Here is a 125,785-nt window from a genome sequence, read left to right as displayed (position 1 = left end):
CACGACCTGGCTAAGTTGCTCAACAAAGAGGAGGCTGGGTTAAACTCAACTAGTTTGAAAAACATACACTTTCCAGTATTGCAGCATTGAAACATCCATGTTCCCGCATTTAAATCACGCAACTGAAAATTGTTTTGCTATGAAGTCTCTTTCCTCCAAACTTTTCTTTCCCTGTAGCATCCCCCATAACTATTTGTTTCTGATAACTAGACACCATGGAGAAAGATTGGGTTTGGAAATTTTAAAGGGCCTTTTGATTTTTAATTTTTCTAACAAAACCCCAATACTGTCCATATCCAGTCTATCACTTTTTACATCAGTGACAAAGTTAAATAAATCTCGGTAAATGGGCGGGGGGAGAGAAATCCAAGAATGTGAAACATCTGAGAGCCTAGGAGACTCTAGTCTGCACTGAAGATTTTTCATACGGTCGAGAAAGGAAACTAAGGGCTGTTGCATGGAGTTTCTCTTTGTTTTACTCTTGCATACAGTTAAGAAAGCATGTAGATTTTCCATACTTCTAATGAACCATATTTAAAATGTTCATTTAAATCACTTGCCAGATTCGCAGACACTTTCCATTCAGTCCACTACATTTAGTAATACTTTGGATTTGCAAGAAACCAGTCACTATCTTACTGATCTTAAGAGAGCATGTACAAGGACTGTATGGGAAGTCTTTCACCGGTACCTGAAACTTTGTGTGTATTACATTCAATTGAATTTAAATGTAAAACTTCTTTAAAAAGTGGCATTAACGCTCAGATTTGGTTTCAGCACTAAAACATGAAAGCTAAAATAATAATGATAAAAAAAGCATTTTTCACAAAGAAATTCGGGCACACTGATTATGAAGGACCAAATCACGTAGAATCTGGAAATATATCTTTGTTGAATATGAAGTTAGTTGAGCTGCATTGAGCTTTAAGTAAGTACAGTATCTCTCTGTGTGATAGTATCAACATCTAGGTTTTAGGTTTGTCTTTACGTATTTTTAGATTTGGGGTTTTCCTTCCTCCCCCACAAGTTGCAATAATCGTGTTTACAACAATATTCATAGAAATTGATTTTGCACCCTAAAGTATGCTGTGGTCTTCATTTGTTTGTATATGTCTTTAGCACAATTCGTTTCCCCTGTTGGAGCGACAGAGACCAAATTTGTTGACCTCCAGGGCATGTTGCAAGGCCTATGTGTTCACTCAAGACTTTTGCCTCAGAGGGTGGTCTGGAGAAAGGGTGGGGGGTGAGTTTTGGTCGTGGACTGATGAGGGGTTTTTTGTTTGTTTGTTTGATTTGTTTTGTTTAAGTCCTTTGGAGGGGATATTGTGTCAGTGTGTTGTATTCCACATTGTTGTTTTAAAATTGGTGAATACGTCACTCGATGGAACGAATGGCACATTATAAATTAGAAAATAAACACATCGACAAAAATTACATTTCCGTTCATTCCTCTGAATTTCCCTGCTTTTAGAAGGGTGAGGGAAATACAAGGCAAGAGTAGATATACCATCTGATCAACTATGAAGTGTATGTGAAACATCTCTCTAAAGCTGCAGAAAATCCTCTTGTTTTCAGTTGTATTTGTTTATTTCTTTCAGCATGCTGAAACTCTGGCCAAAAAAAAGAGAGGCAGATTTAAGATTTTTCAGATATGTATTTGAACATCTTACTACAGTACGTTGTAATAAAAACTATGCATCTCCAATGTACTTTTTTGTTCCCCAAATCATTTTTCTCCCTTTCTTTCTCATTTCTTTAGGGAAGGATTTCTCTTTGTTAGTCTTCAAACACAAAATCCAGCATAAATGTACATGAGGCAAATTCCTTCTTAATCTGTCCTCTCTCTTCCCCATCATAAACTGGCATTAATTAAATGTTGTGTGTTTAAGACAATTTTTAAAAGGCTTCCCTTTTCTCATATTCATTCTAAAGTTGTTCCGAGTTTTCAAACAATGCTAATCATAACTCGCCTTTTGTTTTATTTTTGTTATCTGTTTTAGAGCCTTAAACTACACGAATGGACACAGAGCAGAGAAAATACGTTAGCACAGAAATTTTAAAAAGAGGCTGCAAAAAAAAAAAAAAGGATGAATCTCGCGGAAGCCTGTTGTCGTGGATTTATTATTTCCCGTGTGTGTCATGGGTTGCCAAGAAAGATTTCATTTGCTCAGATCCCTCCAGAACACGAGGTACAGCTCTTATCCGCACATGGGCCTTCCAACAATTTCAACAGACACATTAGCTGCCCTTTTCTCCTCTTTTGTATGGCAAAAACTCTTTAGTCTCCTTGCCTTAAAAAAAAAGTTAAATGGCCGCTATTCTGGCAATGGCTTCTATATGTTCTTTTCAAAGTTCCCCCTCTCCTAGCCTGGGTAAATCACTTTCAATGCTATTTATCATCTGAGCTATAGTGTGTCAATTATTTCATTTCAGGACATTTACAGATGCGAATCCTCCCCTACAAATCCCCCAGTCCTCCTGGCAATTCTGTTGTTGAGGGATCGCTATCTAATGATTCCGTGTACCCCTAACCCCCTGAATCCGTAGCCACAGTCTCTTTAATCCTCCTTCCTCCAACAAGCACACAGGCATCCTGTCACCGGTGTCTTTTGGCGACAGGATTCGAATGCCCTCCGAGGCACAGGGAAAGAGAAGGGAGGGATTTGTTTAGACAAGCAAGCCAGAAGGGCACTATTGGAAGAAGGTTTCGGAGTGGAAGCCGTGTTAGTCTGTATCAGCAAAAACAACGAGGAGCAGTAGTGGCACCTTAGAGCTCTGTTAGTTTCTAAGGTGCCACTAGTACTCCTCGTTGTTTTTGTTTTTATTGCAAGAAGGCAAGCGAGGAGCACTTGGCTAGCTGAGGGGACTCTGGACAGCTCCTTTCCTCAGGGCAGGTCTACACTTCATGCGAAACACACTGAGCAAGCTGAAATGGGCAAGTATACATGATGAGGAGCGGGAATGCAACTCATTCACTGAAGAGCTGGTAGTTATGCCTTGGAGACAAGAGTTCTCCCACCACACACAACATGTACCAGATGTGGGCTTCCAACGCCACCCCCCCCCCACTCAGACACAGCCTGCTCCACACCTGCTACCCTTACACACACCCCTCCCCAGAAAGGCGTAGATAATCCTGCTCCAGGCTTGCAACCCCCTGTATACACAACCTTTATCCAGCAACACAGACTCCTTTGCCCACGGAGTCAGACACGCGCACACAACCCTACTTCATGCCCTCCACCATGCACGGCTAAAAACCTCCTCCTCCACACCCCCATCCACTACCACACACTAGAGGTCGTTTACTCCGCATCTCCCACCGGCCCCCCCCCCCACACCACCTCTCCAGAACCACCCCCACCCCCCTTGCTCAAGATAAGTAGTACACCACGCCCACGATATTATTTGGATAGACCTATACGGACACACGTGCTTCCCAACATTGTATCTTTCAGTTGTCCATGTAGGGTGTAAACTGTGCGTCACAGAATTTCATTGAGTATCAACCACTGAGCTGCCCTTGTTCTCAGTGGAATCTGATACATCAGCTCATGCTTCAGCTTTTCTATAGGTGCGTCTGTGTGTCCCGGCCTGTACGTCTGTCTCTCTGTGCATCTGAGTCTGCGAGGAGAGGGGGGTTGAGTTTTGGATACTACAGTCCCCCTCCCCTTCGCTGCCCTCCAGCCTAATGAGCTGCTGAAAAGGAGCAGGCTCCAGCGCGCGTGGCTAGCGGGGCTCCCTGATTGGCCAGCTGCGCCTCGCGACCCCCATTCATTAATAAATTAGCGGCACGCTCCAACCGAGCGCGAGGCACCAATCACACCGCAGAGCAGCCGGGGCTGCACCACACACTTTATGGGGATCAGATAAAAGAAGACAGGGAAGGAGGGTGGGGGAGGGAGGCAAGGGGTGCAGGGGGCTTTAAAAGAGAGAGAAAGAATGAGATGAGTGATGATAAATGAAAAGAAAGAATAAACCCTGGGAGGGGGAGGGGAAAGCTCAAGGGGCCCTGGGGGTAGATTTGATTGTTTTCTGCGGGGTATATAAGGGGTTTTAAGGAGAGTCGTGTGCCAGACACACAGCCACTGAACCTCAAGCCGCTTCACTTTAACTGGAGTGCCGGGGCGCGTGCCAGCAGCTGGCCCCACCAGGACTCGCTCTCACACACCCCACCAACAAAACACAGAGAGAGGCAGCAGGCAACCGGCCCTTCTTCAACTCCTCTTTGGCAAAGGCAGCTGGACCCCCACCCCCTATCCAGCAACAGTGGGACCCTCTCCAGGAGAAGGGAGGGGCGGGGGACACCCGCAAGTCTGTCCCTGACGATTGCAGAGAGGGCCAGTGCAGGGAGAGAGCACTCCGCAAAGAGACAAAAACATTGTAAAGGGGAGCCAAGTAAGTCACCGAGTCTCTGCTTCAAACGTTGCTGGAGTTTTTATTTCCTTCTTTCCCCCGCCTCCCCTCCCTCGCGGTGGCGCAAAAAAAAAAAAAAAAAAAAAAAAAAAAAAAAAAAAAAAAAAAACCAGTTGCTGAGAGCAAAATATCTTGCGGCTAAGCCCGGCCGCGGCCGCTTCCCTCTCCCTGCACGCCGGCATGGCCCGCTCCAGCTGTTTTAAAGGCAGAGATGTCAGGTTCTCAGCAGAGAGCAGCCGGGGGTGGGAGTGCATCCCTGCGTTTCTATGGCAGCGCTGCAGCGGGGCTGGCTGCTCGGCGTCTATTTGCCGGGCTAGCTCTAGAGCGGGCGAGGAGAAGCGCTGTAGGGACTGCGGGCACAACGTGGGCAGATCGCGGCGTGTGCCACTAGGCGCATGGCAGCTACACGGCCAAGGGTGGGCAGGGAGCAACGGGGCGCGGTGCTGCCAGGCCAGGTGAGCGCCCGCAGGAGGAGTGCCCCGGCCCTGGGGCGGGCGGGCTGCAGCCCCTGAGGCCGGGGAGATGCGGGGACATGGCGTGATGGGGCTTCTCCCGCTCTCGTTGCAGGATGTTCGTGAAGCCGGAGAGCCTGGAGCTGAAGGCGGAGGGGGACCTGCTGCTGCTGGGCCCGGCCTCGCCCTGCTCCTCCTCGCTCACCCCGCTCTCCTCCAGCTCCGAGGAAGAGGAGGACGATGAACTCCAGGCGCCCTCGCCGGCCCGCCCGGCGGAGGAGCAGCCGGCGCGGCTGCAGCTGAGCCTGAGGCGGCACGAGTGCAAGCGGCGCCCCGGCCGGGCCCGGCCCGGCTCCCGGGGGACCAAGACAGCCGAGACGGTGCAGAGGATCAAGAAGAGCCGGCGGCTGAAGGCCAACAACCGGGAGCGGAACCGCATGCACAACCTGAACGCGGCGCTGGACGCGCTGCGCGAGGTGCTGCCCACCTTCCCCGAGGACGCCAAGCTCACCAAGATCGAGACGCTGCGCTTCGCGCACAACTACATCTGGGCGCTGACCGAGACCCTGCGCCTGGCCGACCACTGCGGCGCCGCCGCCGGCCTGCCGGGAGCCCTCTTCCCCGAGGCCGTGCTGCTGAGCCCCGGGGGCGCGCCCGCCAGCACGGACAGCAGCCCCTCGCCCGCCTCCTCCTGGAGCTGCACCGGCAGCCCCCTGTCCTCCGCCGCCTCCTCCTACAGCTGCGCTTTATCGCCGGGCAGCTCCGCCTCGGACATGGACTACTGGCCGCCGGACAAGCACCGCTACGCGCCGCCTCGCCCGCAGGCCAGGGACTTTATCTAACACCGCCCGGCCAGCAGCCCGCCTCGCCCCGGCCGTGCAGCCAGCTCGGGCCCTGCTGGCTGGGGGGGGGGGGGGGGGGGCGCTCGCCTAGTGCTGGTGCAATAAGGTGCGCGGGGGCTGGAGAGCTGGCGTAGCACCCGGGCAGGCCTGGAGAGAGACGGGGGAAGATCGCAGGGGCTCTGACCCACGCTGCGGTTAGGAACAGCCCCCGCCCCGCAGGAGAGCCTCCAGCGAGCCTCGGGCAGAGACACGCGAGGCGGCCGAGTGGAGGGAAGGGGTGCGAACACGTCGGACACGCTGAGAGCCTGCGGGCCCTGGGAATCTGCTAAGGAAGCGCCACTGCGTGATGGGCTCTCGTCACCTCTGTTAATGTATGACGGACAAGTACTTTCGCAGCTGAACTGTAGGGCCGGTAACAATATTAGCCACAGATTTGCGATGTCTGGCATCTGCTTTCTTCCCAGTGCTGCCTCAAGGCTGTGGGAATTTCACCTGTCAAACCAAACTTTTCCTCTCTGATGTGCACTTTGTTCAGCTTCCCAGCTTTGTCACAATGCGTTTTTGTCCCGTCCTTCTCTTTCCTGCTCCCTCCCCCTATTTTGCCATCTGTCTCTTATGATTTATAAGAGGGGAAAAAGTTGTTTTGTTCGAGGCCCAGGTTAGAAGTCATTGTATAATTTGTAGGCTTTGTAATGATTGAATGCAAGCGTGGAAATTTAGGCTGAACTCTCTATCAAAAGGGGGGGGGGGAGAATGTAGAGAAAAGAGGGGGGGGGATCAGGAGGGAGGATTACCTCATGCATTATTTATCTTGACCTTTTAGGGGACGAGGCACTCCCCCATTCTTTCAAGAGATTAAAAATAAATCAACAGACTGAAAACCTAAACAGACACGGAGCATTACAGCGATCAGCCACACACGTGTTCACATCTATTTATTATAAAAGAAAGATTTCATGGAAGATATGTATATTTTTTGTATATTTTACAGAGTTTATTCTAGTATGTATTTACAGCTGAAGAGCAAAGGATTGTTCTTGTGATACGATAAATAAAGTATATAATTTTCATAACTTTTGTGTACCGTTTCTGATTGGAATGTTTACGTATCATCTGGCAGCAAAAGGGGCGAATCATTTATTGTAACCACGAAAGTTTAGGGGGCATCCTACGACATGCTAAGTGACTTAACCCCCCCGAAAGCCAATCGATCGAAGGCGCTCAGAGTAGGTAGAATAGGATCCGCTGTCATTAATACAAACCCTAGGTATAGTTGCGTGTTCAGATGTAGATAAACATATGACAAAGCGATTGCGGTGCTTTGACACACAAAAACACCCAGAAGAAGCGTGTATAGTTCCCTAAAAAGAGGGGCAAGGTGTAGATGCGAACGAGGAGACCATAAATAACTGAACGATACTTTTAAATAAATGGCTTACGTTTTCGAAATAAAAAGCGTGAAATGAAATTTTGTCTTGCTCTAAAAATAAATTTTACTGGTTTAAGACTTCAGTCGAAATTACATGATTTTACAAAGTTAATGTTAACCCACGATTGCAAAGAACTTGAAAGGTACAGCTAGAAACACTGCCTTTACCTTCCATAACGTTAAATCTTCACAGTTTTAGTGGGCTCTGGGTCATAAAAATAAATCCACTACCTTTTACTGCGTATAAATCCAGAGATGCTGTGAAGTTGGGGCTGCTCGGTGAGTGGACTCGGTCATGATACAACGCTGAGGAAGGCGAGAACAGAGCTCTTTTATTAAACCTTGCAGTTGATTCAAATTCAGCGAAAGTGTACTGAAGATTTTTGCCCTGCTATTTGCTGTGTCTTTCTACGTGAGAATGGACGCAGAAGAGAGTAATGTGACAAATTCTCGTCTGTACAAATCCAGTGAGATAAACTGGTTGAAATAGCCGTTTAATCCGATCACTCCCTCAGGTTAAATGAAGACGATTCTTTCTCTGTGCCTCTCAGAGGTTTATGATTTTATATTATCACTATGGTTTCCAACGGAAACCGAATTTACCAAACAGAGCCCCGCAGGTAAGGCTCAGGAGGCCATATAGCCCGTTACACACAGCGATTATTTACCCAAAGCATCTGCGCTAGCAACCCGGTCACAACACTCAAAACTTCGCTCCGGCCTGCATCGTAGGCCAACATCATCTCAGCCCAGGAAATGACACTCGGAACATTTAGAACAAAATCGTGTTGGTTTTTTAAGTGACCAGGTGTGCATAATCGACTGACTTCAGGCCTGTTCTTGCACTACATCGATAGAAGTTAGCTAATTTTTTGTTCACTTCATATGTTTTAGTTTAAGGACAAAATGGGGAAAGAATTAATTTATTCCAGCTTTTTAAAAATGGCTGCTGGCCACGCATAGGAAATTTTCTTCATCTGGAACAGTGTTTGAAAGTTTTATCAGCTCCATCCAGTGCACTGTGAAGGCTCTGATGGAGGTTTCTAGCGGATCGATGATCCTCAAAGAAAAAACACCCCTAAGACACAGTAACAGCTGCTTGCGTTGCCGAGGCCCTGCATTTCTAAGGCCGCCATCATTCTGTATGTTCCCGACAATCACTTATCCCTCATTTAATCACGTCCACTCATTTAATTCACACACACGCACCAAGGCCTACCAAGGAAATAGATTTAATATTTAACGATTTTAAATGGGTGATTCCCTCCTCACTACAATGAAATACTCAAACACACACCAACACGGACCTATATAGCCTTCTGTGGTACTAAGCAGGATTTCAGCCAGAAGGAGAGATCACCGTAGGGATAGTGTGAAATAGTAGGGCCACTTGCGATGCGACTGAAGGTTCTGCCACCCTGATGCTACCCTCATGTCAGATACGTGTGTGTGTGAGAGAGAGAGAATGTAGATCCAGAATGTAGACCTGAGAGATGTGCATTGGAACATATAGCTATGTGATAAATATTAGGGTATAGACATCCTGGTCTTTTTGCGTGCACGAACTTCGTTTCTATTCACTGCTGAAGTTGCTTAAAAAAAAAAAAAAAGAAAAGAAAAGTACAGTCTGGGGAGTGGTTACAAGGATGTTTTCCTTTGTGGCGGAACAACTCTGGAATCTATGTCTAGGTCCTCAGCCGGATCAGTTCATGACGCCAGAGTTTTAGGCTGATCACCACCCTTGCAGGGCTTTTTATTCACTTGTGAGCCCTTGAAGGAATTGGTTGTGCGCAGATGACTAGAAAGGCGACTGGGTTGTTTTCAAGAACTGCCATGTTAGGGGTCTGTTTCTCTAAAAGCAAGTAACCTGGGCAGAAATCGGTGTGTGTGGGGGGGGGGAGGGGGGGATCTAAACCAAGTGCGAGGCTTCGGGCCAGATTCTGCCCCCTGGTCGTGCCTGTCTCGGGCAGTAGCAGAGCCCGGTCCTTCGTTATTGTTCTCGAGAAGCTAAAGGAAACAAAGTGGAGAGGGCAGATCACGCGACCCTTTTTATAAGGAAGAGGGGTTACGATACACAAGCCTTGGGGCCCCAAGAAACAGGCAGTAATCCAGCCCCAGCTCTCCCCCGAAAGCCGGAGGCGAAGGATGGAGAAGTGGACCGAGGCAGGTACCCGAGCTCGCTAGCTCCTCGTTCATCGACTTTGAACGGCCCTGGAAGGGGGGTGGGAGCAGCAGCTTGAGCCCTTGTCGGAGCACACGAGTCCCGCAGTGCGAGGCCACCCCCCTGACAAGCGTCTGCTCAGAGAGCCGCGGAGCAGGGAGGAGACAGGAGGGGGGCGAACCCCCACGGAACAGACATGGACGGGATCTACACGAGGGCCGTATGCCCAGGGCGAATCGTTCCCAATCTCAGCTCAGATCGCCAGGGACAGCCAACAGATAGCGACTGGGATAGGCGGAGGAGCCGCTGGGCAACAGGCCAGAGCCCGGAGGTAGTCACAGGGCGATAGCCCTGGTTCACTTTCAGACTTAAGCAGCCAAGCTCTCATCAGCCAGTGTACGACCAGGAGAGAGGGGGATCGGATACAGGCTGGGTAATCACCCACCTTTCCAGCCAAGCGTCCTCCTCCTATTTAAATGTCCCAGGAGGGGATCCGCTCGCACTCAGTAAAGCCTGCTAACTCCCCTGACCTCGGTGGCGTTACCTCTAGATTTATAGCACTGTCTCTAATTGCAATCAATCGGTCCCATAGTCATCATCCGCCCTAGAGCACTGGGTGACTTCTGGGGACAAACACCTGGAACTCGTTACAAAAGCGCCAATCCCCCACCAAGGACTCGGCGCGGTTGAATGTATTAATTAAATAAAATGCGCAGCCCATGAATTTGCCCGGTGCCAGGAGATCCTGGGAGCGTGAAACCCGGCCCTTAAAGCACAGTCCCGAAAGAAAAACGTGTGAAAAGAGAATTAGTGAAATTAGGTTAGCCCAATAAAACTTGCGGGGTTCTCTTCCCCCCCCCCCCCCGGCAGCCTTGGGCTAGAAGCCTATCTGGCCAGATCTATTGTTCCCCACCCTGGCAGGGGGTTATTGTGGGATAAATAATTCCTTAAAAAAAGAAAAGTGGGTATTTGCATAATCACTGCTTTGATGTGGCCAGCAATCTCAGGCTGAGTCCCCCCGAAATCTGCCAGTGGCCTGAAGGAACAAAACAAGACCCACTCGTTCACGCCAGTGAGAGTGTGGGGCTAGCGCGTGAGACCAGCTTCACTTTCTTCTTCTTAACCACCCCTTTTAATAACCAACCTCTAGGAATGCAAAAAAAAAAAAAAAAAAAGGGGGGGGGGGGAAATAGTGCTTTTCCTCTCTCTCCAAGCCAGGCCCCACCGATTCCATTGTCTCACCAAATCTCTCTCCCACCTGCACTTTTAAAAGGCTCGGTAATACGCCCTATCCCCCCAAAGGCGAAGTTTTCTCCCTATTAAAGGCTGTACCTGGACATCTAATGTGGCTACCAGGCAGGTATGATGAGCAACGCGCCAAGGTGATTAGCATTTCATTATTCTTTTCCGGGCTCCTTCCAGCTCGCAGCAAGGCAGCACAGGACTTGGAGCAGGACATTTCTTCTCCCTGGTTATTTCCAGTCTCCAGTGCTTTGTTCATGGGCTAGACTAGAGAGAGCCTTGTCCTAACAGGAGTAGTGGGAATAGACACCACGCACTGGTTAGTGGTGGAGCTACGGAAGAGAGAAAACATTACCTTACAAAGCCTGGTTTGGGGGTTCCTTATAAACCAGAAACTTGAGCCGGGTCTTTCAGGGGCCTTCAAAATGCTCCACAGTCATCCACGTTCACTCTGACAATAAGTCAGATCAAAGCCAAAAATAGATAAGGATTTCAGTAGCAACCACCATCAAATGCGTCCAGTTCTGGGTGCCACATTTCAGGAAGGAGGTGGCCAAATTGGAGAAAGTCCAGAGAAGAGAAACAAAAGTGATTAAAGATCTAGAAAACATGACTCTCGAGGGAAGAGTGAAAAAAATTCGGTTTGTTTAGTCTGGAAAAGAGAAGACTGAGAGGGGACATGATAACAGCTTTCAAATACATGAAAGATTGTTACAAGGGAGAGGAAGAACTACTGTTCATAACCTTTGAGGATAGGCCAAGAAGCAATGGACTTAATTTGCAGCCCAATTAGGTTGGACATTAGGAAAAACTTCAACTGTCAGGGTGGTTAAGCACTGGAATAAATTGCCTAGGAAGGCTGTGGAATCTGATTAAGAGCAGGGATGTCTAATATTTAGTCCTGCCAGGAGTGCAGGGGAATGAACTAGATGACCTCTTGAGGTCCCTTCCGGTCCTATGATTTTATGATCAGCTCAGTGGTTTCCACCCAAATCCAGACAAGAACGTGGTGGGTTCAGCTGAGTTTTGGATTCAGACAATAAAAAGAATCCTAGCTGAGATGAGTCCCATTGAACCTCACATCGGGGGGCATAATGTAGCCCACACAGTCTTCGAAGTTGTGGGTTTTTTTTTGTTTTTTAATAAACACGGCTCCAGGGGAAAGCTCAATTTATGGTTTCTGGGGATGAATAGGAATCTCCTGAATTAGGAGAGAGACACACAGATCCATTAAACTGAGCAATAACATGTCCCTGGAAAGTGAGCTGAGCATGTGCTAGAAAAGCTAATCATTCCTCCACAGCTAAGGTTGCATGGAAGACCTGGGGAGAAGGGGATGTGAACGGATCCTACTTGGTACATTACAGTTGGTGTACAGTTCCTGTCCATTATTGAGATTTGCTCGTTTCACTTGCATTCCCCACTCATCCAGCCATTCAGAGCATGAAAGGAAAGGTCTGTTTTTATCATTTACTGTCTGTAAACATACAATGTGAGCCGCTCTGCCCAAATACAGAGGGGGCGGGGGGGGGAAGGGGGAAAATCACCACTCCGCCCTGTCAGCCTCTGTCACGTGCAAATAAAAGACCCTCTCCCACCCAGCAGGGCATGTGCCTGACAGCAGCTCATGTCTCTGTAGCTACAGCTGAAAGAGCCTCTGCCTTTGCTGGGAACACAGGCCTTCATGCTACCACGGCTCTAATTTCTGAAATGCACCATTTTAAAATAACCCTGAGTAGCCCCCTTTTATAGTTAGTGGCGGGTAAGCAGGGCAAACACAATGCCCCACCAGTGAAACACCACGCGTCTGAAGGCAGATCCTGTACTGGATTTGGGATACCTACAGTTCAAAATCAGGTTTCCATAGCAGCACCTCGCCATAAAAAGGTAATTCCTTGTGACAGAGAGGTCATCTTCCCTTTACAACAAGTTTATGATCCCTGTGTGTATTGCATTATGGCACCGTCAGAGCTCAGCGGGTAGTTCTAGGACTCTCTAGGAGGTTTGTTGCCCTCCTTGGCATCAGAATAGCGACGAGAAGCCAGAGCAGTGCCAGTGTGACAAAAGCGTAATCCCCAGGGTCTGCGTTTGCTTTCTTTCACGTAAGGCATAAATCTTGCAACATCTCATCATAAACTTAAAAGTGTTCCTGACACAGCCATAATTTGATGTGTAATTTAACAAAGATCCCCTCCTCCCCCCGGTCCTCTTAGACAAATGTCTGGAAGCAAAGACAGAGAAAGTGGGGCTTTAGTGCTTGAATGGCTAGGGCTGTTGATCAGCTGTTCCGCACCCTCGCCCCATCAAGGAACTGATCACTCCGCAAAAGTAAGTGTAGGAGGCTGGACAGTAAAATCTAAGAGAACTGTAAATTCAACCAATTTATGCTTCCCAGGTAAATCTGAACTGACATAGTTCCTGGTTCTTAACTGCGACAACACTCCCTCCCTCCCAATAATAGGTTATTTTCCATTGAATCTGTGGAATTGTCACCACTCCTTTATTTTATATGTAATTATTGATAAGGAATTTGTTTTGCATTCTTGATTATTTCATTTTTTTGTGGGCCTGAGCCTGCACTCCATGCAAGTTTTTGATACACAAGGAATGCAAAAATCAGGTCTTGCATTTGTCATTTTTAAATTAGCTTATCATAATGTTCTACATCATACCAGGGAAACAAATAATCCAACTGTACTTTCAAGTAATTCAGTTAGGAAGTATATTGTTATTATGGCACTGTAATTTTTGCAGCATTAACAGGTATGCAATCACTGCATGATTTTTAATATTTCAGCAGCTTCAAAGTTGTTTTACATTGAAAAGATCAACCATTGTGTTTTCAAAGTTAAAACTCTTTGCCTCAGAAAAGATATGTAAAACTTAACTAAAAGTAGCATCTCTATAATAATAAAAAACAACACACTTGTCCACAAAAATGTTTGTGAAGTTCTGTAACCATGAGATTTAACAGCTTTGAATGTAACTTGTACAATGATCCCTCAAACCCATGAAAGACAGAACTGATACTGAAAATCCACATAGGCCCTTGGATAGGGTGGCCCTACCTGGAGTGCCCTCTCTGGCAGGCCATAGCATGACATGCACACCTGCCTCAGTTTCCCCTTGGAATCCACCAGTGCAAAGTAACATTTTCTCTCTGAGCAAGAAATTCAACTGCCACAGTCCACATAGTAAAACACTTCTCAAAACCCCAAAGTAAAACTAAGTTGTAATGCAGCAACTCTTCAATCCCATTCAAAAGTCACCAATTCCCCCTACGCCACCATCATCCACCAGAGAGTTCTCCCTGAGAATTTTAAAATTCAGTTCTCTCCCACAAGTCTTCTCTGGTAGTCCCAGGTCAGGTCTCCTGTGACAGAACTGCCTACAATATTCCAGTCAGCCAGGCCTCCCCGCCTGCAGTCCTTTCCTGGCTCAGGGAACCACCCTCTAGGACCAACCCCTTATTCAGGTCTCTGCATCTCCTGCTACTTCTTTCTGGGTATCTCCTCTTTTCCTAAGGCAGCTTTCACCTGCACTTCTCTATCTCTCTCAGTCAATGCTTTTAGGCAGCTCTGACTCACCAGTTTTCTCTTGACTTCTTTCAGGGACCTTCCAGGCAGCTTTCATCTGACTTCCTTCAGGGACCTTTTTCATTTAGGCCTTGGCCCAGGTGCCCTTTTTAAGCCTAATTGGGGTGAAGAGGGGAAGGGAGTGAGCAACTTACCAGCCACAGGTGCACAGACCATTTCTGTCTTAAAGTGCCAATGTCACCTTGAGACAACCCTAAACTAGGTCCAGGTCCTTCAATGACAAAAGCTCATGTGGAAATTTGCACACATGAGGAGTCCCATTGACATAACTCCATTGGGACTAGGCAGCGGTGTAAAGTTCTGCATGTGCTTAAGCTGGGAACCCCTTATGGTGTAGTTGATGCCACACATCAACATAGGCATTGTACATGGGACGGTGATTAAATATGCATGCACTACAATTCTGCATACCATCTTTCCTACAAACTCTATCGCAAAATATTTACAGGGTTCTTATACACACAAGTCCAGTTAAGTAGTAAGTAAGATCATGATCCCACAAAAATGTATACATGTTGTTAAGTCAATAGGACTTTTCACAGTGTGTAATGTTACGCATGTAAGTAAATCATTGCTAGATTGGGCCTTAAAATAACAGGGGGAAAGCAAAAACAAGTCACTGGGCTGGGAGTCTAGAGACTTGAGTTCTATTCCTAGTTTTGCCGCTGACCTGCTGGGTGACCTTGGGCAAATCACTTCATCTTCTTTGTTTCCCTTCTCACCTTTTTGTCTTTCTTGTTTATTTAGATTGTAAGGTCTTTGGGGCAGGGACTTTCCTCATCATGTGTTTATACAGTGCCTTGCACAATAGGCTCTAGGCACTATTGTAATGCAAACAATACATACAACTAATAGTCAAAGGAGAAAATTTTCTTTTTCTTATGATATTTGGAATGAGATGGAGAGTTGATGTGACAGAGAAGTTATAAATAGCTTGTTGTAGACTTCTGCTCATCCCATCTGACAGGGAATAATAATAAATAAAATAAAATAAAATAAAATAATTACTACTAATAATAAACACATGCAAGAGGGAGGCAGCGAGCTGTGTGGATGTAGCTGGCAGGGAGAAGAGTAGAGAGTTCAGGAACCTGGAACACAGAGAGATAACAGGAGGGAGGATTGCCTACCAGAAGTCTGGAAACTGTGGTGTGCCTGGCTAAGACTGAGGTATTCTCCTCTGCAGGGCTTTTCCCTCCCTTTCTGTCTTTCCTTTTTGTCTTTTTTCCCTCCTTCCTCTTTTGACTTTCTGTGGAAGGAGAGGAGGTGGCAGGGAAGTATTTCTTCACACTTCTGAAATGAGCTGACAATGTGTCACCTCTCCTCTTTAATGGCTGGTCCACTGGAGGAATAATTCCTGTAGCAGGAATTCAAACTGCTGAAAACCCATGTACAATTCAAAATGAAAGAAGTATAGAGGCTGATGGGAAAGGGTAATGCTAACCTTGTACAAGGTATAGGCGGATCAGGCTTTTTACCTCTTGCTTCTTGATTGGTGGAGATGACAGTAGCCTGGTGCCATGAATTTTCCTTTGGGCTAGGCTATCTAACAAATACAGAAGGGTCATTCTGCCAGAGGCCATTGCACTGAAAGTGGGGAGGATGGGAGGGACTGAGAGGATGTCACTGCAAAACAAACAGGGGCATTAGGGAGGGGATTAGAGAGGGCCAATCATCTGGGAGACAGGCTGCATGGAGGTCATGGAAGGCTTTAGGAGGACAGGTTTGAACTTGACCCAGAAATGAATGAGGAGCCCATGAGGATGAAGTTGATGTGGTGATGTTTGTGTGGAAGAAAGCAAGCGGCCGCTTCCTGTTCATACAGGTGTCTGGAAGTCTTAATTTTAGGAGACCATATAGAAGAGAAATGCATTGTTAAGGGAAGAGGAGATAAAGACATGGGTGAGCAGAGCTGGAGCTGAGGCAGTAGGTTACACGATGTTGCTGAGGTAGGGGGAAGGAGATTTCCCAGCATAGGAGATGAGGGAGTCTATTTGGAGAAGGTTAGTCAGGGAGGAGTCACTAGAGGTGTCAAAAGATAGGTATAGTTCTGTATCATCAACATTATAGCAGTAGTTAAAGTTAAAAGTAGAGAAAACACAACCAAGAAGATGACAGAAAAAAGCAGAGCCCTGACAACTGTGCCTTGTTGGTGACTCTAGTGGGGTGTGTCTTGTCTCAGAGATGGAGAAAGAGCAATAGATATGGAATCACGTAAGCAGGGCCCTGTATCCACATCGCTAAAACTACTATTACAATCAGCAACCTTCTTAGCAGTCTCTGCAGAGAACCCAAAGACTAAATGGTCAGGAAGACTGCACTCTTTCTTATTCCTGCAAGCTGTCTTGCCTGGTCAAGTGTTGAGGCACGTTTGTGGGAAATGGGGCTTTTGTAACATCTGGTGTGGTGAGATAAAGAACTTCATTCTCCAGTACACTAATAAATACGAATTCACAAGCAGCCATCCAACTGTGGCAAAATACTAATAAAGTTATAGGAAAAGCAGCTCATCACAATCAGGTTTAGAATTGGGCTGGAACCAAAACTTCAGATCCAAAAACTTCCCAAAAAGTTGTGAGAGTTCAGAGATGGATCCATACTTTGGATCTCAGGCCCGTCTTGCATGCTGTGCTTTTCAAAATTGACAAATGAGAGGTTTGCAGCATGGAAAGACTAGGTAGCTCTTAAATGATCAAAACATTGGGCTTTATTTGTAATATGCTATTTGTGTGTTTTTGAAAGGCCACTTGCTGCATACAGATAGGTGTGCTGCTTTCTTTCGTTTGTGCCAAATGAGTGTAGAATCTGTTTAATACGTGCTTTACATCCAAGCTTTCCCAGTGCTTCTCCAAAGTTGATTTCTGCGTCTTTATGAAATGTTAGATGGTTGCTTCAGAGCCATATACAAGGCCAGAGTATTCACTGGTGATGTCAACAGGCCTTCTGTTTCACCCAGCTGAAGTAATCAGATAAACTCAGCGTGAAGGAATAAAACTGAGCCAGAAGCAAGGCTAACGGTTAAATGAAGGCTAAGCCTGTGTTTTTCAAGTAAGCATAGAAGGCTTATTGGGAAGAGTTTGACTCTGTGGCAAAGCGCTCAAGGCAGCTGCATTCACCAGTACATTCAAGTTGTTGAACAGTAGACAGTAACTGCTTTCCCTAATCTTATTTTTGTAGGTAAGGACAACAATCATACTCAGAAATACAGGCACTCTCTTTCAGACTGGCAGTATATGCAGATCCCAGTGTAAGGGTCACACTTGCAAATGTACGCATGTGCCCAAGCAAACAGAAAATGTTTTATTTATAACCTCCTCAATCAGTGATTTTCATACACAATACATAGATTATAAACCCTTTGAATTACTCTGAAAAAGGAAACATTTTGAGAACTAGGGTCTTGGCTGTTGGGAAAAGGGATGGGTCAATGAGGGTATCGATAAATGCAAAAGTTGGAGACACACTATCCATAGAAACAACTCCTATACTGACTGGGTCCTGGAAAAATTTAGCTTTCACTGTAAGCTGATTTGGCCGAGGCAGTATTGTTAGTGTATATTATTTAAAAGGGTCTAGAGAAATATCCCCTGCATAATCTCAACTGTGTGCACTTCTTGTATAATGAGCCCATTTCTGCAGCCCCACTGAGGCAAAAATCCCATTGTCTCCAATGAGAGTTTTATCCAAATATGAGTCACAAGATCTGGCCCAGTATTTAGACACCAACGCCCAGATCTTCAAAGATATTTAGGCATCTAACTCCATAATCATAAAGGTTCTTGCTGGTCTTAAAGTCTATTCAGCTGTGAACATAAAAGGTTATATAACTTCAGTGGGGTTGCATAGGGCTAAGTGGGGGCAAATTAGCCCCTAGTCGTTGATCCTGAATGGTCAAAACCAAACTCAGCTGAACTGCCAATGGGTCTCTGAGATCTGTCTGCAAGCATCTAGCTTTAGTCTGTCTGCCATTTTTATATCTACAGTTGTTAGCATGGTGTATTAAATTCAGAGTATGTGATGAAAGAAAAGCAACAACATTAGATGGCAAAAGAGATGCTCTTCCTTTTAAAATAATTTTTGCTCTCAAATCTATTTCTCTTCAGAGGGTTTTTTTATTTAGTCTATTTATTTATTTTAATCAGACACAGTCTCTGCTTTGGGTCTCTGAGGATTGCTCTATGTTTCTATGCCAGGGAGTTTGAGAAATAGTGCAGCAAGTTACTGAAAGTTGTTCTTACGGGAAAGGAATATTGATTTCCTTAGCTACCCATGAACAATCTTGTTCTCTCTCATCTTTTAATAAAGGAGAAAGAGAGACTGGACCAAAGCTGATGGCATATTTACCTTCATGAGTTTTTTTTTTAAAAAGTTAATTACCGCTTGGAGCAAGTTGGGATGGCTGTCCTGAGCTGTCTTTTATTAGTAGTCCCCTTCATTAATTTCCCTTGCTAGATTTGCTGCTAATAGCTGCTTGGTCCCAGACAGCACAAAGCAGCATCTGTGCCATTGAGCAGAAAAGCGGGACTCAGGCAAAGGGGGGTGGGGGTAGACGCCGTTTACAAATCAACCCTTATTAACATGATGGCCTACTCTAGGGGGACTGCAGCCCTCAGCCTCTAGCATCAAGCGCAGCAGTTTGGACTTCAACTTTGCTAATATCAACTGGTGCTCCCGAACTAAGGAGCGAGACAAAAAACACCTCTTGCATGACCGTGCAAGTTATATAGCTCAACTGACTGTTAACGTCGCTGGACTCATTAGTTTGGTTGATTATATTCTTTTTAAAGACGGGGATGGGAAGAAGGAGATGGTTAAATACAATAAAACAGAAGTAATAATACATTCATGTTTGAACAATATAATAATCAGTGATGCCTCACCGACAAAAAAAAAATTAAAAAAAAAAATCAGATCCTCAATTGTCCTGTTTTTATATGGGAATGAGGGACAGACAATACAGCTTTGAAAACAGCTATATTAGTTACTGTTCTGGAGCCAACGCCTGAAGACCTAAAGGTGTGTCTACACTGGCAGAGTTACATCGCTGGCAGTTACAGCGCCGCTCAGAGAGCACTGAAGGGAAACCGCTGTTGTGTGTTCACACTGTCAGCTGCCTGCGCAATAGCGTGTTCACACTTGCGGCACTTGCATCGGCATTCAGAGAGGTGCACTCTGGGCAGCTATCCCACAAAGCATTTCTTCCTCTTCTGCAGCTAAGGTGGAGGGGGGCGTGGGGCATCTTGGGTCCTATCCCACTGTCCCGTGATGTATCCCTGTGCTTCTGTCCACATTTGGCACCATCTTTCAACAGTTTGTGTACTGCACGCTCTGTCTCATTGGTCTGCAGGAATGGGTCCCGCACTGTTGACCAGTATGCGGCTTGCTCTGACTAACACGTGGTAGTGGAGTTATTCCTTAAACTACAAAAGCAAGAGGAGTTTGACAATGGTCTCACCACGTGTAGTAACTACGACATGAGATTGCTTGTGGCATTCCTGGAGGTGCTGACCACCGTGGAACGCCGCTTTTGGGCTCAGGAAGCAAGCACTGAGTAGTGGGATCACATCGTGATGCACGTCTGGGATGATGAGCAGTAGTTGCAGAACGTTCGGATGAGGAAAGCCACGTTCATGGAATTGTGTGAGGAGCCCACCTCAGCCCTGCGGCGCAAGGACACGAGAATGAGCGCTGCCCTGTCATTGGAGAAGCCCATGGAGTTTGCACTGTGGAAGCTGGCTACTCCAGACTGCTACCGATCGGTCGTTAACCAGTTTGGAGTGGGCCAGTCAAACATTGGACTTGTGTTGACGGAAGTGTGCAGGACCGTTAATCGCATCCTGCTCCAAAAGACCATGACACTGGGCAATGTGTGTGACATTGTGGATGGCTTTGTACAAATGGTCTTCCCTAACTGAGGAGGGGGCGATAGACGGCATGCATATTCCAATTCTGGCACCAGACCACCGAGCACATTAAGCGGAAGGCGTATTTCTCTATGGTTCTCCAGGCACTTGTGGATCACCGTGGGCGTTTCCTGGACATTAATGCAGGCTGGTCTGGAAAGGTGCATGACACACACATCTTTCGGAACACTGGCCTGTTCAGGAAGCTGCAAGCAGGGACTTTCTTCCCAGACCAGAAGATCACAGTAGGGGAAATCGAAATGCCCAAAGTGATCCTGGGAGACCCTGCCTACCCCTTAATGCCATGGCTTATGAAGCCATACACGGGGCACCTTGACAGCAGCAAGGAGCAGTTCAACAACAGGCTGAGAAAGTGTAGAATGACTGTTGAGTATGCTTTTGGCCATTTAAAGGCCTGCTGGCACTGCCTATATGGGAGGCTGGACCTGGCCGATGACACTATTCCTATGCTTATAGCCGCGTGCTGTACGCTCCATAATATTTGTGGAGGGAAGGGTGAAAGCTTCACTCAGGGCTGGACTGCTGAGGCTCAGCGCCTGGTGGCTGAGTTTGAACAGCCAGAGACCAGGGCTATTAGAGGGGCACAGCGCGGGGCCATAAGGATCAGGGATGCCTTGAAGCAGCAATTTGAAGCTGAAAGCCACTAATATTTGTTGCTATGCTTGGGAGTGCAGTGCTTGTAATGCTAGGAGGTGATTGTGGCTGGTGCAGATGATGCACTGTGAAGGTTTAAGAAAATTGCCTGTTGCTTTGCAGGGCTCTGTTTGCTTTCAATGAATGGAATACAGATTGCTTTCAAACCAACACCATTCTTTTATTAAAAAACAACTGGAGGAGAGAGACAAACAAAAAACCACATCAGCACTGTTGGGGATGGGGGAAGAGAGGGGCCCAGGAGGAGGTGGGGTCCCAGGACGGTTAAAGATTTGTATATGTCCAAGTATCATATGCAACCTTGTCCTTTGGAGTACAGTGCAGTGGGTACTGTACTTCAGCAGGGCTAAACTGCAGAGGGATGGGTGTCGAATGCAGTGGATACTGGGAGTCTCCGGTACTGGACGGTGATGGGGAAGGAGTGGAATGCAGTGGGGACCGACTGGAGCCAGGCAGTTGATAAGAGTGTGTTGGCAGTGTCTGGGGGGTGGGAGGCACACGGGAAAGAGTTTTGGAACAGCAGCTGCAGGGGAGTGCAGGGGCAGAGTTGCTCGGTTTGCAGTGCTATTAGCACCTGGAGTGTGTCCGCCTGGCGCTACATAGCATTTAAGAGCTGTTCCAGGGCTTCATTCTGATGTGCTGCATTCTCCCTTCAGTCCCTCTTCTCGCTGTCCCACCGCTCCTTGGATTCTTGTTTTTCGGCCACGGAGTGCATCATGACTTCACGCAGAAAGTCCTTCCCTAGTTTTTCATGGCCACTTTCTAATTCTGCGCAGCCGTTCAGCCAGTGATAACAAAGACGGCGGTTGGGCTCCCAAGGTCATATCTATGAAACCAAAATGCAACATTTTACAGAAGCAGTATTGTTTGCAACACACAGACCACTGATTCAGTGATTTAAAACAGCCAGTATTCACATACCTGTCACTAACTGGCTGACCCCAGGCAAGCACATATGAGCCACAAGTCTCCCAAAATGGTGATGACCTGCAGGAGCAGGGGAAATCAGTGTTCCAGGACTGTACTGTACACTGGACACATGGCTCTTGGGGAGAGCCAGCACTGTAGGGGGGGGCTTTATAATCATTCCTATCCCCTCATTTTCCACAGGCTATGTTCATTAGGGAAGATATCTCACTGCTGAGGGTGAGCAGGGAATCAAGGGTTCTTCTCCAAGATTGCAGCTTCTGCCCTGGCCCCTATGTGGCTTGCCTCTGTGCAGCAATGGCCCTCCCTCCCCAGTGATGGCAGAGTGGCATGGGAACTTTACCCTTAATGGAGCAAGAAACAAAGCAGCTCTGCCAAAGAACCTGCGGCAGTGGATTGCCCCATATCTCCATGAGAGTTTCGTAGAGATCTCTGAGGCAGATTCCCATGAAGTGAGGGAGTCAATCAACACCCTGTTCCACTGCTCAGATTAGGCATGTGGTGGTACGCGCATCATACAGACACAAGCCTGCTTTCTGCAACTCTCCTGCCCCCAACAACTCGCTTCAGCGATTCCCAAAATCAAAGCCACTTACCAGGGGCATCCTCTCATGTTTGTTCTTTGCCAAGTTCTGACAGCTGTGACTGGCTAGCCTCCTCCGGGGTAGAGAAGAGCTCTTGGCTGCATGCATCGCTGACCTTCAAGTTGTCCTCTGGCTCTGGCTCTGGCTCTGGGTCCCCCTTCCCCTTCCCCTCCCCCTCCTCGTCCAAGATTTCCTCCTTCCACTCTCGACTGGCAGGCGAGTCACTGAAATATCCACAGTGGCCTTCGCAGTGGAGGTGGGGTTGCCACAGCGTATCAACGTCCAGCTCTTTGTAGGACCAGCAGCACGGGAGCTGCGGTTTGCCTCCTGCGCTTTGTGGTAGGCGCAGAGGTGAAAGTAAGCTGGTACGCCGTGGAATGGCAAGAGCCGGTGCGCCGTACTGGGGTGGATCGGCTTCTCCAGGCGCAATTTAGAGGGCCTATGGCTCCCAGCAGCGGCTGGAGCCCCTGGCCCTTTAAATTGCTGCCAGAGCCCCGCTGGTGGAGCCCTGGGGTAGTGGCGGTGGGGCTGGGGCTGGGTCTCGGGTGGCAATTTAAAGGGCCCAGGGCAGTAGCGGCGGCTGAGCCCTGGGCCCTTTAAATCGTCCCCGGAGCCCCACCGCCACTTCCCCAGGGCTCCGGCAGGCTCTGGGGATGATTTAAAGGGCCCGGCGAGGTAGTGGCGGACGGAGCCCTGTCCCTGCAGCTGGAGCCCTGGGGAAGTGGTGGCGGAGCTCCAGGGACGATTTAAAGGGCCCAGGGCTCCGGCCACCGCTACTGCCCCGAGCCCTTTAAACTACTGCCAGAGCCCCTGGCTGCCGCTGTTACCCCGGGGAGGGGGAAGGAGGCACTTGCTGGTACAGGGCGGGCCGGGTCTGGCTCTGACCTCCCCCAGCCCCGCCCCTTCCGCCCTAGGCCCCGCCCCTTCCAGGGGCCAGAGCCAGCCTCAGCCCAGCCCCGTACCGGTAAGTCCCTAGACTTACTTTCACCCCGGGTAGGCGTTCTGCAGCTCCTTCCCTTTGACCCTGCACTACAACGTGTCCCGCTCATGGCCCCTTTCTGTCATGTATCGTGAACTCTGTCCGTAGGTATCGTAATTCCTATGGCTGGAGCGCAGCTGGGACTGGACGGCCTCCTCTCCCCAGACGCTGATGAGGCCCAGCAGCTCGGCACTGCTCCAAGCGGGGGATCGCTTGGTGCGTGGAGCAGGCATGGCCACCTGGAAAGATGCACTGAGACCACTGCACGCGTCACCGAGCACACAGGAAGGGGATTTCAAAATTCCTAAGGAATCTAAGGGGTGGGGCTCTCAGTTGGCCACCTGAGGGCAGGGCAGCAGAGTTCAAGTCCATGACCAGAGAGGCGAGAACAGGCATCGTGGGACACCGCCCGGAGGCCAATCGCAGCGCTGTAATTGTCATGCTGTCTACACTGGCACTGCAGCACTGTAGCCCTGGCGCAGAAAGCGCTGCGCCTCTCGTCGGGGTGGGTTTTTTACAGCGCTGCAACTGTGCAGTTTCTGCGCACTGAGTGGCTTGGCAGCGTGTACCCCTCGGGAGTTACACCGCAGAAAGCTGCTTTACTGCACAGAAACTTGCCAGTGTAGACAAGGCCTTAGTCAGGACCAGATTCCGCTCTGACTGATGCCGGTTGTGGCACCTTACTGAAATAGTGGTCCCAGTGAAGTAAAAGGGACTAATCACAGAGGAATGGTCGACTCAACCAGGGTGTGGCCCTCAGGTTTTAATCAGGCCTCCCTCAAGCAAAATTACCATTTCTTCCCCAGTGCCAGAGATTGACATCTTTCAGTATGGTATTTTGTATGATCAGACATGCATTTCTAGACTGTTTATTCACCCATTTGGTGAGCCTGGCACATGTGAGATTGAAGTCTCAGGGAGGGATGAATTAAGGCATTCTGAGCAGTGTGGGCACAGTGCATTCTAGAGCTCCCATGGGCCCACCCCCATGCTGTGGCAATGGTGCTTAGGCAATGGCCCCTCCAGCCCTCCTTGGGGTGGCAGCAGCTGTTGGAATCAAGATGAATAGGGCAGTTCACATCTCTAGGAACTATTGTTCTATTGTTTGAGGCTGCCTGCAGACTCAGGCAGATATCACTTCTATTTGGCTCACATTCAACTCTTCTTTGCATTCATGAGAACTGGAGACTTTTTTTTTTCTTTTTTTTAAATGTTTCTGAGCTCATTATAGGATTCCAGGAACTGGAACACTAGGCACAGGCCTATAATTCCTACACCTTAATCCAGAGTAGGTGGCATGAATTTAATCAGCAGGGAACTGCTTTAGTGGCCCACTGATGCATTTCAAACATGTACATTGAGTGTAATCTACAAATAATACTTTTGTGGGATTTATTGAATCCAATTTAAAAATAGATTGGGACAGAAAGAGGGGAGGAAAGTGGATTTAAAAGATAGGAGAGATTATTAACATTCTTTTTGGTTGTGAAAAGTCAGTCTTTTGCATGTAATATTAATCCCACCCTTGTTTGAAATATTCCTGGAACTTTCCATGTGCTCTACACCCTCTTCCCCTGCAGAATTTACAGTAGCCTTTCATTTATTGCTGCAGTGGATGTCTTGTTTTTTTCCCCTTAATAGCAAAGTTAGGGGGAAGACTCTCCTTTAACTTTCTGAGGGCTAGATTTTGCTTTCATTTCTTACCCTGTCCACAGGTCAATGCATTGGTGCACCCCCACCTCCCCAGAAATAGCACAGGGATGGGCAGAGGCATGATTCCTTCCTAACTTCCCCGTGTTTCAGGTGGGGTGTAGAAACTTGATCCTGATCTATTCAAATAGTAAACTATTACCCACCTTGAGCTGGCTCTGCTGTGCTGGCTGGTGCATTAAGAAGGTGGAGCCGAGGCTCTGGCCACTCCACTCCCCTCTCATTCTCTGACCACCTGCTTTGGATGGGTAGGTAGGTGGCATGGTGGGTGTGTGCAGCACTAAATATACCTAAAAAAGCATGTATTTTTCTTGGAGACTATTTGATTTGTCTCTGGGTGAAATAAAGCTGCTAGATTCTGGCCTGACTCACCTGCTGTGCAACACTATTGATTCCAGTGGGGGGTTATCGGATATACAGTAAGTCAGGACAGAATTGCCCTCGCAGTTGCCATGTTAAAATATTCTACCAGAGCAAAATTCTACTCCCTGATCCGTATGCAGATATTGACACTTATTTCTGCTCTCCCTGCCCTCTGCACACCAATCTCCCATAAATGTCAAAAGGAACTCAATCACTGACTGTATCCACCACCATATAGAGCTAAGAGCCAGACTTAGCCCTTACGGAGGTGATGGAGAAGCAGCTGATGTCCTGCTCATCCATTCAGTAAGGATTAATCCCAGGCTATGATATCCCTTACTTTGAATAATCAGTGACCAGAGACACAATCTAACTAAGGAATTAGAAGGCAAACCAGATTAAAATAAAAATCCGTTCCACTCCAGTGCAGCTGTGGTCATTCTGGAGGGATGGCGTTCTTTGTAGAAACAAAAGAGTGGTTGGAAATGATGGGAAACCTCAGCAGAAACATTATTTTTCTGCTCTTGGTAGCATCTCCTGTGAATATTCAATGTCTGCTCCTGCTGCCATTGAATTCAAAGGGAGCACTGCTATTGTCTTTAAGGAGAGCAAGTTTCCCTTTGAGCCCTCTCTCCCGCCTCCCTCTACTCCTGTGAATGAGAATCTGATCATAAAGACACCCATATGAGACTTATCCAGATAAAGTCAATTGAATGGGTAGCTAAGACCAGACAGTCAGTGAGCAATAACTGCATTGTGCTGAGGCCAGAGCATGCTCCACGAGGCTCTGCAATTCTGGAGGGGATAAGGATTTGTATCCTCTGTACGGCCCTGTGGCCAGTTCAACAAATCCATTATAACCATCCAGCGTGATCCCGGTTTTCTGTTAAGGAGCAGGCCTTCACACTGTTGGAGTGAGTCACGTGGCAGGGGGATTGGATGGAGAGGCTGCACAGTGGGCATTGTTCTAGGCAGGCTTGTCTGGAGATGCTCTTCTTCAGACAGGCAGCAGTTGCTGCTGAGTGCCTCTACAGTGCACTGCTGCTGAGATCTAACTCATTTATCCCCCCCTCCCATCCCCGCAGATGGACTCCGTGATGAATGCATCATAACTGATTTAACTGAGGCAGTGTTTAATCCAAAGGGGAACACAGGTCCTCCAGCTACATCCTGCCTCCTATTCTGTTAAATAATTAACACAGCTTTCCTTGTAACTGTCACCCCAGATTCCTGCTTGCTGAGAAACTGCAGCAATACATGCACTGATGTGTTTGTCATCCATGTGGAGAATGAAGGGCTGTGTTATTCAGAGGAGGAATGACAGTTACAGGCTGGTGGCATGCAGGCTCTGGAGTTAATATTGCCAGCTGGACCCTTTTAACCTCATCTGCAAACAACTTTCAGTATTTCAGCAACATTACTCCAGTGATTTCAAACCAATCTATCAGAGACACGAGGAGCCAATGAAAAAAAGCTTCTCTCCAGTAGAGTTTTTGGATATTATTTTTATGGATGGGTAATATTACCACTCTAGCACCCCCCGGGGGATGTCTCAGAGTCTTCGGCACAGCCCTCCTGCTGCATTGTTCAAGGTGTCGGCCTTCTTGCAGGGGGGAGTTAAAGTACTCCAAACAAAGTCAGTATGCCTCCACTGCCCACAAAAAGGGTGAGGAGACCCAGTGGACCATCCTATACTCTACCCTGGCCCCAAGGCCCGCTGCGGATATCAGTTGGCGGCTCCTTCATGGGGCCTTGAGGATGGGCGTGTATTTGGCGCGGTTTACCCCTGTCCCAGACACCTGCCCCTTCTGTGGCATGAGGGAGACGCTGGCGCACGTTTACTTGGAGTGCACCAGGTTGCAGCCCCTATTCTGGCTCCTCACAAATATTTTGTTATGTTTCTAGCTGCGCTTTTCCCCTCACCTTCTTATCTATGCACTCACTATCCGTGGCCCCACAAAGCCACAGGACCTCCTGGTCAACCTCCTCCTGACCCTGGCTAAAATGGCCATCTATAAAACCAGGGAGAGGAGGTTGGCTGATGGAGTCTCCTGTGACTGTGGGGCCTATTTCCAATCCTCAATCCATTTATGCATCCAGGCAGAGTTCCTCTGGGCGGCACCCACTGACTCCCTTGACGCCTTCGAGGAGCAGTGGGCACTGTCTCTGCTCGGTGTCCCCCGCAGGTTCCCTTTGACCGCACTCCTGTTCCTGTTATTTTATTAGTTGTCCCCCGAAATCACTTGGCTTCCAGGTCCTGTGGATCCCCTCCCCCTTAGGCTGGGGTGGGGTGGGGGTGGGGGGGAATCCTTTAGCAGTGGGTGGGCTTCCGCCTGCCCACTTTCTGGATCCCAATAGGATCCCTCTCCTGTAGCCATCTGGCCCGACCTTGTCACAATGGTTAACCTGACCTGTTTCTAAAAGGCATGAAATACAAAAAGAAGCAAAAAAAAAAAAAAAAAGCAAAAACCAAAACAAAACCCACAATCCTACACCACCGGGAAGCCAAAGGGGAGTGGGTGAGGAACAGGGAAAAATACCGGCCCTTCACCTGTCTGAGAGGGCCTGGTGGGCCAAGGCTCTCAAGCCGTTTCGCCAGCCAGCAGCCCCGGCTTCCAAGGGCCAGGGAGGTGCTGAGTTGCAATCCTGCTCCTCCAGAGCAGCTACACTCAGCAGCACGAAGCAGGGATCCTCCCTTTTAAGGACATGCCCGGCTCCAGGCGTGACGAGCTTCACAGGTGCTTGACGGGTTGAGGCTAACTGTGCCAGGGGAGCTTTTTAACCCCTTCCTGACAGAAGTGGGGATTTGCCCCACTACAAGAAGTAAGATCTGAGGAGTCTCAGGGATCAGGGTCTAAACTTAGATCTCTGGATCGAAAAGAGTGTCCATTATCTTCAGGAGTGCACCATCTTGAATTCAAGAATGCATATGGCTGCCACAGACCTGGAGAGGTCTCTCTGAATGCATTGTTGACACCATTTAATGTGAAATACTCTGAGTGATGTCTCAGGCCAGGAGAGTAGAGGGCAAACATTTATATAAAGCTACTAAGGCAATTTTATTCAGTAATGAATCATTAGAAGAGAAAGATTCTGGGCTCTGCAGAGCTCTTTATACACAGGAAATATCCTACAGTACTCTGCAATTATGTTAAATGCTGGTAGTGCACTGGAAGTGTCCATTGCCACCACTACTCTCTTGCTGATAGTTCCCTTAAGCCCTGGAATCTGCTGCATTTGGGACATCCTAGTTGGCCAGGCTATTAGATTTGCCCCATACACTTTATAAAAAGCAACAGGGGATCCCCAGAGAGACTCAGAGAGAGAAGTAGAAGGGACCACGTCTCCTTGGAAGGACAGAAGGATCTCTTCAAATGGTCCAGCACACCCACCGCATACTCCTGGCAGCACCAGAGTGCAAGCACTGAGTATAAACCCAGGCCCTTGTCTGTCACTTGAGCCAACAACATGCTGGCGGAGAAGAGAGACCGTTTTCTTCTCCCCCTACTCAGACCTAATTTCCTTATGAATAAAATGACAAAATTCTATAGAGACCAAAACACAGGGCACCGAACAGCTTTTGTAGAATGATCTTGCTAGCACTTATATGGTGCTTATATCTTCAAAGTGCAATATAAACATTAACTAACTAATCCCATGGCACCCTTTGACAGAAGTAATTTATCATCCCATTAATAGATAAGAAAATAATTGAGACTCAATTAGGTTAAGTGATTTTCCCAAGGCCACATAAGTCAATAGCAGAACTGGGATTTTTAGTCACTACGTCCAAACTGAAATCTAGATACAGATTTGAAATGCTCTGTGTCCAGCACCCACCCCTGAGTCATCCAATCCCCTGTTTAGGACCTGTTAATGCTATAAATAAATATAATGGGTCGTTGCAGTTCCCTGTGATTCAAGTTGCTGCCTGCTGCCATTCTGAGCCTCATTCTGATGACACCCGGATTTTACACTGTTATATATCTATTGATTTAGAGTTACTTCTGGAGTTACTTCTGATTTACATTGGTGTGAAATCAGAATCAAGTCCTAGGCCATGGTGGCTTTGGCCAGTGAAGCCTTGCAAGGAGATCTCCCAATAAAGGAAAATCCACCTGGAGGAGGTTTCAGTAGCACAAGGTACCCATAACCCCCACACTGGTGGGGCCGGGGGAGGGGCCCTGGGGCTGGCCAGTGCAGCCTCAGAAATGGACAGCATTATGCTGTTGAGTAGGCATGGTCAGGGCACCCAGGATTCAGCACATAATCAGGCAGCCTCCACCAGGAGGGCCCCTTTGGAGGCCTGGTCACAAGTTATAATGGCCCTGCTCAGGGGTGAATCCTCCTGGGTTTAGTGGTGCGATTTGTACCCCCTTGTGCTAACAGCAGTGACTTAATTTCTGGTCGGGTATTTGTAATTCGTAACTAGTCCCTGGACTACATTACAAGGGAAGCAGCAAAACTGACCAGGCACAAAGTGCTGTGCAATGCCCAAAGGAACCCAACTAACACAACTGAGCAGCACTTTGGCAATCCAGGTGATTCGCTGTTGTTTAGGCTGCCAATCGCCGTTGTAGCTTGTCTGGCAGGCGCCCTGCTACATGGTCATTGCCACTAACTACAGAGTGACATACTACCTGCTTCTCATTAAAGGGCTGTAGTAACTGAGATGCTTATCCATTGACTCCTATAATCCTGAGCTCCCTGACTCAGAAGTCTTGCACCAAAGTAAACAACAGAGGCCGACCATTACAATGTGTCCTTATTTCAAACAACTACTGCCAGGAAGATGTGCTGAAAGAGCACGCTGCTGAGGCTACCCTTCTTAAAGCTAGCTCACTGCTAGCTGAGTCAGTCTGGTTTGTTACTAACTCAAAGGCAACCATAAGCTAGAAACCCACTCAGAGCTAACCAGGACACAGAGAAAGCCCATTTTTGAACAACCAGGGAAGCACAGGAAGAAAATGACCAAACTTTGGTTTTGGCCTCACTCACCAGGTAACTGTTAAAAATGGATATTAAAATGTTAGATCATCTCCTTTTGGGCCAGGTTCTCATTCCTTCCTCACAGCACGTAGCATCTCAGTATTCTACTCCTCAAAGCAATAACACTGAAGTCATTGGGGTTACGCATGGAGCGATGAGCTATTCAGTGTTGTTAATAGGACCAGATTCTGGCCTTGCGTGGTTTACGTTACACAGCATCTCAGAAGAGACTGGGGACCCAGTTAAAGGGCCTGATCCAAAGCCTGTTGGAATCAACAGAGAGACACACGTGAAAATACAACCTTCTGTAATGATCTGGAGTGCATTCCATCTTTTATAGCGCACTGGGAAAACTCAGCAAAATGGTGTCATACACATTTATTTTCCTAAGGATTTATGACAAACATTTGCATATTTGGGCCTTTTTACGGTGAAAAAATACAGGTATAATAAGGGTCTGTAATTTGCTAGAATAAAGAGATACTCCCAACTTGCTTAAGACTTAAAATTTAGATTTTTGTTAAGAAAAAAGTTTTTTTAATAAAGCTCATAAATAAAAAAAATCATTTTGTAAAAATGTAAATGAAAAGGTTTTTTAATTTTTTTAAAATTTTTTAATTGTAACAGCCCCTCAGAACGGAAAGGTGGGTAAACGGTTACGGTGCAATTCCTTGCTCCATCACAGGCTTCCTCCGGAAGTCCTTGGGAGAATCACTGCAGACAGTTACCCACAGGGATGTTTATACTTGCTGACATCACGGGGTATTTTGAGGATAAATACATTATAGACTGTCAGGCACTCCGATACTAATCTAATGGGGGCCATATAATTATGTAAGATGGATAGATTGTGAAAGAAAACAATACCCTTGTTCTAATGCATGACAACCAAAAGTGAAACTGACTAAAAATAGTGAAAATGATCAGTTTAATTTCACTGTCTACCAGAGTGAAATCAAAAAGTAAAACAAACAATATAAACAGTAAATTAGCCATTTAAAATGCTGTCAGCTTTAATTATTAAAAGTGTTATTAGTGTTGATAGTTACTCGGCATGGCAGTATTAGTTGCTTATAATTTATTAGGACCCTTCAACTAATCTGAGAAAATTTGAAAAACACCCTATAGAGTTCTGCAAAAAAGCTTTAATGTAACATTTTTGCAGCCTATTCATTCCTGAAACCTTACTACCTTTTTTTCCTTGAAATTCTGTAGCTGTATTTTCCAGAAGCACTAACCCATGTGCACACAATTTTTGTCACTAGGTTAACCAGCATTTTACTGATGCAGACAATCCTCTTCTTTATTGGCTGTGGTACAAGATAACTGACTTAATCTTCCCCGTAACACGTGAGTTTTCATGTATCATTTTAATCTGCGAAACATTGGAGCTGAGTGTACTGTCACATGCCGATTTTACTTTTCTATGAGAAAGTGACTCCCAGGCTCAATGATGGATTGTTTGCTCTTTTTTAACAACAGGCAAGACGGTGAATGCCCTGGGGTGATAGACAGTGTGCAGTGGGAATGAGAGCAAATCTGATGGCCCAGTTCAAGTTCACCTGACAAAGCTGGAGCAGTCTGCAAACAGCATTCTAGAAAGGATTATTCACACTAGCATTATATTTCTGAATGCATTTTTTCCCTGCGCAGCTGCACAGCTCCCCAACACTGAAGGTTTATGTACCATAATAAAGAGATTTAATTTTTTTCTCTTGCTTCCCACTCCTTACAACTAGTTTCCCCTGCTCTGTGCAATTATAGGGCATCTGTATATCCAAACAACTCAGTACAAACATCACCTTGAAAACAATAGCAGAACTAAACAACAGTAACAAAAAGCCTGAACTCTCTGCTGGCTGGAGAAACAAAAGCTGATGGTTTTGTTAAGCCTAACTTTGTACTGGGGGTTCAATATTTTTATGGAACTTTAGTACCCAGTTTCCTTCCCTCTCACGATGAGGGAAAAAAAATACCCTAAACAATAACAACCAGATGCTTTTCTGGGACAGGATATTGGAACTTTAAGACCTATTTTGGCTTGTAAAAAATTGTATTTTAACTAAAGGAAGTCTTGAACTAAATATTTAGCAGGAAAATCAAACGTTGTTACAAAACACAAAGGGGGCACACTCTTTGCAAAGTCAGAGGTGTTCTATTTTAGCTGGTGGAGCAGCTCCCTGAGAAGTGACAAATATTGCCCCCCATCCAAGAGGTTGTTCCCCCTGGGTGGACCCCCCCCCAAACCTACACAGAACCCCACTGAAACTGATGAGGTGCCACATGGAGACAGGGTTGAACTGCATGGAACCATATGCAGGATCAAGGCCTTTAGCTGCTTCCCGGGGAACAGTTTAGATAATACTTAGCACTTACTAGACATTGCAGTGGCATCTTCAAAGTGCTATACGAACAGTAACAAATTAATCCTCACCAAACCTGCGTGGTAGGTATTCTCCTCATTATGCAGATGGAGAAACAGAGCAACAGAGAGGTTAATTAACTTGAGTAAGGCCATACAGCAAGTCAGTGGAAGAACCAGGAATAAAACTCGAGAGTGTCTGAATCCTGCATTGCCACCACTAGACCATACAGCTCAAAAAAAAGTTTGGACAATGATCTGAATGCATCTGAACCTCGTTTGCCTGGCTATTTCACAGACAGAGGCTTTCAGCGCTTTCTACGAGGTCAATCACATCACCAGCAAAGTAGCACTAAGCGTGAGGCTTCACTGCACAGTTAGCTCAAGCTATAATCTGAGTGTTAATACGAAATCAATTCCTGCCCCCAGACAAAAATCTCTAGCTAAAGCGTGCTTTAAACTCAAGCCAGCTGCCCTGTCAGGTAATGTCTACACCACAGCTTGGGGGATGCAATACCTAGCAAGGGCAGACAGACTCATGTTAGCTCAGCTTGAGCTATGATACGAAAAATGAGGCACAGGCATTGGCTTGGACTAACCACCCAAGCTCAGACCCAGGGGGTTGGGCAGGCTTGGACTCTGACAGCTAGGCCGTGCTGGAACATCCACACTGCTATTTTTAGCACACTGGCTCAAGCAGAGCTAGTCTGAGTCTGGCTGCCTGGCCTGGAAATCACCCTCCCGACCCAGGTGCAGTGGAGACATACCCTTAAGGAGGGTGTGTTGAAGCTCCAGTGATGCTGCCGCTAGACACACAGTGGGGATGTAACAGCTCGAGTTACAACTCATCAGTCTGTGCTGCTAATCCAATCACTCCGTGTAACTCCTGTGCTGTTCTGAAGGCTAGCTCGAGTGCAGGAACTTGAGTGTACTAACTCGAGCTATCTGTTGCAGTGAAGACAAGCCCTACAAGAAATCTAATGCAGATAAAGCCTGACATTCTCTGCCCCTTGAATACATCCCCAGTGAGTTTCTGAGACGGGAATGACATAACTGCATTTGCTACTTTCCAATTCTCCAGGTGGTAACTCACAAAAGTCCAAGAAGGTCACGTCCATGAATTACAAGCTTTGGTCTAAAAAAAACAAAAGATTGTTTCATAAAAAGTAAAAAGCAGCAGCTGCCTCTACCCAGGGTAAGCACTATTGAAGCCTGCGGACAGCACACATACCACAGGACATTCAAAGACTGCGGAGTGTTAAAAATCAGGGATTCTTGGAGTATATTAAAGAACCATGAACAATAACAAAAGTGCAGATAAAAATGAATGAAATAGAGGAAATGTTCAAAGCAGCAGCTGCATGTACATGCAATACTAAAACATGTCCCCAGCACACCCAGCAAACATGTAAAAGCTCCAAGAAATGTCTTTGGATTGTGGCTTGAATTAAATTAAGTATTTTCAGGGGGCAGAACAGCAGGGTAAGTGACACTGGCTGTTGAGGGAGTTAGTGTGAAATTACATCTCCTGAACCCCAGAATATCACCAGACATTTCTGCTTCAGTCGCATAATTTATGTTGACTGAAGAAACCCCAAAATGAAAGGCATCAAACCCATTCTGTGGAGAATTACAGTTTTATATAATGGTCTGTGAGTCAGGGTCACAAAATCAGGGACAGGAATTGATCCTGAGTCAACAACAGAGCTCCCGCTGATGATAATGATTCTACAAAGGATGAACAAGAATATGACCATGTCGTAATTAAACTTTCAGAGGCTATGACAAGTCTTTGGAGTCCACACAAATTTTTCCATTGGCATTAATTGGAGATGGATCAAACACGTAGCTAGTAAAATTGCTAGTGCATTCAGCATCAGTCAGTGGGAAAATTCTGCAGGATACTTTTAGGACTGTCCCTGTGTCTGCCATTTGTTTATTTAATCATTTGTACATGCAATTATCTAATTTGCATGCATGACTGCAGAAAATATATGTGCAAATTATGTGTGCAATTGCAAACCTAAGTTATCCACAAATGTGTTTCTTCCAGCATCATTACAGTTCAGAGTTAACATCATACTGCTCAGAATTAGGACTGTTCACAACTTTCTTTGAGTTGGTGTTTCAGGTTTATCTAGGCTAGTGCACAGGGTCACTGTACATTGGAAAGTTTATTTTCACAACCATGAGGAGCAGAAACTTAATTTTTATATGATATTCTTATATTCTGCAGAAATCCTAATACATCATGGGCTGCATAGCTACATTGAGCAAGTAGGGAGTTTGGCATCCTTATTCTTTATAGAGTTAAATCAAGAGACATGTTAGAAATGAAAACAGAGAAAAAAGGGAAGTTACAGATGTAGACCAAGGGAGAAAAGAGATCCTTTCAGGGTGGATTTGAAAACAGCTAGGAGTTAAGTAGAAAGAACAGGCGTACTTGTGGCACCTTAGAGACTAACAAATTTATTTGAGCATACGCTTTTGTGGGCTTGTGATGTTCAGGAAGGCACTTCCAGATGACATGAGCTACAGATGACAGGCTCTTACACCATCAGTGACAAAAGAGTGCAAAGTGTCAGAGAATAGGTTCATGCTAGATGAGCACATGGGTATAGAATGTGACTTTAGGCACTGCCCTGAAAATTGTGTAAGCTGCAGTCCCCAGGAGACATTGTTACTCTGTGGCTATGTCGACGCTATGAGCTAGGGGGCGTGATTCCCAGCTCACATATCCATATGAGTGCTAGCTCTCATCTGAGTTAGGACACTAGGAACAGTAGTGTAGCCACAACGCTTTCAACAAAGATAAATTCAACATTTCAACAAAATTCAACAAAGACAAAAGGTAAGGTGCTACACTTAGGGAAGAAAAAACAAATGCACAAATACAGAATGGGGGATAACTAGCTTGACAGCGGCACTGCTGAGAAGGATCTGGGAGTTGAGGTGGATCACAACCTCAACATGAGTCAACAATGAAATGCTGTTTCCAAAAAAGAAAATGCAATTTTGGGCTGCATTAACAGAGGCATAGCATGAGGTGATAGTACTGCTCTACTCAGTGCTGGTTAGGCCTCAGCTAGAGTCCTGTGTCCAATTTTGGTCACCACTGTATAGAAAGGATGTAGAGAAACTGGGAAGGATCCACAGGTGAGCAACAAAGATGATCAAAGATGATGGAATGCCAGCCATATGAGCAAAGGCTGAAGGAACTGGGTAAGTTTAGTTTGGAAAAGTGGAGATTAAGGGGGGGGGGGGGGAGACATGATAGCAGTCTTCAAATACTTGAAAGGCTGCCATAAAAAGATGGAAAAAAATTGTCCTCTCTTGCCAGAAAGGGCAGGGCAAGAGACAATGGGTTCAAACTACACCATAGCAGATTTAGATAAAATCTCAGGAAAAACTTCCTAACTGCAACAACAATAGCACAATGGAACAAACTGCTTCGGGAAGTTGTGGAAGCTCCTTCCCTGGAGGTTTTCAAGAAGAGGCTGGATAGCCATGAGTCTTGGATGATTTAGACCCAAGTCCTGCATCCTGGCAGGGGGTTAGACTAGATGGCCCTTGCGGTCCTGTCTATCCCTATGGCTCTGTGATTCTATGAAGAGCATAGGGAGCAGCGCGGTGCTAGCTGCCCTGAGTACAAACCCACCTGAACCCTGTGGGTACGTATCTCGGGCTGCTCGCGTGTGCTGCTGCTGTCTGTGCTTTTGCGGCCAACTCCCTATGATTAACACGGCAGCTCAGACGAGAGCTAGCATGAGTACATCCGCGTGGACATGCAATCACATCCCTAGCTCATAGTGTAGACCTAGCCAGAGACACCCCTCAGAGAAACAATTTCTCCTGGGTCCTCCTTGGTACCAGCAGCAAATCACATCCCCCTGTGCCAGCTCAGCCAAGGTTCCACCTTCCTCCACCACCGCCGCCTCTCGGGAGCAGTTACACCATGTAAAGCTAGTGTAAGTCAGATCAGAATGAGCCTCCACATGTGTAGGACAGCAGGGAATGCCCTAAACCCACCCACATCCAGTCGGCAGCCAAAAAAAGCAAAAACAATGTTCTTACAGACCAACTTGCCATTACTTATGGCTTGTCTCTATGGAGAGTTAGTATGCAGCAACCTGAGGAGTAAATCTACAGTTCAACTAGGCTGCCATTCACTAACTGACTGCGTGGATCCTACTACCACATGCTACAAGTTCAGTACAAGTTTCACAGCAGCGACTGCAGGATCTACGCAGTCAGTTAGTGCACAGTCGGCTGGTGCATCGCAGATGTACATTCCAGCTTGCTACACACTAATTCTCTGAATAGACAGTCCCTTAGTTTATAACTATACTTGAGTATACTTGATAAAGGCAAATAGCTCCCTTCACTTCAGTGGGACTACTTGTGTGAATAAGGGTTGCAAGACTGGCCTTTAGATTTGTGGCAGCCACAGTTCCATTAGAGGCATCAGTGGGAGTTTTGTTTTGTTTTTAAGAGAGAACTGCCAGGCTGATAGGAAAGTGTCCTGTGGGCACATTAAACACAGATGTGAGCAAGTCCATCCATGGCAAGGCTTCCTTTGGCTTCAACAGCGGTTTTGCCTGTATAAGGGCTGCAAGGTTTGCTCTGTGGCTAGCACAGTTAAAACTGCCATTTTACAATGTAAGCAAGAAATTACACACTCAGGTCTGAAAAAAAGAAGCTAAGTTTTTATCACTTTTTGTTTTAGTAACACAGCATGTCAACACTGAAAAAAGTCTCTGAAAATCATAAATACAAGTAAACCCAAATACCTGAAATAACTATACCAGATCCTGACTATACCCTCTTCCTTAGGATAGTATCTCCTAATAGCAGAAGGGGTTACAAATCCCACTGTCCTTTCTCAGCCAAAACCCACATTGAAGTCAAGCCCTGAGTAAAGGTTGTACCATCTTATCTCCTTCTGGTGCTGTGATTTCTAGATGAGACTGATCATTATAAGGACAAAGTTCTAGTGTTAGCTCACAATATTCCTGGCTCTTGTGGGTTTGTTATACCCTTGATGTTCCTTGAATATACTTTTATGTGGTTTTGTTAATTTCCACAACAAGCTGTATTCAGTAACATGGTGTTACCAACCTGGAACGATGACCCTGATCCTTCCAACACTTAGGAATAGAAGTAATTTTACTTCTATGGCTCTGCTCTAACAAGCAGAGTTATTTATGTGTATAAATGTGTGAGGGATCAGGTCCCACGTCAGCACCTGTCAGGCTGTCTTTGCACAAGGCTAGTTAGGTTCTGCTACCGAAGGCCTCGTTAAAGAAAGATGATGGCAGATTTCATTGCATTCCACGTGTTGATTATTGAAGAAATAATAAATTCCTTTCTCTCCAAAGTTGGTGGAGTGTGAAACATCTTTCCCATTAAGAGAATGAATTTGGGGGTCTGTGAGGTAGATGAGGCCTTTTCCATTACCAGTCACCCAACCTGTAGAATAAAGAACACATCTGAATATAAAATGACATACAATAGTCCCTTCACTTCATTGTGTTCTGTAATTAAGCCCCACCCACCCCAAGTCTGATCAATTTTTCATAGGTGGAATTCTGCTGATGTCAGTGGAGTTACTCCTGATTTACCCCAGGGTAAGTGAGAGCAGAATAAGGCCCTTAACGTCTGTACTGATATGCAGGTAAGAACACATTCACAAGATGACATTAGGTCCCAAGAGCATCTTGTTTTTGGCTTTACCCTGCTAAGGGAGGAGGGTACTTGAGTCAACAGCTTGGAAGGTCATGTCATCAGCTCTAACCCAGGAGAGCCTGTGAAGCTAAAGAGGGGGTGAATGCTTTCAGCCATTTTGGGGCTTGCCAGTCACAGGGAAGGAGAAGGGTGGCATGGGAACTGCTACACTGTCTCGGTGTTACCTGAGGAGCCCCCTTTGCAGGGAAGCCCCTCAGGGCCCCATTTCTGTTAGCTTTAGTTTAGCTTTCACATGGGTGGAGTGACACAAGGTTGCATCACACTAGGATCTGGCCCAGGAACATGATCACAGCTTCTCTCACATCAAGAAGAAAGGGAGGTTCTCTTTGAACCGCCAGGTGTTATTTATTTCACATGCCAAAAATTATGGCCTATTTTCTTACACAATGTGAGTCTGAGTCCTCTCTATGCCTCCCTTTGTCTTAGTGACACTGTAAACGGTTTTGTTCTTTGTACAGCACACACTGCTGGAAAATGGGAAGGACATACAACAAACAGAATCAGCCATCATACAAACCTTGCAAATCAACAACCACATCTGTGCCATGGGAAAACTCATGGGAGAAATGGCCAAAGGCCAAGCCATACTCTGTGGCTTTGTACTCTGTTTTTACTACTTTTGTGTTATTAGATAGTTTCACAAATTCTCCAAGAATATAGGGCTCCACACTCACACATCCTTTTATAGATTTGCCTTCTAATATCTGAAAGAAAACAGAATGTTAAAGGGTTAAAATAATCCCAGTAGAGATGAAAACAGTGAGAAGTCCTATAGCTCAGCTATCTGAATTCTTATTTGCACTATTACTTTTTTCCACTGCACTAAAAGGATGTAAAGAGCCCCCACACTGTGCCATCCATTTGTTTGGTCCCATCACAACACATCTGGAAGCAGAGCTCACATCTAGCGAGAGAGAAGAAAGTATCAGCTCTGGAAACGTTAATTCAGCCTGGTGAGACTAGACATGGGGATCAACAAGTTCTATAGTTATCTTCCTTGTAAAGCAAATGAAAAATATATTGCAAGAAAGTCAGTATAAAAAGTGGGAGAAGGAGATGAGAAGATGGCAGACCAGCAACCAGCAGCTGTTCATCTTTTACATGGTCTGTGGTTGGTGGATGTAGTTATGTCTACATATTCAAGCGCTTGAATGTATTCATGCTAAAACTGCATTAGGCCTTGCTAACCAGTGCTCCAGTGTAAAGCAGCACCAATGACAGCATACTTAGCAAAAGCAGTAAAGCAAAGCTCTTTGATCCAAGGTCATTTGCATATTGCATTATAGCATATACGTGAACAACAGAGCAGTAATTTATATTCCACACATGCAGGGACAAAGACATAGAGGACATAGATACTGTGTATAATAGTCTACTTGGCTATTTGTATTTGAAATGCAGGAGTCTAATAGAACGTAGTTAAATATGTAAACTAGATTTATAAAAGATAGAGGGATAGATGTTGGCTAATGCTCTGGCCCCGGTGCACCATTCAGGTGATGCAAGAGGGCCAGAAAGCTACTGTCTCAGGGTAGCTGCAGATTTCCCTGGAACGGAGGACTCCCCACATGGCTTGTAGCCAGCTATGTTGGCTCTAGGCCATCCCCTCCCATCCCCCTGGGTAAGGACAGTGTCTTGGGGGCAAGTCTGGATGTGATGCAACCTGGTGATCCCCATCTGCTCCTTGGGTGCCATTACAAATCAATGCAAATTAGGGTAACCCTCAGGCTGCACTGAATGGGGACTGACTGGACCTGAGGATCTGGCCCATGTTATTGTAACCGTTATTTCCAGCAACATTGTTACGATTAGTAATGATTATTTATGATTATTTTAATGATCAAATGAAAAAACAAGTTCCTGTCTCAAGGAATCGACAATCTCAGGGCCACACCCTTCTTGCCTGGCGCATCTGAGTAGCAAGGGCACTGGAACCTTCATAGAAGTGGGTGGGCCAAGGACAAAGTGGCAGAGGAATTAAAATACTACTTAAATAACCTGCAGAATACAACTGTAACATAAATAACCAGAATACAAAATGTAGCTACATTATAATATTTAATTATAGTACAAACAAAAAGGCAACTTTAGTTCTAAACATGGGGACTGCATTTTTTCCCCTCAGCACATGTTTCTTTTGTTAAAAAGTGGGGGGCATGGTCCTTTTATAAGTGGGGAGAGCCACGGCTCCCTGCCCCCCATTCTGGCACCAGTGCTGAGTAGTCCCACTTAAATCAAAGAGCCAATTTAAGTGAATAAACGGAGCAGAATTTTACCCTAATTCTGGTAGTTCCGAGAGCACCATTAGAAGTATAGGCTAAATTTTAAAGAAGCATACTAAAGGTGCAGCTACTAAAATAGTAGGTGCACCTGCAGGCAAACATGAGCCCTCATATTTCTGTGCACAAACTGGTTAGGTGCTAACACAAGTTGGGCAACTACACCTACCAGCTGGTTAACTGAGCCCTTCCCTGCCCAAGTTACACACGTAAAGGTATGGGTTTGGTGGCCCGGCAGGACATACATACTTTTACAATTGCATCCATTGCACCCTTTAGTGAGAATCTGTGCTTGTATGTTAGATGTTTTTTCATCTTTAAATAATCAAACTTGTTTACCAGGTAATGGCATTTGCCTCTTAGGGGACCTCTACCCAGCATTTCGGAGTGTGAACGAGCGAGCCTCTCTGGGTCGACAGACTTGGCCTAGCGAGGATCATACAACTGTTCTAAAAACAGCTGTTTAGACAGTGCTTTGAAGTTACGGCTTGAGCTCAGACTCTGAAGCCTATGAAGCGGCGGTCTACCCTTAGCCAGGAGGCTCACTTCCGTTTGCTCCAAAATGCTGTGTTTACATATCCACTGTGTATGGGACACAAGTGGCTTATAATAATTATTGTTCTGCAGAGATCTTGTAACTTTCCTAATTTTATACCTTTCTCTCTACCCACTGTTCTACAGGAGAAACATTCTCTGATCATTTCCTGCTGGCTTCTGTAAGTTCCCTGCTTCAGTTGATTTCATTTCAGGATTTCTTACCAGGAGTACTGCAGAGGGGATGTAAAAGATTTGTGTTGGGATCTTTTGCTCATACAGCCTTTTGTTGAATTCTGTCACGTAGTACTGGGCAGTCATTTGTCGCTCTACATCAATGAAATGATTAAGAAGCCCCTTTTCTTCTTTATACTCTTTCCCAACATACCTACATGGGAAAAACAGACAGACAGCATAGCCAATTCCTCAGGCAGATAGCAATAAGCGAAATCCTCATTGGGATGCAAATCATCACCACAAATCCACTTTGTTGTTCAAGAGCAAAGCTATTTATTGGTAACTTATTTAAAATGACAACAACTGAAATCTGGTCTTGTACCTCTTGATGGAACAACAGAAGTTAGCTCTGAAAGATCTTAGTCTTAGGGTGAGAATTTCAAAAGCATGTAAATGAATTTGGCATCTAACTCTAGCTGACTTCCACTGGAGCACAGGCACCTTTGAAAATCCCACCACATTCCCTAATAACCCATATATCACATTTACTCATGATCCAAAATCCACATTTCCCTCTGCCAAGCAGCACGCACTGCCTCTAGGTGCTGTGGTCTTGGTGAAGTGAGCTGGTGGACTTATTCCAGTTCTTAGGGTAGAGGTGTCCATTTCACAAAGCCACGGCACAGAATAAAATGTTAGCCATCTCTCAGACATGCCATGCTCCGCCCTGCCCAGCTCTCTCCTTATCCTCTTGAGAACAAGACAGCTAGGCTCAGATTTTTAAAGCCATTTAGGTGTTGCTGCGCTCAGCACTGCAATGCCTAACTGATTTAGGAGCCTAAATCTTACTTTCAAAGTGATTTAGACACTTGGGAGCCAAAATCTCTGACTGTAAATGGGATTTAGGCTCCCAAGTATCTAAATCATTTTTGAAAAAAAAAATCAGACTTGGGCGTTACAGCACTGAGCACAGCAAGACCTAAAGACCTCAAGTCGAGGCAGAGGACAAGACTTGGCAGTTAATCTTGTGCCCATGAGCAACCTCTACTCATATTTGTATTAAAACACAACAAGACTGCACTCTACTGTGTGCCTTGTTTACATACAAGCTTGCACTGAAATCACTAAATTGGTTTTAATTTGGCTATTTTCCTATTTTATGCAAGTCTGTGTGTGAATACTTTCAGATTACGAGTGTTGTATCTGGATTATATTTAAATCGGAAATAGGAATGCAAAATGAGAGAGTCTGAAACAACAAAAGGTGTGAAATAAAATCCATTCACTTACTTCTGTGCAAGTTTGTATGTAGACAAGCCCAAGGGCATAATAGGAAAATGGACAGTAAATGTAACACAGTGTCAGATAACACAGAAAACAATAATGAAGCAATTGGTTCTTTTTAAATACCTGTCCCAATGGAAAGACTGTAACTTCAGAATCAAACTGGGTAACAAGAATATCCAGAGCTATAATAGTGAGGATCAATCAAATAGCCAGGAGCTTTGGAAGGGCTATAAAACCCTTTTGCTTCAGGATATTAACAGCTCTTAACAAATGGAGATTAGGAAGAAATACTTTCCCTGGGAACAGGATATTCCATAATTCCCCTATAACATTGGGGTTTCTTGCACCTTTTTCTGAAGTACTGACCGCTGTCAGAGACAGGACCTTGGGTCTGATCCAGTATGGCAATTGCCATGTTCCTATGTGTGCAGAATTAGCCCTGATTAAAATTTCACTTCAGCAATTTGTGCTTGATCAATACCTTCCCAAAGTTTCTTCTTGATGCAGAAAGTGTATCCAAAATGCAGTCCTTTGTTTGCCTTCCTTCGCCACGCTCAGGTAGTCTCCAATATACACAGCTGTTTCCTGGCCTGTCCACAGCCCAGATTTCTTCGAGTATTTCAGAAGAAGAGCAGCTACCAAAACAAAACCCCCACACATGAAACTGACAGCTTCTTTAGCAATGTTGTTCTATACCAGTAACCAAGGATGAAACCTAAGAGCTGTCAATTTTTTCCGTTGGGATTGATGTCCATGCCCAGACAAAGTTTCAAAGCTCTGCTACCCTGTCACACTCAACTATTACAGCGCAGTATTGAAACAGCATCTTTTGTAGAAGCTCATCCATAAGTGGAAATATATAAGATAGTTAGGCAAAATGCATTGATTTGGCAGGACACACTGTAGGGCTGCTTTGTGGTTTCCTGCCCCCGTCTTGTACACTAATAAAAGTTTAAATGATTAGGGAGTCCAGAAGAAAAACTATTAGCAAGTAGAGAACACAAAATGTCTACAGGAAGAATCAAATGCATTTCACTCCCGCTCTGTAATGCCCCTGCTATGAGCCAGTCATAAGCCTCTCGCTCATATATAAGCCTGAATACCACCAAATTGTGTGGCACTGTACAGTTATACTGATAAGAATATCTAGACTTATACTAGTTAATGCTAACACAAATTTGGAAGGGATATAAAACCTTCACGGCTAAAACCAATGTACTGCTAGGATTAGGACAGAGGTAGGAAAACTACAACCCGGGGGCCACATCCGGCGCTCGAGCTCCCACTGGGAAGCAGGGTCTAGGGCTTGACCTGCTCCAATGCTCCAGCCGGGGAGCGGGGTCGGGGTCTTGCCCCACTCTGCATGGTTCCTGGAACCAGCGGCACATCTCCCCTCCGGCTCCTACATGTAGGGGCAGCCAGGGGGCTCTGCTTGCTGCCCCCACCCCAAGCGCACCCCTGCAGCTCCCATTGGCCAGGACCCACCAGGAACTGAAAGCCAATGGGAGCTACAGGGGCAGCGCCTGCACACAGGGCTGCGTGCAGAGCCGCCTGGCTGCGTTTCTGCGTAGGAGCCGGAGGAGGGGATGTGCCACTGTTTCTGGGAGCTGCTTGAGGTAAGTGCCACCCAGAGCCTGCCCCCCGATCCCCTCCCATGCCCCAACCCCCTACCCCAGCCCTGATTGCCCTCCCGCCCACCAAACCCCTTGGTTCCAGCCTGGAGCACCCTCCTGCACCCCCAACTCCTCATCCCCAGCCCCACCCCAGAGCCCGCACCCCCAGCCAGAGCCCTCACCCACTCCAGCACCGCAACCCCCAATTTTGTAAGCATTCATGGCTCGCCATACAATTTCCATACCCAGATGTGGCCCTTGGGCCAAAAAGTTTGCCCACCCCTGGATTAGGAGGAGACCCTCATGTGGAAGTAGATTTTCTCACATTTGCCCACTGCAGGGCTCGTATACCTTCCCCTGAAGCATCTGGTGCTGGCACTGTCAGAGAGTAGATACTGTACTAGACAGACCATGGCACTTAGAGCTGGGCAGAAAATGATTCTACAAGAATTTTCAAGATTTCAAATAATTTTCCTGTCACAAATTGAAATCTCAATATTCACAAACTGAACTTCTGATTTTTTTTTTCAGATCAGATCAATCAAAATGTTTAATCAAAACTTACCCTCTTCGGATTAGAGCCACACTTTAAGCTAGTGCTTCGCTTCAGTTGTTTATTAACTTTGTGAGCTAGCAGACAGAGCTGCTAGACTCACAGATTGAGAAAAGAATTTTATTGAAATGAACAAAATATAAAACTCACAAGGACCTTAAGACAAATTAAAAATAACTGAGAGATTCTGGCAGCAGGTACAGTCTTACTTGGTTTGGTTAACGGATCAAAGGAAAAAACTGGATATGATATTAAGCAAAACAGTAAACTAAGCCAAAATGTTGTTCTGCCCTGGCTTGGCTCTTTTTTCATTTAAATGTAAATATTTTGAAAAATGAAGAGGGCCTAAAAATATCCAGACCCTTGAGATCTATATAATCCTAGTAAGAAGTACAGACCTGATTCTGCAGCCTTTACTCATACATAGTTTCATAGATGTTCAAGACCAGAAAGGACCAGTCCCTACTCTACTCTCATCTAAATTATTGGCATAAGTCAAAATGAGAATCAAACATGTGACCCTCAGTTTACAGGGGCAGTGCTCTAACCTCTGAATTATATGGCCAATGCACAAACACATATGAATAAGAATTGCAAGATCAGACTCTAGATTTCTATCTGCTGCTTCTATCTATCTTTGAGGGATTTATACCTTGTTCATCATCATAGTAAGAGTGCCAGCCTGCAGGTAGTACAAAATCCCTTCAAAGGTTAGCTCTTACCCTCTTATAACTATGTTTGGGATCACGATGGCATATAACATATACACACAGGGGAGATGTTACTTACAGTATGCTTTACGGAGTTGTCTAGCCTTAAATATTCCAGTAGACTCCAGTCTCTGCACTAGCCAGTTATGCTCAACACCTGACAAGAGCTTCTCATAGTCATCATCCTCTAGAAAGCGAGCTTTTAGGATTTGTTCTTTGGTTCTCCCAGGCACAAAGGCAAAAGAGCTCCCACTGGAGTTCAGAAAAGATGGACTCTCTAGTTCAGAGAAACTGCTGGAAAACTGCGCTGGTTTGTACCATGATTTCAGAGAGGAGCTTGAGCTGTGGCTGCTGTTCAGAACGTTCCTGTACTTTTCCGCTTCATCTTCCTCTGTGGTAGCACAGTCATTAAAATGGTCAGCTTCTGGCTTCTTCCTCCCTGATGGTGAAATTCTGATCCCAACCCTGTGGTTAAGTTGAGGCCTTGGAGCATTCATGGCAGGAGTGTTGTTTACTGAGCTCCCTCTATTGCTGAAAGCAAACTCCCATTCATCTTCTGTATCTGCCTGGGTGTCAACTTCAGGCATTTCAAAAGATCCATTTCCAGCAGAAGACTTATTAATCCAGTTACGTACAAAGGAATCACTTGCTATTTTTGACTTGTTGCTTATAGATGTAGTAGTAGCTACCTTACCTATAGGTATAGGAGGCTCAACGGACAGATCATCTGTACTGTCTACAGTATCTCCTTCCGGGTCAATCCACACATAATTATTTCTAGATAATGGCTCTGTGATTCTTTTATACCCTTCGGCATCTATTACATTTCCTTCCACTCTGCTGCGCTGAGTAGGGCTGTGAATAACACTGAAGTCTCTATTGCTATCCTTGGTTCTGGACTCAATCATTTCAAAGGATTCTAATTCTACCAAGGAAGAGGAAATCATCTCCCTCTCAGGTCTGTTGGGACCAGAAAAATGGGAACCCTTTAAGTCCACGAAAGAAACAGCATTGTTCCTGAAGTCTATACTATTGGCATCCCCTGCGTTCTGTTTTGAGGCATCCCTTTCAGGTTCTGTCCCCTGCAAGAGCCCTTCTCTGGAAGCTGAGGACACATCTGCTAGTCTATTAGCAAAGAGCATATTGTTCTTTAATGAATACTGAGAAGGACCTGAACAGCCACCCTGTGACTCTTGAAGAGAGAGATGATGAGTTTGGAAGGACAACGAGTGCAGGCTCCCGCCTTGAACATTTCCCTCAGTAGATTCGGTTGAGACTGTGCAACACTGCTCATCCACTGAGCCCCTTCCCCTTTGTTGCCAGTCTCTGGGAAGCGTGTTGCTGGCGTTGCAATCTAACTCCTCCCAGCTAGCAGAGGAGCTTGATTTTGACAACTTGCTCCAAGACTTCAAAGAACTAGTGGTTTGACTCCTGCTTTGCAAACTGCTGAAAATGCCATTTTCATCATTGGTAACTTTGTCTAATGGCTTGCTCTCCATTTCTTCTACAAGGGAGATGTTCATTGCATTAGAACTAATCCATCTCTTTCTTGTTTGCCCAGGGAGTCTCTCATGGCTTCTTCTTGTGTTTTGTGAAGCAGAGATTTTGGCAATGTCCTTGCCACCGCATAATTTTTCTTCAGTGTTACATATAGTGTCTACATTTTTAGTTTCAGTTTTTAAGGCAGTGATGCAAGCTCCCATTTTGGCTTCTCTGTGCCTGGTTTCCTGGCTCCTGCAAGTACTTTCAAACACTTCACTTACTGACCTATGATGCTGGGAATGCATTTCAAGGATTTTCTCAAAATTCACTTCACCACGCAAGATAGGCTTTTCTACTACACCTTTGTAGCTATCAGGAACATAAGATCTGGCATCTGAATTAGGGAAGCTTTGTACTTGTAAATGCTCCTTGACAGACATGATCAAAGACATGATCTCTTTGGCAAGTGTTTCTTTGTCTTGATCTTCTGTAAAAGGTGAAGTGCTGTAAGTGTACAGTTTCTCCATGGCTTCGCTACATAGCTGTCTCACCACACAGAGTCTCTCGCTCTGCCCGTAGAGTTGCCGATTAACTGTTGTAAGGCAAAAAGCTGCTTTAATGAAACTATGAAGCTCCTGCCTGCTAGTGACAGGGTCATTTTCTTTCTTGGTGAGGAGACCAATTTCAAAGGATTTCTTAGCTTCAGACAAATAAAACTTTCTCTTCTCTGGAGGACATTCTGTGGAGTAACTATAGGACAATAAGCATGTGCCACGGATGTTCTGAAAAGGAAAAAGGATGAGAAGTCAATGAATTAGAAATCTGGAATTCTGTTCCAAATAAAAAGAAAAAAGTGCTGTTTCTTCATGCATTTCAAGGCACAGATACCAGCTCTTACAGCTCATTTCTGCATTTCTAGGAAATGAGGTAAGGATTGTCTCATATATCTGATTATGCTGCTTTATTCTAAATTTGCTTAGAGTTGCATGGGGGTGAGGTATTAACTTGCAAAGCACTATCACTCTGGGGGATCTCTCTCTCCGCCTGTCTTTCTTCTTCTGTGGTTTTAGATAGGAGTTCTGGGAAGGGTGCAGCATCCTACCCAAGTCCCAGATGTGAACTGAAATCATACTCACCACTGCTGTGAGCACAAAAAGCGGGGTGTACTGGCTGAAGGCAGCTGCCAGCTTGCAGGCTTCAGCAGCTGACAGTAAGCGATGGTCAAACTCTTGGAGAAGGCGCTGTTAAAACAGCAGGATAAAAATTCCTTTACACACTATGTCATCTTTGTAATGTCACGTTCGTGGTGGTGGACAAAGGCAAGTAACACTTATAGGGTATGTCTACACTGCAATGTAAGTCCAGGGTTAGTAGATCTTGAGTTAGCAGAGCCTGGATTTGTTAACATAGGGCTTGAGTCTCTACACTCATTTATAACTCTAGGTTAGGAATTGTTGAACCCTGGGTCCCAACCTGGGCCTGGAGCATCTACATTGCATTATGCGGGCCTGAGTCCAACCACCCATATCTCAGATTTCCTAGCACCCTCCCAAAATGTGGCCGCTCTAGCCCTTTATTCGTGGTACAGTGTGGAAAAACTTGACGGTCCAGAGGACAAAGGAAGTCAGCTCATGGAATACTTTTGGTGGACTCCCAGAGCATGGATCTAGTGGGGCTGTGTCTACATTGCAAAGCAATAGAGCTTGAACTGTGGGTCGTGGCTTGACTCAGGCTCAGATCCTCCACCCTCCTGGGGTCCTGGGATCCTGGGTCTGAGCCCTAGGTTAGAGTGATTTTTGTGTGGATGGAAGTGGGGTTAGGCTTGAGCCTGAGTTTGAATCTTGGGCTTCCATTGGTAGCATTGCATACCCATAAAGACTTGACTGTATAATGAAGGTAATAGTAATGTGGTGGGAAATAGTTGGAAATAAAAGGGGAGAGTCTGATCTCAGTTACACTGATGTAATCCAGTTTAGTTCCACTGAAATCAGTGGGACTGATCTGACTGCAGAGCCCAGCTGCATCTGCTGAGAACATGAGCCATAATTTGGCCTTATGTCATGAAATGCTACAACCTGATCATTAAAATAAATCAGGTAAAGCAGTAAATTGAGGATTCCTATAACTACATTCAATTGGCCATGGATTTTGTAGTAGTCATTTTATGTCCAACAGAAATTAAGCTATATATCTAACCAGAAAACAGGAAGATACTAAATATAGCCAATGCACACGAATTAAATTGCCCTGTGAACCTTAACTTCTACATATCCTGATTTCTTCTGACTAACTGTGCAGCCTTACTGTTTACATTAACATAGTTCAACAGGAATTTTGTCTGAGCAAGATCTGATTTAGGACCAGAGGACTTGACACACTGTAGAAGAAAATGAAAGTCACAGTTTGTTCCAATGCAATGCTATGTTCAGATTGCACTTCTAGTTCGGAGGGAAACTGATTTCTCCTCTCAAGTTATGTGAAATAAATGACTTCATTATAGGACAAATCCTGAGATGCACTGAACATGACCCACTCTCTATGGGATGAATCCTGAGATCTTTAAGAGGATAAAACATAATAATTACTCAGGCAAATTGCCATTGATTTCAGTGAAGATCAGGACTCAGTCAGGATAGAGCACGGTCCTTAGAATTTGATTAGTTGAGTCCACTGGGTTTTGCAGATGCTCAGCACCTCTCAGGTTTTGTGTCCATAAGAGGCTTTTTCTTTAATGAGTCTTGGGCTATTGCCAGAGCAAGATACTAGATTATCTACACTAATGGTCTGATCAATACCAGTTCCTGTGTCCCGGAGACCCTTCCCATCACATTGGAAGTTTTAAGATTTGTCTAATTTTGGTCTTAACAATGTTCACACAGTGTTCCTTCAATTTGTCCTGTAGGGAAATGACACCCACTTTGTGTTTAGGTGAGATAACGAACTCTTTGGCTGGTGTTGAAGAGCTTCCCCAAGCACTCAGTGCAAGGACAAGAGTAGGAAGTTTGGCTGCGCTTGGTGCAACTAGATAAGGATCAGCAAAAGACTTCTAATATATGAATATTTACCAGGTCAACTTGAGAGTTGTTTTTAAAACTATTATAATCTTTCTCACTCATGGAAACAAAGATGTCAGCCAAAATACCCAGTGATGTAGCAATTCCCTGAAAAATAAAAAACAAACAAACAAGTGTTTTTTCCATTTTATTTTCTATTTTTGACGGTGCTGTACAAGACACAAAGATAAAGACATCTACAAGACACACAGAGAAGAGAGGACACATGGGGAAATCTAGAGCAGGAAACGAGATAGCCAAATTATGTTTTTTGGATTATTATAAATGTGCGGGCATTGGGGAAAAAATGAAGGCTGGTGTAAGTCTGTATGGCTCTACTAAACTGAATTAAACTGCATTTATTTACACCAACTAGGGAACTAGCTCTGTATTATAGGAGGAATTTGAATGAGGATTGGAATTTTGTTACATTCTTCCTTCCTATTTTCTCCAGCCTGTCAGCTTTTAAGGTGTGACAAATACGGCACAGCATCATGTGACATAAGAATATCTTCAGACTAAATGCTACATTAAATCCTGACTAAACAGATTTTGGAAAACAGGTTCTTAATCTGTTTAGGCTCAGTTTTAACACTCTACTAACTTTAGCTGCACAACAATAATTTAGAACTGATCAGTTTTTCTCAAACTATTTGCGAGGCACAAGGAAAAATTGTCTAGACAAGCACCATATCAAATGCAATCAACATGCAGTTCTGCTGATAGAGCACCAAGCTACTGATGAGTTAATGTTGAACTGAACTATTTTATGAAGCACTCAAAAAAATCCCAGATTTTGACAAAAAGGCAGGAGCTCCAGTTAATGACGATTTAACTCTGGGGATTGGAATGAGCAATTTTGAATAGGGGTCAGTGAACCACAAGAATTTGTAATGTCATGAAGATAGGTGAATTTGCCATTTGTGTCCTTCCAAAACAGGACAATTGTTCACTATTCCCAAACAGATGCCAGCCAACAGATTACCTTAAGATTGCAGTTAGTACAGCTAAATCATTCCATTACATGATGCCTCTTTGCCTTCTTAAATATCTGTAAAATTCCCTGCACACCTCTGCTTTCATATAAGTATTTCTGAGAAAGGTTCAAGATGCAAAACTTTGGTCCAGAGTTTTAACAAACTAAGTTTAGGGAGTTTGGGATCTGGAGTTTTGGTTTGGTCCATTATAAAGACAGGACTGGTTTACACAATTCAGATCCAGATTCCAAACATTCTAAAGCATGGAAGTGTTATAAAGATCTGGGCTATTTGCAAAGTTAATAACAAAATATATGAAGGATGGCTGTAGGACCTATGATGGTTAGGGCACTAACATAAGACTGAGTAGACCAAGCTTCAATTCCCTGCTCTGCCACAGACTTCCTTTGTGACTCTGTGCAAGTCACTTACCCCTTCTCCGCCTCAGTTCCCCACCTGTAAAATGGAAATAGCAGCATTTCTCTACCTCACGGGGGGGTTATGAGGATGAATATATACTGTAAGCTGTTCAGATACGTCAATGATGGGGACTGTATAACTACCCAGATAGATAGATAAATATTCAGACCCTGGTTCAGAATTTGAACACTCCTGAAGCTCAGGAATGTTTGGTTCCAATTAAATGGTTAAGGCCCCTCCCTAAAAGTATAACAATGGCTGCATCTTGGTACGAGTCTGTCACTCCATCAGAGAACTACATTGCATCGTCTCATTTGATCATTTACTTCTGGTGATGCTAATGAATGAAAATGATCATTGTATTCCTTTGCAGAAAGCAAAACAAAGCTCAAGATATGCTGGTTTCAAATTAGCGCGTGCACATGCATGTAAAAATAAATCAAGTATAGTGTAACGTTCAGCTAGAACATTTGCCCCACGTGACTGAAACTGACTACATCCAGGAAGAATAAACCCAGGACATATGACTGAGGGAAACACAATGGATTCTGGAATCAACGTGGAATTAGTCAGAGTATTCAGGGTGAAAAAAACACTAACCTTTTTATCTGGCTGAGGCAGTTTGAAATAGCCTACAATTGAAGCCCAAATCAGCTCCGCTGCCTCATACCACATTCCTGAAATAAAGCAGAGAAATGATCAATAAGCAGACTGCTTCTTTAAGTTACAACATAGCTCTATATTGCTTTAAAGCAGATGAGTTTATTTCACCTAACCTGAGCTGGGAGATTTCAAGACTGTATAAAACCATTCTACCACGCTTTTCCAGCTTAGTTACAACATTACATTTATTAATTTCATATTGCTTTGGTTTGTTCATAAATGTAAGTTTTATGCTTGTGAAAGATCCTAGATTAGCAGTCATGAAAATGCAAATTCACTTGGAAGGCACAGCATAGCATTAGGCCGGCTGTGCTATCATCCTACCAAGGGCAGAGCTTCCATACAGCAGCTCTTTGCACCACCATCCTGGGGCCTTCTTGCGTCTGCCCAGGGAATTTTCATGACAGCTCTATGGAGGTAAGTTACTGGCTGGCAATTCAGGAAAGAATGTTGAAAAGGGGGGAACTGCTTGAATATTAAAAATAACATAAGAAACAGCATTTACAAGTGCATATCTTCTGGTGGTCTCAGCAAACAGACTGACGATCTGTAAAATTACATTTGTTTGATAAATGGGCTCTTGCTAGCTGCAAGTGTTTTCTGTCTCAGCCAGTTGTGAGTAGAGCTAATTTTCTGTGGCTTTCTCTGTCAGGGAAACCAGGGGGAAATTTTAGATAAGCCAAGTCTTTACTTAACACAGGAATCCCTTTTTAGTAAGTTGTGAACATGGATAATTAGTTTAACGCTTAAATGGTGAAATCACTGCATGGAAAAGTGTCTGGCTGCAGAGTGTGATCTTACCAAGCTTTTGCAGAATCTGTCCTCTGATCTGTATACAGACTGACTGAACAAGAATCCTATCACTTTCCTTGTCATACAGCCACACGCCTGAAACGAGAGTTTAAAAACTCACTGGAGTGTGACAGCTGTTGGTGGTTCCTGAGCCCTTAAAATCTGATCCAAATCCCAATGAAATCAACTGGCGTCTTTCCAATGACTTCAATGGGCTTCGAATTAGGGCTTTAGGTACCTTGTAGGTACTGAGATACAAAGGTGATGGAACAGTAAAAGAACTCAGAGAGATATACACCAGTATAAAGCTTTCATACCAATTATTTTTAGATAAACCGTAGAACAACAGCAATAAAATAATATTAATAATAAAATAAAATAAATAATAATAATAATAATAATATTTGGCACTTTTATGGAATATCCTACTAAAGATTTCAGAGCGGTTTGCAAGGGTGGCTAAATATTAATAAATAATATTTAAATATCACAAATATTAACTGAAGTGATTACTTAAATTAATTAATATAGTTGTGGTAATGTATAAATGGTAGCGTAACACATTTTTTTAGCCTGTGCCAAAAAATGTTTTCTCATCACACATCAATATGTCAGGTTTCAGAGTAACAGCCGTGTTAGTCTGTATCCGCAAAAAGAAAAGGAGGACTTGTGGCACCTTAGAGACTAACCAATTTATTTGAGCATAAGCTTTCGTGAGCTACAGCTCACTTCATCGGATGCATTCAGTGCATCCGATGAAGTGAGCTGTAGCTCACGAAAGCTTATGCTCAAATAAATTGGTTAGTCTCTAAGGTGCCACAAGTCCTCCTTTTCTTTTATTAATATGTTATGCATCTTAAAACAAGAGTGCTCATAATTTCATCAAATAATGTTTAGGCATCTACATTCTTATTTTTGTCTGATAGTTATATGGCATCTTTCATACATATTGTACGTTCACACCCAAAACTTTATTAAATTATAAGTAAGTTTGCCAAGCATAATTAAAAACAAGACATACATTTACACACATCACTAAAAATAATTAAGGAATGAATATCACAAATTATGGTTACATAAAACAATTATTCTCGCTGAACAGCATGCAAATAACCTTATCTCAGAGGTTTGACTTTTTTTAAAACTGGCAATGTTGTTCATAGTCAAAACTGTCAACCCACACTGACTTAATCACAAGTCTTCTGATATTTGGTATGTCTCTTCAACCCCAGCTCCTGGACTTGCGTGGATGTTTGAGAGACTTATCTTTCATTTTAAAAAAGGAAGTTTCTAGCCCTCGTTGTTGGGGAGAAAAGCTTGAAAACACGACCCAAGTGAATCATAAAGGCTCAGAAACCAAAAGGCAAAGAAAAAGCACCAAAAATTTATAATTTAAAAAAAAACTCATGATTTTTGGGGCCTGACTCGTGATTACTGAGCACCTGGGGTTGGCAATACTGCACATCCTTCCACCCGTAAAGCAAGCTCTGACTCCAACTGTATAGACCTCTGAGGGAGAGAGAGTAATGATAACAAATAAGTATTTATAAAAATTCTAACAGTGTTCTAAAATAGCACAAAAATATTATGACTTTTAAGTCCAATATTTCAGACCTTTCCAAGGCTAGAACCAGTGCTGTGAAAGCTGGAATCCTTTCTTTTCCATTGGTACAAATCCCAATTTTTTAGCTCTGGTGGTCACTATATAATGAAACAATTATTATTGGCACAGGACACAATATTCCTCATTTTGTGCATAAAGCCAGAGTGATTTTGGGAGGAAAGAGAGAAACATTTCTCTGACAATCTGAGTTAAAAAAAAAATAAATAAAAATCAGTCAACTGTTTGAAACTGGCCAAAGGTTTAGAATCGGACAGAAATCAGCAGGCAGAGTGCCAGTGATACAGTCAAAGGTGCAGGGTACTTCTCGAACTAAGTAAAGGTTCGCAGAGTTTGGGCCCTGAATGAATTAGGGAAGTTTGAAAAGAGTAAGCTTCATTGTCCACATCTCTCTCTCTCATGGTAAAGAGCAGAGAGAAGGGAAATATGTAATTTGCCTACCACGTTTTTGGGCATTAAAAATAAAATAATTAAAAAGGAAATAAATACTAACAACAAAAGGGCTTTTGTGGGAGTTTTTGGTGCACAAGGAATGCATGATCAAGCTGCAAGAGAACATTGCAATTTAAGACCTGATCCTGCAGGCACATATTAGTTATCAGTATTATTTCTTATCAGGCTACTACTGTTAGCAGCACCACTGAATTCTGACTAATATTGGTAGGAAGCATTATGCCTGGTGCAAGTCATTGCAAAATCAGGAGTTTAATAACGGTCGCGCAGTGAATGATAATATTTAAAGTTTGTGTGAGTGTGGCGAGTGATGAGATTAGCTAAAAGAATTATAAAACTGCCAAAAACGATGACTTAGACATACCTGTTGCTCCATTGTCATTTATAAGGCTGCTTAGAATATACTCAGCTTTTAAAAGTTTTCCTGAAAAAAGAACCCAAAAAGATAGATGAACATTAAAACGCATTATGTAATTTAGATGGGATTGAACTATTCATGAATAAAAGTCTGTCTATTCTAGTTAGTCTCCATCTTCCTAATGCATTCACTGTTCATGTTTAAGTGTTTTTAATTATACAATGTATAAAAGTACATTTCTGAAATTAGGACTGCTGTTAAACACTCACAGCTAGACATACACTGGTGGTCAGGAAATAAAGGACACCTGTATCTATACTGAATGCCACATGCAATTTTGCATGTACAGAAACACAGAAGAAATGATAAAGTAGGATACTTTATAGCTAGAACACTTGCACTATTTTGTACTTAGAAAATCCTGTATGCCGAGTTAATATGTATTACTTTACAGCAGTGGTTCTCAAACTTCATTGCACCACGACCCCCTTCTGATAACAAAAATTACTATACAACCCCAGAAGGTAGGACTAAAGCCTGAGCCCACTCGAGCCCCACTGCCCTAATCAGTGGGGCCAAAGCCCAAGGGCTTCAGCCCTGGATGGGGGGGCCCCTGTAACCTCAGTCCTGCCACCCAGGGCTGAAGCCGAAGCCTGAGCCCCGGCACTCAGGGCTGAAACGCTCAGGCTTTGATCCTGGATCCCAGCAAGTCTAACGCCAGCCCTGGCGACCCCATTAAAACGGGGCTGCAACCCACAGTTTGAGAACTCCTGCTCTACAGCTCCATCCTGCCAACACTAGAGTGCAGAACTACTGCTGCGAATAGTCCCATTGCATTCATGTGATATGCTCAGTACAACGTGTTTCTAGACTTGAGGTAATAAATAAAAAAATATTTGTTAACAGAAACAACAACCCCTAGCAGAGTTATGGGCCTTGCCTCATTCCTTCCAGTACCTAGATATTACAGTATTACTTACAATCATGTAGGTCTGGCCCCTGCACAGCCACCCAGCTGCGGGGAGGGAGAAATGCACCTTACACAGAGCTGCTTCTGAGATGCTCCCTACAGGGGGTCAGCACCTAAAGGAGGGCAGGGAGTAGGTGGGTGCCATGGCTGTGATCTCCTCATGGGCCACTCGGCTGGTCATAATGAGGATAGTATGCTGAACTCGTTAAAAGGCCTCAGCTTGCCTGTGCTGCTCCACCCTTCCCATAATGTAGGGCTTCTCTGAACAGGCATAATCTAGCCCTTTGGGCTGAGCTCTCCACTGTGCCACCCACACAGCCTCTTCCCCCACCCTGAGATGGTGTCCTCCAAGGACAGGAAACAGTGGCAGATAGTGGAGGAAAGGAGAAGACTGTCCTCCAGCAGCTATGGTTCCCTGATCCCCTCTACCCCTCTTCAGGGAATAGGGAGCTGCTCCTGGGGACTGATCACAAGCACAGAGATGTGGTTTTGGACTGAGGAGGGGTGAGGAGGTTTGGCTGCTACATCATTCACAGAAGAGGATTGGGGAACAGGCCCTGAGCTGCTGGTCTCTTTGCAGGCTGAGCGGCTCCACGCCCTTCTACATTCTCTCTCGTATAGTTGTCCCAGCAGCTCCCTGGGCTCCCCCTCGTTCCTTAGAAGGGAGGGCTAGAGAGGAGCAGGGGCAGCAGCTCTGGTGAGCTACAGAGAGGTAGGGTGATAGGACAGATTTAATTTTAGGGGAGATGGAAGGAGGTGAGGAAAGCTCAACTGGGGAAATGCATGGCCTGGCCTGAATTGTACTGGCAGCCTAAATCCCTCTCCCCACGATCCCCCAACAAACCCAGGGAGGCACCCTCTTCCCAAACCCACGACTCCTCTAAGCAACCTGGGACAACTACCCCTCCTCAATAACAGATTTAAGAACCTGGGTATTGAATTCATGTAGTAAACCAGTAAAAGCTGTAAAATGACAGCACAGCATTTAACAAAACACAGGTGTTCCACATCTCAGCCATTCGTCACCCGTTTCAATGGCCTGGGTCACACACTGGCAGGTTTGAATGCTGAGAGAGATGCTGTGAGGCCTTGTTTTACCACCCTTATCATATTGAGGCAGCTTTGGCTCCACAAGCAGTCCAACCGAAATCAACAGAACTGCTCATGTGAGCAGAGTTATATGTTTGCAGCACCAGCCCAAAGTATGAATATTCTGGTGCTTAGACACCACAGCAATGGGAGCATTAGAAACACACGGATAGAAACAAGAATGGTTCTGAAAGTAAATTATAGTTTCTATTGTCATTATTTTACCAAAAAAAAAAAAAAATCACGTAATTTAAATTGAGTTGTTAAAAACCAGGGTGGATTCAGTCAGCTTCTCCTTTTACCTTTGGTCCTGAAATAAGGGAAGATACTTTAAAAGCCGTTCAGGTACCATCCACGCTCCAAGAGTGATGAAAAGAAGCACCGATTTACATTAGTGGGGCTGTCAGCGGCATTGTTTGTATAGTCAAGTGGCCCTACTGAAAAAACGGCCGGGACAGTGCAGAGAAAATGCCGGTGTTCTAATCTACTTTTTAAAGGCTCTCAGTCAGAAGTACAGCAATTCAGATACCTCTGTTTGAAACCAGCAGGCCAGATTTGTGAAGGAACAAAAGCTCCAATTAGTATTTTCCACACCCTTTCACAATTTTCTCTCCTGCTTTTGGCTCTGAAACCCTTTATGCCAGGCCCTTTGTGCTGGCAAGAGGAGGTGGGAGGGATGCAGGGGGGTGGGATCTAGGTTTGAAAAGATGGCACTGGGATCATAGGAATGTCATCCCCAGAATAGGACAAAGTATCCTCTTGAAAGTCAAGTAGCTCCTAATTAGAACTGAGCAGAGAAAATGGAGAGGGAGAGAGCGAGCGCTTAACAAGAGTTTTGTTACCTGAATTTACAGAGATGCGAGCTAGGCGAATAACCACCTGAGGGGCTATTGGTGTGGCTGGCTGCAACTTGTGCAGGCCTTTGGCAATCCGAAGAAGTTTGCTGGAGGCATCCACCCAATATAAGAATCGGTCAATCAGGAACACGATAGCAGCTGCTGTTGCACAGTCCTTGACCATGATGGAGGCTTTCAAATAAACCTGAAAAGAACACCAAAAACAGGAGACAGCCAGGCACAAACAGGAGAGGTAAAAGAAGTTCAGTTAACCGTTTACAGAAAATACTCAGGCTTAATAACTCTTTGCCAAATGACAGGTTTCAGAGTAACAGCCTTGTTAGTCTGTATCCGCAAAAAGAAAAGGAGGACTTGTGGCACCTTAGAGACTAACAAATTTATTTGAGCATAAGCTTTTGTGAGCTACAGCTCACCTCATCAGATGCATCCAATGAAGTGAGCTGTAGCTCACAAAAGCTTATGCTCAAATAAATTTGTTAGTCTCTAAGGTGCCACAAGTCCTCCTTTTCTCTTTGCCAAATGATGCTGCTTATACAACACTATGCACTAGACCAGATTTTCAGTCAAATAGTCTTCCTTATTTGCTATCAGAGAGTCATACAATTTTACAGAGATTGAAGAAATAGACATTAGGAAAAACAAATATCTGCTGGCTGATGAAATACTGTATGCATTTCTCACTCTGCTTGCAATTCTTTTGTTCCTGGGCTTTTGGTAAGGGCGATAGTGATTAAATAGAGTTTATTAGCATTATAAAATATTACTTCTGTCTATTTTCTGATTTTTTTTTTCAGCATGGAAGCTTCTGGTTGGGTAGTTTGTTTTATGGGTTTGTAATGTGGATTTTGTCCCTATTTTGTCTTTTTAATTGTTATACTGCTCCTAGAATGGTAGTTAAGTGCTCTGTAAATTTAAATGAACAACAAACCAATTCATAGTCATAATGGTAACATCTAGCTCTTACGCTGCTTGACCTGGAGAAGTACCGGGCAGCTCCTCAATTCCCATCTGATGTCACTGAGAGCTGCAAGAGCTCCGCATCTAGTTTGTGCAGCAGCTGTTATCCATAAATCTTCAAGAAATTTACATAGGTGGGTAAGTACTGTTAGTCCTATTTTGCAATTGGGAAACTGAGGCACAGAGAGGTGAAGATGAAAACTCAAACTTGAGTGCCTCTGAAAATCAGGCCACTTATTTACACATGCACAAATATTTAAATACTATCCAAATACTATCCAAATTTTCAGTGTTGCTGAACTGCTGGAGTTCCCATTAGCTTAAATGGGAGCGGTCAGTGTTAACTCCAGATTTTCTTTTCCTTTTTTTCCTAAAAGTCCCGTAGGAAATTATGGCCTCTCAGGAGGCAAATCAGCTCTCTGAGGGATCAGCCCTAAATATAAATAACCGGCATTAATGCAACATTAAGATTACAAGATCAAACACTCCTTTATACATCACAAAGAAGCAAACAGGGCAGAAGTCCAATGTTTTTTCCTTTGCAGGTCACCTTTAATGATTTTTAAAGCAGTATTAACTCTCTTGGAGTCCCCTCTGCGGCTGATCCTTCTTACTGGTATGAGGAATCAGCCAGAGTTCCTGAAGGAGCATGCTGTTAGGGAGAAGGGAGGCCAGCAGGGTAGCAGTGTGGATGCACAGAGCCTCTGTGGGTGTCTAGAGCCATGCAGATCTTGGGACATCTGCCAGGCTAGGGCCCAAACACCATGCCCTTTCCAGGGGAGTTGTGGGATCAGTCATTGTCCCTTGCCACACACAATGGGGCAATGAGGAAAAGAGCTCCACAAGCTCAAATTAGGAATTTCATACATCCTTTGAGGGCCTGTCTTGTGATGGGGAGAGTAGCATCCAATGATCATTTCACTGAAATGTGTACATTACACCATGGCAGGAGCCTTTTTTCCTATCTCAAAAAATCACCCTGGGAGCACCGGTTGTAGGAGGAATGTAGAGGAGTGTGAAGTTATTGTCCCTTCCTTCTTGTCCAAACTGTCTTTTAACTGGATCCTATTCTATAGAATTCCCATGGGCCACACGGTCTCTCGGTCTTAAGTAAGAGAAAAGTGAAAGGAGTTGTCTTCGCAGAGGGGAGAAGGGGGAGCGCAGGTCACTTCAGGAAGCGAGAAGAGACTCTTACAATATGGTATAGTCAGGGAACCCATCCCTCCTGTGCTTCCACAGCCATAGAATATGCTTTCCAGCCAGGTCTTTGGCCCACAACCTCCCTGTAGCCCTCAATTACCCCGCCTTGTAAAAATGAGACTCGTTATGCTACTTATCCAGCTTTGTCAGGTGCTTTGAGGTGCTTGGATATAAAGAGCTCTCTATACAGTGAAAAGTGCAGAGCCATGAGTGTTTGAAAAATCTAGTATGTCAAGCTCTATTCCAAAAAGGGCCTGACTCTCCTCTCCCTCACACCAGTGTAAATCAGGAGTAACTCCACTGAAATCAATGGTGTTAAAACTGCTGTGAGTGAGAGCAGAATCAGTCCCCAAAGCCCTGTCAGGTAGTGCGTGACTGAAGAGAGAACTTTATCTGAATCACCAGCAAAATTAAAAAAAAAAAAAAAATTCAGCAGCTATCTCAATGTTTGTACTTGGCTTATAACATTTCCCTCTCTCATTAGCTCTCCTCGTAGGCACACTGGCCCAAAACCTCAAAGGTATTTAGGCACCCAACTCAATGGCTATGTCTACACTTATAACAGTGTATAAAGGAGAAGCACCACGCATTTAGCTCTCCGCCACACTGAAAGGTTGGCTGCATTGACACTTGTCCCTGTGGTGCGTAGCTATACCCCACAATGAAAGGCTCTAGAGGCAGCGAAAACTCCAGCAGCTCCCCAGCAAGAACAGGCTGTGGCAGGAAGGAGCCAGTGGGGAAAAGGCTCTGGTCTAGAAAAGCCCAGGCAGGGAAAGGCCCACCTGCCAGAGCCTTTCCTCACTGCTGGAACCTTTCACCATGGCTCTGGCTGTGGGGAGGCAGTGGGACACGACACTGCTAAAAACAGCACTGTCGACATGAGAGGCACTGCTTGGGCGTATAGAAAGTTGTGTAGGGAATATACCCAAGGGGTCCTGCCTGTAGGGCATGCCACTCTACTTGCCTAAGCTCTCTCTCCCCATCATTTATATCTGCACTAGCTGGCTGTGCAGTGTCTGTCTGCTACACGCCACCGCAAGTGTACATGTAACTCACGAGAGTTAGGCGCCTAACTACCTTTGAGAATCTGGGCCACTGAGATGGATTTTCCTTTCATATGGGTTTTTACACCAGGGTAGCTCCATGACATCAATAGTGTTACCCTCGATTTACACTGATGCAACTGAGATCAGGATCAGGCTCACAGAGGGGATCTTACCACTCTGTCCACTTTTTAAATTCACAGCTTGCTATGTAACTCTCAGGCGATGAAGTAAACAAGGCAGGGATGGTTTGGATAGGCTATGATAGGATAATGGAACCAATCAATAGCAGCATATTTGCTATCTCCCAGCTTTTCCACACTTCAAGGTGCTGTTCTGGTTTTTGTTTAACTTTTTCCTGATCCAGAGAGGGTCTTTGCTGAAAGGATGGCACTTGAAAGGGATTCCCCACTCCCTGCGTGCACATGCTCTACTTCTGCCTGCCCACAATGGAGGAATCCCTCTCTTTAAGCACCTGTAAACTGACCCTGCAAACTACCCATTCTAAATGCTCATGAACACACCATATATTTAAGCACAGAGCATTGCCTAATCTATTTTTTCTCCCCTTCTTCCCTTAATAGATTGGAGCACAAAAGCCTGAGAGAGGGTGACCTGCCAAACAAAAGGGCCTTTGAGTTCCTAGGAAAAGTAGACTTGGAGGAGGATGGAAGGAATCCAAGTGGCCCTATTATTTCCACTTGCACTAATTAGACATTTTTCTGTCAGCTATTGAGCACTGCTGAGAGGCCAAACTCACTGAATTCATTTCTAAAGTGTTTACAGAAGTTTGCATCTGTTTGTGTCTCTTCAGGAGGAAAATAAGCACTTCAATAGCATTGTGAAAAATCTAAACGAAGCATCCTATTCTGGAGGGCCTGGCAGCCTTGCAGCTGCATAATTTAGCTCTCTGCTCAAAGCTGAAGCCTCTTGTGTCTCTCTCCAAAACCAAATGGACTCAAAATGTAGAAAAGTCAAGCCCGGGGGAGAATCTTCGCTATTTTTTTAAAAAAAGGAACGGCTGCACGCTGTGTGGCATATAGTAACATAGCCTGGTGTCAGTCCTTGTCCTTATGTTCCTGTGTTTCTACCAGTACACTGAGAAATTAATACTCACGTCTTTCATTTGTTGCCAAATAACATGGCTTTAAAATTCCTTAGCATCCAAAGACAGTGCTGGATAACTGCCATGCTGGGTATGTAAACAAAATCATGTACAAAGAAACTCTCAAAACTACTTTTAAACAGACTGAGACAGAGGACCCAGTTCTGCTCTCCATAGCATCATTATAAACCCAGAGTAACTCCACTGACTTCAGAGGTGTAACTGCCTAACTGAGAGCAATCAGAAATTCCGATCTGCTGCTCAGACATGGACACTTAAGCCCCTTTGTCCTTCATTGGGGGGCTCTCTCATTTACTATATTTCCTATTGTTATCATTTTAGAGAGTGTCTGTATGTGTCTAGATCTAGGGGGAGAAAGGGAGAGAGAAATAAAATACACTTTGTTTCAACATCTGTTTCCATGAAGTGAAATGCATCTGTCTAATTGAGTTTATGATACAAAGAGGAACCTCATGGCTGGGAAGCGGAGTCAGGTGGTGACGGAATTAAGTTTGCATGAGATTTCTATACATGGTTGATTGGAAAAAATGCAAAAGAGCCTTTACTGAAAGTGAAGAGCTTTTGCTTAACAGCAGTGAGTGGAAGTGTGTGCTGTTTTCATGGTTTCTTGCATTACTGCTATAGCTCCGCCCCACATAGAGCTTCAAGTTTGGGTCCCAGCTTTGGGTTCAAAGCTATGACACCTTCTTTGCACTGACAATGGCAGCTGTTCCCAAGACGGGACACAAACTCAGAACCAGAGCCATCTGGCACTAGACCTGGCAGGAACTGTGTAAAATGGATATTATTGGTGTATAATGAATGAAGAGGAGGAGGGGAAGAAGACTGGGGAACCCTTAACGTGATGACTGATTTAACAGGAATTAAAAGCACAAATAAATGAAATACTGGTTCACGCCTGTCTGTCTATTTACAAAGCAATGAACACATAGGTAAGCATCCCATGAAAAGAGCGTTCGTCTGCAGACTCAGGAAAGTTCACACTGGGAAAGATGCCTTTGCAACTAAAAGGGGTAGAAACTTAGGCAACTAATAAACGGCTTAATTTTCAAAGATGCTGAGCACCATTAACTCATCCTGCATTCATCTCTGTGCCTAACCAGGGAACTATGTGCCTAGCTGTAGGCACTCATGTTTGAACACTTCAACTTTCATTTATTTTGTTAGTGAAAATTTAAATTCTTCACAGAGATCCTAAATAAACGCATCAGGAAGGAATTTTCATGGTGCATATTTCCAGTGGTTTCAGTTATATTTCCTAGATCTTTTCCAAAATTTACACACAATTTACATCTCATCTATGTATATAAATCCAAAGAAATTGTCTATTACTTGTTTATATTTCTTCCATCCATCTATATCAGCTGTGAGCCAATCAATAAAAGGCCAAAGCATTGAAGGATATGGCATTGAAGGACTTGAATAATGCACTGTTAGCAAAGCCCATCTTCTCCAGTGAAGACTGGATCTGCTGGGAATTGTTAACCCTGAGGCATTGCACTGGGTTTCTCTGTCATTCTTTGTTAATAATCTATCTGTAGAATAATATCGTTTGCATTTCTGTATAGTTCCTTTATCTGCCAATTTTATAGCCGTCTACAAAAACTAATGAATTAAACCTCAAAGCATCTCTGTGAGGTTGCTATGTTCTCTAACACACATTTTACATATGGGTTAACTGAAACAAAGAATGGTTAAATGACCTGCCCTAGTCATATAGCAAATCAGTGGCAGAGTCTGGAATAGAACACGATTCTGAACATCTAGTTCCCTGCTCAAACTGGTAGACACCACTACCTCACTTCTTATGTAACTTCTGGGAGTGCTGATACAAGCCCTACCCAACTCCCTTCTGAGGTCATTGAGAGTTTTTCCATTGATTGATTGGGCCTGTTATTAGTAGCCCCAAATACAAAGGAATTTAAAAGCCCTGGAACATCTTTATTTTTTGAGTAAATGTCTTCCTTCACCAGATGAGAACTAAGTTCTGGAACAGTTACAGCTTTCAAGAATCAAAAACTCACTCTCTCTTTTCAGCTTAATTCTCTGGCAATTACATTTACTATATATTTTTCATTTCCTGTTCTAAGCTTTAACAGCACATAGACTTTATACACATGACAACACATGGATAAATATTCACTTGTGAATCTCTGAGGCTATGTTGCCATTGAGGAATTCTGAGGATGTCAGAATCCGGAAAACAAAGCTTGAGTCCCTTTGGGCACTCACCATAACCCCAGGAAGATAAGTACATGTTACTAAGTACATGGAGCACTTGGAAAATGTAAACTGCTATGCAAGTGCTAAGTTTCTGCCTGCTATGACAGGAAAGATAGTCCCAGGCTAGTGCCCTAACCACTGGACTAAGGAGAGGCAGGTTTGATTCCCTACTCTGCTGGTGTGACCTTGGGTAGGTCACTTAGGTCTAGATCCTCAAAGATATTTGGTCACTTAACTCCAATTGAAATCAATGGGAAATAGGCATCTCAATATCTTTGATCTGGGCCATCCGTAAAATGGGGACAATAATATTTCCCACAGGGGTGTTGTGAGGATAAATACAGTAAAGGGGGGCATTTAAATATATAAGATGGATGCCCACTGAAGTCACTGGCAAAGCAACCATTTACTTCAATGGTGCTTTCTGATCAGAATTTATAATTCCTTCCTCCGCCTCTTCTACCTGGTCTAACAATTCTCAAGATATGAGCCACTAAAATCTGGTCAGAGTTGAAGGTGGAGGCAAAATGCATGCTGGTAGTCAGAACAATGTGATTTTAAGATGTAATGTTTTGTGAATCACCAGGGCTTGAAGATACTGCTATACTATCATTTGAAAACTGGGAATTAACAGGGTTAATTTATATCCCTCAAGGTACACAAGATATCATACCTTTAAAATGTTTCCTACAATGTGGTTGTAGCCATGTTGGCTCCAGAATATTAGAGAGAGAAGATGGGTGAAGTAATATCTTTTATTGGACCAACTCAGTTGGTGAAAGAGATGAACTTTTGAGCTCCACAGAGCTTTTCTTCAGGTCTGTGTAGCTGAAAAGCTTGTCTCTCTCACCACCAGAAGTTGGTCCAATGAAAGATATTACCTCACCCACCTTGTCTCTCTTTAAATACTTTAAAATGGTCATTGGTCACTCAGACTAATAGACAGCTATACTGTGGCCATTTACCAGACAGGGCTAGACGCTTTCAGCATTATCACAAGTAACTTTGGCTAATTTACCATAGGATCCAACAGGTAAACTGTTCTTTGATCCAACAGATCAGATGGGAAGTTTTGGTTTTGTACCTATTTCAGTTTCCTGAGCACTGCAAATCATGGATTATAATTAGAGAGCTGCCATTCTCTGATGCTTATAAAAGTTCTGTGATATTTCTCAATTAAAAAAAAAAGAAAGACCAGGGATGCTAGGGATGTAGGCATTGGTAGAAATGAAAGGCAGCCTGTGATGGCATGAATTCCTTTTTGCCCTGTACTCAGCACCAGACAGAAACAAAACTACAGATCTCAGTTACCTGACTCTCCCTTACACTTGGATCACCTAAGGGAGCTCTTATAATGTAAGTCAGGTAGCAAAAGGTCAGCCTGGACAGCTAAAGGCCCAGGGCCAAGAGTTAGGGCTTTAGATTATAACGCTCTTTGTTACCTTACCAACAGGGACAAAAAGGAGAAAGCTAAATACTCAGCTCCCCCTCTTTCCTGCTGTTTCAAAGGTTCCCATCTCTAAAGTGTCAGGCACACCTGTGGCATCTTAATCAGGACTGTTTCTCTAATGTTAGCCTCTAAACATTTCATTAGGTAAAGTCATTAGGAAAGCGTATTCAGTCCTCATTAAGGCACAATTCCCATTGACTTGAATATTCCCATTAAACTTCATGGAATTTTGCCCATGTAAGGACTGAATAAGCTTTCCTGAAGTTAAGGTTGCAACTAGTTCCCATTACAATAGCCTATCTTAGACTGCCTCCCCACAATCTCCCAATAACTTTGCCTTGGAAAATTGTTTTGGTCTGAAAATTGCCACATTTACTGTGAGGACATAGAAATAAATTAACATATTTTCTTCAAACCTGGCAGAAAATGTATTTTTAGTTAACAGTCATTAAATATTGTTTTACATTGTTCACTCTGCTTGTGAGTTATACCACTTGCCCTCATCCTGTGTTTCTCCTATCTAGTTAACCTGCAAGCTCTTTGGGGCAGGGACTGTCTACTTGTGTGTACAGGTCCTAGCACCATGTGTGGACCCAGTCTTGGCTGGTCCCTTGGCACTACTCTAATAATAAGAAAGAGTTATCATTACTTGAAATTGACTTCTGTTTAAGGCTGGTCTCCCTCTAGTCAAAACTGGCTTACTCTTACCCCTTCCAGCTTTCCATGTAGTTAAATTTCCTTGAAACTTCATATGCTGGCTACATTTGAAAAAGAAAACAGATTTTCAATAAGCAAAGTTATTAATGGTTCTTGTGGATGGTTTAGGGTAACTCTTCTTTGCCCTCATGCCTACAAAAAACTTGTCAATGGCTAGGCTGCTGATGAGACCACTGCCCATTATGGTGACAAGTATTATCTCATTATTTCCTTGTCTATCTGTACCCATTTGCCCTCTTGCTCTTTGGGTGCAGGGACTATCTTTTTGTTCTGTGTTTGTACTGCACCCAGCAAAATAGCATCCTGGTCCGTGATAATTACAAATATTTAATATAATAAATACAACAATTACTATAACAGGGTGCAATCCTGCTCCCATTAATCTCATGGGAGATTTTTGTCATTTACGTCAGTAAGAGCAGGATACGGCCCTAATCCAGTAAATCACTAAATGACATGAGTAGCCACAAGATGACTGCTCATGAGCATATAGTTGTTCCACAATGAAGCTACTCACATACGTGTGTGTGTGGGCATGTTGCCCTCTATAGGCTGATAGCAGAACATAGGGACATTTTGATAGCTTATAGCTTAGCTAACAGAGATTGTTCAGAGAGCTAATATAAGCAGCAGAAGCCTCAGGTTTTGGAACAGAAGAACCAGGAGTCCTGTCTTAGTCCTGCAGGTGTGTGTGTGATTTTCTTATGGAGAGGGCATAACCCTTCCAGATTTAAGGTTGCAACCAAGGTCTGACAAGGGAAAACAAAAGCAGTCTTATAAGTAAACCAAAAATCCTAATGCTTCCAAATGTTTGGGGTTTGGAAGCAGTAGGATCTCACTGACAACTGGAACATTTTTTAGGCTTAGGTACAAATAAAGAGCTCCATCCTGAAGTCTCTACTCAGCAAAAATACCACTTTGTGGGAATTTTGGCTGAAGAAGGCCTGCAGAATGAGGTCCACTGTAGCTAGCTGCGGGATATGCTCACTTTTAGCTGACCACTCCTTTAAAAACCTGTTTGTTTAAAAAAAGTGAGAAATGCTTTGTTGAGCCAGTTAAATTGGGATGGTCATTCGGATATGCCCGTGAATTTTCATCAGAGATGCAGGGGAGATTCCCATTGAATTTGGCCCAAATAGGACTAAAAAAAAAAAAAATTGTGGGGGAGGGAAATAATCTTTTAGTCACATTGGAAAAGCAAAAATTCTGAAACAAATACTAAGCGGAGCAGTTTAAAAGGATGACGTAAGCCGTCTCACCTTGATAGGTCAGACAAATTATTTGTGCCTCCTCCAGATTCAGCAGCCAGGAACTGATACACCAGTTTTAAAAATGTGAGAATAAGCCAAATGCTGAGGACCAAATTCCAATACACTCACTCCCTTTGAGCAGAACCAAGAAATCAACGAACTATTCACCAAGTAAGTCATTACACAACTTGAGTAAGGGGATCAAAATCTGACACTTCATAATAGCAACAATGCTCTATGGTAATAAAGCGCCTTCCATTCAAGATCACAAAGTACTTTACAAACCTTAGTTCATTAAATTTAAGAACTTATTCTAAACATAATAATTTAGCATAAATGGAGATGAAAATTGTTAAAGGTTTTCCTCAATATTTACAAAGGCTTATTTTTCTTTTAGAGAATTTAATTATCTCTTTGCCCTCCACGTTAAAAAAAAAAAAGTTGTTCAGACTTTTATCTTTCCTCATCAAACTGTAAACATTCCTTTCCAGCCTCATTTTCCCCCAGCCTTTGATTCAAAGAGCTGAAGGAGCTCTTGCTCTGCCTTGAAATTTTATTTAAAATTAAGAAAAAAAAGGGGGGGAGGGGGATGAGAAGGAGAGAAAAAATCCCTTTTCCTGACTAATACTAATAATACAGGTCAAAATGTCAGTCGATCTACAATTAAATGGAAAACAAAAAAGGTTTTCCCTTTTTTCCCCACAGTACAATAGTACTGGAATATAAATTACCGATGAAGATGAAATAATACTTCAAAGCACACGGGGAAGGGCAGCACAGTGTTTACAAAGTATTTTCAATGGCATGATGAAACATTGAAGAAGACGGTAACCCATTGATTTCAGGGGGTATTGGTGAATGGTTTAAAACTAGCATGCGGTAGGATTTTAGGTCCCTATAGTCTGTGACCCCATGATATGCTTTGTTTAACAAGGGCAGCTGCAGTTATCAACAGATGTTTCAGCAATAAATAATTGGTATCATCTCAGAAAAGACCCATCTACCTGGGGAGCGGGCATAATGCTGAAAACACTGCTCCGCTATTACAGCCACATTAATCTCCTATCTTTCCAGCTTTCTTGGGGAGTTTACTGCAGGTGTTTGTCCTGGGAGAGAGCAGACAAATGCTCCAAAGTTAGAAAGCTTTGTGAGGATTGTAAAGGAGGTCGGCCTCTGCCATAAATTTCTGTCTAGGGCCACACACACCAAGAGAAAAAAGAAAATACCAAAATAAATTCAGAATTACAATAAAATCCTCCTTATCAGTGGAGCGTACGAAAGCAAACCCTCCCCACTTATTAGTAACATGTAAGGTGTTCAACTCAAGCTTCCAATTTTCTTTTTTTAAAGCGACTTGTGCTGATGTATAAAAAATATGACTGAAGTTCCTGGATCCAAAACTTGTCGGCTTTACTCAGGCCTGGCTCCCAGTGAAGTATACAAGATCAAGAATGGAATCCCTGCCTTAGTGAAGTCATTAAGAGTTTTGCCATTCATGTCAGTGCGGCCAGGATTTCTCCCCAGGTTTCTTGGGCCTGACTCCCCTTTCACTTGCAGCAGTGTAATTCTGCTCACTAGTCCTGATGTACCTCACTGTAAGGGAGAGGAAAACTGGCATCGCCTCATCTTTAGTTTTAACTCTGTTTTTAAACAGGCACCAGGAACCTAAATATCACACTTGACTTTAAAATATACAAACAAGCAACACTTAATATTTCTATAACTGGAAAAGGCTGAGAAAAAGTGTTGTTTTTTTATCCAGTTTGTTTAGCTTGAACTCATCACCTTCCAGGCTTGGGTCTTTATGCACCAGATATTGATTGTTTAGGACTCAATCCTACAAACACTTTCTTGGGTGAGTAACCCTTACTCTTGTGAAAAACCCCATTTAAATCAGAGGGGTTTCTTGCATGACGCAGAAACACATTTTTGCAGGTTTCTGTTGTGGAGTTTCGTTCCAAAACTGAGGGCCCAATCCCACATGACCTCACTCATGAGAGGATTCCTTACTCTGCGCTATCATTGAACTAAAAGAGTTCTGTATTTTTTTAAAATCAGGTTTTACAAAATATTATATAAATATGTATTTCAGGATTTTATTTTAAATGTCAATGCAAAGTTTTCTGGGAGGATTTAAACATTCTCCTCTGTTGCTGGAAACCTGAACACAACAGCATCACAGTAGTGCAAGATCACTGGAACGTTAAAGGGGCTAATAAAGTGAAAGTGACGAATCTATTATTATTATTATTTATTGTTTGTATTACCATAGCCACTAGGAGCCCCAGTCCTGGATCAGGACCCCATTGTGCCAGGCAAAAACAGAACAAAGGCCATCCCTGGCCCAAATGCGTCAAGTACAAAGATCAGTAAACAGCATAAATGAAGTAAAGTTATTTTTATTTTTTGTTTTGTATTAATGAACAAATCATTCCATGTAGGCATACTCCTGCCCATTTATATAATTAGTCCTGCCACGGGGAATACTATCAAAGTCCTTTTAGGTTCTGCAAACATTTTTCCTTTAATATTTGAGATACTTTCTTTCCTGTACCATTATACAGTAGCAAAATATTTGTACACATGGAGATGTCACTGCTTCCACCCATTATATCCTGCCTGGAGCCTTTTTGGGTATGTCTACACTGCAATTAGACACCTACGGCTTGTCCATGCCAACTGACTTTCACTGGCGGGGCCTGGGTGAAAGGGCTGTTTAACTGCAGTATAGATGTTCAGGCTCGGGCTATAGCCCAAGCTCTGGGTCCCTCCCACATCGGAGGGTCCTAGAGCCCGGGCTCCGAACATCTATGCTGCAATTAATCAGCTCCTTAGCTAGAGCCCCACGAGCCTGAGTCAGCTGGCACGGGCCAGCCATGGGTTTTTAATTACATCATATACATACCCTCTGATGCCCACCTCCTGCATTGTCCACTGGGACTCATTACTCCACTATGTGCTGTGCTCTGAGTTAGGCCATTTCCCCCCACTACCAGGCATAGCAAGAGAGTCTCTTAACATCCAACATAAAGGCTCTCATTGGGTTGCCAGCTGGGAATGGGAGTGAACATCATCTTAGATCTCAAGTTCAAGTCTGAGTCCCAGCTAGCCCACAGCCCAGAAATATAACAGTAGGGCCTGATTTTGCTCACACTGGTATCAATGGAAGAACTATTAATTTCAATGGGTGCAGGACTGGGCTCCCAGTTTCTGAACAGCAATACTATCCTTTATCCTTCCACCTTTCGTTATGTCTACGCTATCTGTAGATTAGGTACTCCATGGAGAGTGATGAAACAAAGCCACTGTCTCCAGGATACGGATACATTAAAATCACAACGGGAATGATTCTAAGCTGTTCAAACTAGTCGGAACTCCGTCTCATCTGGGGAATTAAGCGAGGGAAATCATGGAGTCCCATACCTAGTCTGTGTGTGATTGGCCCTTTTCTGATAGCTGCTTCCGCTGATCAGTTCATTAACAAAATCATTGTCTGCTAAATTACAGTGAGGAATGGCGTCATCTGTGTAGCAGTAAATATAGTGGACTAGGGCACTATACATTCAAGAATTGCATTTGTAGATTTTAAAGGAACAGGTGTGTTGAACTTCATACCAGTAATTCATGCAGCCTTGCACTGATCATATCTTGCAGGTTTGTTTTGTCTTCTGGGCCTATGGCTTGTTTGTATTGCCACTTCTCTGGCACGAAGGGCCACTTCATTTCCTTTGCCTCTTCAATAAGGGTCCTTAGATCATCAGGGAGCGAAGCTGAAAAGGTCAAAGTGCAGGTAAGGAAATTGCAGACGATTCAGCCTCTAGTGTTATGATGTAGCATTTAACCTGCAAAAAGCATTCCCTTGCCTGCACCTCTTCTCAGTCACTACAAGCTGTTGGTTTTTGTCACAAGAGTAATAATGAGAGGGGTGCGTCTCATCAGTTGCTCTGCTATGCCCTGCAGGTAAATTGGGGCTGCCAGCCATTAAAAAGGTTTTTAGCAGGAAGTAAAACACTTTGGTGGCCATCTATGCGTGAAGAACTAGAGAAAGAAACGTAGGAAACATTTTCCCCAAAGTGAGAACAGGGTTTTTGGCTGAGTGAATTAATCCAACAGCTTGGTAAACCTATCCCCTTTGCTAAAGACTGTATTAGAAATCTGCTAATGACTAAAAAGGACTAAGATAATTAGAAGGCTGGGAGAGTTTGTTAAATAATTCTTCAGTGTCCACATTTGCCACAAAGGTCATTGGTAATGAATTATTCAACCTGCAGTAGTAGAAATAATTATGGATTCCCCCCCCCCCCGCGCGCGCGCAGACACACACTCCCAGTACCACCGTGAACGGAGTAATAAAACTCAGTTACGTAGGAAAACAAAGAAGAAATTATTCAGTCCATTTGAATGGCTGATGTATGGCACAGGCAATTAATTCTCTACAAATGCCCTGTATTTACCAGCTGAAACTGCATCATCCATACAGAAAATCCATGGACCAAATCTTCTATGCAGTCGGGTAGTTCCTTTGTAGACCATGGAGCTACACTGATTTACACTAGCTGAGGATCTGGCAACATGTGCCTGTACTGTTATGCTTCATTTTCAGTTTATGTTAGAAGTAATAATACTCCATAACATATACAGTAGACTTTTCAGAAGTGTTCTGCATAGATCAACCCTGCTCCTGCTGGAGCCAATGGACCACTGACTTCAATGGAAGCAGAATTAGGCCAATTTTACACTTTTGAATTCCACATTGGCAGTGCCTTACATCTGAGGATCTCTAAGTCCTATTTAAAATGGGTATTGTACAGATGGGAAAACTGAGGCACAGTGAGGTTAAAGGCCTGATTTTCTGAGGTGAAGAGCACCCAACACTACCATTGACTTCAAGTGGAATGTTGCACGCTCAGCCCCTCAGTGATTTGCCAAAGGTCACACAGTGAGTCAGTGGCAGAGTTAGGAATAGAATAGACTAGGCATGAATCCCGGTCTCATGACTCTCAGACCTCTATGCTAACTACCAGAACTTGATGACTCCCAGTGCTAATAAAAGTGGATTAACCAGGGATTATTGACCAGCTGGGATTAATGGCAATCATCAGCTATGTATCTAGCCTTAGCTGGTCATTGATCCCCAGAAAAAATCCTGTTCTGAGATCATCATTGCTTAATGACATAATGAGCTAAATGTACTTCTACATTTCTACAAAATCATATCTTAGAGATAATAAATTAAAACCTACATTTCTTATCCTTATTAAAGTCAATTTACTGATAGTGAGATCTATTGGGCTGTAGAATAGTTTTCCTTGGAAAATGATGGAAGCCCTGACATTCAGGGCCAAATTTTCAAAAGTTGCCTTTAAAATTATGCCCAAATTCTTGCACATATTATCTCACTCAAGTGACATTGCACTGCAGTTATATGTTGCTACCACCCCACGAGCAGCCAGGATTCCCCAGTGTTCTGAAGCACTGTCTGGGCATTGACTGTATTATTCACACGGCTGCACAGTACGGCGGAGAGTAAAGGCATGGAAATCTGGCTCAATGGAATGGACAGAGGGGATTACAACTATGTAGCATGCTCACCTCTTCCCAGTGCCAACAGCAACTCTATGATAACAACTGTGGTGACACATAAATAGGACTGAGGGAAACCTGGCTGACCACAAAGAGGACAGAACTAAGATCCTGCCTTTTAAACTGGTTAGTCTCTAAGGTGCCACAAGTACTCCTTTTCTTTTTTCTTTTTACGAATACAGACTAACACGGCTGTTACTCTGAAACCTGTTTTTATGTACAGTAACCTTAATAAACGAAGAGGAAGTTTCCCCTGGCCGCCTCCCCAGTGGAGCATGGTGGAGCCTGCTTGGAGACACTGAGTCCCAGAAGGTGCCATTCGGATATGCTACTGGGTTGTCCCATGTGGCTGACACCTCCAGCAGAGGAGCGTTTCATCTCCCAGCTTCCCCTTCAGCCCAGAGCCGCAACGGCAGCAGCAGAAGGAAGAGGACAGGCAGGCAGGCAGGCAATATCTGCAGAGTTGCCAGAGTCAACTTTTCTGCCAGAGTGACTTCTTTGACTCAGACATTTGTAGTTAATGGATTTAACAGTTGCTGATATTGACTTGCTGCACCCCACTGTTTGCAACTTCCGAATGCTGCCAATCTCTCCCTTTCTTCTTCCTCATCTTCCCCCTCCCCAATAAAAAAAAAAGCACACTGAATTAAATAATACCGACATACAGAGGACAGTAACAGCATCAGGCATTACAAAACTAGTAAGTAATGTGGTTTGGGACACTCATAGGCAGGCTCTCTGAGAGCATAACTGTATTACTGTTACCCTTAACCTGCTATTGTTTGTTTGCATTAAACATTTTATTTTAATTAGGCCCCGATCCTGCAGGTGGACTCTGTTCCCATTTGGATACAATAAAAAACAAAGGATAGAATATGGCCTAATTCTTTCTTATTATCTTAACCAAATGTCCTTGATGCTGTGTTAGTTAAAAAAGAATTTAGGATAAATTTTTCAAAAGCACCTAAGTCACTTGGGAACTTTAGTCTCATTTTCCAAAGTGACTTGAGCACTTAGGCCAAGATCCTTAAAGGTACTTAGGTGCCTTACTCCCACTGAAATCAGTGGGAGTTTTCAATGGGAGTAAGGTGCCTAAGTACCTTTGAGAATCTGGGCCTTACGAACCTAAGTCTCACTGAAAGTCAATGAGTCTTCGATTGTCTTTGGGAGCAGGTCTTCTTAAGCATTTGTAATGTGCCTAGTAGAATGGGGCACCAAACCTTACTGGAGCCTCTGGATGTGACTGCAATAAATACAATTATTGTATTGTGTTGTGCATTGTAACATCATCTATGGAACCATAAAATATTGCAGTGGCAACTATAAATAACATTGTATTCTTCAGCCAAAATCCAAGCACCACCGATTTTATGGCCTGGCTGTGTTATCTCTGTAAGCAATGTAAATTCACTGCTAATTAGGAGGGCTGAAGAACGAGATGAAACTACACTGAAGCTGATTTGAAGGATTTATAAACAAAACAAAAAACCTTAAATAAGGTATGGTGAGGATTCTTTTTTTCCCCATTTGTGTGTGCGTTTGGTTTTCAGTTCCTGTGTTTGGTCCGAAAACCAGTTTGACAAAGGCAACGTCTGTGGGAGGGGAGAGAAGAAAAACCCTCAGCGTTTGTGTTCAGAGAATCCCCTTGGCTCAAACTGCTGCCATAAGTGACCCTGTACTAATGCCATTCTGTTGGAAGCACATGTGGGCTTGATGAATCAGTTATATCACAATCTGATTGTTACTGCTGTTTAAAAGCCACCTGCCATAGGAAAGGGGATCTGCAGTCTGAGATCATCCAGCCAACCTGCAGTCTGTGCCCTCCAGTGGAATACACACAGAGACAGCAATTATGATTAGGTATTAATATTATTATCACTGCCCCATTGCAAGTGGATTTTCTTCTTTTAGCCAGCCCATGGCAGCCGTTCCTAAGAAAAGCCTGAGCCTCACTTCAGTCTCTGATCACTCACTTCCTGAAGCAGTTTACCTGAAGGGCCATGTCTAATTTAGTAACTATAAGGGCACTGATTTACCTTGTCTGGAACTAAACTGATTATTTCTCATGCTTTGTGGCATTTAATAGGAGAAAAGAAGAAGAGAAGGATGGAGAAGAAAGCGTTACCTGATTAGGAGTTCAACAGCCCATTCTAAAGAGTGATAAAGCTTAAAGGAATTTGTGATGAGAAAACAAAGTACCCTTTGTAGAAAAAGAAAAATCTTCCCGTATCTATAACAGAAACCTATCCACTACCCTCAAACACAACCATGCTCAGAAACTAACTGAGGTGCTTGATAGCCAGCTGACCTCCCAGTAAGAGCACGGGTTTGAAAATCTGTTCCAAGCAGACTAGAATACAAAATGGGTCAAGAATGGACTAAATAATATTATGATTGACTCACTCATGCAAAGTGGGGAGAATGCACTGAATGTATATAATACCAACTACAGACAAGTGAACTAGTTGGCAAGAGGCATGTGCACTCTCCGATTTAAAAAAAAAAAAGGGTTTTGGTGCTTTTTAAAAAATCTCAGATTCAACTATTAATATTTTCCTTCGTATTCATTGCATGAGTAATTTTTCTGTGTGGCAAAACAGAAGAGGCATACTCTCCAGCTGGTGACAGAAAGAAAGACACTCAGAAAACAAATTCAGTAGTGAAAACTCAAAAGATTTCTTCAAATGCAAAATAAAAGCTACAATGGTGTAAGGTTGGGTAGTCCCTTGGAAAGCTTATTACAAGAGAATAGAACTAACTGTAACATTCTGCAGGTTTTCATGTCTAATGCAAATTTAAATTTCACTGGAATTGAAATAATTCAAAACACCAAGCATCACACAATGCTGAAATAAATGCTAGCTTCTCCATAGGACAGGCAACGTAAAACTCTTCCATCCTAGCACTCATTTTGCATGTATTTATTCCAAATATTAAACGGCAAAGGTTATTCTTTCAATATGGATATTGCAAGTGTTTTTTCTTGGAACACCACTTGTAGAGGTGTTGCATGTTTTACAAGAAAGAGATTCAAATGGTGAAATTTTTTTTATGAGGAGAAACTGTTAAATACATAAGCAACACACAAATTCCTCGTGAAAGGAAAGTAAATAAGTGTCAGCATTCAGAAGTTGCATCTTTTTTTTAATAATTGAAATTTATGTGCATCAGCAAACTTTTGGGCATTGTTCTTCCCAAACTAAACTGCTCCTTATAGGCTCATGTTTACTGAAGCCTAAAATTGGAACTGACAGCAATTCACTGCAACAAAGTGGGCTTCTTTCCCTGCCTGCCTGTAGCCCACATCCCATTCATGCCCTAGAAATCCAGTCAGCTCCTGACACTGATCTTCTGCAAGAAGAAAAATAGGACAGGGATGGGGATGTGTCACTGTGGCAAGGAAGTTCACAACAATGTGCTGGTTTGTTCCTGGGGCCTCTCGCTGGGACCTCACCTTTGCACTGCTGGTATTCTCTCTTGTCTTCCTCCGATGCATCAGACAGCTTGGGTGAGAGCACATCCAGCGCTTGCTTGCACTCCTGAAGCAGTGTAGCCACTACTTTTTGATTATTCATGATGCCTGCTCCCACTCTGCTGCGAATCGGGCGTCCCTGGGTGAGCAGTGATCAATTACCTAGGAGAAGACACAAATTCTAAATGAAAAGGATCCCTTCAAGGCTGAGGTACCTGGTGAACAAAAGAGAGGGAAGATGATTAACTAAAGCATCATCAATTATCTGCGAGACTCAAGCAGGGAGAGATAATAGGGGAAATACATGACAGCCCCGGAAGACTTTATTAGAGGAGTGTGTGAAATAACTGCAGGGTCTCTGTGACAAACTGTGCAAGGCAAACATCTCAGAGGTACCAGAGAGCAGAGAGAAAGGGCTTGCTTTTCAATGGAGCCGTAAAATCACAAGCAGTGAAGTGACTAGCCAGGGTGCACTGAATCCCTTTTCACTTAGGAGACTCACGCAGTCAAGTGCTTTTAGTTTGAACCGAATTGTAGACCTTTTAAACACAGAATTACAGTGAATTTTCAAACACTTGCTGGGTGACATGGCATATGCTTAGTGGAGCCTGTAGGGAATAGTTAGGCTGTATAATTTTTTACTCATGGGCATCGTAGTATGCAGCTCTCTCCTATGCATCCTCCCCCCAAACTTCCCTAATCAACAACACACGCTGCTAATCCCCCAATACAATATTCTCTCTAAATAATATCTTGAAAGGAATCTGTCCCAACATTCAAGATTTCAGAATCTATATCTAGAGATACTAGTGTTTGATTCAATGGCTCTCAACACAGTGTGATGTAGACAAACTATACACAAAAAATCTAGCCTGAAATTACAGAAAACTATGGAATTCAGCTACAACAGCCACCTTAGAACATAGAGGGGGAAGAGGACTGTTTTTTATATTTTGGGTGGGGCTGGTAGCACTGCCTATTATTAGAATTGCCTGACATTTCCCATTATAAGATCCTGTTTTCAGTTGCTTATAACTTTGTCGAACGTAAACCATTTTGGCTGAAATTTTCCATGTTGGGAGTCTGCTTCAGACTGGAGTTTTTAGAAAAATTTCAGCTGAAATGGTTTGGCCATTTCTAAGAATCATATTAGAGAAAGATACATTGTTTTGCCCCTGTTAAATTTTGGTGACCTTCACTTTGAGAACTTCTAGTGTCCCCCCATTTTGGAGCAGGGACTTGAAGTTTGGCATGGGGTTGCCTTTGTGTCAGGGATGAGTCTTTTGATGACCCTGTGAAAATATTCCAAACTTTGGCCAAGTTATAAGCCTTTGAAAAACTGAAGTTGACGCCTGCTCAGAAGACACTTGATTTTAGTACTGAAATTCCCCAAAGATTCCAGTTGTACCAGGCATGCTCCAACCCAGGACTGAGCAGGGCTTTCCCTGCATTGCATCTCAGAGCTGCTGCAGGCTGGGCTGAGTCCAGGTTCAGGTCAGGGTCCTGAAACTGAGAACAGAAAGCCTGTCAATGACCCGGCTGTTAGGCCCAGGCAGTTTGGAGGACAAAGCTGCTTGATTCGAATGCAGAGGGGACAAGAGCTGGACCTGCAAGGGGAGTGAGGGATAGATTGGCATAAGGAACCTGGGTAGTAACTGGGACAAAGAGTTGGGGGGCAAACACTGAGATTGGACAAGGAGCCTGGGAAGGAAAATTGTGACTGGAAAACATGGGGAAGGGGCAACTGGAGGCCAGACTTGGGGGAGACAGACAGATTGGATGAGCTAGAAGGAAAGGTACTGGGACTTGCTGGTCAGTGAGACTGGGTTAAAAAGATGGGGTGACTGGGAATGGCTGGATAAGGAGAAGGGTAGAGACAGGGATGGGAAGTCCAAAGCGATGTTGCCTGATCTATTAATTGTATGTTGATTATATTACTAATTTAGTTTCCCTAATTAGCACTCTGAAGTTTGGTAGGTTCTTGTATCAAGATTAGGCCCAGTATTATCAGAACTACTGTTACAACCATGTACATCCTAATGTAACATGCACACTCTGGTTTATAACAGTTTTATTAATCCAATTAGCAAATTCACAAACACTCCAACCCAGCAAACCAGGCAGAAATAAGATAAAATGCATGGAGCATCCATATACTTATCCCCATCCCTTGCAAAACAATCTTAAGTGTTAGTTATCTTCTTCCTCACCATCACGAGTGGTCGTCATCCTGGTATCTCCCAAGAGCTACGTCTCTCCCTCTCAAGGCATACAGGCTGGGGTACAACTTTCATAATGCGTTATGCTGATACCACTAATGCATAGTCAGTAGGGGCTTCAGCCCCTTTTCCTTATTTGTAACTCCTCATGGTGCTATGTTGGGGTACCTTTCTTCTAAAGGTTACTAATCCTTTCCCCACACGCTTATTAGCAAATATGTCAATTAGTTTTCAAAGGCATTCTTGTGATCAGGCATCTGATGTCCCTAACTAAAACTATCCTAAAAAAAATTCCCATCTTGTGATTACCTATCAGCAGTTTAGTTATTACAGCATTCTATCTTGTGATCTATGGTTGCTCTTGATTAGCTACTTATGTCAAGGATTTTGGGGCCTTATACCTTAATTAGTTTGGCTATGCTACTGTTTTACAGACCTTGAGGCTTTGTAGGCTCATTGCATTATTCCCTTCATTTATACCCAGGCTTCCCCTAGCACATACCTATACCTATAGGCTACAGTGATAGACCTAGGACTTTCTGGGCAAGTAGACTGGGACTGGTATCAAAACCCTGAGGAGTGGAGACTGGGACTGGCTAGGTGAGGAGAATGGGATTGGGACAAGGAGCAAGGGGTGAGGAAGAGACAGGATTAGGGCAGGACCACATTGGAAAGGATGGGACAGAAATGACCACATTTTGGGGGGGCACAGCAGAAAAGTCTGTGCCCATTGCAGAACACTGCCCTACAGAGCCTGGAATGGAACCCAAGATCTCCGAGTCTCCCCACTCCTCAGCGGTCAGCAAATATCTCTGAAACCCTGGCAAACTCTCTCATCCTGCGCCAATGCTGGTCCACATACAGGATGACAACCTGCTACCTCTAGCCGAGGTCAGTGTGGTGGCTCTAAAGGTTCCAGTTCTGCCGATGACCCGTGTGGGTGTCAATATCATACCACCTGATGGAATTTCTGGGGTTTTTTTTCCAGTTGGAAATTACACACAAACTATGTGTGTAATAAACAATTAAACATTATTAAGGTTGCAAAGTCGAGCACTCAAAAGTCAGGAAATGCCAGAATAAAGTTACCTGTGCAACCTTTTATCTGCATTTGTTGCAGAAGCTGGAAGATGAGTAGTGAATGAGGCAAGGGATTACAGGAAGAGAAAGGATGGTCTCGTGGTGAAGGCACTTAAATGCTGCAAAGAACAAGCACATGCCTTTAAATCACTCCTACGTTACTCAGGGTTTCATTGATTTATGAAGCATGTTCTTTTTGCAGTTACAGTTCAGGAGAGAAACAGGTGACAAATTCTCATTTTTAAGTCCTATACCTCTGGAACAGTCTCCTGTCACTAGTCTTCTTTATGTTAACAGGAGTTTTGTTCACTTCACGTGAGCCCACTGGAAGGAATTATGACTTCAATACATTCGTTGTAACAGTTAATGCTTGAAAGTGAGTCAGTGGAGGATGGGATGCTCACAAATTTGGTGGCTGTCCCTGAACAGGGATGGGTTTTTCACAGCAAGCCTATAGAAGATTGCCCCACTCCACCAGTGCTGTCTTCTCCCTAGTGTTCCTCAGTGATGGTAGGAATCGAAATAGGCCTGAGCCAGTTCTCTGCATTCTTCCAAGCCTGCAGAACAGTCAGCAGAGCTCCACTGCCAGCAGAAGATAGGGGAACGGCAAGGAACTACTTTGTGGTGATGTGGTCTCTTTAGCTCCCCAGGCAGAGGGACTGCTGGATGCTCTTTGGGGACAATGAAAGAGGGAGCTATAATGCTCCCTAAGACTGTGGTCCCTCTAGGGTCTGCATCACCCCACAACACAAGGCTACACCTAAATGACACAATGTAGCTTGGAGGCCTGGTCTTCACTACAAAACATTATAGTGAAGACTCCAATTAACTTATCGGATACTGACCACAACAGTATATCCAGCATAGATAAGGCACAAACCCTGTTCAGCATCATGTCAGCTAGTCATGTTTAAACCCTAATTTAGCTATTGATAACTTAAAAACAAACAACAACTATCCTGAGGTTAAAACCTACCCTCTCTTCTTCCCCCCGCTCCAAAAAAAATTTCAAATCTAAACAACAAGTGAAATTGTAGCCAAACTGATTTGCCAAGATGACTGGAAAAGGCTCATCACAACTTCGCTTCACAGAGATTCCTTTTCCTAAGCATCTTTTGTACAGGGATAAGTAGTGAGAACTTCAGTTTGCTAAACCTGGTAGCATTGCTGGAAAAGTACAACCTTATAGTATCAAAGCACTCTCCGCCTTGTCCCATTAGGGCTAAAGAAATTGATCTAGTTACAGGCTACCTGTCAATCAAAGAAAAAAAAAAAAAGCTCTCAACTCAAGCTACTATAAAACACCAGAGCTACATTTACCATTAGGGACACTGACATCCAATTGATTTATCTGACTAAACAATCCTGTTTGTGAAGGGGTGCATGTGACAGTCCCATGAGTACATCTCCGGTTAAGACAAATCATCCCTGCCATATGGCCCTAGTTCCATTCCTGCATGTAAATAGATTTCTTTAAAAAAAAAAACTTGCTTTTCTGGGGAGCACTTTATTACCATACATACATGTATTAGTTTACACACACACTCTCTCTCTCTTTTCCTTACACATATATTCTGTAGTGAGAGAGAGAGAGAGACACCCCACTGACTCTGGAAATAGCGTGCATTAGCAGCTGGTTGGAGAAGAAATGTTTTGGGCCACATCATCCCAACTTCAGATAAATGCTCACAGAAAAAAAAATTTCTGCTAAAAATGCACTAGAGCAAGAAAGAACAGGGAGCTGGCCTTAAACACAGTGCTCAAGGAACAGGGAAATCAGAGGGAGCTTTGCAAACATGGTCCGACTTGTGTTGCATACATTGCAGCTGGACCTGGGAATCTGGCCCATTATTCTTTAAGACTTGAGAAACGTGTATATAGGTTTCCCCAGCTCACTCTGTGATTTTCAGTAGTTTTGAGGATATTTTTGTCTAGTTACCACAAAATCCTACCCCAAATATACAAGAAAACACTTATTCCCCTTGGAATTCAATTACCTCTTCCAGGCTGTCCGCTTCCAAGTTGCCCCCAAGGTGAATGATGGGTTAAAAAAAAATCAAACTCCATATTTAGCCACTTCAGAAATAGTTTTCCATAAAAGATCTACGCCTCGATAGTAACTGCAGAGTATAGTCAGGAAGAATAAGTTTTCTTTGAGTTATAGAGCACCACAGTAGATTTTGATCTATAAGTCCTAAAACTTTTATTGGGAAACAATTTGGCTCACTCTTCAGTTGTTAGTGGGCAACAGGTAGTCTGTTCCCAGGATTATGACAACCAATCCATTTTTCTTCACATTTCCCACTTGCTGCTCTGCAACAATGCTAACTATAGCATCAGGATATTTTTTATCTGGTAAACTATCAGCCTGCAAACCCACATCTCTCCGAGTAAGTATGTTTTATGTTCCTGCAGGCCATTGGGAACAAGGATGAAAACACTGGCATTTTAGATCCTACCCAGTTTGGGCTGACCATCCCACAACAAACCATTCTCCCATGCCATGTTGGACTATCGCCGAGATATTGATACAGTGACCTGGTAGCGTCTTTGCTGACTTGGCCTTTGTAGATTTTTTTCCCCTTTATTCCTCCTCTGTCCCATGCAAAATATAGTCAGTGTAGACTGTTAGCCAATAATCTGGGCCTGTCATACCACGCCAGCAAGAAGGAGCGGCACAGTAGCTAGAAAGAAAGGCAAGAAAGAATAAACCCACCACCCACCATGATTTTCTTTGGTGGATGCCACCGCAAAGTGAGTCTACATGCTGTACAATAATGAAACATTTGTATGATTTGTTGGTATATCATGAGCTTCCATGTGTTGGTGAATGACAGAAGGGCCCCCAGGGTGAAAGCAGCCATGTGTTCATTCTGGTGCTCTCTTTTGCCATTTCTTACATAGCTTAATAAAAAATAAAATAAATACCAATAGTATTAGAGTGCTAAATACCTCTTCACCTCCAATAAAAAGGGACTCCTAGCTTGCATGTTATGTATACAACACCCTAAAGTCCAGTATATGACCAAACGTTATCATGAGCAGATGGAAGGCTTAGGGCACCAGAGCGGAACAACTGAGAGACTTTAATAGGATTATGAGTGTATATTTCACTGGTGTAAAACTTTTCAATTGCATTTATTAATTTTTGTAAACATAGGCCTCTTTCCTGGCCCGGTCCTGCACCACCTTGAAGTCAGTTGCAAAGTTTCCTTTGGCTTCAATATTTCAGTATCCGTCCCTATATCAGGTTCCCAAGCGTTAGACCAGCAGCTCGATAACTATGGTTCCCACACTGCCTGCAGATTGCAGAGAAAGCTGGCAGGTCAAAAGGTGCTGGCTCCTCCTCCAAGATCCTGGGAACAGCTGAACACAAAAAGGAGGAGCCAGCGCTATAGCCTCCTCCATCGCTACTGAGGAGGAGGAGAAACAGAAGCCAGTCCCAGAGGCTGGAGCCATCAGGTGGACTGGAGAGGTCAGTTATGAGCAGGAGCAACATCTGGGAACAGATTTAAGAGCCTCAAACGAGAATGCCCAGGGGAGAAGCTACCAAGTGGCTCAGCAGCATTTTCAGGGGAGCAAGACGCAGGGAGGAAAGGGAATCAGAATGCCGGGCTAGCACTGGCAAGAAAACAGAGAAGAAAGTGACTAGGCAGAAAAGCAATGTGGCCAAGGAGCAGAGGAGAAGGGAATTGGGGGGGGGTTGCACAACATGTGCCGAAGAAAGGAAGATCTGACAGCAGGGAAACATGCAAGAGGAGAAGACAATCAGGCTCCAGGGAAAGCTGTGAATAGGAGAATAAAGAATATGGAGAAGGAGATGAATTGAAGAGCAAAAGAAGACAGTGTAATTAATATTTTCCCAAGGAGGACAAAACCTTTATTGTATTAAAAACATCAGAAAATACCTACCAGTAGTACTTACACAAATGCTGTAGTTGCCACAAAATAGGAGTGAGAGTAGGAGGCTGGGGGGGACCAGCAGGAGATGATCTCTTTAGTAAGGTGTGGACTGCACGGTGAAAAGGTTTCAGAACCCCTGAGCTAGAACAGCACACCATCTGCCAAAAGAAAGGAATTTTAAGTTATATGGTGGGTAGGAGGAAAGTTGGGACTTCGCCTAACTAGACTGCAATCAGTTTTGAAACCGTTTTTGAAAAGCAATCAGCACAGACACTCCAAAAATGGAGCAAACATCATAACAATTCGAGAAGCTGTGAACAATGTTTAGGAAATGTTCACGGTGCTACGGTCCTGAAATCCCAGTTAGAGTTTCTGAGCCTTTTTTCTCTGAAAATATATTACCCTAATTTTGATCTTATTGAGGCCATGCTATAATTCCAGGGAGACCAATGGAGGGGAAGCGAAGACCTGATGATTTCCATGTAGAGGCTGCGTTTATGGATTAATCCCAACAGGGAGCAACTAAACCTCATCCCAGGGGCATTTCAGTTCGGACTCAGCACAGTCAATTGAGAAATGGGGTAGTTATTTATGACTGGGACTGTTTTGACTTTCAAATAAACATTTTAATTATTTTAAGTGCTACACTGAAACTCAGAAATCAAACACTGCTGTAATTTTTGTGTCAGCTGTGCCTCCTTCTCCTCCCTCACACCCTTCCTTACTGATGGAAAATTCAAGCTGAGTTTAAATTCCAGAGTGTACACGATACTCAGCTTCATGTCAATCACATCAGAAAGCATTTCCCCAAAGCAAAATCCACTGCTGAGACCCATTGCCGAGAGCGGGAAGAGATGCCTTTTCTACACTAAGCAGACTTAGGGCCTGATTCTAGGAGTAACTCCAATTAGGTCAGTGGGGCTGCATCAGTCTAAAACTGATATACATGAAAGGCCCACCCTCAACGTTCATCTAGATCCAGTTAAATCAATGTATCAACTTCTCTAAAAATCAGGCCCTCTATGACTGTCTCAGAAACCCTGACACATCTCACTGTAGCAAAACATTCTCATCTTTCTTCCCTGTATGTTCATGATTTGGTGATATTTTTTCTCAACTGCTTGAAGAACTTTTAAAAAAAATCTGATCCTTTATTTTTATATGAAAACAGTTATTTTTAATATATTTGCATTAAAGTTAAATGTAAATTCCATTTAGTAGAATGCAACCTTTTAACTTTTCTCTCTCTTCTAATTCATACAAGTGCAAAGCGTTCAAAGTCACGTACAGGTTGTGCTTTAGCACTTGGAGGTAGATGCTTACGCAGAGCACTGTGAATCTTTGTCTTTACCTGTGCTGCATTTTTTATCCATTAAATCTAAAGAGCCTCATCCAGTCCCCTTTAGAAGTAGGTAGCAAAACTCCCACTGACTTCCATCAGGAGCAGGATTGGGCCCCACACCTGTGAAATTTAGAAGTCTAGATGTTGTGGTTTTATTTCCACAGCAGTCTGTTTTTCTTTTCAGATCTGAATAGTCAGGGTCACGTTTATATGCACTGTCAGTCTTCCAGTTCCTATTGAAAAGTCAATTTAACAAAAAAAAAAGAAGAAGTAGAAAATGTATACTACTAGTTCTGTGCATTTATGCACTTGTCACAGAACACTTTGGGGCCAAATCCCTAGTTCATGTAAATGGTGTTGCTCCATTAATTTCAATGGAGCTATGCCGATTTACAGCAGCTGAGGATTTGGTCTCATGTCCTAGAATTTTTCTACATGTGGAAAAAGCAACACGCTAGCAACCAAAGACTTTAAAAAATATCACCAGCGAGCATTTCAGCTGATCAGTATTACTATCACCCCAGCAGCAGGCAAATTCAGTTTCTGAATATTCCGACAATCACTTGTGTTTCACTAGAGTATTATTTTTTTCTGGTGCATGGAAGCTTTGCTTTGTCAGAGATAATGAAAGAGACATGGCAAAGCTATTTGCTAGGGGCTTTTTATTTTTTTACTTCTCTGGTTTAAAGATTAGATGTTTTCTTTTTGTAAAGCTGGGTATACCAACTGGCATTGGCTGTATTAAAATAAGGAAGAACCTCAATCAAAAAAACCTCTCCAAAGGCAAGCTTTCTTGTTAATATGCACAAACATGAAAGGCTTTCTTTTCATCCTATACAACTACAGTGTGTGTAAATTGCAGGGGGCTCATTGGCATAAATCTCGGCTGTGACCTCTGAGGTAAACTGGATTTACATTACTTTCTGACAAGAATTAAATGAAGGCCTTGTGGATATACGAACAGCCTTCTAGACTGCAACAGATGGGCATGAATGTGCTCCCTAGGCAAACTATCAGTGACATCTGTGTCCTCCAAATTCTGGTGGTCTCAGCCAATTAACAGGCAAAAGGAGGGGGGGGGAAGCCGCCCTCTGCACAGCCACCCCTAGTCAAAACTGAAGCAGAAGTGCTTGTGTTTAGAAATGGGATCAAGAACAGCCCACAGCAGTGAGGGAATTGTTATTAGGCTCTACAGAGATAAGCATTACAGAAAAAGCTAATGTGGATAGGTTAGATATTATTAAAACAGAACAAATTCTGCCCCCCAGTTAAACCAGTGTAAACCCAGAGTAATGTCATTACTGAGAAAGATTTGTTCTGGTGTAATGGAAAGCAGAATTTGGTCTTATAAGCAGAGATGGGCCCAAAACAAAACACTTCATCTAACCTCACTTACCCACACTTTGGGAAAGCTTAGATCCAGGTCTGGAGCCAAACTTGATGGCTGCTTCCTATCTCTGTAGTGGGGTGAATTAGAAACTGGATCCAAACATCCCTAATTCACAACTGGACTTTCAGCATGGCCTCACCTTTATTTGTAAGCCATATGGACCCCTGAGAAAAAGAGCTCAGGTGAGTAATGTAATAAAGATTGGAGACAGAATCCCTGTTACCTACCTTGGCCGTTATTGAAAAACAGTGCTTTGGGGATGGATTGTAAATATATCCACTGGACATTTAAGGATCCTTCATATGGTTCTTCAGAGAACTTCAGATTTTTTTCAGTGTGGTACAGATACTGAGTAGAACATCAAGAATGTTCTTTATTAGTAAAACAAAAAAAGGTCTCAAGTGATTTATTTCAAAACTGTTTTAGCTTTTAAGGGAATAAAGTCTTTAAGGGAAATGATCTATTCAGAATGAAGCATTAGAGATTATTCTTTTGAATTTTAGGGGAACATCCATGAAATTTAAAAACAATAGACATTTACATAAAACTTTGATCCTGATGACGAGTGCAGGGACTGGACTAGATGACCTCTCGTGGTCCCTTCCAGTTCTATGATTCTATTTGAGAAAACAAGACATCACCACACTAATAAGCACCTAAGAAAGAAAACTTCTAACAGTGAAGTTTCACATTGCACTTTGTTTTAGGTCTTAAAAAAAAAAAGTTGTCAGTAAAAAATTTAGATTTCATTGCTCTCCAGAATGTATCCTCATTAAACATTTCCCTTGAGAGTTAGCATTTTTAAGATAGGTGGGGGTTTAAAATAATCACCCTCAATTCTCCATGTCTATGGAAGACTTGTCCTTCTTGCAGTTGCATGTAAATATTCCTTTTTCAGTTAATTCACCCATAGCTATATCCACAAAACAAGATACATAAGGGAAGAAGGGACTGACGCAGAAGTACTGAGAACCACAACTTTCACTGCATTAAATGGGAGTTAACTTTAAGCATGTGCTTAAGTATTTTCCTCAATAGCAGTTCTTTCTTGAATTTGGCCATATATGCACAATTTCACTGTGGTATAAAGACACTTCACAACTTGTACACATTTCTTTCACACAGCCATTTGCATTGTCCATAGGAGCCAAAATAGGCTGCCTGCAAGAATATTTGCATGAGCAGCATTATTCTGGAGAACATAAAATTGTCTCCTCAATCTGTAAACCAAAAATGTAGAGCAATTGGCCACTTTATGTACGAGGGGATGTAAAGGAGAGGGGAATTCTGGGGCAGAAACTGATCCCTAAACTGTTCAAACTTTGTTTACTTATTAACCAGAAATGTTAAAACAAACAAGCAAGCAAACCCTACCTGAGTCATTTTTGAAGGGCTCTGCTGCTCCTTTTGGACTATCCTCTGTGTCTCAGGTGTCTATTTTCAACAGACTGTGCAGTACACTGCTCTATATTCACTCCACATTCATAGGCCATTGGTTCTTGTTGCTTGATAAAACTGGCTGATAGGATGGTGGATGTGAAATGTGTACTGTAAGCTGTTCCTCATGAAACATAAGTTTGTAAATATTTCCATTACTTCCCTTAAGAACAGTCCAAAAGTCCCAACTTTTTACCTCTTCCACCCCCAATGGATACCTCTAGCATAACACAGGGTGATAACAGCAGAAGGGATCTTTGGCTAAATGCAGAATTGTGATAGTGTCAGGACTTGGTGTACAAAAGCACCTGTTGTTTTGCTCTTGTAGTGATTTTAAAAGTGCTAATTCTGGCTCTCCCCCCCTCTCCCAAAACTACCATTTCACACACCATTATTGAATGCAAAAGAGGGAATAACTGAGAGACAGATCAATAAATTTAAAAGATCTTTAAAAAAAAGACAATGAATTTGGTACAGCACATATTTTTAGATCAAAGATGCCTTTGAAGTGACAAACCGCTAATCCATAAACTACTGAAGCACTTCCTTTCTGTTCCAAACTACTTGTTGTCAAATAAAATGGAAGTTAAGGAAATTATCTTTATCTGAAAATGGCCAAAAGAAGCCATCACCTAATGACAGCTTTGTCACAAATGACAATTGGGGAAATTGTTAGGAAGGCGAGGCCTAACGACTTGAGAAATAAGCTTGCTGTTTGCACTAATCTGGTCATGCAGCCCCCCACACAAAATTCCAGTCAGCTTGCTGTGTGAAACAGCTAAGTCTTTGTCACTGTTAACAGCGGCTGGAAAGACTTCTCTTTCATGAATATGTATCACCAGTCCTCCGTGTCTGCAGAGACAAACCCTTCAAAACTGCAATATAAAAAATAAAACACCCCGCCACCCCAAACAACCAACCAACAAAAAACAAAATCCTAAGCTACTGAGCTGAGCGGAGTGAAATGCTAGTAACTAATGAAAGCTCACGTTTTGGTAATCAAGCCAGAGGAACCCTCTGCTCAAAGCCTTTCCTAGGACTTTTATTTCCCAGCAAATTGAGATGAAGCCTATAGAGCACTTCACATCTTCCTGTGTAAATGTGCAAAACCTAAATGACCCCATAGGGGTATATTATGCATCTCTCTCTATATTTATACCAAATATTTGACCAAATGTGTTGCACATGTATGAAAAAAAACTGGCTGTATATACAAAACCGTGGGCCTGATCAACTCAAACTCACGTGAACCCATGCTTACTCATGTGAGTAAAGTTGATTTCAAGGGGATTACTCATGTAAATACAGACTACCTGCACGTGTAAGGGTTCCAAGGCTTCACATCTCTTTGCCTGCTTCCCATCATGATAAAATATACAGCGTGAAATTTACAAATTAATAAAAAAAAATATGCATTAAATCAGATTAAAATGTTTAACATATTTGAAAACAGTATATTAATATACTATTTTCTACTATAGGAATGGATTCCTTTTTTTAAAAAATACAATTTGGCCAAGAATCTCAAAAGCAACTAGTGATTTTTGGGTGCCCAACTTGAGACAACACAAAAGGGCCTGATTTTCAGAGGGCAGGCGCTCAGCACTTTCTAAGAATCAGATCTCTTTAAAGCATCTCCAGTTGGACAACCAGAATCACCAGTAATTTTTGAAACTCTTGGGCTTTATTTTTTATGGGGTCTTTTTACCAACTATTCACAAAATGCTCTGCAGAGAGACGTATAATGGAAACATAGTTGCCCAATTTTACTGTCAGTAACACCGGCTAAATCCAGAACAACTCAGATGATGTCAGTGGAGTTACATTGGTATAAAAGTGGAATATGAGAGAGAGGGACTCAAACCCACAGCACTTTGTAAAACTGGGCACTGAGATTCATATACAGGCAGAAGGGAGGAAATGGCTTATAAGGCTGCAGTAGAGTAGATCTATATGACAGAATTATTTTGCATCTGCAGAACTGATCCTGAATTTCCTGCATACCATAATCTGCTAGTAAAACCAATGGGAGGTATAGAAACACAAAGAATTCAGGATCAAAGCTTATGTGTATATGATCAAAATAAATAGATTAAAATGTGGGGCGGGGGGGGGAGGAGGAGGGTTTCTATTGGCAATGCTGTACATTTATTAAAAGAGTCAATATTGTTCATAAAGTTACCTTAAGATATTTGCTACTGTTGTTTGAACTTTGGTGAGCTAATCAGGTAACAAAATGAACCTTATTTACTAAAAAGAGATGTTTTTCTAACATCACATATTTTATTTTTTCTCCCAGTAATAATGAGAGGAAGAAATTGGACTTCCAGTGGAGATATCAAGACACTAAGCTCAATTTTGAGGGTCTACGATATTATGCAATGTTTGCTGTAGACATTTCCATTTCATTAGCATATTCTACTTTACATGAAATCCAGTGATGAATGCTTCCCCTGATCTAAGGCTAATCCTCTTTAAAGAGCTACAGGCTACATTACATGTGGCCACAGCCGCAGTTATGCCATGGCTGAATCACTTTGAAGCCTATTGAACAGTGTTCCCTTGTGAGACTTTGCACAAATCCATAAACCAGTGCTCTCTGTGTTGTGAAATCCTAATGTTTTCATCATGAAGAATTTTTTATAAAGGGGCAGAACCTCCCTCCCCCCAAATAAGGTCACACTGCACATGAGATGCTAGGCTGCCGTCACTACTTCTAACTGCCAATCTATAATTGTAGCATACAAGATTAAAGTAAAATGTTGACCTGGTCTTTCAACAGCAAGCAATTATTCAGAAGACATGTCTGCTGGAACAACAATTCACAATTTATAAAGATGAATTGAGAACCAGCCTTCTGGGTGAGATTGTCTTAGCACAGTTTTCTGTGGGCTACCTAAAATTTACCAAATTTTGATGGCCACCTTCTAAATTGCAATGGTCAGTATAATCTGAAAGTGATATGGGATACTATTGTAAACTGGAAATGTTTTTTGAACCATGCTTCTCTCCCTTTCTTTATTCCATCCCCCTGCTTCCCTTTCTCCTTTTTACATCCTTTTCATTCCTATGCATTTTCTTCATCCACATTCTTTTTCTTTCTTTTCCTATATCCCTTTCTGTGGACCTGATCCAGAGCCAATTGAAATTGGTAGAAGGACTCCCATTTACTGCAGTGGGTTTTAGATCAGGCCTTCTGTGTGTGCACGCACACACATATCTGTTTCTCTTATTTTCAGGGTGGCAGCTGAAAACAAGAGAAAAGAGTCCAGCAGGTGCCTCACTGATTCACCAGAGAGCTTTATGATCAGTGCCTGCTGCTGAGTAAAACTGTCAATATTGCATCATCCCAGGAAGCTTCATCACTTAGCAGTCACCCCAGGTAAAACACTTCTGGTCAACACCAACCGGCTACTCTTCTGCTGACTATTCCACACATGTCCATTAATTAAACTCTAGGGCAAGATACATCTCACATAGGTAGATGACTAATGCACATCATCTAGCCCCTTTAAAATTTGCGTAGTGGACTAGAATATACATTGTTACACAATACAGTGCACAAGGTACCTTATGTGAGCATCGCAAGACACAATACAATCAAATTAGAAAGAAAACCGTGGTATTTATTGGCCTGTTCCAAAGCCTCCTGAAGCCAGTGAAATTTCTTCAGGCCTTTAAATACTCCAAACACTTATCTTTACACACAATTAATTTGCTTCAGAGTAGCCAAACAGGGTTTTATTTAAGTGACAAAAATAATATCGTACATTTACCCAGAACCTTTCATTAATAAGAACCCCAGTATGATATTCAAAGTAACCCACTTCTAGACAGACTATACACAATGATCACTTCATATGCCTTTGAAATGCAGCCACCTGGGGGTGGAATGTGGCATCTGTACACAGCAGCACGACACCTTAGAACAGGAACTACAGAAGAATACGATATTCATTTGAAGGTACAGACAGAACACATTTCTTAAATTGCAATCTGACCAGGAAACCAGGACTAATACTCTGGTTCTTGCAAAGAGTGCCATAGGGTCTTTAATGTTCACAACTAGTCAGGAGGGTTACAAAGGTTAATACCCTGTCACATGATGGGTCATAATCCACTGACTCCAGTGGTCCCTGTTATAGTCAGGTCTTCAATTTTTCGTCTCATTTGAAAGATGAAACCGTCAGTAGCCCAGAGCCCCTTACTTTCTTTACTCATTCTGTACTCACTCAGGGAAAAGAATACCATCTACTCTACTGAATTACCAATATCACTTCCTACAGTTTAATGGGATTCTCTTGGGCATCTCCCAGCCAAGTACTGGCCAGGTCCTATTCTGTTTAATTCACGATATCAGACAAGACTGTAGTCTGAGGTGGTATAAAGACTATTGAGGTCTACGTGCAAAAATGTCCACAGTCTGTCATTCTGAAAGAAAAATGGTCCAAATCACATATGAATAGTGAAGCTCCCTGAAGTTGGTGATAACTCACATAAATACCTCTGAATGAAGATATACAGCCCCCCATCGCTGCCTCAATTTCCCTTGCACAGAGTCCCCTTTTCCAAGGGGCTGATCTCCTGCCTGCATTATCCACTATATGTGATAAGATGGCCCCTTCCTGAGTTACCCTTGAGGCACGCCATGGCTGACAGATGCACATGCCTCAATTTCCCCTTTCTGCTGGAGTCCTCAGTAACTCCATGCAATAAATAGCCCTTTTTGGGGTTAATTTATTACAAGAGGTACCAGAACCATAATCCAGATTTCCCCAGCACAATCTGAATGGTACATTCACTCTTTCAAGTCCCAAAAGTCTATCCACACCAAGTACAGCTCCAGTGTCTCTCACTGTGCTCCAGCTCCCCTATACGCTTCCTCACTATGCCTCACCCCAGCCCCTCTAGCTTCTCTGCTCTGTTTCCTTCCCTGCTCTTGCCTGGAGACATCAGTGGGCTCACCCCTCTATCATTCCCAGCCTTCAGCCCTTTCTGGCTTCAGTTTTCCGGCTCAGAGAGCCGGAAGCCATCTCCCTTTGCTGTTCTCAGCCTTCCACCCTTTCTGGCCACGGCTCTCTGGTCTGGGAAGTTTGTAGGTGATCCTCCGACTGCTTTCTTGCCTTCTGCTTTCACCAGCCTGATCTGGCACCATTGCTCAACCATGGCATTTTCACCGCTTCCTCCTTTAGGAGCGGCAGACTCACCCTGAAGCTCTCAGCCCAGCTCTGCTCTTCCTCTGAGCTCTCTCTATTCAGGACTCTGGCCTCTCCTGCTTTGTGGACAATGAGTTCTGAATTCTTTCTCTGCATTTTGAACTCTTTCTTGCCTTTGGGGTGTCTCTCCTTTATAACCTCGAGGAGCCTTGCCCTCCTCATTACACCAGACTAGGGCACACCTGGACAGGAACAGGAGAGCTGGGTCCAATTCCATGAAGGGGTCAGCAACCATGTTAGAAGCCCTTCTTAGAAGACAGTCATTTAATTTGCCTCATCCTGTATAAATGAAAATGTCTCTGATATTTTAGTCACTAGAATTCAAGCACAACCAAGGAGAAAACCTTAAATATATGATCAGTGTTCTCTTAAGTTTGAGGAAACCGCCATAAAATTATAACTTAAGTCAATACAGGTTTAAGTCACAGAATACACAAACTCCCTAAAAACACGGTGTCCGATCCTCACCTGGAATAAATCAGTGTAACTTCACTCATGTTTACTGGGTGGTTGTCTCATTTAAATTGTGTAGACCAGATCCTCAGTTGATGTAAATCAGCATAGCTCCATTGGGGCCAGCCACCAGTAAAACCTGCTTTTTTGATCAACTAATTTGATGTTTTACAGAGAAAATGCAAGGGGCTCCCTTTCTGTATAGCAGGGAGTGAGGAGGCACAATTAGTAGTCACAATAGTGCTGCCCTAGAAGTAATATGAGTGATTTCTACCTTCCAACTCTACTAAATCCACTAGAAATTCCTCTTCAAAAACATGCCCCACCCCATAATCCAAGGCTCCTAGCAGTTTTGGTGCCTGATTGCAAAAAGGCAAAAAGGGATGTTCTGAGTATTTCTCCCATGGGTCAACACGATGCTTTAGGCCTCATTTTAATGATATTTTTAAAAAGGTGTCTCTTCCATCATTCACTTCCCTTTGCTATTCTCAAAACCCTGCACCACAGTGAGCCTCTCCCATTCTGTGGGCTGCATGAGGCTTCCTCCAAAGTCAGTCAACGCCACTCTAATTAGCAAGAGCCACATGAAGGTGCCTCCTTGCCCCCTTTTCCCAATGACTGAGCATAACGCTCCTGCTGCACTTTCATATCTGTTTCTTTCTGGTTCTGCACTTCTATGCTATGATTAGTTTGCAATCATATTACACAGCTACTTTACCAGGAATTGATTCTACAATGTTTCAACAAGAACCATGATCCACTGGAGAAAAGGAAGAATGGGAGGATGATGCGCCAGGAGAAGCTGCAGGAGGAATCTTTTCCTGATTTGTTAAACTTGCAGATTCTCAGACGTCACTTAGGCTCGAGAAACTTACTGTGCTAACTAACATTTCTTCCCCTGGCACGACTGTAAAACACCCTGAATTCACATACAGTCTTCTCAATTGTTTATCCAACATACATACCATGCTATTTAGACTGATTTTTCAACATTTAATTCCAATTGAGCCTGGATCATTCTAGGCTAAATTGTTAGCGTGCCTGTTGGGATAGAGGGGCTAGCATAAATGGTGCCAGTGTTCTTTCCACCACACGGTATATGTATCAGGAACCAGGCTATTCCAGCAACTGCATCAGCTGGTGAACCCCTGATAGTTCTGACTCCATTTTTGCTAAGGGCAATCTGTGGCTTCAGTCCCTTTGAGAACACTGAGTGAAGGCAGCCATTTTGAAAGAGGGGAGTTTCTCTGAAGAACATTGTTCCTCAGATAAGTCTTCACTTACGAAGCACATTGGAAGAGGAGTATTAATTCTAAACATTTATTTTAGAAAAATAAATAAAAAATAAAAACCCTACCCACTGTACTAAATTTACTCAAGAATAACCTGTCAATTTTTGTGCAGACAGACAATGCCTGAACTGAGATCATTTGGGACACAAAAAACAAAAATAAAAAAAACAATTAAGTACATTTCTTAAAAGACCCATTTAAAGTTAACACTAACCCATACATTAACCAACCAATTTACTTGTAAATTCTTAGAAAATTCATTCTGTGCCCAAAGAGCTAATGCTGTAATTTTGGAGAGGATACAATATATTCTTCCAGTGTTGCCAACTCTTTTTATCTGAGCACTAGATGCATGATAATTGGGGTTTATTTTAGAGCTCCAGCTCCTGGAGTTCACTGAGTATGTGAGAATTTCAGCTTTCATTTTAAAAGAAAAAAAAAATTATTAACCCTCACAATTTTTGAGAAAAGCCTGAAAATGTAAACCACAAAGGCCCCAGTCAAAGGGCAAATAAAAAAAAAATCCTTTAAATTGATTATTTCTTAAAAATCTCATGAATTTTGAGCCAGGCTCCTAATTTTGTGGGGCCTAACTCACGATTCTGAACACTTGGGGCTGGCAATACCGCTCTTCATATTTAACCTGAACCTATGCTTTAAGTGCAAAACTCAGCTCAGCATTTACTATGGAGCTGCAACTAGTGTATCCATAATGAAGAATCATATCACTGCTCTGGAATTTTATCAGTTGGTTTAAAACTCTACAGAAAACTCTACCATTCTCTATTCAATTCCACAGGAAGGTTCTGCTGTTACAACACTTATCTTGTGCAGCAAATGCTGAGCATGTAAAATGGCACTCACTAGAGGCTGCTCTGCTTTTGCTGACCTTGTGCATTTGTAGATCTCAGCTGAGCACCAAAAATGAACTTTGTCATTCTACAGCTTCTGACAATGTGGAAAGAGGCAGAGTATTCTAGACAAATGTGTGATGTATAATGTATTTAAGTCTTATTTTAAAGAATACCCTCACCACTGGAACTTACTGGCAGTATCAACAGAGAGGCTAAAGACTGACTAAGAAACTAAACTATTGCTACCTCCAGGTCTCAGTGATGCTATGGCCCTTTTTCTGTGGCAGAACCCCACTACAGATCCCTTCTTGATGCTGACTGCAGTAGCACCCATTCTGTCAAAGCAGGAAGTAGAATGCCTGAGCGGCTCCCACAATGTAGCCAAATCAGGGGAGAGATCAAAGGATTGGGGAAGAATTCCTTACTAGGTACAAGTTTATGGTAGCAGGGTCAGCTCATACCCTATACAACCTAACAAATATCTGCTCCTTCTAGCTCACAGCCTCCCTACAAATGTCTTGCTGTCCCAGACCTGTGTGATTGAACTTGTCACATAAGGCACCCTAACACTTTGTTCTTTTTTAGGGAGGGAGGACAGAGGAGAATCAGGAAGAAAGAGCAGAAAGTGAGAAGGAAGAGAGGTGAGATGAGCTAGAGGAGGACAAAAGGAAGAGAACAGGGATGGGGGAAGGATGGGGGGAAGGTGACACAGCTAGGAGAACCGGTGAGACAGTGAGAGGAAGCAGAGAATGGCAGGTAGGGGAGACAGGGCAAGTAAGAGGAGAAAGGGGGAAAAGACAAGAAGGAAATGAGAGAAAAGAGAAGTCAGGGAGGGAAGGACAGATGAGAAACAAGACAGGCCTGGAGCAGGAATGGAGGCAGAACACAGGAAAGAGAGAGAGAGAGAGAAAAGAGAAGATGGGGGAGCGAGAGAGAGAGAGATGGGGAAAGCCCATCTTGCCAGAAACAGCTCTCCTTGTCAGTCATGCACGCAAGCTCAAGAAGACTGATTCAGGCACCAAGCAGTGCAGAAGTGAGAGGGAAGAATCCTATCCCCCAAGTAAAGGCAGGAGGACTGAAGAGGGAAGTAAAACAAGGAGAGTCACATTTTGTTCTTGCATTGAAATGCCTCCCAAATACTTCAGGTTTTAGAGCGGTTCTGGAGACTCTCTCCAGAACTGGGATTCAAAACTTTCAGCAAATTCATCTCCTTCCTATGCATCTCTTCTTCCTTCCTCCCCACTTCCCTCTCCTCTTCCATTTAGAATCAGCTGTGTGTCTTGTCTGATATTTGGATCATAAGCTCTTAGGGGGCAGGGATCAAGTCTTATTAGCACACTTTGGCTGCTGCAAAATAAATAAATAAGGGATATACAGTACTAGTTTCTGGCTGTAAATTATTATTAGGGCTTTGCTGCCTTCCCTAGTGAGCTCTAAGCAACCTCCAGTTCACAATCATCACCCCTAGACACTCCAGTCCACTATCATCACCCCCAGATATTTCAGAAGGGAGGTTTACAGCTCTTGTAATTCAAAAATTCTAATTCATACGTTCAAAAAATTATAGCTACCCCACTATCAGGTTTGAGGTACAGCAGCAGGGCAATGCTAGGGGAAGATGGCATAATATTTGCTTTTGATGCTGCTTCTGTCTTTGGATACACAGAGGAGTTTGGAGGAGATTGTTGAGGACACAAAGAAGAGTTAGGCAACTAATTCCCCTGTATGCCTTTGGAAACCTCACCCTCAGTCTCCAAGGTTGCCCAGCACTTTAGACCCTGATCCTGCAAACACACACGAGTAGTCTCATTGAACTCAATGGGACTACTCGTGTGCATAAAGTTACTCACGTCTGTAAATGTTTTCAGGATCAAGTGTTCACAAGACCTTAACGAGCACTAAAAGTCTTTTAAAAAAGAACAAAACAAAGGCTTGATTTACACTACAACTCTGGTAACATAACCCAACATTGCCACCTACTGGTTAATACCTTAACCTGCCTGAACGGGGCTATGTGAACATACCCAAGCGATTAAAGTGGAAATACATCTGGAATCAGTAAAGTTGCATACAATTTGTTTTCAGATGACTTCCCATACCAGAAGCAATAAAGACTAGAATTAGATCAAGTAGTAGAAAGCGAGATAATTTTGGGCAGGTATCTTCTTTTCTAAGAAGATACGAAAATTGTAATTCAATTTATAGTACTTTATATTCACAGATGTAGGCTGTCTATGATTCCTTGGTATCATCTAGCCACCAGTATACAGATATTCACAAGTCTGGCTATTGTGCCCCCAAAGCTCCCAGTTACTCTTTATCTCATCATTGTTATCACCCAATCTTCAGTGGATTCTTGTGGAATTCATGGCAATGAGAGTTACTGAAGAAATTCAGCTACAAGGTTCCCAAACAGACAATAATAATCCCCTATTAAAGAAAAGGATGCAATGCAATAGTACTCAAAGATACTGTTAGCAGGGGAGGACAATGTGAACTATAGGTCTAGTCTATCTCTAATAATTATAGAAGTGTATGTATGTATGGGACCTTTAAAAGTCATCAAGTCCAGCCTTCTGCGCTGAGGCAGTTATGATTCTGTATTCCACTCTTTATGGTCATTTAATTAATGGCACAGAAAAATCATCTAATTTGGGGATATTACTCAAGCAATTTTAAGGCTAATCAAACAAAGGATGTTGTCAAGGAGTTTAAGACCAAAGGGTGATGTAAGTTCAAATTTTTATATAATATCACGATGACTGTGGTATTATACAGATCGTAAATAGCTATTGGAAATGCAATCCATCACACTATATATTCGTTTTCTACGTAATATTAAAGTAATAATATCCTTTAATAAAAGGAATTCTATTTTTAAGACATTAAAATAAGCTCACTCGGTGGGTTGGGGTGGCTATCTAGCGGTTGATCCTGCAAACACAAGCACATGCATAACTTTAATCAGGTGAGTACTCCTAACAGAAGCTAATGGGTCTTCTCATATAAGTAAAGTTAGTATGTATGTGTGTTTGTAGGACAGGCTCTACAGATGCAAGGGGAGAAAAATTTAAGGTGTTCTCAGTCTCCGACTCCCAGATGCTCTGTCTGAAGGGGAATAATGTAGGACATGCGTCTTTGAGGGTTGGAGGAAGTGAAAGGGAGTGCAGGAATACTTGGCTTCTGAAATATGTTAGTGGAGCCAACCCCATACAGCTCACATACTGATCACATTTTTCATAGGTTTTCTGCAAAAGTCTAGGTAGTCTTTATTTTATATATTTAAGGCACATAATGTTAAGCCCTTTAATGTTCATTTCTGTCCTCCTGTGCTGAGAGCTCAGCTTTCCAGAATAATGGTCTCTCTTTACATTTACCCTTTTTACGCTGCACTTAAATCTGGTGTGGGCATTCTACAAGGTGGATTCTGAGTAAAAGGAGTCACTACAGTCAATTATTCTAAATTAGTACTCAAATGCTCAGACCACCTACAAATTAATGGCTATTTTAATAGTGGTCAGAAAGCTAACACACACATTCAAAGTGGTCAACTAAATAGTTCCTGCAAAATGAGTGCTTATATGCACAGTTACTCATTTGTGCAAGGAAACACCCACTCTGTCCACATAGAAGCTGTGCTTGTAAATTCTGCATTTGCAGCTTAGATAGCCAGGTTTCAAAGTTAGTCCCTTGGGAATCAAACAAAGGAAGAAGACATAGAGTGAAATCCTGGCTCCACTGAAGTCAATGGGAGTTTTGCTGCTGGCTTCATGGGGCCAGGATTTCACCTCAAAAATTAATTTATTTTAATAACTGAGGAATATAGGAATTGCCCTTTCGGCCCAGACTAGTGGTCCATCTAGGCTAGTATCTTGTTTCTGATAGTGGCCAGAACCAGCTGCTCCAAAGGAAGAGTCAAGAATGCAAAGTAAGAAATTATGGAATAACCTACCCAAAGTGGTTGATTCTTCCTAAACCCTGTCAGTTAGTGGCTGGCAGTATGTTAAATTTACATAATCAGGTTTAAGTGTTGTCTAATTCAATTTCTTTATTCATCAAACAAATCAAAATTTTGTTTGCTTTGAAACAAAACCCTACATCTAAACGCTCTTCTAAAATCATTTAATGTGATCTATGATTTCTTTCTCCACCAAAGACAAAGCAAATTTATTGCATTTACAGGTTATTCTGCATGAAAGTAAATTGATTTCAAGAGTACTTAAAAACTTACCTATCTTCTGCGAGGTTCAAAAGTTTATGCTGGAGAACTTCCCAGGCAAAAAAAGATAGCTTATGCTAATTATTTAATGTTTCTGTCTAGAAAGAAAAACCTATAAAAATTCTTGCTTGCACAGTGTGCATTTCTTAACAGACCATCTAAAGGTCAAACCTTATTTGCCTTATTCATGGGAATAGTTCCCCTGAATCAAATAGGTACCACATATATGAGCAAGGTGAGGAAGTTTAGGCCTTTAACAGTAGTAAATAATATTTGGCAGTAAAATACTACGGGTGGGATACCCAAGGGACTTAGGGGATGCAACACAACGCCTAACTTTTAAGCACCCAGAAAAAAATCAGACAAACCACACTGTGATCCACAAAGTCAAGTTAGGAACCTGGACAGTGACTGGGCAGAAATAGATGCCTATAAATGCCAGCCACAAAAGCCAGTATGCTAGGCAGCTTGTTGTCTAAGCTAGCCAGTGGGAGACGTTGACCAGAAGAGTGTGTGCTAAGCCCCACCCGTCTCTCAGGGGTAGGCACTGTGACGTTGCACTCCATATTTTTATAAAAATATGTTTATAAGTGTGGATATGATGTAACTAGAATATGCTTTATGCAAAAGGTCTCTTGTAAGGTATAATTACAAATCTTATAATCTACTGAGTGTGGTCATCCTATTTGTATGAATGTATTATTCTTGTATCTAAGACTAGGTTCTGTTGTAATGATGCAAAGTGTGGGCCATTAATGGTGGTTTGGAATCTTGATGGCTCCCATTAACCAGGACAATTGGTTGTAAATGGCTCTGTTTACTTGTAAGACTTCCTGTATATGTGTGTGCCAGAGAGCGGGTAATAAAGTCTCACAGGACATGTGATTATGTCACCTGAACTGGAATCCATCTTTAACCTGGTGCTTTTCCATTTAGAAGGAGGGGTAGGAACCCAGAGAGAGACAAAGGATTCCTGCCTTGTGCCAAAGCTATTAAAGGCGGTGGAACAGAACAAAAGGAATCCCCTGCTTTTCACCTAAGATGCCTGCTGAAACTAACAAGGTCTGTACAAGGAGAAAGGATTGGACCCAGACTAGGAAGGAGTCTAGTCTGTGAAAGAAGGTTATTGGAACATCTCTAAGGGTGAGATTTACCTGTATTCAGTTTCTTAATGTATTAGACTTAGACTTGCGTGTTTTGTTTTATTTGGCTTGGTAACTTACTTTGTTCTGTCTGTTATTACTTGAAACCACTTAAATCCTACTTTTTTTACTTAATAAAATCACTTTTGTTTATTAATTAACCCAGAGTAAGTGATTAATAGCTGGGGGAGCAAACAGCTGTGCATCTCTCTCTATCAGTGTTATAGAGGGTGAAAAATTTATGAGTTTACCCTGCATAAGCTTTATGCAGAGTAAAACGGATTTATTTGGGGTTTGAGTCCCATTGCGAGCTGAGTGTCTGGGTGTGGAAAACAGGAGCACTTCTTAAGCGGTTTTCAGTTAAGTCTGCAGCTTTGGGGGCATGGTTCAGATGCTGGGTCTGTGTTGCAGCAGACTAGCATGTCCAGCTCAACAAAGCAGGATTCTGGAGGCCCAAACTGGCAGAGAAAACAGGCTCAGAGGTAGTCTCAGCACATCATGTGACAGTCCTAAGGGGGTCTCTGTGACCGAACCTGTCAGGAGACAGAAAAGTGCCTATTATCAGCTTAGTGATCCACAAATGGGAACCTTCCACCTGGAGTGAGGAGGCTTAGGCACCTATGCTGCTTTCTGAGGAGATGAGTTAGTGTCAGGATCCTGGTTGCAAGGTGTGGGTCAAGGCTAGAAGTTGCAGTCTGTGCTGGTGTCATGCCAAAGGGCTGGGCTGTAGTCAGTAATCCTCGGTTTACTCCATTGTGGGATTTTTTGAACCTTCCTGTGAAGCTACAGGAGCTGGCCATTGTGAGGATACTGTAACAGACCATTAATCTGATCTGGTATGGCAATATTTTTATACCGAAAAGCAATTTAAATGAATCCGGGGGCTACACAAGGAAAGCAGTGACAGCTAAAGCCATCAAGTAAAATAGTATTGTCTAATATTTGATTTCCTTGAGTTCCAGGTGGCGTTTTACAAAAAGAAAGTTACTGTGTGCCTGGTAAACAGTGAGATACAGAAGGAGATAGCAGACAATTGTGAGTGTAATTACTCTCTTCCTACTACGTGTCTTTCATTGTTTGCTTTTAAGATGGCTGCTAAATTATTTCATGGGAATATTTAAACTGCCTCAACTGCAGGTACATCATTAAAAAAAAAACCAGCTATTTGTTTAGAAATCTCCTCCATGCCATATATAGCAGTAAATATTTCCCCCCAAAAGCTGGAATTTTCCATGGGAAACTCCCCTCCCCCAAATCTAATTTACAATGAAGGACCAGCGAGACAGTCCCAGCCCCACTCCCTTATGCCAAAAATCCTTCTTTGTGCGAAATTAAGGTTGAGAATATAAATACTAAAAAGTCAGGAGAGTCTCACTTCTGTGCGTAACACCAATCTTAACCTGCCCCATCCGACTTCCACTGAGTCGGAGTCTCATTTATCAGTGTGAGTGAGGAATAAGCCCTGTTATTAATGCTCAGTTAAGACAATAGTTTCCTACATCTCAAAGCCAACCCATCTTATTAAATCTCTCAAAAAGATATCATCAATTAGGAGTGCACATGGTACTGGAGAAACAAGGAAGAAAACTCAGTCCTTGCTCAAGCGGTTGAACCAGCTAAATCCAAACCTTTATTTTCTTAGGCACACTAATTACACTTCAGGGGTCGGGCTTCACCTCTAGTTCAGTTTGCTCTCCGTTCACCACACAAACGTGGTCGCTGGTGCAGCCAGTATTCGCTTGCAGGAGTATAATGACATTTTGAAAGTGTATGAACTTTGCACCCACTCGCTGAATTAAGTTAAATCTGAAGGAGAACTGGAGATTAGTCAGTCTTCAGTGGTGTCAGGTCTGAGGTGGTTGCATGCTTACCTACCTGCCAGCAGAAATATAGGCAGCCAGGGAATTCTACCTATGAAAAAGTGGGCATCTTGGGAGGTTTGGCACCTACAGAATTACACAGCAACTGCTTGGGGGTTTTGAGACTATGGTGCCTAAGTGCCAGTTGGGCGCCCAGGTCCCCATTGTGAGTCCAACCCTTATTTTCTATGTGGAGAAGCCACTAGACATGCCTCGTTGCAATTATTATTGTAAGCGAGTGTTGCAAAATACAGATGTTCGAGAAGGGAAGTTACTCTTTTGAAATAATGAGGAGACAAGACATTACTTACCCTAGTAATTTTTTGTTTAGCAAAACCATATCAGTATTAGTGCCCTCACTTTAAAATGATATCATGGACACAGAAAGGGTTCAAAGAAAAGGCAACCAGACCGAATAAGGGATTTGAAAATAAGATCATGAGGAAAAGTTAAGGGAGTTTAACTTGCTTAGCCTCAAGAGATAAAGTACGGGTGTGGACATCACTGGGAAGATGTAGGGATGCCATGTTCAGGGGCTCCATCTTTAGTAGCCAATAGGAAAGAGGGCTGGTGCACATGGTGTAGCAATACGCACTAGAAAGATGTGAATTTTAATATACACTAATGTGTTTTGCACACCCTGGCCCATACAGATCCTGTTGGCACGCACTAGAAGTCCCCTAGTGCATGCAGCAGGTTCTACATAGGCCAGTTAACGTGCACTACATTGGTGTGCCTTAGAATTCACATCCTTGTAGTGCACACTGCTGCACCATTTAGACAAGCCCATAGGAATCTGATAAATGTGAGCCTCTCTTCCTGCCTGATTTGAGTGGTGGAAGTGAGAAGCAGCTCTCTCTCCTGGTTATCCTCTCCCATGCTAGCCCCTCTTGCTACTGCAAGAAGGTGATAGGTCTTCTAGTCCTTCCCTAAACTCTGCATGTACCTTGATTATAATTCTCTCTCTCTACACTGGATTTATCTTCCATTAAGGAAAACGCATTTTCAGATCTAAAGAAGTTGATAGTGACTGTGTAACATCTGTGGTACCAAAATTGTGGCTATGACTACACTAGGCTATGACTGCACCGAACAGCTGTGCCACTGTAAGTTCTTTACATGCTGTAATCCAGTGAAGCTCTCCCATTGACTTAATTAATCCACCCCCAACAAGCAGTGGTAGAGAGCTTCTTCCGCTGACATAGCACTGTCCCCACTGGCACCTAGGTCAGTGTAATTTATGTTACTTGGGAGGGTAGGGTGGCCCCAAGCGACAGTTATACCGACATAAATGGTAGGATAGAGACAGCCTGTGTTTTTTTTCCCAATGTAGCTGGAGGATCTGTGGCAAAGATAAGCATGTTTTGTTGATCTGAATAAACAAGGCTGAGCAGTCACCTAATATCTGCTTTTGAGCAACGGGCTATTCCCAAATAACAAAATGAACATTCTGTATATATAACCTGTGCCCAATACGAATACATACCCGTGCAGATAGTTATTCAGATTTCATATAACTAAATGCAAATGTATTATTTCTAAGAATAAAAGTTAACAGTACAGTAGAGGTGACAATTGTTGATAATGGGTGGGGGCAAAATTTTGAACCCATTCCCTGCAAAAAAAAAAAAAAAAAAAAACTGTATAAACCCTGACAGAAATCTGCAGGGCACGTGACCCCCCTCCCCATGCATCACCTATAGAATACAGGTTACTTTGTCCAGTGATATTAGCAATACTGTCCTCAAAGCAAATGATCAGGCATGTCCCAGAACTTCTTTTTAATGAGGGCCCTTTTCTGCAAATAACTTCAGAATTTGCCACTGACTTCAATGGGTGCAGGACTGAGTTCCTACAGCATCCTAAGCTGCTAAATTCCTTGACAGAATAGTTCTGGTCACTGCTTAGTTTGCATCAGGCTGAGTCCCGGCACCTCTATGCTTAGCAGTTCATAGCGCTGCCACCTCTGGGCTTGCCGCATCAGTTATGAATGTAAAAAAAATTGCTTGAATCCCAGCGCTCCTTTCATTAGCACTCGTTCAGTAATGTGTTCTCTGTGGACCCAAAATTACTGGCAAGGATCACAGAAAATCTATGTCAGGTCCCACTATGTTAATATGACAGTTCAAGGATAATTAACAGAAGATATCATACATTTATATCTTTCATTCTATAACACCCAGTCTGAATCAAATAAACTTTGTCTTTGGTCCATTACTCAAAATTACTTTTCTGATCTAATGTGCTGCTGTTTTCATCCATATCCAGCATAAAACAAATCTTGAGTGTGTGGTTTCCTTCAGAGTTCCTACTATTAAGATATTTTGTATCAGTAGCACCTTAAGGCCCCAACTAAGATCAGGGCCCCAAACACATATTAGAAAAAGTCCCTGTCCCAACACCTTAGTTTACATAGACAAGGCAGATAGAAGGCGTGTGGGGAAACAGAAGCACAGAAAATGAAGTGACTTGTCCAAGGTGACACACCTGGTCAGTGGCTATGCTGGTCACAGAAGTCAGATCATCTGACTCCCAGTCCAGTACCCTAACCACTAGGCTACACTGTCTAGCTTTCCAAAATTTTGCCATTCAACATTTATTTGCAGTCCCACTTTTCAGCGAAGGAAAGTCTGAAGCTACAGAGATCCAGCAGCAAAGTTAATATGAGAAAGAAATGCACCCTAATAATCCAGGCAACTGTATTACTGCAGTAAATGCTAACGACGCTATCCTAAAAGCATGGCTTTTTAAAGAGAGAGAGAGAGAGAAACCCATTCCTTGGGCAATAGCAACTGGGCCTGACTCTCCTCTCACTTACATCAGTGTAAATTGGGAGTAACTTCACTAGAGGCAGTGGAGTTCCACCAGTGTAAAATTGGTGTGGAGCAGGAGGAGAGGAGAATCAGACCCAGTTGCTATTGTCCAAGGAATGGGTTTCTCTCTCTCTCTCTCTCTCTCTCTTTAAAAAGCCATAACCTGGTCATTAAAGATTCTTTAACCTCATATTAACTATAACTTTCCTAGAAAAATCCTCCTACACCCAAGTGCTTATCAAATAATAAGCAGATGAATGGTGGGAAGATAAAAGAGGTTACCCGACTGATGATAGCATGTAATCTGATTCAGGAAGACAATCATTCCTTATCATCATCAAACATCACAGAGTTCTTGTAAGTTAGTTCTGTTTCAGGAAATGAGAGGCAGGCAAGAGACATGAAAAACAGCACAGACAATAAGAGCACATAAAAGTTGCACAACTGTGGGTTTTCCAATCACAGCAACCTCCGCCATCAGTCTGTCACAAGATACTTTTTGACAGAAAAACACACCCACACAAGACTGTTGCACTAAAAAGACATTCTGGGATATGTATGACAGAGATGATTTTCCTTCACTTTGTTACCAGTATATCCTTTTGAGGATTATCACATTAAAAGCAATAGCACTAAGATCTAAAATTCTCTCTGAAGTAAGGCTTTTTTTAAAAAACAAAAAAACAAAACAAAAAACTGTACACACCAAATAGTTACATCACAAGAATCATTTTAAATGAGCACAAGCAACATATCTAGCCAAATGTACCTAAAGCAATTAAGCACTTTCGTATACAAAAGGAAGTAATATACTGTATTGTTTAATCATCTGCGGTATGGAATTTGTGTATTTATAGTAATCTAAGCATGTGTTTTATAACATAGTATTTATTCACAAGGAGTCAAATCCTGCAAAATTTATTCAGGCATAACACACATTGATTTCAACGGGAATATTGCAAAAGTATAGATTACAAGATTTGGCACACAGATATCATACTGTCACATACATAGTATGGGAGATGCAGTATTGTCTAACAGTTAAGGCTGGGATTTAAAAGACCTGGAATTTATTTCCTACTCTGCCACTCACTCCGATGAATTGAGCTGTAGCTCACGAAAGCTTATGCTCAAATAAATTTGTTAGTCTCTAAGGTGCCACAAGTACTCCTTTTCTTTTTGCGAATACAGACTAACACGGCTGCTACTCTGAAACCTGTCACTCACTGTGCGATCCTGTGAAAGTAACTTACAGTAACTGACATACAGAGAAGTATCTGTAATTAATACCTGCTCATTTTTTAAGGAACTTGGAAACCATTGGATGAAAGATGCTATAACTGAACTTTTATTATGCAGTAAGTTTGCATCAGGACTCAAAATAAAATATTATTTTTGACTGAACTTGGATTGCCAGCCAAGAAAGGATTTTTCTTCTCTAACAGTCAGTAAAATTTGATCAGACTCAGCATTTGTTTCTTAAAACATAAGAAAAGTTACTTTATTCTCATTGGCAAATACCTTAATTAAGCTGTAAATGTAAAACCAAACAAACCCAACCAAAACAAACCTAAATGTTTCCCTAACAAGCAGAGCCTTTATAATATAAACACCCTGATGCATGGGGGAAATCTTTCTATATAGAGGAATTACAATAAAAATATGTTTTCCTTGATGTAATCACTTTATGATGGAGCATGTGTCTCTGTGGCCAAGACATTGCAGAGGTGACACTGGAGTGTCACCAAAGAACAGTTCAGTTCTGAATACTTTTGATTGTAGGGATTCAATACTGGGCATGTGGGCCAGTGACTAGGATACACTGTTAGGAGCTCAGTTGAAGGTGACCTGAGCACAAGACGACTGGGCTTAGTCTTTAGCTCACAGATTGAATTCTAAAGGACAGCAATACAGCCTGGATCTTGTCTGGAGCCCCAATGAAGTGAAAGCACATTGGAGGAAACCTCATGTGAAGATCTGAGCATGGTGTGATTGCTGAAAGTTACACATAATTAAGGACACAAATATCTATTTGTAAGCTAAGAACTGAAGAGAGTTTCCCTTTTCTGTGTTTAGAACATATTAGGGTAACATTTACAAATTTTATTTATCACATTAATTCCTATGATTCTAATATGTACTGGCATAAATACATCTACTTTATGTTTTACACATTATCAGCTGGGAGCATTGCTTTTATAGTCTAATTTTGTCTATCTTTGAGACAAGCTATTAAAGAAAGAGGCACAACTGAAAAAATTCAGTGACTTAAGCAGACAACCAAATTGGCCATCAGTTATGGTAAAACAACAAATTGAATGTAGAAATCCTCCCAACTCCATGAGTTATGGACAAAGCCAGTCCTTGAGGGAGAAGTTGGAGACAATCCTACAACTACATATAAAGAAAACTGGGTAAGACTCTATACATCTCTCACGTTCCAAGCTCAACTCTGGTGGTTACCAGGGTTTCAGCGGAACTCCTTGTTAGCATTGTTATGAATTAAGAGACACTAAGCACATATAAATGAAAGTGTTTTTGAAAATTGCCATTTGAAATTAATTTTTGCACATTCACTTCCAGTCCCAAGTGGGTTGTTGTTTCCCCCGCCCACTGTAACGTTTAGTACAATTTTCTTTGTCTGTTTTTGAATTATCCCAGGATTTTAAAATGTGATTTCCACATTTTTAAAGACATTGTTCAGTAATTCCTTTGTGATTGGAGATCTCAAAATTAGTTTTGTTTTAAACTTGAAACAGATGTAGTCCAAAGTAGCTTGTGTGCTTTACTAAGTGTGATACTGATTGAAGACTAGGTACTACAAAATGAATGTGGGAAGACTGAAAACGGTACAGAGGGCCTAATTCGGCATTCATCATGCGCTCTACACTCAGACATATGCGTGTGTGTATTTACAGATGCTCTCTTTCTTGTCTTTAAGATCCTGTTGGAGTTGAAAAACACTGTTTAATGCAACAGTAGACTGAGATTCTGAACCTACAGATGTCAAGGAATTCAGATATTTATTACAATGATAACTGTTATTCAGTCATGCTGAACATGTGGTATTTACTATAAGTTCAAAGCTATCACCATAGTGAGTAATACAAAATGCTTCACTTATAAAAGAGGGCATGCAATGATTGTTTGGAAATATAATGTTCATTTTTACTGACTTTTATGGGTGTGATGGGTTCCCCCTGGGGTGCCACTGAGCCCTCTGACCCACCAGTCTGGGCTCCCTCTCACACTGTGCTACTGTGACAAGCTGCAGACCCGCTCCTAATCTTACACTTCCACCGCATTTACACAGGCAGGGATACACCCAGCTGCAGTTACTTGCAGGTTCTGACCAGCTACTGCATGAACCAACAGTAGAGAGGCTACAGCCAAAATAACCAGTTTCCCAGCCTAGGTCCCCAGAGCTGTATCGTCCTGCCCTGGTCTAAATCCCAACCAGTATAAATTTATTATCCAGTTTGCTTCCCCCCGCCCCTCAATGTGAGGAGGAAATGCAACAGCCCCTCTGAGCTAGGAGTCCCAAGCACTTAACTTCAAACTTACTGGTTTAGATTAAAACATAAAATAAATGTATTAACTACAAAAATATAGATTTTAAGTGATTCTAAGTGGTAGCAAACAGATCAAAGCAGATTACTGAGTAAGTAAACAAAAATGCAAACTAAGCTGATCATACTAGATAAACTGCTAATTCATATCCAATCTCTCACCCGCAGAGATGGTACAAGTAGGCTTGCAGATTCTTAAGGGACAAGCTGCACTTGGTTTACTGCTTGGAATCCTCAGGTCTTTCATACACAGGCTAGAAATCCCTTTAGCCTGGGTCCAGCACTTCCCCCAGTTCAGTTTTTGTTCCTTAGGTGTTTCCAGGAATCTTCTTATGTGGGGAGTGAAGAACAGATGATGTCACTCTCTGCCTTAGATACCTTTATTATACGGAGGGAACTGTCCGAAACGCAGCTTGTGGAAAAACACCGACATCCCAAGATGGATCATGTGGCCTGGTTACATGCCCTTGCATACCTTGCTGAGTCATAGCAGCCATTACTTACAGATTGTATGGAGCGTTCACAGGAAGGCTCACCAAGCGATGGATAAGCTTCTCCTGAGGCCTTCTGTTTTCCCTAATGGCTCATTACCCTGAATAGGCCCTTCAGCACCCACTATCTAGACTGAAAGCATCTTGCCTAGTAGGCATCAGCCAGGTATAACTACATTTGAAATACAGACACATAGCTAATATTCATAACTTCAGATACAAAAATGATACATGCATATAAATAGGATAATCCTATTCAGCAAATCATAACTTTTCCAATGACATCTTACATTACCTGTCTTGCATAAAATGCATCATTATACTATGAAGAATATGGAGTGCAGTGTCACAATGGGTTTACGATCTTAACCATAAAGTTTCATGAACAAAGATTCCTCCTTCTCCTCAGTGAGCAGTCTCCTGTCTCACATTGCATTGCTAAATGTACAGGATAATTTAGTTGGGTAGTTCATTTGATGTAACCTACCCAGTTTTCAATTTACTTCCTATTTTAAAATGTAAATGGATAGTTTATTAACACTGACAAGTATTCGGCATACCACATTATAAGCAGATATTTTGTTTGTTTCTAAATAAAGTCTAGTGGGGAAGGGTGGTTAATAACAGGGGAAAAATACACTTGAGAACTAGTGAAGTGTCTTTCAGTGGCTTACATGCAGAGTGGTGTTCAAAAGCAATTAACTGACCATTTGAGTCAGCCTGTTTTGCTGCCTAGAAATATAACTTTAAAACTTTTTATATCTAAAAATGTTTATTTAGAATGGACTACTGAGAGTTGCTTACACAAAAGTCCCATTAATCACCACTAACTTCGGTGAGGGCTGTGAGACAGTAAATCGAGTAAGATTTTGCTCAAAATAAAATAATCAGTGGCACAGAAATCTGATCATGGTAGTGTTAAGAGAACTTTTTTCTTACACTGATAGAATGCAAACATGTAGGATACACCTAGATAAACTCTGTCCCTCATAGCTCCTGTACAAGAACCCAGATAGAAACAAGCTTCTGAATGGAGCTAGAACACTTCCTTTAACTTTAATTAATTAATACATGTCAGGTATGTTGACACCTTCTACAAGACGGGTCAATTTTAATTAATATGATTATATGGACATTGCCTATATGGGAGTGTAGTCTCAGGCAGTACACCTGCCCCGCCTCCCCCATGACAGTTTCTGGGAGCTTTTCACTCATTTTCGTTTTTATTAAAATGTTTCTCAGCTCCTTTGCTGTGTAAAAGGCCACAGCACCAGCAAAGGAAACCGACCGACTGTACGAGTGTACAAAGCAAACGGCAGAGTCCGCCACACACAGAGGGCTGCTAAATGCGCAAAGAAAAAACAGCGACAAGAGAAGAGGGAAATACATTTCTGTAATCCCTTGCAGATCTGGTGATCAGCAGGCGTTATTCCCAACAATCAGATACCCAACAGTCCCAAACCGCCGCCTGGTTTTTAAGTTGCGGCGCCCCTTTAATTATCCGCCTTGCGGACCGCTGTGCTGGGCACTTACATGAGGCTCGCCGAAGAGAAGCCGCCGGTCCAGCGGGTTTGTTTCGGTGGCCGTCCTACGTGAAGCCCTCCTGGGACGGCTGAAGCCGCCGCCCGAGTGCTGCGAACTACAAGTCCCATGGTGCAGCTGCTCCCCCTCCCCCACCCCGGGCAGGCAACGGGAGGGGAGTGCGGGGAAAAGCCTGTCCTCTGCCAGCTCTGCATAAACAGTCTCGTGTTTACGCCGAGCCTGGAGAGGAGCAAGCTCAGGGCGCGGGAGAGGCTCGTTTCGCTCCCGCGACACCCCGCTGGCATCCGCCTGGCTGCGATCTGGGGCCCGCCGGCGGAGGTGAGCGCACAGAGCTGAGCGCTGTTTCTTGCCGCTAGTTCTTTCCCGGGGGGGCAGTTTACAGGGGATGGCGGGGAGCGGTGGGCCGACGTCCGCAGGGGCTGCGCCACGAGCGGGGTGTGTGTGTGGGGCGAAGCAGTGGGGTGGGGCTGATTTGCGGATGCAAAGGGCGGCGTGCCATGACCCGCGCCCGTGGCAGGCAGCCGGCGGTTCGCTACTCGCGCTAGTGGCTGCTCGTCGGAGCGGGGGGCAGCTGGTAACCCCGCCAGGCAGGGGACTTCCCGCGGGCTTGCACGTGGCGTAGCGCAGCTGCCCGCCCCGGCGCGGGGCGCCTTGGCTGTTCTAGGCGAGCCAGACGCTCCAGCGGCGGCGCCAGGCGTGGGCGTGTTTCCCTTTGGATGCGCTGCCAGCAGCTGCTTTTGGGCGAACGAAATCGGCGTCTGGGGTTTTTCAGCTGCGAGGAGGAAAAAGTCCCACCCGCAGGTGGCAGCCAAGGGACCGCGCCGCCGCCTTTCCCCTGCCGCTGCCACTGAGGGGCAGGTTCTTGTTCACAGACAGATGTGCGTGGGGCTGTGCATCCGCTTGCTGCCCTCATCCATTTAGCGTAGCTTCCTTCTTTGCATGGGTGAAGAGATGCCTCCTCCCGGTCTGCGGCGGGATGGAGCTTGGAGGGGCACCTCTGCTGCGACCTGAGGGCGCGTGCCTGCTGCTGCTTGGAGGCAGTGGGAGTTTTGCCATTGTCTTTACTAGGCGCAGGATCAAGCCCTTAATTGTCAGGACCCTGGATGCCTGTACTAGATCTTGCTGCACTGTCAACTCAGTAAATTTACTCTTTTTAAAAAAGAAAAGGAATAAACATAGCAAGATATGGGGGGGGGGAGGTTTTCTTTACTCTAGTCAATTCCCAGGCATTATGGGAAATTCTGCTCTTGGACCTTGTGACAGGTGTTCGACTCACCACCGTGGCACCCCCTGCTGGCCATTAGCTTGGGGTTGCCAGTGTGTCCTCCTCAGGTGGTGTCCTGCCCGTCCTCACTCCACTGTCTCTGCATCCAGGACCTGCGTCGCTCCCTGGACCCGGTCGTCCTCTTCTGGACACAGCCCTCCAGCTCTGCCCCACTCGGTTCTATCCCCTGTTCTAGGGGGCCGACAGTCCTTAGTCCAACTGTTTGCCTCACTGGTGAACTGCAGTCCAGGTTTTAGCTGATTATCTCAGTAGCAAACTTCAGTCCATACGCTGACCATGCCCCTCAGTGGCAAGTGGAGGCAAAGTCGGGGAGGAGGGAGAGAAGATTCAGGCCCACCCGCTACTCTGGGTCCCAACCCAGGGATCCCGTGGCCAGCAGCCATGTGCTATCCCTCCTCCAACTCTGCCATCTCCTTCCCTGCAGTCCCAGTACCTCTGCCTGTGTATCAGGTCCGCCCAGCACTGCTCTGTCCATTGTGCTCCAGTCCTCTAAGCCAGGGGTTCTCAACCTTTTCCTTTCTGTGGCCCCCACAACATGCTATAAAAACACCATGGTCCACCTGTACCACAATAATTGTTTCTCTCTGTATAAAATCTATGGCTGGCGTTAAGGGGTAGGAAGCAGAGCAATTGCCCAGTAGCCCATGCCACAAGGAGCATCGCAAAATTAAGTTGGGCTTCAGCCCCAGGTGCTGGAGCTCAGGCCCCTAGGCTGCAGTCCTCCATGGTGGAGCTTCAGCTTTCTGTCCTGGGCCCTAGTAAGGCTAATGCCAGCTATGCTTGGGAGACCCCCTCAAACCAGCTCTTGGCCCCGCTGGGGGCCCCAGACCACTGTTTGAGAACCTCTGCGCTGAGCAGCTAGTTCTCCTCCCTCAAACTGTAGAGAGTGACTGCCTCTGCTTAGCTCAGCAGCCCCTTCTTATATGGCTGGCCCTGATTAGCTCCTCCAATAAACCTTCCCCTAACTGGCTGACACTACAAGCCTTTTCCTTATTGGCTGCCTCCTATGCGGGCAGGATTGCTTTAACCCCTTATATACCAGTGAGGGGGCAGCTGCCCCATCACAGACCTATAAATTCCCTTCTAATCAATGAGAGTTGCAAGGATGCATTTGAGGGTGGAATGCAGCCGTCTGTCTACACTCATCATTGCAGTATCCAAAGATTTGTCATATAGAATCTGAATTTACAGGGTTTTTTATGGTGGAGAAATTATTTGTTAAATGAGCATGCACAAACATTTATTATGGCCTCTATTAGGAATTGACATCTTCTACGTGGGGAGGATAGACCTGATGGTTTAACCAGTTTGTTCCCTTTCTAAGTTTTATGAGATTTAATGGAGTCAGAATTGCTTTCAAAACAGTTGTATCATTAGTGTTTTCACATTTGTAATCTGGCTTTGTGGGCCTCTTGCTGCTTGTTTTATTTGTCAGTAGAAAAAGTTCGAATATGAGAGAAAAATTTGTTGTTAGAAATTTTCTTTTGTGGGATGGGTGTACGGGCAGCCTAACCCTTCAGCAAAAGATCCACAAATTCCCATGCACGGTGATGTTAACAGTCAGTGCCCCAAGGAAGTTGTGTGGATTTTTTGCTGATGGAGTTGTGCGGAATGTAAGGGGAAGTGAGCTAAGTATGCACATTCCAAATGTGAAATGACACCAAGGGTTCAACAATGTAGTCTTATGTATGTAAAACTCTTGCTAAAGGCTGGGGGCTTTTTGCTTCCTTCAGGACTTGGCCCCAACTGGGCAAGAGTTTAATTAAGTGCATATTTCCATGCAAAATTCAAAATCCGTATCTTAAAAATATATTGTAGCACCATGGAAAAGATTTTGCTCCCATTGCAGCCCTGTCTAATCTACATGCTGTCCACTTACTGAGGTGTAATCCAGTATCTAGGAACTGCCTTCTCTGTTTGAGAGAACTTCCTGACATCCCCTCATGCCACCTTAGGCCTTTAATAGAAGCAAATGGTCATTTGTAAAATTTGACATGCAACATTTTGAACAAAACACACAGGCCTGCATTGGCATGTCACATTCACGACATCTGCAAATTCTTCCGAATACACTTCTCCGCTCTGGTAATTGAAAGACAGTAAGCATTACTGATGCACCTCCAACTGATTTAGGAGTAGACTGATGGAATGTAGAATTTTCCACTTGTAAGTTACAGGTTCAGATCTTTTCCAAGGTCAGGCATGACTGAAAGTTGCTCTTCATAAGCACCAAAATCACTTTAGAAAGAACTATAATTGCATATTGCAGTTTTATAATTTTACTCAAAATCAACTATATTGTTTTCAAGATGGGCTGGGGAAAAGCAGAATTATTTACAGGTGTTATAAACAGCCTAGAAATCATAATCTACTTGAAATTAATTTGTTTCTTAACATTTAGGTTTTGCTTATAATGGCCAGGAAAACCATATAGCACCACTCTAGCAAGTAATGCTTAAGTAGAGTTCACTAGTGTGATTTCCCTGGCCAGATTTATCCAGCACTGAAATGGGAGATGTTCTGTGCCTGAGCTGTTGCTTTGTAAGAAAAAGCATTGTGCCTTGTTTTGAATATCAGTCAAGGAAGGAAAATAATTCCAGAGGTCTCGAGATATTTATATGGTATCTCTAAATACTGGCATCACAGAAAGGTGTCATAGTACCAGTAATCCATTCTTTGTATGTTTATAGATTAAAGTTGTGCTTGGAAAGACAATCGTATGTCAGTCCATATCACAATGATGCGTCATGTAGCAATAAAATACAATAGACTGAACTGTGAACTGCTTTTAGTAATGACTCAGATGAAATGAATAACGTTGATTATGCACCTCATAGTCAAATGTACATATCAGTTAAGTGATGAACTTATTTGGATGTAGAAGAAAATACCGTTTAAACACAGTGCACAATTAGCTTGTGGTACTCTTTGCCACAAGCTATGTGGCCAACAGTTAAATATGACATTTATGTGGACAAGAACATCCAGAATTACAATAGCACAGATTAAAAACAATAACAAGGAGTTTTGAAAGGGATATATCCCCCATATTTCCAGGCATGAGCCAACTGCTAATTAATGGAGTTTAGGAAGAAACTTTCCCTCTGGACAGACTCTTCCATAACTAGTTTTTTTTTGCATCTTCCTCTAACGCAATTAGTGTTGGCCACTGTTAGAGACAGGATACTGGGCTAGATGAACTACTGGTCTGGTGCAGTATGGCAAATCCTGTACCCCATTTTTGTTGGAGAAAGCAGGGGAATTTTCACACACACTTTAAATTCATTTTCGATATCTGTAACGTATTACATACAGCAGCTACTCCTTAATGAGATTTCAGAAGGTAAAGTTTGTGTCAGTGGGTAGTTCTGAAAACTCTAGTGTTCTTCTGAGCTCCTACTTGACTGTTCTACCATGGATAAATATTGACATAGTCATTAGGCCAGAAGGAGAGGGAGAATGACTCTATAGTCCAGGGGTTAGGGAACCCATCCGGGAAGTGCAAGACTGAGGGGTCTGTCCAATCACACTTCCGTTATTTAGCTGGAGTGCCACTGTTTCAAAACAGGAGACCAAGGAAACCCTACACCAGAATGTCCCACAGCGTAGTGATTAGAGAGCTCTGAGACCTCTGTTCAAATCCTCTCCCCACTTTCTGGCAGGAAGAGGGGAATTGAACCTGAGTTTCCCACATCCCAGGCAAGCTGTACTTGTAAAGGGTACTTGTCACATTTCATATTGTCAAAGGAATATAATATAGTGATATAAAATATTCAGAGTAATTAACAAATACCATGTAATAGTTCCAATATGGGTCTACAAAACAAAACAAGTGCTTAGGCTTCCAGTGATGTTTCACCAAAATGTTTCTTCAAAGGTGAATCCATTTAGTAAGACACTTATAATAGGGGCAGAACTAGTTAATATATTGGCATAGTTTCATGCAAAGATCTCAAAACATTTAAAAATATTAAGGACGTTTCATAACAGCCTGTACTTACGGTTGTATGCAGTGTTGTTGTAGACATGTCAGTCCCAGGGTGCTAGAGAGACAAGGTGGGTGAGGGAATATCTTTTATCAGACCAACTTCTGTGTAAGAGCAAAAGTTTGTCTCTCTCATGAACAGAACTTGGTCCGATAAAAGATATTACCTCACTCACCTTGTCTCTGTACTTTTTCTCATTTTACAGATGGGAAACCAAAGCACAGAGAAGCTTTTGATCTGTCCAGAGCCACATAACAAGTCAATGGCAAAACTGGGAATAGAACGATTGTGATTGACCTGGAGTTCTTAACTACCAGTCCCGTGCCCTAGCTGCTAGACTACGTTTACTACCCATGGTTCTCTATAAAACAAGTACACATTAATTGATTAATAGTATGTAAAGTTCTTTAAAATGATGCCGTTCCAGGTGGATTTTTTTGGTATTGCAATAATTCCATGTTTCTTTCTTTCTTGTAGTTCTGAGAAGGATCATCATCATGAGTTCCATGGAAGAAGTGGAAACTGAAGAGACAGTAACTTGTCTCCATATAACTTTGTACCATCCTTGCCAGGAAGAAAAGCAGGTGTTTCGCAGCTTAAAATTCCACAAGCGAGAGCGATGCAGGATAGATGAAGTGGCAAAATTTGGCCGAGATTCTAACATCTGCCATTATAATTTAATGGATACCCGTGTTTCCCGGGTTCAGTTTACCCTGCAGTTTTTCAGGCAACTCAACAGCTCAGAACTTGGTTTTGAGATAAAGAATATGAGCAAAAAGACCAAGCTACTTGTGGACAATGTGGAACTGGACTACCTAAACAAAATTGACCTGCCATGGAAATGCATCATTCGCTTTGGAGACTACCAACTCTTAATGCAAAGACAAGATGGGGAATCAGTGGATTATTTTGAGATTTGCTTTGAGTTGTCCCAAGCTTCACTTTTGCAAGAGAGACACCTGCCTTCACTGCAGCCCATACCCGAGTGTGGTATTTTTCCTTCTTTGGTCTATTCCCAAGGAGTAAAACCAGTAGAGATGGATGAAAATGATTTGTGATAGAAGGGAAAAGGTTGCTTTCAACAGTGTCCAATATCTAATTCAGTATGACTTCAGAGGACCAAATCTTATCTCCTCAGCGGACTGCATTTGTTTTGCTTTCCATAGTTGCCACTGCTGTGTTATGTATTCTTCCCCTCTTGCACACTCTGTTTAAACATATCAGAACTTAGTCATTTACAAATGTCATTAGTCCTGCATCATCTTTATTTAATGTCCATCCTGTCTCCTCCCTGCCACTGTGTTATCACCTTCTATGTTTGTCTGTGGTAAACCCCAATCATAGTTAGTGGATCTTTGCATGGGCATAAAGGCCCATGGTAGCAGATCCAGTTGTAGGATTGGGGCCATAGATCATAAGCTCTTTCAGACAGGGTGTACCTGCCCTATAGTGCCACTATTTGGCCAGGTGTCCTGTAGATGCTCCCTGCCTCACTTTCCCCAAGTGGGCTATCAGTAAGTTAAATGAGGCTTTATTTAGGGAATAGCATCCCTCTGAGGGGGTCTAGTTTATTAACTGGAGCCCCACTGAAAATGCATCCAAACCTTCACCCCCACTGTCTTAGCTAGGAGACAGTCAGTCTTAATTTATCCATCCCACCTGAGTCCACCAGTCCACTCCAGCAGTTCTCTCAGTTCAGGCCTCTTGCCACTATCTGGGAAGAATTTTCTCCAGAGTCAGATGTGTCAGCTGTAGCTCTTCTCTGCAGCAGTATGTAGCTTGACAGCCTACCCTTTAGTTGGGCATTCCCTGTGTCTAGGAGTGCACTTCTAGGCTCCTGGCTCTGGTGAACTTCCTGTCTCTAGAAACCAACTCAGCTGGTAATCCTTTGTCAGGGTCATTAGCTAATTAGTTGTCAACTAGGCACATAGGGATTTCATTACCTCCAGGTGGATTTGAGTTGGCTTGTTCTCCGATTCAGGAGCTGAAAGTGCCAGCCCCAGTAACACAGGGTCTCTCTCTATATATTTCTGTTTAATTATTTCTGTAAAACACAGTGCAAAGTTCTGGCTTTATAAATAAACTACAAATGGCCAGGATTAATATGCAAACTTGTTATATTGCTTTATTAACTTTGATACTGAAGTGCAATCTGTATTCAGACTGAGGTCCATTTTCAACCCTAACTTCTATGTTAGGGTTGAAAATGAAACTCTGAAACTTTTTTATTCATATTTTGTGAAAATAGAGCTATTTAGTTGGTATATTTAGCCTCCTAGATACTAAGTTCAGAAGGGATCATTATGATCATCTAGTCCGACCTCCTGCACAACACAGGCCATAGAATCTCCCCCACCCACTCCTGCGATAAACCTCTCACCTATGTCTGAGCTATTGAAGTCCTCAAATCGTGGTTTAAAGACTTCAAGGAGCAGAGAATCCTCCAGCAAGTGACCCGTGCCCCATGCTACAGAGGAAGGCGAAAAACCTCCAGGGCCTCTTCCAATCTGCCCTGGAGGAAAATTCCTTCCTGACCTCAAATATGGCGATCAGCTGAACCCTGAGCATATGGGCAAGATTCACCAGCCAGATACCCAGGAAAGAATTTTCTGTAGCCCCACAGAAACATAATTTTTCTTCTAATCCTAAAGTGATCAGAATGTGCTATAATAAAAATGCTATTACATCTTCAAAGATGTGAGTGTAAATAAAATAATGTGACTGTCCAGTTGAGGTTTTATTAAAAATGTTTGCACGCCTTATAATATTTTGTCCTCTTGTGTGGTTATATCTTGTAAGCACAAATATATAAGGGAAAATTTTTCTGAGATCTCAAGCTTTACTGGCAATTATTCAGCATCTAAAAAGATGGTGATGAGATCACAGTTGGTGATGAGCATTGCTCCAAAATCATGCTTTCAGAGAAATAGAAGAGTGCCTGAAATAATGCCACCTGGAGACCTACAACAACATTAGCCACATAGCTATGCATTGTTTACCCTCATTTTTAAATTTTAATTCACCCAGAGTGTGTAATCCCCTGCCCAACAGCTGCTTCTCTCTTATCCCACAAACTTCAGGGTTCTGGCTCTACTTAATTCAATTCAGTTCTGCCCCTGAGGGCTGCATCAAGTTTCTCCCCTGCTGTAACAAATTCTGGGTCTCCTCAGGAGCACAGAATTGCCAAAGCACAGGTCTCCCCCAGTCACATCCCAGTCCCCTCCCTCTGTATCCCCAGCATACCCTCATGCCTGGGGATCCTCTGGAGGGGGTACAGAAGCTCCCTACATTGGGTGGCTTTCATGCCTAAGCTGTCCCCCTTCTACACGAGCTTAGCTGGCACAAAGGGACCGCAGGGTAATATTGAGCAAAGTTGAGCACTGAATAATATGAGGAGTGGGTTTATCTAGAATGACTGCATGCTCTCACTTCAGATGCAACTTTCAGGTAAAAGAATGTTTGGGGAAGCAGCAAAGGAAATGCTGAAACAATTACAAATTTGCACTATAGATCATTGTGGCAAAGACTTTCTAGTTGTGATTTCTAAGCAGGTACATGTTGATTTCAAACCTGCTCTTTTGACTACACGACGGGACCACAGAGCATGCAATGTCTGTGCTAGAAATTGAACCTGTTTGAAACTTGGGGCCAAACTCTGTACTTCCACCTCATAGAATCTCATTCAGACCTCAGGATCTAACGTGGCTCCTCCAGGGTTTCCCATCAACTATGGTTGTGTCTGCTAATGTGGAGAGGATCAAACTGCTAAGGCTTTGTTAGAACTGAGCCCCGACCACCATCTTATCAAGTATGATTCTATTTTTACTCAGTTATGGATAACATTGAAATACATTCCTAACTTTTAAAGGGATTAGATGAACCATCTAAAAGGATTTAGGTAGAGAGAATGCTGGAAATCATAGCAATGCTAACTCACTATGTTACAAGAAAAACTGAGAGAGATGCTTTTAGGATTACACTGGATTGGGTGGGTGGGGAGTATCACTCAACACTAAATTGAAGATAGACACCTAACAGCTTCATTGTTTCAGGTTTTTAAATCTGTGTGACCCACAAGGGCATTGTTATTTAGTAGAGGGACTTTTTAAACCATAAACATTTGGTTCTGGGAATTGTATATATAATCCACCTGGATATAAATTTGCCTTTACAGCTAGTATACAGATACTGTCTATAGTACTAAAGGAAATTTACTCCTCTTATCAGGAGAAGAGTGGGATGTAGCTTTAGATGCACATTAAGGGGCAGAATTTTAAAACCTGAACAATGATTTAAAAAAAATGGGTGCCAACAGTTAGGCCATCTAAATAAGTCACCTGATTTTCATCTGTCCTGAGCACCTAGCAGCTTCCATAAATATGGATTTTGGAGCCTAACTGCAGGATCTCATCTTTGAAAATTATGGCACAAGCTTTGCTTTATTTGTCCTTATCTTGTAGGAACAACTGCTATCAGTTTAAACATCTAAATATTTGATATATGGGCACAGTCATGCAACACAGACACCCAAATGCACTTGCAAATAACTGTGCACAGATATTTGTACTTGGGTGCAAAAAGGCCAGGTAGTGACAATTCTGTTCAAAATCAGGCCCTTAGATCTAGTCATAAAATACATATGATTTACTATGTTTAGTGTGTTCGCTTGCTGCCTGAAAGTGTTGTTTTGTACTTACCCACATAAAGTAATTGTATTCCTGTTAGTTTTTTCTACTAATGTATTACAGCTGTAATTTACAATATTGACACTCTTGTTTGGTGCTATCTTAGACTTAACTTCAAAACAGGTTGCCAGAATTTGCATTGTACAATGATATTACTTTCTTCACTATTTACTGGTTCTGTCACATAGAAAAATTCAACTTGGTTGCATTGTTCCTGACCATTTATTACATTTCCCAAGTTAATATTCTCAACAAAATGGCAACTCATATCTGATATTCTGGTCTCTACCATTCAAATAGATTATATGAGGAGTAAAGAGAGGCCTCACCCCCACAAAAAACCTGCTGACTCAATAAAAATTCTCCATTCCAATCCACACAGCAGACCTGTAAACCACAGCACAGAGCTTCATTGTATATTCTGCACTCATTCTGCAATGGAGGTCCCATTGATTTCTGTGGAACAGAGGCAAAATAGTCAGTCGAGATCCAGCTCTATTGACTAGTAGGAGAATTCAGCCCTCGAAACAGGCAAAACAGTTTAGGAGAAACAAAATTCCCAAATCCAAATAATTTGTAAGGTTTCGGTTAGTTCAGATGAGAATCCCACCCACCAAAAAAAAAAAAAAGTTTATCTTGTAGCAGACACGCTTCCCTTCATGGCTACAGCTGGTCAGTGCCATCTGAGTCTTGACTCAAAATGGAAATACATCCTTAATACCAAATTGACTTTTTCACAAGAAAAATGTTCCATTTAAAGATCACTTTGTGGCCAGTGAAGATTCCTTTCAAAGGGGATGCCAATACATTCAAAAAAATACAAGTGCTGTGTAAATATTGAAGCACAAATATTCCAAAGTTATATTTACTTATGACCATTCAATTAAAAAGCTTCCATGCCAAGGAGTGCACAATGAAATTCAGGGTGCTGGGCAAAGATTGCTTAAAGCCATCTTTTTGCTCCTTTGATCAGATGCCAGTTCTGTACAGTCCAGTGCTCTGGCATAAATTAGAGAACAGCCTGAGGTTTACATCAATTTACACTGGTTGCCATTGTGGCTCTGCTACTGAAGAATCTTTCTATACCAGGACGAGCCATTCGTGGTTGGCTACCCTGCTTTGCCCTGGCTGCACCACTGATGAAGAGCAGGGATAAAATGTCTTAGAGCTTGATCCTAGGTCAATGGAAAGATTCCCATAGACTGCCTTTGGATCAGGCCTTTAATGAAAATGCAGGAAAACTATAAACAGGGGTCCAAATCCTTCTCTTGCATACACTGGATTTCATCAGAGTTACTCTGGCTTCACGTCAGCATCAGTGTGAGCAGAATTTGGTTCAGTATTTATATAACTGTAAAATCTAAAGGGACATTCAAGTTAAAAAACATTAGAGGTCACCAAAAGTCATCATTCTTTCTTATATACTTTCAACTGGTCGAGTGCCCCTTTGAGCTACTCTGTTGAAAGCTAGCATACTTGATCATAATGGGACTGCAGATCATAGGGAAAAAATGACATTTTCTATTTCTATTATGGGTCACCAAAGAATCTAAGAATTATATTCACTTCTGTGAGGCAAACTTGGTGGCCCCAATGTAGAGAAATTGCAGTAATCTAAGATCATCAGTTCTATCTAACAGATTTTAGCCAAGAAAATTTCAAATGGGAGGGAGTGCAGCTCAGGCAACCGACACTGACAGTTACATCTACAGATTACTAGTTGACAGCTGTACACATAAAATCTCAAAATTCTCAAGGCTCAGACTTCATTATGAATTGTGTGGAAAAAAAAACAAAATATGATGTGAACAGATTTTGAGAGATATAGGAGAGTGAAAGAGAGAGAGTTCTTCTATCAGGGAAAATGTCTTTCTTTCTCTGTCTTAGGTCTGGTGTCCTTTCCTCAGTGCACAAAATTCACATGCTGTTTCTGTGAATTTTCAAAGTCCACCCACATTAAAGGTAAGCAAACCATTTCAGACAAAATAAATATTCAGTGGAGAAGATTTATCTATGTGGTCTGGGAAATGTTTGGGCTAGTTTGAATTACTGTGCAAGATCTGAGAGAAGACATGATTTTTATTTGAAGTCTAAGTTTATGACATTGGTTTTACATAACTTATCCAGTTCAATAAAAGTTTTCCGTGGTGCATGAGAAAGATTGTAAATCACCCTAGCACCTTTTGCATGAAACTTACTGTAAGAACAGTTTGCATGAACGAATTGGATGAAAAATGCCAGCAAGAAAACAAATGGCTGCACTTTGGTAGTTTAGCCATAGACTGGAGATACTGGTATTAAATCATGAAATATCATAAACAAACTTGTCTATTCATTAGCAGAATACAAAATGGTATGCATAACATGGAACCATTTTGAAAGTGAGCAGATTTTAGAACATGACTTAGCTTCAATAAAAGGGCACCTACTTAGAAAATAGTTGATCATTTATTTTTGCACTGCCAAATGAGTAAGAAAAAGAAGTTATTTACCTGTAATTCTTCACCAAGGTTCACAGCAGTATCCACGTTCTTGGGTGCACACACTGTGTATGTAGTTGCAGAAGTCTCATAGTGAAATCTGGGCTCACCTCTGGCATATTCCTCTGCCTGCTAGATGCCCTAGTGATCTTTAATATCGTTACTAGTTTTCTAATAGCTAAAGATGTAACATGTAAGTGTGATAAAGAAAAATCTTTATCCTCCATCTCTATAGGTAAGATGGGTGCACAGCAGAGTGTGGGTGTTTAGCACAACCGTCTTAGGGTATGTGTACACTGCAGCTGGAAGCAAGCCTCTCAGTCTGGGTAGAAAAACTCATGCTAGCTCCACTTGAGCTAATGATCTAACTACTACAGAGCAGATGTTGCTGCTTGGGCTGCATCTCAGGCTCTCATGCCCGCTCAGCACCCTGCATCTGAGCAAGCTACTCTCAGCTTGTGTCCCCCAAGCTACCCCACAACTTCTACACTGCTATTTTTAGCGTGCTAGCTTGAGCTGAGCTAGCATGAATCTATCTCACTGAGTTGGGAGGCTCACTCCCAGCTAAAGTGGAGACATACCTCCAGGGACTCTCTGAGTCTTTCCTTTGACTTCATTTGTTCTTGGATCAGGATATTAAAGAACAAAAATTAGCTGAAAGTAATTTTCTTATTGGGTGTCATGGCAAAATCCCACTGTAGAGACCAGGGCTCTGATTCTTCTTGGACACTGGTTTTACACTAGTGTAACTATTGACTTCAATAGAGTTAAACCTGAGTTTCACCAATTTAAGTAAGGAAAACCAGAGCCATGGTCAAAACACCTGCACAAATGTCTCTAGATCACTCAAAAAATGGTTTGTTCTTAACTTGAGTTAGCTAAGTCAAATTCACTAGAATCTTAACTCAAAGAAGGATCATCCAGTGGTTAGACCACTAGCCTGAGACTCTGAATAATTGTGTTCAATTCCCTGTTCTACAACAGGTATACAGCATGACCTTAGGCAAGTCACTTGGTCCCTCTGTTCCACAGAGTTTAAGGCCAGAAGAGACCTCCTGTATGGCAGAGGCCACCAACAGCCGCACACTAATCCAACCACTGAAATGACACCAAAGTACTACAACCCACAGGAGACTAGATTATTATGTGCCACAGGCAGAGAAAAAATGGTTACACGCCTTTTCGTAACTGTTGTTCTTTGAGATGTGTTGCATACATCCATTCCACTGTAGGCATGTGCATGCC

At 43.2% G+C, this 125,785-nt stretch overlaps 3 protein-coding genes across 4 annotated transcripts; 2 read left to right on the top strand and 1 right to left on the bottom strand.

Moving 5' to 3' along the window:
• Positions 1 to 4,080: 4,080 nt before the first annotated feature.
• On the top strand, positions 4,081 to 5,749 carry NEUROG2 (neurogenin 2). 2 transcript variants are annotated; one of them, XM_074950012.1, is made up of 2 exons: positions 4,081 to 4,398; positions 4,984 to 5,749. In XM_074950012.1, the coding sequence occupies exon 2, from the start codon at positions 4,985 to 4,987 to the stop codon at positions 5,708 to 5,710; it is 726 nt and encodes a 241-aa protein (XP_074806113.1). In that variant the 5' UTR covers positions 4,081 to 4,398; position 4,984; the 3' UTR covers positions 5,711 to 5,749. The 2 variants fall into 2 exon arrangements, with proteins under 2 accessions (XP_074806113.1, XP_074806112.1); XM_074950011.1 differs by lacking the exon at positions 4,081 to 4,398 and adding an exon at positions 4,480 to 4,871.
• A 31,783-nt stretch (positions 5,750 to 37,532) lies between these two features.
• On the bottom strand, positions 37,533 to 112,167 carry ALPK1 (alpha kinase 1). The gene is made up of 15 exons (XM_074950010.1): positions 112,096 to 112,167; positions 84,508 to 84,643; positions 77,266 to 77,445; positions 71,844 to 71,998; positions 58,248 to 58,446; positions 55,353 to 55,412; positions 52,924 to 53,010; positions 52,060 to 52,136; positions 50,075 to 50,170; positions 48,146 to 48,250; positions 45,607 to 47,791; positions 43,133 to 43,286; positions 41,414 to 41,576; positions 38,893 to 39,079; positions 37,533 to 38,099 (listed from the first exon to the last, which is right to left on the bottom strand). Exons 3-15 carry the CDS (start codon positions 77,384 to 77,386, stop codon positions 37,900 to 37,902), a joined length of 3,789 nt encoding a protein of 1,262 aa, XP_074806111.1. The 5' UTR covers positions 77,387 to 77,445; positions 84,508 to 84,643; positions 112,096 to 112,167; the 3' UTR covers positions 37,533 to 37,899.
• Positions 112,168 to 112,220: 53 nt separating this feature from the next.
• Positions 112,221 to 120,130, top strand: TIFA (TRAF interacting protein with forkhead associated domain). Its single transcript, XM_074950009.1, has 2 exons — positions 112,221 to 112,422; positions 117,853 to 120,130. The coding sequence occupies exon 2, from the start codon at positions 117,873 to 117,875 to the stop codon at positions 118,431 to 118,433; it is 561 nt and encodes a 186-aa protein (XP_074806110.1). The 5' UTR covers positions 112,221 to 112,422; positions 117,853 to 117,872; the 3' UTR covers positions 118,434 to 120,130.
• Positions 120,131 to 125,785: the final 5,655 nt, after the last annotated feature.

This window comes from Natator depressus, chromosome 4 (genome assembly GCF_965152275.1).
Source record: "Natator depressus isolate rNatDep1 chromosome 4, rNatDep2.hap1, whole genome shotgun sequence".
NCBI classification, from domain to species: Eukaryota; Metazoa; Chordata; order Testudines; family Cheloniidae; genus Natator; species Natator depressus.
The sequence above is the reverse complement of the archived record's forward strand: the minus strand, read 5'-3'. Positions and strand labels throughout refer to the sequence as shown.

What these genes read in the sequence shown, in the direction of transcription:
- NEUROG2 (XM_074950011.1), top strand. Translation starts at nt 4,597, where the DNA reads ATGGCCCGCTCCAGCTGTTTTAAAGGCAGAGATGTCAGGTTCTCAGCA. An exon ending in GCGCGGTGCTGCCAGGCCAG is followed by an intron (nt 4,872 to 4,983) that starts GTGAGCGCCCGC and finishes CTCTCGTTGCAG; the next exon opens with GATGTTCGTGAAGCCGGAGA.
- ALPK1 (XM_074950010.1), bottom strand. Translation starts at nt 77,386, where the DNA reads ATGAATAATCAAAAAGTAGTGGCTACACTGCTTCAGGAGTGCAAGCAA. An exon ending in CAAGGCTGCATGAATTACTG is followed by an intron (nt 58,447 to 71,843) that starts GTATGAAGTTCA and finishes TGTTCTTTTCAG; the next exon opens with GTTTATTTGAAAGCCTCCAT. An exon ending in ACAACTCTCAAGTTGACCTG is followed by an intron (nt 48,251 to 50,074) that starts GTAAATATTCAT and finishes CTGTTTTAACAG; the next exon opens with CGCCTTCTCCAAGAGTTTGA.
- TIFA (XM_074950009.1), top strand. Translation starts at nt 117,873, where the DNA reads ATGAGTTCCATGGAAGAAGTGGAAACTGAAGAGACAGTAACTTGTCTC.